At 44.0% G+C, this 144,179-nt stretch overlaps 1 protein-coding gene across 2 annotated transcripts; it reads right to left on the bottom strand.

Moving 5' to 3' along the window:
* Positions 1-58,111: 58,111 nt before the first annotated feature.
* On the bottom strand, positions 58,112-125,525 carry SV2B (synaptic vesicle glycoprotein 2B). 2 transcript variants are annotated; one of them, XM_075764732.1, is made up of 13 exons: positions 125,411-125,525; positions 89,228-90,145; positions 78,289-78,469; positions 77,499-77,650; positions 75,506-75,639; positions 74,659-74,748; positions 72,401-72,511; positions 71,176-71,264; positions 70,370-70,534; positions 67,613-67,746; positions 66,737-66,937; positions 64,260-64,419; positions 58,112-63,320 (listed from the first exon to the last, which is right to left on the bottom strand). In XM_075764732.1, exons 2-13 carry the CDS (start codon positions 89,742-89,744, stop codon positions 63,137-63,139), a joined length of 2,118 nt encoding a protein of 705 aa, XP_075620847.1. In that variant the 5' UTR covers positions 89,745-90,145; positions 125,411-125,525; the 3' UTR covers positions 58,112-63,136. The 2 variants fall into 2 exon arrangements, with proteins under 2 accessions (XP_075620847.1, XP_010306025.2); XM_010307723.2 differs by lacking the exon at positions 125,411-125,525 and adding an exon at positions 119,612-119,838.
* Positions 125,526-144,179: the final 18,654 nt, after the last annotated feature.

Genomic DNA, 144,179 nt, shown 5'->3' with positions numbered 1-144,179 from the left:
CTCAAAACATTTTTTTCCCCATATTATTCCCATACCCCTTGGTTTTATCCTGGTCATGACTGGAAATGCTGGGGTTTTTTTCCTCCCCAAGTATTCCGCTTACTCTAACAAGACATGGATTGCACTTAATTGTTTATCTGAACTGAAGCTGTAAACTATTTAAATGATTCATCCATTAATATTCAAGGTGGATGCTGCTTTCACACATTGCATCGTGCGGAAAAAACAAGAGTTGCACGTGTTATTTTAATGAATCAGTAATTACTGCTCATAAAATGCTATGAAGATATGGTACACCACTATTTATTAGATCATTATTTTAGGTTGTTTCATTTAATTCGGTGACAAGCACTAGAATTTACATGTGAAAGGAAGGTGCTTTTCCACAGACCTTTTTGAGTTTGTTTCTGCTACCCTATGCAGATAGCAATGCACTAGAGCTTCATTAGGAGAGGCAGGACACAAGTCCCCAGTAGTGATATGCAGACCTACTCTTAGGGAGCATTTTGCCAACCTTGAGAGTTTACAGCCTGCAAATAACTTCGTTCAGGCCCAGTAGTTTCTGGGAAAAAAAAAAAAAAGAAAAAAAAAAAGAAAAAAAAACCCAACCCCAACCCCTGATTGCTTGCTCAGGCACAACGCAGGGTAGCTGGACAGAAAAACACTGGCTCAGCGGAGCATCTTGTTTCAGCCCACCTCTCCCTTGCTGGTGCTCGCTCCACACACTTGGTGTGGGGCCCCTCTGTGTCTTGAACAAGGAACAATTCATCACGTGAAAAAGGAAGGCGTCAGGCCATAGAGTAATTGCTGGGAACATGGGGATTGAATGACTAAAGCCCCATTTAAGTGACAGGAATTTTGCCTTTCATTTCAGTGTGGCCAGGATTTGCTCACAAGAAAAGAGGGGAAAGTTTCTAAGATTTCATTCAATTTGGGTAAGTACCAACAGTTTGTTTGGTTATCCCAGAGCCTTTTATCTGCAGCAAATACAATAGAAAAGGCCTTTGAGCAGACAGATTGAGAGGGTGTTAAATAAGTTGTTACCCTTTTGCTTATTCTGAGTGCAAGTAGCCAATTTTCATTGATGGAGGCTTTACAGGGCTGCTTACATAAGATCAAGAAGTAGTAAATTGCATTTGAGACTTTAATGATGGAAATTTAACATGCTGCTTATGGTTTACCCTGGACAAGCCAGTGGATCGATGCACAAGGTTCATGCATTATTTTAGCTGAAGAACTGTTGACAAATAATTACGAGGTTGCAGGAGACGATTCAAGAGACATACCTGCATAAATAGCTACAGGCAAGGAGTGTTTTTCCTTTATCAGAACTCGACAAAATCTGATTCTGAGAAGTCTGCTGCAGTGAAACTTCACCTCCTGGCTTCTCATCTCCAAAAGTCTCTGTTTTTTGCCCAGAATGGAATTTTGTGTAATGCAGACAGTGGTCTGGTTTCAGTGTAATTCTTCTCTGCTCCAGTGCCAGAGAGGTCTAATAGCAGCCGTGAGACTGAATCAATATTTGCAACAATTACATGGAACTTTACCTTCAAGCTTTCTGATTTCAACTGTCTTTTAAATTTGGCAGAAATAATTCTCCACCATCTACTCGCTGTTTTTAGCAGTAGACCTGAACAAACAGTCCTGGCGAGCAGGCAGATGGTCCGGCCCCAGCTACTTCTGCAAATCTGACTCTGGATTTGCATGGTGCCCCTTTAAAAAAGAAGTAAAAGAGTTGAGAAGCTGAAACACATCTGCATAATAACATTTGAGTCAGGTGCTCTGAGAAACAAATATTTCCTTGCAGCTAATTTATTGTCCTTAAAAAATATGTTATGGTTGATTGTTCATGAACATTTAAAGAGTTTCCTATACAGCAATTCTTTCTCCTCCTGACAGAATATTGATCCAGCCATCCTGTCAGCTCCTGAGCCAGTTTAGTTACTACCACAGTTACTGCTACAACAGTAAAATTTATTGAACAGATATTCTTGCTCTACAAGGTGGAAATGAAGGGCTGTGTCTGCTCATTCCCAAAAAGTATGCTGTAACTATCTCAGGAGCTGAAGACCTTTGAATGTTTATGGAGCTGCAGACTGTATTTTCAAAATTGGATGCTAGGAATGACAACCAGAAAAAAATCAAGGACCAAGCAGGAAAAGAATAAATTAATTTTTCAGGCTCTGACTAACCACTGTTCTCTTCTTCTGGCTATACAAATCGCTTCCTGCTCCTGAGTAACGTAAAACTTGCTGTGAGCTCTGCAGGTTTCTCCCTCTCCCTCCCTACTTTCGCCCATACTGTCCCTGATAAGTGCTGCACAAGCCCTGCAAGGCAGCTGGAAAATCCATTTGTATGAAATGATGTGATTGCAGAGCGGAGACATTTGGGTGAAGGTCTGTTCTGCTCCCAAGGCCAGGTGCCCGCTTTGCATCCTAACACACGTTGCCATAATCACCCACTTTGCCACTGCCATTCTGCCGTCACAGACACGGAGAGAAGGGAGCGAGAGGGACCACGTGTGCGCGGAGTGGGAAGCGGTGGCGTTTGGCAGCTGTTGTCTCATTAGTTTTCCATTAACTATCAAGAATACCATGTGATGCATTCCTATACCCCTCTAGCTTTCAAAGGTATTAAAATGCCCAGTGCCATCTGACTGGGAATGTGAAAGGCAGTGGTGGAAAGACAAGTCACATTAAGCAACTAGGAAGCGAAGGGGCCAGCTGGTATCTTAAGAGGGTGTCATTTGTAAGGCACAAATGGGTCTAAGTGAGCACAGGGGAGGCTATGACCCTGAGCACTGAAGCACGTACTTCTCTTTAAGCAGTTAGTAATTCCACTAAATTCACTGGCAACAATATTTTTGACCAACTCTTTTCTGTGTCTAATGTTCCCTAGATAAAAAATAGAAGTGATAATATCAGCTTGCCAGTTGTTGAGGCTTACAGGCTAAATGTTTGCAGAGTGCTTTGAGATAGGAACCTAGGAAACAGGCCCAAAGGGGACTCCAAGGGTACCAAATCTCATAGGCACATCCACTGCTTAATATCTTTGATAAATTTAGCCAGCTCCGTCCTAAAACCTGTTAAATTTCTCACCCGTAGTATTTGGCTGGCAAACTATTCCCAAATGTTACCTTTCTGAGGATTAAAGCAGGGCTGTTAGTATGGGCAAATGATGAAAAAAGAAGAGAAACCAATTAAAAAAAGATTATCAATTGCATTACGAGCCAAAAGGAGCAAGTGTACTCTGAACAGTCCATTTGCTTCCTGCCTGGATCTGGGCACCAACCCCCCATCCTCTGCCACCGTTGTGTCACTGTTCTCCTTCCCTTACTATTCCGAGGCATCATCCCCTCATTGCTGCTTTCTGCTGTCTCCAGGCACTGCTCCCTCCCCATCTTCTTCCTACCAATTTTTGGATCCTCTCCTCCTCCGCCACCTGACTTTGAACATCAGAAATCCAGTCTCCCCTTACAGCCCTGGAACGTGGACGTTTACCCCGTTGCACCAAGCTCCTGGCACCCCGTTAGCACCCAGCCCCATCCCAGGCTGGGGCCAGGAAAGCCTCTGGCTGCAGAGAAGACCCTCTACATTTGATGAGATAGAATTTCTTCCCTTCATGTTGGCTGATGAAATGAGCTGTATGGAGAAAATGGAGAGCCTGATGGAGGAGTGTGTGGGGAGGGTGGTTGTACCGTCAGCCCCAGGCACCCGAAAGCATCAGGGCAGGATGGTGGCTGAGCCAGTATTAGGAACCGTGAAAGCATGAAGGAGCCAAAACTGCAGTAACAAACCATTATTCTTCTCTTTTCAGTCATTATTTCCTAGGATGAGAAATTGCTTTTGTTAAACATTTTAAAATTGAGGCCACTTTCTGCGCAGCAGTCAAGATCTGCCTGTCATTCACGTCCGATGGCGGGGAGAGGACCTAGTTTTGGTTATCATCCATCAACAACAGACTCACACGACCGTGTGATGAAGGGCAAGGTGGGGAGGAAGGAGGGGGGGGGGAATGGGAGGTGCAGAGAGCTGGTAATTAGCATACAGAAATTTCATTTTCAGTTGTCAGCTCAAAAACAACCCCAGCTTGCCATGGCCCAAAGCCATTTCCTGTTGAGTGTAATGACTTTTGTAGTTGCTCTGGACTTATTAGACAGGCAACCAAAAAAAAAAAAAAAACCCAGCAAAAAGCAGTCTTTGAAAATGAAGCAGACACTGCTAACAGGAGCTATCCATCTTAGTCTCCATTTCCCCCTGGAAGCAGATCCCAGTAATTAGCAGGACTCCCACATCTCTCATGGAAATAAAAAACAAGTTAAATAAACGCCAAACCTGCTTCTCTCTCTCTGTGAACATCATCAGACAGAGTGAAATCCGGATGACGCATTCACAGCGAAACCAGCAACTGGCACCACAAAGAGCCAATTTGCTCCTCGGCAAAAATGTCGCGACCGCCCTGGTGCGGAGCCCTGACCCAGGGCAGCACGAGCCGACCTACGGCAGCTGTCGGGAGAATTACAGTCCCACAGCCGTCCCCTTCCTGCGTGAGATTGGATCAGGGCAGTGAAGCAAAATACCTTTAATCCTGACCTGGCAGTATTTGAGGCAGTTGTGTGCAAAACAGTAGATGCACAACAATGCCTTTACTTTTGTCTCCACCTGATGAGCTCCAAGCTGGCAGCCAAGAGCAACGGCGATGGCCCCGTGGATCATTTCCTAGTCAAACAGCTGTGCTGGCAGTGCCGATTAATGTTTCAGGATAACTAACTTCCTCCTCATCTGTGATTCCTCTGTACCTCTTAGTCTGTTCATGTGGAAATGGCTTAGCGCTGGATTTAAACAGCGCTTCTTCTGCAGACTAACTTTGCCTGGTATTTGTCCATGTTATGGCATGTATCCATGTGAAAGAAAAAGCATGTTGAGGGTAATGGAGCAGAAAGACAGAGGGTCATCATTATTTTTTAAGCTGCTTTGGGGATTCCGAAGAAATCACTTGCAAGTGTCAATTATGTAGGCATTTTGAAAAGGCTGCCTCGCGGAAGGAAGTTTGGCTCTGCCACACCTTCCCCTTGTTCAGGTGGCTTTCACCTGAATTTTAATGATCAAAAAGACCCTTCAAGCTTGGGAAAGATAAAACCAATAAAATGTTTGATGTGGAGAGATGGCACAGGGTGACCCCGAGTGCTGTCCTTTGTGGATGAAAAATGTCTCATTTAAAGTTTTTCAGTATGTGGATCTCTTCCAGAAATGAATTTGATTTCCTGGCTTTTGCATTTGCTTCTGATTTCTGTAGAAATTGGCTGAGGCAATTAGGCCAGGACAGGGAGAGGAAACCTGCCTGATTTTGTGCATAGACACTTCACCATCACCCAACAGAGGTATAATGGGTGGTCTCCCTCCAGCAGCCCAGATCAGCTGCTCCGTAAACGGGAGAGCTGGCATGATGAATACTGAATCTGTTGCCACTGCCAAAGGACCCACGTTAGTCCTTAAAACCTTGCTAGCTAAAGAGGTGGTGTGCAAAGGGCTGGAGATCTTCAAGAGATGAAGAAACATTTTGTCCCCACCAGAAAGCAGCTGATAATGAAACAAGAAATCACAGCCCACACCATGCTGAACATCTGCATTCAGGTTTTCACTTTTCCATCCCCTTAGAGTCCTGATTTAGTTAATTGTCCAAAGGGAGATAAGAAATTATGCCTTCTTTTATTATGTCTGTGAGCTGTTGGCAGCAAGGAGCTCCTGCGTCTTGCAAACTCTGATGTTCTCTCTGATTTGAGGAGTTTGGCTGCTCAGGTTTCTTGTAACTGCATTTGCTTTTGGCTCAGAAAAGGTAAGAGCAAGAGAAAAGAAGTCACTTTGCTGTTTCAGGTAATGGGAATCCAGTCAAACAGGCTGGGATCCAACCAAGAGCTCTGCACGGGGGACCCTGCCTACACAGGGCTTGGTGCTGTCCTGCTCAATCAGTGGGATGATTTCTATTAACTTGAATGGTGTATGATCTCAAACCACTTGGGAATAACCTGTGTGAATCTTTTTCAATAAAGGCCTGTCCCATCTTTTTATAAATCAAAATACCCTGGAATAGTAAAACCCGTGTCCTGGCAAAATTGATGGAAATATTTTTTTTCTTCACTGCCAAACAGAATGAAACTTTCTGACTCTTATGATATTTCATGTTTCTCTTAGCACTGAAACTCCTGCAGATGCACGATTAGATAGAAATCTCAGCTACCGGTAAAAAGAGAGTACATTTTTAGCTGCAGGATTGCACAGAAAAGCCTGAATTTAATGTTGGGGCTTAAGAAGCAGAAGGTACATTAAAAATAAGTTAAAATATCATGCTTTCTTGGAATCTGACTCATGCTTTGAGGATTGGAAATTCTGGAAATGGTTAATTAGTAAAAACACTTGGGACATTCTCAGCTAGAACATCTTCTGTGCCAGGACCACAACGGGCTAGGATTTAATCTACATGTACAACAGCAACGGGAATTACGCACCCCGCTGTATTTCAATATCCAGTAAGATATTGCTTTGGCATTTTTAGATACCTCCATAGCTCTGCACATATGCCCCACAATGGGATTTACTTTCCTTTAATCCAAGCTAATCAGTACCTGTGGAAGGCACAACAGATTTCAGTACAATTTGTTAATATATTGTAGGTCATGATTTTTATTTTTTTTTTTTTTTTAGCAAATGAGTACTCTCATAGTTAACTTTGGTTCCTGCTTGTAGAGGAGTCATGCAGAGGTGCTGAGCACTGGATCATCAGATCTCAGGTTTCCTGCACCAGAATGTTACCTCCTCACCAGAGGATTGTCCATCTGTTATTCAATTGTGGTGGTTAAAGATCCAAAGATGTAAACCAGATCTTGTTTCTATTTTCTTATGTGAGGTCACATGTTCTATGGAATAATTAAGAATCTGTAAATCCAAGAGTCTCATATAAAAGGCTGAGTAACTATCAAATCTTTGGATCAATCCCAAATTCAACCAAACCCATAAAGAATGGATAAAATAATTCTATTCATTGCTATACAATATCAGTTTAAGACTTAACTGTATCAATGGAAATATGAAACAAAATCCTTGGCAGTTCATTCCAGAGCTACCGTTACAAAACACAAGTTCTGTCATTTATTTGCCTTGTCCTTGATAAATACACACACAAAAAAGGGAAGATTTTACAGCAGAAAACATCAATAATGTCTTAAGGGAGTCAGGCAAAATTGGTTTGTCTATTTACAAATCAATACATAAAATCCTCCATAAAGCTCGTACTTATTTGACTTTGATGCCTGAACATTACTGAGGGCGTAAAGAGTTGTTCTCTGTAACGTGTAACGGCAGGCAGCAATGAAGCTGGCGTGCTGCATTGGCTTTCTGGGTTTCTAGGTGTATGCTTGTGTCAGCGCAAGCCACGTGGTTTCACCAGGGTCGTGGGCTGTGGAGATGTGCTGAGCAGCACACCGTGCCAGGAATCCCACATGGATGTGCTTGATCTATGACTTGGGTACCTCCTGAGATCTTCCTTGCCTGTCCGAATGGTCCTGGAATTTAGTCTCCCAGTGCTGTCAGACAAGTCCATTGCGATATTTCCATCAGAAATTCCCAGTGGGGACAAATTTTCCTCTATATGTTTTCATTGCCTTGTATGAGGGAGAAATGAGACACAAAGCCCCATGCCAGAACGTGAGGTTAAAGTCCCATCATGTGCCCTCTGTGGGAAAGGCAGCCCTTTCTGCCCCTTCGTCCTGCTCTGATTGCTGCGTTGAATGAAACAGAATTGCTCAGGCCCTCCTGGCATCAGCAGGTTTTTGTATAATGTTGTTTTCGCCGCTACTGGGCAGATCCAGCATGTGTTCCCTAGGGGTTGGGAATAAGTGGGAAAGGCTGAGCAGGCTCAGCTGAGACAAGTGGGGTGATGTCATGGTGTTTCCACCAAAACACAGGCAAGATATTATCTGTAAACTCTACTTCCACTTCCTTCGGGGAAGGCCAAAATCTGTCCCTGGGAAAAGGGATGCTTTTATATCCATGCAAGACTTTAACTGGGAAAAGGAGCCCAGAAAGCCCAAGGACATTCCTCATATAATTATCAGGAATCTGAAATGTTGCCCAGAAAAGGAGTGAGGGAAGATGCAGAGAGAGAAATGATACCTTTCATTAAATTAGCCGAGCAGATCAGTTGCAATACGACAGAGGAATAGACGAAAGACAGCTGGCTCTCCAGCACACGAGCCCTTCTGCAGGGCTGACACAGAGATGGCATACTAGATAAACACAGCCACTCAACACAGCCAAGACTCCAAGCATCAATGTGAATGCTACAATTATGAAAATATTGCCCTTAACAATTTGAAAATGTGACTTGCAGGATGTAGGAACAACCCTAAGAAATCAGTGAGAAAAAAACTGATTGGGAAGAAATTCCATAAAATGGAGGTCAACACCTTTTCTATTTTCTCCATCAGGATTTAAAAAGACCTGAAGTCTGGGATATAAAGGCCAACAGCAAGAAAGAAGGTTTGGGTTTTTTTTTCCTCAACCAGCAGTAAACAACACACATCTTTCAGAAAATGAGACATGTCCCAAGGAATTTGAGATGGATCATTGCCTTTTATGAAACATGAGATGTGTCTGGAAGTTAATACTGAAAATTAGAACGCAGAGAATAGACAGACCACAGAAAAACATCATTATGTGCAACGTATTGACTTTCCTTTCACAGTGGGGATAACAGCATCATTGTTTAGGTAAGCAAATTGGAATTGAAATGGGAGCCCAAATCCACCTTGGATTTTTTTTTTTTTTTACAAGACAAAATTTGCTGCAATGTCCTATATTACTTTATGATACATTACTGCCTGGAGGAAAGTTTCTCCCCAAACAAGCAGGTGAAAATATTTTGAGAGATCACAAAGGAGCTTAAAGCAATGAGCAAACACCAAATAGGCAGCGTAAGCATGATTAATTTGTTTTTGCCTGCTCCCCCATTCAGAAAGGGATGAGCTGGGAAAAACATGGTTTATTTGCAAAAGAAACAGATTCCTATCATGAAGAGAATGGGGAAAAAACTGCTTTGAATTCTCTTTGTTGCCTTTTGAGCAACAAATTCTCCAACACAGAGATGTAAAACTTAAAATTCCCGCATGCTAGAGTGCTATCACGTTACTATTTCCAGAAACAGCAGTCTGTGATCAATGCCTTTGTTCTCCATATCTCCCTTCCCCTCTTCATGTGCTCTTTATTTATGGTCTTCTGCCTGTTGGTTACCAAATTATTGCATTACATGAATGGGGAAGACTGGATCTCTGATAAAGAACTTGCAATGAACAGAAATGGTGCTGGTGGTTTGTTCTACAAGGTACTTCCTAGGCAATTTGTGCCGCAGCATGTACAGCCTCAGGAGGACAGCCTTTCTGAGTCTTACATCTTGCTGTTGCATGATGCCTGGGTTGGTGGCTACATGTGGTTTGAAGGTGAAGGCAGTTTCAGAGGCATGTCACCACTGTGCCCTGGTAGCACAGCGGAGGGGGTGGTGGATGGTGGTGTGAGATTGGGAACCGACAGCCATGGTACAACTTCTCAACCTGGTTTTGCTGCTGAATTGGAGGTGTGAATAACCATGTCCTGAATCCAGGAGCGGGAGATCGGTGGTTTCAGGTCACCTACTTTCTGAGGCCGCCCACCCCTGTTCTCTTGATGAAGAAGCTGTGGTGTCTAAGTTGGACACATCTTGTGTGCAGTCTTACCATTGCAGGAGTTGGCCTGAATCTGACCCTCAGTTTTGCTGTTCTGCTCTTCCTGGGCGAGCAGCGGGATGCTGCTGCTTCTTCTGCCAGCCCTCAGGGTCGAGGGCTTCTGGGGCAGCAGCAGTCCCCTCTGCCTGCTCCTCATGGGGGACCTGACCTCAGCTGGCTCCCAGCACACGTCCGCCCTGCTGCCACCTCCCAGTCTCTCACCATCTCCTTTGTGCTAATCTATCCAGGAGGTTTATCAGATGGTTTGCGGTAACCTGGCATTTGTACTGACAGTGAGCTCTGAATATATGTAAGAAAGTGCCTTGGATTTCATAGGGATTCAGTGTCATTTTGGTCTCTTTTAGAGAGAGTTTGTTACTCTTTTTTTGTCCCTGAGAATAAGTTCTGTTTGTGCTGGTGATACGTCCAGCAAAGGCAGTTCCCAGATAAGTGGGAAAATATGTAAACAACAAAGATTTGGAGGAAGGCAAGAGATTTTTCTCAAGGTTTGTGTGCTTTCGCGAAGTGCTGAAGACCAGTAAAAACTTTAAACTATAGTTTATCTGTATGACGTGAGATGAAAAGAGATCAAATGCACAAGCCACAGGGCTTGAGGGTGTGGCAGTTTTTTTACTTCAAATCACAATTTTTTTTAAAGAAAGCAGAAACACTGAAAACAGTTTCCTGGGGACAAAGTGCATTGCGTATTGCTCAGCTGTGGTTTAGAGGTTTACTCCCTTTTCCTTCCCCCATCCATTGCTAAGTTGTGTCTTCCCTCCTGGTAGTTAGTAATAAGCTAACACCTCAGGGATGGAGGGAATGAGTGAAAAACCATGAAAACCCTTGAAAACCTAGACTCACTACCAGCAAACCATCTTCCACTGCAGTTGAATATCTGCTTACATTTGAATATTTGATGGAATCTGGTTGAACTTAAATGAAACTGTTGCTGGGAGAGGAATAATGCTACGGCAATCTATAGTAATGATCCGAAGTAGTGCCGTTTGCAGCAATGGCACTGTGTTACTCACTGCGTATCACTGCCGCATTGTTAATGAGACCACTGAAACACACTGAGCCTATTAATGACAGGGGAAAAGCCTGCAGGGAGCTGAGCACCCATGGTTTTCAGAGGCCCTCGACTCACATCCTCTATGCCAGCTGTAGAAATTTCCCCTCAGTCTCCGACACTCAGGAATTGCCACCCCCTCACATCTCCCAGCTGACAAGCTCATGGGAGCCCTCCCTAGCCCATTCCAGCGTGCAAAGGCTGGGATTACAAAAAACCTGGTACTTCTGCAAGGAGCATACCGAGGGAGAGGTGGAAAGGCAGGATCTCCTCTCTCCCCTGACTGCTGCGGAAATGACTTTGCCTGCAAGCCACTAATCCCTCTGCAACTAAACAGTTTCATTCTCCTATACTGTGACAGTTTTTCCTACTGCTTTCTCACTGTCATATAGCTACCAAAGCCAAAGACAGATAAGTTATAAACTTCCTTGCAAAAAATACCCCACAAAACAAAAAGAAAAACTCACCTGTCTCAGTGGAAGATGCTAAGATTAAACCTGGAGCTAAAGCTGACCCAAAGGTCATCTCTAACCTCCTGCAATGGTTGAAGATGTGCATCATTCATTTCTAAGCTGGGTGAGATGCTACAGAGGTCATTGAACCAGAGGAAAGCACAACTGGTAAGGTGACAAATGCTACCAAAATTTTTTCCTCAAAGCAAAGAGGAGCCAAAGGAGAAGGGTAATCACATCTTTTGAGTGGCTGGCTTCACGCAAAGTGAAAAAGAGATGTTATGCTGTCACCGCTTCCTCCAGCACTGCTGAAGGGGTATTGGCAGGGAGAAGAAAGCAGACATCTCCTCAAAATCTCCCCTTGATATTCTGAGTAATTGCGTTTCCATTAAGCATCGCTTTCTGCCGTCCCCTGGCTCACAGGTGTTCCTGTCTGTGTTTGCTGTCTGAGCACTCAATACCACCTCAAAGTGGGTGGTTGCGGCGGCCCTCTCAAAGACCTGTCACCAGGCCAAGCAGAAAAAAATCTTGGTTTTCCCATTTATTCTCCCCATCTGCATTCAGTGTTCAGTGCCACTAGTTGAACTGATGAGCAGCAGCCAGGACAGGGGGCTGTTTCCATTTGTTTTTTGTTAATGGCACTGTAAATAGCTGTAGTGAGCTTTCCACTCCAGCTTTCCCTGGATGCAGGAGAGGATGAAACAACTGGACAAAGGGAGATGCTCTTATCTTACATGGCGGAGAGCTTGTGCCATACCTGGAGAAGGATCCATGAGTAGATCATTTATGGATCTGCTCCTTGCCAGGCTTCCCTGCATCTTCTTCTGAGTTATCAAGCTCTGCCCCTTGCCTGGCACAGGATCTGAGATGAGACAGGTCCTGGTCTAAGCCAGTCTGGCTATTTGGGCACTGGTTTCCAACAGCTGAGACTGGACATCAGATCCAAAGAATGACTTTTCTGCCAACAGTGACTATTTAAACCCAAATTATTTATTCAGGAATTTTATTAATTTAAAGAAGAAATCGTTAGTGGACCACATTCTGAGAAACAGCATTCAGTCTGGACTCGTAGTACTGATTACAGCCTTGTGCTGGCCCATGAGGCTTTGATTCAAGCTTGGCTCTTGAAAAGGGTTACCAAGCCCCATCCCAGGGTATTTCTATTTGCTTTCAATTGAAAATGAATGTTGTATAAGGACTTAATCTCCAGTTTGCCTTGTAGAAATTGATTTATCACTTAATAACACCCTTGCTGTGATGGGGCGAGAGGATGCAGAGGCTAAGCAATAGTTCTATTGTGCTGTCAGTATAAATTAGAGCTAAAGATGTTACTATTTAACCACAAGCTTTGGGGTTTCTGGATTTTCTACAAGTGCAATTTTCAGCTGACAAAAGGCTTTTTTGCACAACAGATTCTTTCCTGTTTAGGGTTTCATCCCACAGTTTTCATAGCCTTGCTGCCCCCTGAATCTCCTGCAGGCAGCAGCACACAGGAGAGTGGGGATCAAACTACAGGAAAGATAGAGTCTGCTTTCTGCTCTATGAATTGCAGTGTACAGCTATTGGTCACAATTATAGGGAAAAGGCTCATTGATTTACACTCCTCCTTCTGAAAAACTGAGGTTTCAATAGACCCAAGGAAAGGAAAAAGAAAATAAACTAAGAAATCTGTTCTACTTTATCTGTTATTATAGAGGAGCGAGCTGACTTCAGGTGTCTATCATGAAGACACTCCAAGACAGAGTTCAGTCTGAAGAAAGAGCTTTACTTCTAAAGTACAGACTGTCTTATTTGTGCTAGGATCTCACCCCAAGCTGGGTAGTTGAAATCTGAATTAAGAGTGCATCAGTTCTATAGACATGGTCTTGTCCTGAAACAAAAGTTCAGGTGGAGCCAGGAGGAAGACCAGGACATGGGTACCACCCCTGGGTTTCAAAATTTGGGCATAGCCTAAATGTGTTGTAGATTTCTTCCTCTATAAGTGGACTAAAAGGATGATACTGTCAGTAATACCAAAATGCCAGATATGGATAGAAAGAGTGGAAAGCGTGGTATCAGGGTCTATCTAAAGCTGAGAGCTCTTGATCTCCTGCCTCATGGCAGATAGAAGAATCCTGTTGTAGTTATTGGTACAACTTGGTCATCCAAGGGAACAAGGAGTGCCACATTGGCAGACAGGTGTTTTCATGCAGAGAAGCTGAATTAATATGAGTAGCAGTCTACAAATAGAGGAGACCAAGTCTAGCTCAGGGATTTTCCATGGCTGGAGACTCCTGTCTCTTTTTAACCTGCAACTTGTTGTTAACTTCAGTTTTGTCTTTTACTTTCAGCTTCTGAGAAACTCCCATGAACTGTAGACTTGATTATCCCTGACTTCACCCAGCCCAGGACTTGAAGGTAGCATCAACCAGCCTGTAATTCCTTTGGGATAAAAAGGGAAAAAACCTCCATACTCTATATAGTAATATAAACCAGGGCTTATAGGGTTAACTTGCTATGGCACCAAGACTTATAGAGAGGAGAAAGATTTATTTATAAGTTAACATTTTTTATACACATACATGCATATATATACTCATTAACTTGCTAGAATGTATATTGGGAACATTTAATATGTTCTTCAACAGCTGAGAAATTTCTGTTCAGCTCATGAATTCATCACCACAGTGAGTGATAATGAGCTTTTTGCTGTAGGATGCAGCTCCTGGTGAAGCAGAAACTAGAAATCCATGCTTTTCTTGATATTAAGGTTAACTGAGAATGTGAAAACTAAGTTAACCTTTGTCATTTCTGCTAAGTATGCCTATCATGAACCATACTAAAATTAGAAAGGTAAAAGTATTTTAAGCAGAAACCAAAATGTGGAGCTGATGTACTTTATTACTATTAATCAAAGAAGAACGAGTACAAAGCAAAACTTTCCCAACATTTTGTTAAACCTTTTATACTCACAGTCTCCTTGGTCTGGCAGAACAGAGTGAAAAAATCTTGTGAAAATCTTCCCAAACAACTTCTTCTTCTAGAAAACAAACTATTGAATTTACATATTGCTTTACAATTATTTCACAATGTTTTTGGGATACTAATAGTTAGCTAATTTATTTGTTGTAATGTAATTTTTTATTTTTATCATGATTCAGGTCACAGTGATCTTACAAATGTTTTCTCAAAATCAGTTTGGTTTTCAGTGACTTTACTAATACTTATCCATATCCTCAGTGTCAAGGTCTCTGTCTTAGAAATTACATACAAAACTTTTGCACTCAGTACACAATCTAATCTACAAATTAGAATTCTAATCAACAGATTAGAACAAATTCTAATCAACAATTCCCTCATGGCAGGGGGGTTGGAACTGGGTGATCTTTAGAGTCCCTTCCAACCCAGGCCATTCTATGATTCAGTGATTTAACAAGCATTCAAGGTCCTTTAACAAATAACAAATAAAAATGCTTTTTCTGTGTCAAAAGCAAATGCTGTTTTGTATAGGGGGGAGTAGAAATAAAGTCCCCAGAGGGGCAGTCTCTCAGCAGCACCGTTTCTTGCTGTTATGACCACTCGTTACCAATATCCTTCATGCGGTAACACCTCTCTCTTCCTTCTCATTTTCCAAAGAAAATGAAAAGATATTCTTTTAAAGATGGCTTTACTGGTCTCCATGATCTTCTCCCACTTCTGTTTGGTCTTGATAGGAAAACACTATTTGTTAATAAAAAAGATTTTTTTTATTATATCAAAGAGATGTAGAATTGCATGTCAATGAACAATTTGGTACTGTGAACAAGGAAACACTGACCATATTCAATTTTTTTTACCCTCTAGGTGAAAGAGATCTTTTCTTTTCTGAAGTTCTGCATTGCCTTAAAAACACTTTACAGAATAATAGAGTATTTCTCTCCTTGCACTAATAGGACAGACATTCCAAATCCACGATGTTGAAGGAGAAGCTCCGTTTTTTTATGAGCTGCTGAAGAACGCACCATGCCATCCAACTTCAAACATTCAGTCAAAAAGATAATTAAGCTGTCTACTAAGTAATAGTAATGATCTCTTTTATTTTCCCAGATGCTTTTATGCCTGCAAAGACTATATTTCAGCACTCACAAACTTCCTCCTGTCTCCTTTTCTTAAAAGAAATAACCCCCCCATAGCTACTTTAATGATATAATAGATTCATTATTTATTTAGTTATTTATATATTTTTCTTTTCATTTAACTTTCTATTTATCAATGAGATAATTTCAATAAAGAATGTATGGCTGGGTCATGTGCATGTGTACTCATGAACATATGTCTGGTCTAGAATTTCTTTCTCTGATTGTTGAAGTGTGTCAGTCTCTTAATAGCATTCTACAGCTTTGCAGAGCAATTTTAGCCCAGGAACTGGAGGCCACTTTATCCAAATGAAATTCAAAATGTGCTTCTGACTTCCACATTTTGCAAAAGTATGCAAAACCCCTCCAAACTGGCAACAATTTTTTTTTCTTCTTTCAATACAGGAGGCCTCCCTTTTTACTCCCCCCCCTTTTTTTTTTAAATTAACACATCTTTAGGGACAGGGCTGTGAGTGTTCACTGAAGAAACTTGACTGGGCAAGACTTGCAAACAGAAGCCCTGAAAGGCGTAGGTGGGCAGCAAGGCGAACGTCACTGCATCCGCACTTCGTGTTGGTAGCCAGCCCACACGCCGGTGGCATCTGTTCATCTCTTCATTTGAGCTTGTCTCTCCCTGCAGTCCCTGGGAGAATGATGCCTTAATGCAGGCAGATCAATTAATATAAAGTTTGCCCCCTTCTATTTTATTTATTTCTTTGCTTTTATCTTTTTTAAGGGAAGAGAATAAAATATCTCATGCTTGTTCATCCTTTATGAGGGATTTTAAGGTAATCTTTCATCAGCTTTCCTTACCACCACAAGAAAAAAATCTCTCTCTCTCGCATCCTTAGTTCAGGCAACTGAAGCATGAAATGGGAAATCTCATCTGCAGCAGAGAGCAAATGTGTCACCTTATTTATTAATTTCATGATCAGCTGAAGACTTTGATTCATTGGACAAACCCAGAGTGCTTTTGAATAAAAGCAAGAATAAGGACTAGCTTTGGAGAAGGTTGCTAAGTATCTCCTTTTGATTATTTGAACAGAGATGCAATGACAAATGTAGTTTAAAATCAAAAAGGAAAAATTATACTACAAAACCAGAAGATCATGTATCCTTTTCCCTCCTATGGGAAGTTTGAAGGGCTCTCCGTTTTTCTTTGCCAACTCTCTTGTTATGGCCTTGGTCACATCACATTGCAGCCCATACCTCAACTTGCAGATCTTGGAGTGCTGTACATCAGATTTGTTTGATTTAGCTAAGCTGGTCTACTGGCTTCAAGGTGTCATTGAAGTGAAATGACCAGAATTTAAAATATTTGCAAAGTGCTCACATAGTGCTTTGGGCTCTCGGGCACTACGAAAATGTCTGGTAATTTCTTTTCAAATGCAGTTTGACATGTATTTGAACATTTAATATCTTGCAAGAAAAGAAGTCACCACAACCATTTACAGGGGACAGACTAGCAACTGGCTGCTGTTCCAAAACCAAATGTCTCTTACATTACCTTAACAATTTTCACAAAAATATCCTTAGTCTCATTGGGATTTGAAAACACCTTTTTTACACAGTATCTGCATATCATGGCTAAAAAATAGCTGTCTACTACTGTTGTGACGTGTCTTCCACCTAAGTAAATTCCCCACTTTCCTAGGAAACACGAGAGCAAGAATTTTTGGCATCTAATTCTAAACTCTGTAGTTTGACACCATTATCACAGCACCTAATTGTACCTGATGGCTCTAGAAAAAGTTGTTGATGGTCTAACTGGCAATGGTAAAATGTGCTGAGGTCCTGAAGAAACCACAGCCCTGGGAGAAAGAAAAGACAATTAGTAAGTACAGGTTTGTGTAGAATAGAAAGGATTACTGAAGCGCAAAGTTAAGATATCCTATTTCCATGAAGACATCTCCAGTGAAACTTCCGAGCAATAGCCAAAGGTGCCTGGTAACATATCTATTAGAAAACTGACCTCACATTTATTTTACTGTGTTTGGGAAACAGAACACGTAAGCACTATCTTTCAAAAATCTACATTTTCCTCTTTTCTAGAGCAAACATAAGGCATCTTGCACACTGAACCAGCTTCATATAAATGACTCCAAACTTGCAAAAAATAGTACAATGTGTGAGAGCATAGTGAAGGAGCTCCCTTCTGTAGCCTGAGGTCTTGGATATAAAATCAGGAGAATATTAAAAGTAGAGAGACTGTATCAGGCATGGACCTTGGCTCAAGTGGGTGCCATCTCTTAGTAGGATGTCCCCACTTCAAGAAGGATGCTGAAAAGAGATAGAAAAGTTGTGAAGATTGAGCAACCTGATAATTGCTTAAAAACAAAAGTCTCATCTGTTTAGTGTGCTGATAATGAGCCTAAAGGACAATACATCATCATCATCTCTAATAGCTGCAGATGGAAGAGAAACTCAGAAGCAAGGGCTCTTCAGAGTTGCAGGCTAGAGGAGAACAAAATCCAACAGTTAAGAGCTGAAGCTGGATCTGTCTGCCCTCTGACTAAGGCATGGTTGTTAAACGTGGCCACCAGCAACAATTCCCCAGGGTTCTTAGTGGATTATCCAGTGATGGATATGTTTTAATTAAGAGTGGACATGTTTTCCAAACCTCTGATCTTCATCCAGATGTTAATTCAGAGACGTTTTCTGGTCTGTTTTATGCAGGGGAGTTGGCTGAGATGATCTCGGCAGTCCCTTCTGGCACTATAATCCATAAGCCTCGTCAATAATTCACGCCATTGCTCCAGACTTCACAATGGAATCACGTACGCAAAGGATGTGAGGAAGGGGAACAAATCTAGCCCTGATCTTTGTTAAAAGCTCCCCTTTTAAGTGGAAATGAATATAATGGTTGATTCACCCAGCCCCTGCCTCCTTGATCCACCATTTAATCAATTAGGGGGGAAACACAAGCTGACATTACAGTTGTGCGCGTATGCAAATCGACCTGGTTTATGCCTATAAGGCAATTAAGCTCATAGGTATAAAACAATTATGATTTAAAGTTTGCTTCTTTCCTTAAAGAGAAGCCTGTGACATTTAAAAATGCATGTTTAGAATCTGAAAGCCGTTGTTTTTTGTGTTGTTTAATGGATGTGGGGCCAGAGGGTTAACTGAGCTGTTAGATGGCTTTTCTGTAGGCATCAAAAAGAGCATGAATGAGTCCCAGTTTGACAGCTTGTAGATAAACTGTAGATGGGAGACATAATTTATATGTATTTTAAAAATTCAACAACAACAGCAAATAATTCAAGGGACTCTAGCCAGCTGGTCTTCCTTCTAAAACTGGATATGGAAAGCAGGGAGTCTTTGCACAGCGATGATGACATGCAGAAGCCTTCTATATAAATTTACACATTTATCAAGCCTTTGTGGAATAATAAGCTACAATCTAGCCAGCCCGGGGCAGCCTGCTGTAATTGTTATGATTTGTTTTCCAGATACAGTACAAATTCCTTGGTAATCTTTCCTGAATTTTAATAAGGGAAAGGGAAGACTTAATTAAAGAATTCTTTGTGCTGGTCTATAGCGACTGCCATCTGCGAGTGCTTCAGTTCTGGGTCTTATCTCCATCATGCAGCCCACAGCTTCGCCTTTGTAGATGGTGGTGGTAACTTAGGCTCAAGGAGTGAAATAACTGGGAAGCATGGGTTTTGGGGAGCATGCACCACTCTGGCATCTTCAGTAGCTGCTGCGGAGAGGTGAGGACCAGAGCCCTTTGATCTGCTCTGCTGCATTACTGGCTGCTTAATAGCATTTATTCCAAGATAAATTAGGGAAAACCCAGTTTACATACGAAAGGAACATGAATCCTGGTGTTTGTTTTTTTTTTTAAAGGGTATGTACAACATAATTGACTTCCATCAAGCATAGTCTCTGGTGTCAAGTAGGGCCTTTTGTACATTGAGCTAACTGGGCTTTTATTTTTACAAGAATGAAATAGGGAAATGTATCTTCCCAGGGCACATCCCAGAACCTAGTGGGAAAGAGATGAGCTTCTCAGCTGCAGTTCTATACATGCAAAGTTTATGATTTATTTGGAAATAAATCCTCCCTTCCCATGGTTTTGGGAATAAGCAACTTTTATAACAGGAGTTTGTAATTAAGGCTGGCTGCCCCAGTTTACAAGATCCTGAAAAGCCACATAAAATGGTGGATTTCTTCATGAATGTGACCTGGAAACTAGCTTGGGTTTCAGAGGGGGTTATGTCTACAACTGGCAACAAGAACTCTAGAAACAAACACTCCTCGCCTTGATGCAGTAAGAGAAAACTCCAGGGGCATATTATCAAGCCCTTGCTCCCTCCTTTTCCCCTATTAGAAGCTCTCTGAGTTCATGACAGGTTTGGCACATCTTGGTGCACTGACATGTTCCTGAAAGTGTTCAAGGCCAGGTTGGATGAGGCTTTGGGCAATGTGGGCTAGTGGAGGGTGTCCCTGCCCATGGCAGGGGGGTTGGAACCAGATGATCTTTAAGGTCCCTTCCAACCCAAACCATTCTATGATTCTATGACATGAAAGTGTCTTAATGTGAGATAAGCAGGTAGCAGGTAATGATATAAAAGGGTGAGATTTATTCCATTGCATGTGGTACATCACATACACTCTGCTTCTGTTGTGGTAGGGGAGTCAGTTCAGTAGCTCTGACAATGTCATTGGTAATTTATAGACTACTCTATATCAAGGTGTTTGGGATGGAGCTCTTTCTCACAATACAGACAGATGTCGGGATCCAATTCTGATTTACACCAGCTGTCTCCATCAGGGCAAGACCACTCATGGGGTCAGATCTTTGCTCCTGAAAATAGCCTTTCCCAAAGGGTGTCCTTTGGCTTCTGACATATTTCCCCTTAAGAGACAAAAGTTTTACAGGTCTGTCCCTCTCTGGCAGTTGAGTCCATGTTGTCATCTGCTGATTAAAGACAAAAAATCTCCACTTTTCTGCCTGTGTTTACAGCCAGGACACTTGAGATTTTCCTTGTATTCAAATCACTCTTTTGAAGAACAGATGAAGTAGAGTTAATAACTGCAAATAACTCCAGGGCAGGGCCAGTTGGTGCAGATTGAGCCACATTTCAATATGATATAGGATAGATTTTAAACTTTCTAAGGAAAAGAGCTAAACAAAGCTCAGCTAAGAGGGCTCTGCTGATTTCAGCAGCCTGGCAAGAAAGGGCATCCATCAGTCATATGTCCAAATCACAAGGCAGGTGAAGCTTTACAGATAAAAATACATAGCTGAAACTCCATCTAGTTACACACAGAAAATTGTGAAATGGTTTGCTTTGATCATCAACCCTAACATATGTTACTAAATGTATTGCTGTGCTTCCTCAAAATAATTTTACTGGGGAAAATGCGAGTATATACACTTTTATGCACCTTTTGCTGTAAGAAATTAAAAGTTTGGCCAACATGTCATCCTCCCTGTTCTGTTTAAGGATGCCTAGTACAGTTTTGAAAGCTTTGCTATTCTTCTCTGTTGTCTGTCCTACACCTCTCTCTCCTGTCCATCTAACCTACCTTCCTGATGGGCTGAGGAGCTGCTATTGCCCCCAGTGCTGCTGTCTATATGGGAATCTTCAGCACTTAAATTGCACTTGCGCTGTGAGTGCTTTCCTTCCATGTTGATCCCACCTAGGAGTAGCCAGGATACTAATTATTAATCAGTTAAGTTGCTGACTGGAGAGCCAAAAACATAATCTCTGGATAACGACCATCCAAATTAAACCCATCCTTAATACATGCATGTTGGAGAAGTGTCTTGGGACTTTCTGTCTTCTGTTACACCTTGATATCACAGCACAGGGTTTCCCAAGGGAGTGGAGAAAAGCAACGGCAGACCTGACAGGCAGGGTTTCATTCTTTCCTTTCTGAACAGAGGTTGTACATATGGCATGATGCCGTTGCTTTACCTGATGGGTGGGTGAAAGCTTGAGCTGTGGACAGAGGGAATAATTTGTTAAACGAAAAAAGAATTTCCTTTGCCTTTTTTCTCTCCTCTTTTTACCCATTTGCATCAAAACCTAATCAAGCAAACAACTTTTTTCTACACCTGGAAACATTCTGTTTGTATTTTATTTTTATTGCACTTTTGTGTCCTTCCAGCTCTGTTAAGGTAGATCAAAACAATATAGGAGCATATGTTCCTGTCAGATTTAATGTGCAGACCTTCTTAAATCTCCCAAAAGCCTTTTCAGATGTAGACCTACATTTAAGTAAGCAATTAATTGTTGCATAGCTCTTCCAATGAAAACACAATTTGTTTGCAATTTAAACTGCAGTTCCAGCTCTTTTGAAGTTTCCTGTCTGTTCATTTCCAAGTTAAGGATTGTGCAAATTTGATCTCAGGCAGTACCTGTCAAATCATCAAAAGGCATTGGGGAGCCTCCATGTGTCAGGAAGAATTTCAAGTTCTTCACTCACCAGCATGGAGTTCAGGGACCAGGCAAATTCATTCACACATATCTGTATATGCAAACCACTGAACTAAAACCTCTCTCTCAAAATCTTAAACCACAGTATCTATCTCACCTAAAAGGACACAGCCTTCCTATAAAACCAGGAGGAGAATATTTAATTAATCCCATGACACTATGAAATGTTGGGCAATAGGGTGTGCTTGGGGAGGGAGAGGATTTGGAAGTGAAGTGTTATTTGTCCTGGTTCACAAGTCAGGGACAAAACTCTGGAGTGATTTTCTGTAGAGAGGAGGTATCTGCGATTCAGCTGTCATGTTGTCAACTCTTCCTGGGGACCCAGCACCCTGACAGGGCAGGGAAATACTATCCACCATAGCTGGGGGCAAAATATGTCTTTCTACTGGAAAAGTACAGGCGGTACGATAGCTTGTCATGCAGTAAATTGTCTTCACAGTGCGATACATCACCTGCTCTTAACCCAACAGAAGGCACTAAAGCCCAAGTACAGAGAGCTCCATAAATACACAGAGAAAAATCAGAGGATTAACACAGGGCTTGTTGTGTTGGTTTTTGAAGGAGGGTATATAATTCATCACTTGGGGGCAATCATGAGAGGGATATTTAAATTACTCAGAGGACACAGAGCATATAAATAATAATGAACAGAATAAAATGCAAATGGCCTGGAAGGAATCAATAGTCATGAATGAAATCAGCCCTCAGATCCTAATTGAAATGAAAATGAGATGCATATTAAATATGTGCTTAATAGAATATACATAATATGAGCATCCTGAGCTAATGAACAAGACCTTTCCATCACACAGATACATACAGGCAGGCATCCCTCCTAGGAAGTGAATGCCAACAGATGCACCCACCCTCACCATACTTCCATGTATCACTATGTATATATACGTATACCTATAGTATAATGGAAACAATGAACTTTTAACCTGTGCTAGATTTCAACCATAAGCATTCATGAAAAGACCAGCTGTTGTTTCTGAATATCCGTGAAACTGCGACAGGTATTTTGCATACTGCTTCAATATTAATTGGAAGCTTTTGTTTGTGTTGGAAGTAGCATGTGCCAAGGCTTTATTCTGCTTTGTATTTCAGGCCATTTTGCAGTAACTGACTGGGTGCTCATATGCTAATTGCTCTGGGTGGTTCCTTGGTAGCCCCTCATTGGACTCACTGACCTTCGCAGAGGAGTGGGAGTCATTGCCGTTTGAATCTAATTACAAACAATTGAATTATTTCACAGTACTGCTGAGACAGGAGCACAAGATTGTCCATAGCTCTGGGACCCAAGAAATCACAACTGGGTACGTGTGAGCCATCATGGCTCATGTAGGACCACCACCCTGAGGTGCCATCCCTCTTGTGTTGGAGAACACAAATTAAAGATGCCCAGCTCACTGCTGAAATGCAGATTAACCTTTACCATGCTGGTTAACTCACCCAGCAAAGCAGTATTAGACATATTCTGCTCCTGTGCTAAAACACCAAAGCCAAAGAGTCCTAATTGCAATTCTGCCACAGCTCATCTTTGAGGTGTCTCTCTCAACTTCTCTGCCTCCATTTCCTCATCTCCACCCCACATTTATCCTAAGGGTTGATTTTTTAACATTGCTATGGGGTTTTGAAAAATGTTCTGTGCTAAATCCTATCTTAAAGTACCTAACGTTTAAACAGATTGAGCTTATTTTATTGCTTTGCAAAGCAAATGTCATCTGTATTGAATTTCTTGCCTCATCTGCTAACAAAATGCTCCTCTCTGATTTTTTTTTTTCCCCCATTTCTGTGGAGGAAGGGTTGTTGGGGAGGGAGTCAAACACAATAATTTAAGGGCTAAAATTCTCTTTCTTGCTTTAGTATCCAACAGTAATGCTACTGCCTCATCACTACTGAGCCAGGATCCCAACTGGATATCAGACCGATGAGGTCTTTATCCCACATCCATTACTGGAAGGAGACACATTCTGAATCTGCACCCACTTTGTGACTGGATGGAGGCACTTACTGACAGGGAGAAAAGAGAGAAGGTTTGATTATTTTTTACGCTGTGTGTATTGTAAGTGTAATAGAAAGCTGAAGTAAAATCATCCCTCCCTTAACACAGCACAATAACTCTGACATAGTGGAAGGCTTTGTTAAGGGCCACTCAGAGTTAAGCTGCTATAGAAATCTCAGTGGGCTGTCCTCATGGGGAAAATGGGTCCAAATTATCACTAGTGTAAACTACATTGGTTTTAGCTGTTATCTCAAGGATCAGTGTAGCCAGAAATCTTCTCAAATCTGTTGACAAGTCAAGGTGCAGCTTGTTCTGTTGCCCCTTGATGACAGTTTAGCACAGGAGAATAATTGCAGTGAGCAATGCGGTAGTCCTGGCTGTGCTGCCAGGGTGGGATTGCTCTCACCCATCACGCTACATCCCTCTGCTTCGTCTCAGTCGAGGCATCTCCATTCTCAGAAGCAAACAGGGCCATTTGGGAAGACCTTTGGCCAAAAGCTGTTCTTGCAGCCAGCTGAGTAATTCTTCCAGTTATATTCCTTTCTCTTCCAGCAGATGGTTGTCTGTAGCTGTTCCTTTTTTGCTCCTTTTTTAATGACTCCAGGCAGTGGGAAACCAAGAAAATTGAGACCATTGACATGATGGATCTGTCCTCATCACCTGGCCTGCATTCTGTCACCCTGCTTGCCCAGAACTGGTGTGCTGGGTTCCAGCCCATCCTCCCACAGACTCTACAGCCTCTTCATCTTCAGGAGGGTGGCTTTCAATCATGTGCAATAAGCTTGTAAGAACTTGAATCTATTCTAGGCTACCACTGCCAGGTATAGCAGATGCTAGTTATTAGATTTTAGTTTCCCAGAAATTCCTCTGATTCATAAAACATTCAGGACTGTAGACCCCTATTTTGGCCAATCCTCCTCCCCTGCTGTGTAGGTTTTGGCAGTGGAAATGTGTATGAATGACTATAGAGCCAGTTGTCTTCTCTAATATCTTATTTGTCCAGAGCAGTATTTGCTAATCCACGAGCCTCCAGTCCTGGGGAGTCTTCAAGGCATCAGGAAGTGATTTTCCACATGAGAGGAAGAAAGAAATAAGAAAAAAGAGGGTTTAAGCTATACACACAAATTCCCATGGATGCAAACAAACTAAATGGAGAAGAGTGAATTCAATTAAAGAGCATTCAAAGTTCAGCCTTATTTTAGTCTTTTATAAGTGAAAACTCATGTAGCTACACTGCATCAGAGTGTCCTTGGAATTTGTTCCTTTGTATTTCTTTTTTTTTTCAAAATTAGACAATCCTTCAGTTAAAAAGGTCAGAACACTGGAATAAGAGCTGAGAAGAAATTCCTCTTGCTGTCCTCCCTGGGAAGCAGCATTCCAGGATGGGCGCCTGTCCCTGGGCAACTGAAGACAGCGTCAAAATGGCTCTCAGCAGGCACATCCCGGGATGAGGCAGAGGAGCATTGCATGGATTGGTCTGGAACATGTGCTATTGCTGCTGCCCCTGACAGGAGCCAGCACGAGCACAGGCTGAGCACTAGCAGCTCATAGTGTCACATCTTGCAAGGAGGCTACGTTCCTGACATCCCTGTCTGGTGGGGACCACATGGCGATGAAGCTGAGACCAGGCCTGAAAACCGGAACCCACACCTCATCTATCAAACGGCCACTGCTGCCAGTGCTAGAAGATACCAAGAGTGAACTAAGGGATGTGAGAATGGCTTCACACAAAATAAATAGACTATTTAGCCGAACTTTGCTTCCTTTTTGGAATATTTAATTTTCCTATGTAATATACATTAATAAGACGCATCTGTTTCTAAATCTACTCATGCTATTTAGAATAGGGGCAGGAGTCATTCACGTAGGACTCGCAGACTGATGGAAGGGGAGTGCTGGGAGTTTAGGGGAAAATTTGCAATTCAAACTGGTTTGGAGTCAGTAAAATGTTCAGGATCATTGTCACTCCCTTCCCCACCAAGCTCTCCTCATCTTCTACTACTATACTTTGTATGAGGATTATCAACTTCTCTCTTCCCTACACCAATGACACCCTCATCTTTTGTAAGACTTTGGTATCAAGATCAGTTTAGCACTTGTTATGGTGGTTTCGAATTTTTTCTAAGCAGAGAAGACTTTATTTTAAAAAATGAAATTACCAGATGGGAAGCTAATTTAATAGGTTGATAATATCTGTTCATTTTAATTAGAAGACTGCACATAGAGCTGTCTACTTGAAATACAACTCAACACAACTGAAATATTCCAAAATTGACAGATCTGATTTTTTTTTTCCAAGTAGGAACTTGAGAGTACTTTAATTTCTTTAAAAATGCATTGGAGAAGATAATATTTCATTTACAAGGGCGTTCTTTGAAGAAGACTGACTCAGGCACTCAGAGATGGAAAGTGACAAAGATAAAAACAACCAAGTTGATAAACAGTGAAGACCATCAAATGAAAGAAGCAAATAAAATCTGCAAAGAAACAGCCCAGTTTTGCCATCTAAACCTTTGTTACTTTTCTATAAGCCATGGGCAGAATGCTACTGTGATTCACAATACAGAGCTTATTTTAATACTCTGCTCTCTCTACATATATATTCCATGGTTGGGAGAACTGGGCTTTATCTCAATATTGTCAAAGTGTTTCCACCATAAAAACAGTGTACAAAAAATAGACTGACTGGAACAGAATACAGAATTCATGGAGGGAAAAAAAAAAAACAACCCTGCACGAAGATCCACAAATGTCTGATAAAAATCAAGATGCACCTTCCAGAGAGGAGATTATGTGGTCTCCCTGAACGTAAGAGAATATTCTGGTTTTACATCTACCTACTTTCTAACTCTGTTTCCACTGGAGGAACTAATAAATTATTTTTAAAATTCCATTTTCATCCATGCAGCAATCTCAGAAACTTATTAATGGGCAGGAAATGTGGGCTGATAGTAATGTGGTTAAGAATCACATTACTCTATAATCATTTTACCTGGGTTCAGATTAAGATTTTAAGTCTTGGGAGAAATGATTTCTCACTCTTTTCTTTGTCAGAGATTGAGTATTTAGAACAATTCAGAAAGGGGGCAATAACCCTTGCTGTATTTTACATAGGGAAAAGGCTGAGATAGAACATGTCACAGGGAAGGGCTGGATAAAGTTGCATCTATCTTTTTGTGTATGTGGGGAGAAAGGAAGGAGCCCACCTCCAGATGTGTTTCAGTTACAGGGAAGACAGTGATTTTATCAAGAGGAAATGGGAGGAAAGGGAATTTTTTTCTCACCACCTAATAAATGTGATGTAGTCAATGTGAAATGAGTTCAGCTTGCACGTCTCTGCTCCACCAGCTCTTCCTTAGCTTGATTTCATTGCAAAGCCCATGAAGACTCTATTCTCTCTCCCTGCTACAGCTGCTGTAACCGATGCAGGTTTCAAGTAATACTTTGCTGTTTTCCCTCAAGAGTCAAAATCTGAGTTGACTCCTTCCGTGAGCAGTAGCTGATCTTCACAAGGCAAACCTTAGGGTTCATTCCACACATACTCTTTTGCATGCGTGCCTAGTTCAATTGCAACATGCAAAAAAGTGTCACCTACACCTGTCATCACTGCAGCACTATCTCTTACCCAGGGAAAAAGGCTTGCAGATAAAAATGATCCTGGGAATAATTGCAAATCCAAGATGAAAAAGTCTGAGTGACCTCCTTTTAAACACCACAGAAACATATTGTCAAACCTTTACAATTAGATTGTAAGATAAATATCCATCCACTCATGGTTAAATTTCAAATGAACATGATCTAACTAATCAATTGTTGTTTATTTAGCATGCTCTAACTACTCAAGTAAATCTAAATTAATGGCATGAGTAATTGGATTCATTTAAGGCCTTGTACTTCCTTTCCTTATGCTCTGCTGCTCACTGCTGCTTCAATGGGAGCAGCCAAATCATTTTCTTCTGTGGGCCACACAGATAATACACTGATCACCAGAATCTGAGTCCCAGCTGCTCTTTTTAGAATTATTCCTCCACAAGCTTAACATCTCATATGTGGAATAGCTCATGATTAAGTCTGCTGGATAACTCTGAGCTCCAGGACATTTCGAATTTAAGATTTCTAGCAAAGAAACATCAGGTGTACAGAAGAGAAACTAGCCAGGGTAATTATCACTAGTGGGAGAGGGAAGAGGTTAGTTTGAAGTTAAGAACAAGACTCCAGAGGCCTTGGCATGTGGTATAGATATCTTCTGGCATGTAGCTGAGCCTTTTAGCTATAGCTCAGTATAATTAGGATGTGATGTCTCCTCCTGCCTCTACTGTAATGCATGGAGTGAGACATTACTTATCAGGGATTGCACTGGACCCCAGGTATGCATGGGATGGATCTTGTAGATATTGAAGTCAATAGTGCTTTGTACCTCATGGCCTGCAATCCCTTCTTTAATAATCAGCCAAGTATGCTCTCCTGCAGGTCTCTTTCCTTCTCCCCTCATCTCTGTCCCATTCCATGAACCCACGTGCTGTGATGGGTCTACACATGCACAGTGCCTACCTATTTCTCCACTCTTCTGAGGATATAGTTCAGCAGTACTTCTGGCAACACAGGACAACTTTCCTTGCTGCATAGCAGGTAATGCATTCGAGTCCTTGTCTCAGGAACCTGGAACTTCAAATGCTCAAAGCAGGTTTGTGTTGCCGGAATTTATTTTTTAAAATTCCTCCTTTCTGGAAAGCCAAGGCTTGGGAGAGTTTTTCCACTTACAGTTTGCTAAAGGGTGGTCTTCAGAAAGAATCACTCCACATTAGCTACTTTTGTTTAAGGTGAAGTGGCCTTACATGTCAGCCCTTTCCTGTCAATCCCTTTCTGGCTATACCACTCATGGATGAGATCTTAAAGCTCTTTTTCCACCAGTGGACGCTCCTCTTTACTTACTCCTCTCATCCAACAGCTTCTCCAAACAGCAACAGGGAACCCCCCACAATCTGCTTTGTACAGCTGCTCTGTCCTCTTTCTAAGCCAAAAGCACACAGACTATAGGCATTTAGCTTTACTCCAGTCCATGAAGAAGGGGAACACATCTCCTTGCTCTTTTTTCTACCATTGCTCTAACTAACCTGGCTTAACACAGGTCTGGGCCAGCCAAGGGTGGCAATTCAGATCCAATACAAGATAGGGGAAGTGGATATTAGAAATAGGAAAGTCTTGAGTACTACTACCATTAGCATTATTTAAAGCTTGAAGTATCCCTAGAAAATCAGGGGTAAAGATAGGCATAACATTTGTCTGAACCTTAACTGAGCAGGTATATAAGCTGCCCAGCTCTTCCCTGTTGCTCCTATCTTCTTGAAACTCTCCAGCAGGTTTCATCTGGGTCTGGAGTCATCTCCACTCCCACCCCTAAGAAAATCTCTTGGTGCACTAACAAGAGTCCAGGGCCAAGCCCACCATGGTTCACAAACTACACCCAGCCTCTGCTGCAGGAGAGGAAACAGCTACTCAGAGAAGCCAACTCTCTAAATACACAGCAGCATCTCTTCCAGAGCATCAACTGCAAAAATGAACTTCTCCCTCTTTTGACTCCTCACTGCCTAATGCTCATGGAGAGCAGCTGCTGGGAATTGGGGTCCTTTCAGTTCTCCTGCAGGTGAGGACAGAGAGAAGGAGACCTCCTCCACAACAAACAGCATCACCTGGGCAACATTTCACCCGGGTTTCTGGTAAGCCTGTAATTCAGTTATTCAATTAGTAATCAAGAACAACTGCACTTTTCTTTCATCCTATCATAAAGACGACTGGTGCCACCTGTTGCAGCTCTATTTATAGCTTCCCTACTCCCCCTGCTCTCTCTCACAGGCAAGCAGAGGAGCAGAAAGATGGAGTTGGGGGCTGCTGTATGGAGAAAGATAGTTATTTAGGCAGGAGTGGGTGTGTGGGGTTTTGATAACACTGTGTCACTACCCATAGCATTTCTGAGACTATCTCTAGAGGCTGTCTGTTTTACCTCAACAGGTCTTTTTGATAGATTAGAGCTTTTTATGGAAACAATTACCTAAAATGTTGAGGATTTTGCAAGACAATAGTTGGATTCAAAAGGGAGGAAAAATGTTGCTTCTACCAAAATATTTCTGTGAGAGAACAATCACTTTCTGGACCTTCTCAATAGTGTCATACTCTTTGTGTTTTGGTTAAAATTGCTCAGTAGTAATGCAAATTTCCTGAGACTGGACCCCTTAGCCCACCTGGATATGTGAGGATGGACAGGCAGGTGAGCAGAATAAGGCAAAGGGGTTTTGGTCCAGGAGCAAGCTGGATTGTTAAAATAGCAGATTTTCTAACTGGCAGCACAGTTGCTGAGTCTGTTTTAGATTATTTTTCCTTACCTTCTATAAGCACTAATAGGCTATAAATAAACCCACAAAATCTTACTGCCAGGGAAAGCTAGTGCCATTGTGTTCAGTGGTGTTCAGGACTTTCTTTTCATGGCAGATGAAATTGCTGGAGCGTTTGCTGTAATTTAGTGTATAGTAGCTTAAATCAGAGCTTTGCTTGAACCAATTCCCAGCACTCCTTTGGCTGTTGGATCAATGAGCCAAGAGCAGATTTGCAAGAGGCCAAAGGAATTAGGTGTCCACACTGACTTATTTTGGCCATTGGGCAAATTTTGAAAAAGTACACCCTGTTTTCCATGTGAAACCTATTGAACAGTCTTCTGAACTACTGGAATTGTTTTTTCCTTGAATTCTTGCTTGAAATCTTTCTTTGGCTTTTGGTCTGTGCAGCAGGCAAGAGGAACCAGTGTTGAGAACACCTGAAAAGCAATTTTAAGGCAGCAGCTGCTGAAGACCTGTTTCTTTATTGCCCTCCACTGAAAAGGTTCATGGAAAACTATTTGCTTTCCCTGAGCTGCTAAAGAAAATGTTAGAGATGCTGTGCTCTGTGCAGAGGTTTGTGCCTGCCCTAACCTCTTGCATCCATTTGATATCTGCAAATCTATCGACAAATTATTTCCTATCTGCTTTTCACAGTTGCTAGATTCATAGGATGAGAGATTCTTTATTTCTTTGCAGGCCAGAACTCTAGTCAACTAGATTAGAAAATGTTACTTTCTGATAGATTTTTTTTTTTCCCTTTTAGCTGTTTTACAGAACTCTATACTGAGGTGCACTGAAAAAAAAATTCCACTCCAGAGATATGATTTTTTTTCTATTAACCTCTTCACCCCAAACTTCTTCAGAGACACTTATTCTTTGCAGAAATAAGCCATTCTTATTATAAGAATTTCCTCATGCTCATGTAAGAGTTCATTGTTTTTAAAATTAGATTTCTTTTAAAGATACAATCATGTTAGAGATGAGGTCTCGTGAAGCTCAATGGATTATGTTAGAGCCCTTCATTACCAGGCTTTGGTTAAACTCCAGCCCTGTGTGTTACTGGTATAAGCTTCTAGAAAAGGCTTGAAAGAGCTGGTATCACACATGACTCTTCATGAAAAGTTGGCATTTAACAAGAACTGGAATAGTAAATGAAATTGGTGCATTGGGGACTGGGTATTCAGTGGCCCACATGGAGTGAGTCTGCAGCACTTCTTGGCCAAGTTTGCCAGCAAATGAGTCTGGCTGTAAAACACTGTCACTGGTACAAGCAGGGATGCGGAGACAGCTATTATTAATCAAACTTTCTGAAACACGAAAAAATCCACTTCATATGCAGCGAGAGCTGAAGACAGCCCTGTGGAGGAGTTCATCCCTCTTCCAAAGGGAGACTTCCCACATTTTGATTGCATGAATACTTAGAAGAACAATATGCAGAGCACTGCCATCAGAGTTGTATTTGCAATTTGCAATCAAACACAGCCTAGTGCAACTAGGGTTTGTTTTTTATTTTTATTTTCTTTTTTCTCCCCACATGTTTTCTTTTTCTCACTCTTCCTTTGTTGTTTATTGTGTCCTTTCAGGCATTAATTTCATCACTGCTAAATATAATTTCCTACTGACTGATATGCAATTGCAGTCAGGCCAGGATTTACACTTCCAGTTTAATAAAACCAGTGAGAATGATTTGTTAAATCAATGCAAGAAAAATGCAGGAGGGGAATTTCAAGGATCTCTGAGTTCATGGGCATGATTGCATAGGATGGAAGTAATAGCTTTGATTTCTTTTGATATGAACAGTGTTTTCATGATCCTTGCACAGTGACAGTTGTCCTATAGTGCTTCTTCATAATGTCCTTTTTAACATCAGTGACTTTTACTCTCATTAGGATGACCTCATACCAGAAATGTTCTTCCTTCACTGCTCTCTGCCCACTACATTTCACTACCTATTTTCTTTGTTCAAGGTTTTTTCTTCTAAAATTTGGGGTTGATTCAAAGAAGGCTTTTATAGATATTCAGGTCAATGGGCAATTGTGTACAGTACAACTTAAAATGATCACAGACAAGATATAAATTCAGAATCATAGGGCTGGAAAAAAAAAGACACAGTGAGTCTTTAACTTATCTCCTCCCTGCTCTTGTTTTGGCCTCTAGTAGATTCTTGTGACAGACAACTAAAATTTGTTGGAGTAATGGGATGTTTGATGATTATTGTCTAGGATTTGGGATTTTATCCTGAAATACTACTTGATTTCATGACAGCTTATAGCTACATCTAAATCTAATGACTGAAGATGCTTTTTACTTCTTTAGAAAAGGGCCAAGGTAGGCCAATGACTCCCTTGAACTCTGACATGAATGTGAGCAGCCTGACTCACTTCTGTTCAGAAGGCACCCAACAAATTTATTAATCTTACTGCAATAGTTCAGGTATCTATGCTTGTATCACTGTCTTGTGTTGCTAACTATTGTGTTAGAAAATCAAGGATAGAGGACTATGTCTAATTGTTGATGGTTGCTGTGGAATAATAGGTATTTCTTACCATTTGGACTAGACTATGATTTTACCAAGGTAGATATATTTGACTTCACGCTACTTCTCACCAATGCATTACTGGTGCTCTGCATTGCATTCATTCTTCAGGGGAAAAGGATTCACCAAACAAAACAGTTTTCATTTCTGTCCACATGTCATTGTGTTGTAATGCTGCCGTTTTTCTCTAAATTTTATCCATCACTTGCCTAGCTCACATGAGGCTTTGGGGACAAGCACAGGAAAAAAAGGATGCTCTGAAGACTTTGTTTTAGTTATAACAAAGAGCAGATCTGCCTGCAGAGGCTGTAAGGAGATGTGTAAAAGGGATAATGATTTGGCAGATAGATGTATTGTTAGGTTTTTTGTTCCTATGCTTTTTTTAAACTTACTCTATTTAAGTCTATGCCACACCCAATCCCATGGCAACTCAGTATACACATATGTGCAGACATACACAGATGCTGTTACCAAGGCATCAGCAACACAGACATTCTGTTGTTATGGTTACAACAAATGTTATATGCTTTCTGCATGTAGGTATATATGTATATATCCACACATACATATTTGTGTACGCATCTGTTCTGGCTTTAGGCCTAAATTCAACAAGGCAGTTGCATGCGTACTTAAGTTGCAGTAACTTAAGACCATAGAGTTCAGCTGAATGTGGTGAAAATTAAACACATGCTTAAACTCGCTTTTTGATGGGAACCTTATTATCCCAGTAAATCTGGGACCTCAAGGACAGTCAGATCATCTAGGGCAAACCAGTGCAAATTGTCACCCTCCATCACAGCTTCCCACACACTGCTGGTGCTGTAGGCAAACAGGGCCAAATCCTGCACTGTTAGAGCTGGGTACTTTTGCTGTGTCCTTCTTCAAGGAGTCTTACAAGTCAGTGAGGTTTTTCTTGGCCATCTCTGAGTTATATGCAACAGACAGTGTAAATACTCTTGAATTTTGCCTACAATCTATAAAGCTTGTCAAACTATGGTTTTGCCCAAATATGTACAAATATTGCCCTTCATAACCCCCAAAGCTTTTTTCAAATAATTAAGCCAGTTTGCTGTTGGTAGCTGTCACATTTGCCTGCACAAGGCCAAATCTTCTCAAGTTTATTAGGTGAAGAAAGAAATAGCTTTCATAACCAAAGGTGCCATTAGTTCTCCATCTATTTCCCATCTTATCCCCAGGTTTTTGCCCACGCTGGATTCCTGTGTGAGGCTGGTCTTGCATTACTGCAAGATCATCATTCTGTCTATTCCCTCTGACCCCACACAGATATAACGACAACTGTAAAGCACCGAGTGCAGCAATTACCCATGCAAGCAGCAGAAGCTCTGTCCACAGATTTACTTACTCTCTCCACTTTTAATTTTGTCCTTGTTCTGCATCCTATAAAGGTCTCTGTCATGCTGCCAGGCTTTTGGTGCCCATTATTTATTTTATTTACTGTTGAGAAATGCAAAGATGTGTAAATCCATAAATAGCTAATGCAAGAAATATTGTTTCTCTGACATAAATCTGAGTCTGTCATGGCTCTTGCATCAAATGAATGGTCCAATGGGCCAGGCGGCTCCATCCAAGCCTCCCAGGACCTGGTGACATTTAAATAAAACTTAGCTTTCAGGGTTAGGGGGGAGGGGGGAACTAAATGAGTTATGAAAATATGAATTAAACTACACTACTATTGATTTACAACAGCCTAGGTTACATTAGGCAGCTGACGTGTCTGTTCCGAGACCTTGTCTTGTTACTTTTACATTATGTAAACTTATTTCAGTTAAAAAGAGAGCAAGAAAGAAAAAATCAATTTAAATGGAGGACAGAGATTTAATTTAGCTAGGGGGAAATCAGATGAAGGAAGGAAAATGATGGAGATAAAAGTAACCCCTGTCCCAATGCAGAGAGAGAGGAGCTGGCTGTCTGATGTTCATTAGAATTAATTAACAGTGTTCTGCTCCTCTGGGGCATGAGGGGCTGAGGAGGGTGGGATTTACTGCTGGTTTAAGAATGAATTAGAAACACAGACCAAAGGAAAAGGGAGGCAGGGATTCTGACTCTCTTATTTTTAAGAAGACAATGGGTTGGATGATCTGGATTCAGATGGACAGAAGCGAGGTGGTTTAACCTCAGCTGCAGTGGAAAAGAGCAGCAACTGATGGGTTTTTGTCATTTACAGGTAAGAGAGTAGAAGATGTCACCGAATGTAACAAGGATGACAAAGTGTCAATTAACAGAGCTCTTGCAGGCCTGGATGAATTTGTATCCAGACAAAGGAAGGTGGCTTCTAGCCAGTGTACCTGAGAAAACGAGGTTTGTGATCCTATGTATGCGTGCCTCTCTGCCTATGGCTCCCTAAAAATCATGATGTCTGCTGGCTGACTTGAACCAGATGCGAATACTCTGAAAGATATTAAGTTCCCAGAAGGAAATAGGCCAGAAAGTAGAAAAGCATCTGTATTAATGCTTGGGCTGAGACTAGGGCTGAAACCACATTCCTTATTAGACACCAGAGAATCAACATAAGACAGAGCTATTATTAGCATCCCAGCAATGGGAAAAGCTGGAATCCAGACTCTTAAACCCAGGATAATCCAAACACCAGACACAAAACAGCAGGAAAGAGGTTTCATAAATTCATGTGGGTTTTTTTCCTCATCTATCACCAAGAAGTCCTGCCAGGAAGCCTGTTTGTGCCAGCCCTGAAAATACTGTGCCTGCACTCACGGTGTGCTGGAGGAGGAAAGGCAGCCGGTCCTAGAGTGCGAGCTAACCAACAGACCTGCTTCCAAGAACGTGGTAGGCAGCTGAGTATGGAAGGACACAAACTTTGTTTGTTTGTTTTGGATTCAAAAGGAAGGTTCATTTTAAACTTCATCAGGATTTTTTGACGGATGGAAGAAATCAGCCTTTACCAAATGCAGGGGAAAATGACTTTTCAAAACCTGGAGGGGATCAGGGCTTAAACAAACAAAGAGTCACTGAAATTAAACCATGCAAATGTACTTGACAGATTCCCTGTTCAGAAAATGGTGCCCAAGAACAAATAGTTCTTTGGCTGTTGAAATGTTACAGGATATTGGCAGCCTAAAGAAATGAAAATAACCCTCTGAATAAAGACCTTTGGCATAGCCTGAGCTGCTGTGCTCCTGCCCTATGGTCAGGATGCGTGAGTGTCATCAAGATGGTGATGACTGAGTTATTTACAAAGTCCATTTTTCAAAGGATGCCTTGATAGGTGCGTCTGTAAAGCTGATCCCAACTAGCCATGGCATCATTCACTGAAGACTGTTCCCATATGACATAAAAGTAGAGTGTGGGCCACTGAAATCTGCATTTACTGCCTCCCCATCAGTTTAGAGAGTGGTCAAATGTGAACAAGATAAGTGCACTGCTCAATCTGGCGCTCAAGGAAACAAACAAGTAAACCCAAGAAGCAGGTGAAGCAAGGGGATGGGGACAAAGTAGAAGAACATTTTGGTGCTTCCATGTCTACCTAGAGCTGTCCCTCCAAACCTGCTGCAGCCTCAAGCCTGCAGAATCGCCCCTCTCAGGTAGGCAGGCTGATGCCAACAGTTTGGGAAGATATGATGTTGTTGGGGGGGAAAAAAGGCCTCTTTGTTAGGATCATTTGCCCAATGGAATAACATACACAAGAAACACCTTAGCTGGACTTTGACTTGAGAAGGAGGGGGAAGGAGCAAGAAGCTTCCTGGGCTGCACTTTGACAACCTGAAAATTCAACAGGAGTTTGACTATCAAGCTACCCTAAAACTCATGAGTAGGATGAACCGTCAAAGTAGAGCAAGATCTGAACTTGATAGGTCAATCTCTCTTCAGCGATTCTATCTCACTAAATTCAATCTTTAGTTCAGAGAGGTGAGACAGAGCTGAAAATTGAAGCTCAGCTATAGAAACTGAGTCTCAGGAAGGCAAGAAAGCAGCAAGGCACAGAGGGAAAAGAAAATAATTTCTTAAATATCTTCTCCTTTGATTTATCTAGTGAAAGCCAGTGTTTGCCAAGAGATAATCCATGCATAGCTTTCCCTCCTGTGCTTAGGAAAGTAATCCACTGGGGGCCAGATTTTGAAACTCCAGCACCCAGCAGCCAAGTATGAACTGTATTGCTGAGCAATTTCTTTCATGACTAATCCTGCTGGCTGTTCTGGTAGAAGAGAGAGCCCTTCCCTCCTTGAGGGAAAGGAAACTCGGTCTGGACCATGATTTGCGCACACAAATGATCTTGAGGGCAATAGTCAGTGTGTGGTTGTTTGGTGCCACTGAGATGTTGACCTACCAGGAGTGGTTGCTCAATTGTCAGTAGGGTTGAAGAGGGAATGGATAGAAAATAAATAGCTCTCCCACCCCATGTGTTGTGTGGAAAGCTCAGCCAAATTGGAGAACTCTCTAGAGTGCCTTTAACTTCCAGGGCTGCCACCTACCTTGGAGCTGCTGTAGTTCTCCAAGAGCCAAGAACTCTGTGGCTCTGTGTGGTCCTTGGAGCCAGTTCAGGTCTCAGTGTGAGGAGTTGTGCTTTGTCCTATGAAGACATAAAAGTTTGGTTTTAGACTTTTCTGCACTCAAAAATATTCAGACAAGAGAAACTCTGAATTCATCTTTTTGCAGGAGCTTTGGGATTACCTCACTTTCCAGCCTGGGAAAGTTCTTGCAGGCATGGTAGGAATTATCAGTAATAGTTACAACAGTACTTATGCATTATATTTTAAATCATCTTGCTTGAAGCATTCTGTAAAGAACTGATATTACAATAATAAGCAACAATTTAGAAATTATCATCAAAGTGGAAAACCAACATAGATAAAAACTAGAGAGCCAAAGGGCATCATTAGAAGGAGGGGGGGGCTTCCCTTTGGAATGCAGCCATGATGCAGAAAATGCCTATTCATAGCTATCTTTCACCTGATCCCTCTTCCCTTCGAGGAAAATGTGCATTAAAACTTAACATTGCAATTTCTGTGTTAGAATTCAAAAAGCAAACACAGCCATGAGCTTCTGGTTGTTTTGAGATCTCGTTTGCCATAGTTTGCTCCTCTTATATCTTATACACGTTGAACATGTTGTAAAGGAAAACACAGCTATCTTGACCGCACCAGGGGTCAAAAATGGTTTCTGCTGTCATTTAAGTGAAAGACCAGGATTTTCATGGACTTAGGGCAATAGTTAAATTTCTACCAGCTGCAGTTTTACTGGGTATAACCACATAGCCCAATGGCATTGACACAAGGAGAGAAGCAGGATAGCTTTAAAGTGTTATAGACACAATTTACCATGCTTCTTATGTTACCGTGACTGTACAGAGTCTAACAGCAATCCAGGTTTTTCATTAAAACCTCTTTTTTAAAAGAACATTCATTTTCACTGGTCAGAAAAATGTTAAAGACATGTGTATGTTTTTCTTCAAAATCTGAGCATGTTCCTAAAAAATAATTTGACTCCTAAAAGAGAATATTTTAATTTTCAGCTGGAAAATACTGGCCATTGACTGCCAAAGTTTCAGTTTAATACAGAATAGGAAAAAGCAATTAAAATGTCTTTGCAAGAAAATCAGCATCTCACTATTAAAAAAAAAAAAAAAAAATTCTGACCAAAAAAGAGAAAATGTTTTGTTTTCCTCTTTAGTGAAATCTTTTCCTCTTCCTCTGGGTTATCTTTACCGGGTCACTGGTACTAGGTCTGCTCCTTTCCTCCACTTCCTTGACTGCCTCAGATCATCCCTTCCCAATGCTGCTGTTTCCCTGGAATTGCTCACCCCTGCAAGTTTAACTCCTGCACACAGGAACTGGAGTCCCTTGATGTGACACAAGCCTGACAAAGCCCTGGACAATGCTGATCTGGAGCGGTGCTCTGTCAGCTCCCACCAGTGCTGAATGCTTTATAAGGCAGCTTTTATATCAGTTTCTATGTGAAAGGTGTCCTATGCTATTTGTGGAGTTCAAGGACAAAAGAAATCATTAGATATTCTTGTCCAACTTCTGATGTCAGACATAGAAACATAGACATCTCTGAACTTTAGAGAGTTTGCACACTCTAAAGCTGAACTGAGTGTGCAAACTGCTGTTCAGCTAATGCATGACTTCTGATAGAGCATCCAGTCTGGATTTTTTCCTCCTGTCTTTTCATTCTCACATCAATTCTCCACAGTTCTTGATGTGATGGTTATCCAGACCTCTTATTTTCCATGTATAACACATTGTATATATATAAAATACACTTATATGTATTATATATGTTTAGTTTCTAGATGCAGGAAGCCAATTAAACCAAGATGTCGTTAGCCTAGGCTGTTGAGTGGTGGCTCTGGCCCCATCTATTTGAGACAGTAGGAGTTTTCAATTTTTGGACCCTAACTGCATCTACTGACTTGTATCTGGTACTTCTGGGGACGATGCTGGTTGTTTAGTAAACGCTATAGAGAATTTCAAAGTCATTGGTGAGGCATCTTCTGGAGGTAACCAGGTAAGTGATCCTTTGTGAGCCAGTAAAGGCATTTTTGAGTGCAGCGACGGCTGTCTTTCCTCCCCTCATCCAAATGGCTGAGCACATTTCTGCCCTTAACGGCTTGATGTGGGAGAGAGACAGGCTGGCAAGCAGAGCTAGACCTCTCACGTGGTGCTGGAGAAGGCTGACCAACAAGCCACAGGTTCCCCAATGCCATATTGTCAAAAGCAATGTTCCCATTTAGTCACTTGCATTCAGTGTCTTTCAAGCCTCATTGAACTGCAACGGGGTAAAAAAGCCTTTGCGACAAATGTTACCTTCATCTCCAGGACGAGACGTTTAGAGGATGTCATTGCCATCACTCTGACTGGGGGTAAGGCTGGAATAACTGCTGTCAATCCCATGATGAAAACAGGATGGAGAAACGCTGTTAACAACAGGCGGCTGTCAACACTTCCAAAACTCTCCTCTGAAATAAGGCCACTGGGTTGTCTCTAAATCTTGCATTGGGTGTGCATCTCTCTGTGAGCTGCGGGTCTCTTAGTGTTAAGGGCTGTCCGGAGCAGCAAGCGGTACGGCAGCCGCCAGGACCCCAGCCGAGGGCGACAGCTGCAGAAGCATCATTACTTCCTACCTCCCACTGCTCCACGCAAGCTACCGCTCCTAGCTACAACCGGCTTTTTATTTTAGTTTATATGTGACATAATTTCCCCATAAAGGAGGGCTGATTGTAAATCCAGATGGAAATGGAACAGTTTGCATGAAATGCACTTTAATTAATTAGCTAAATGTTTGCAAAGTGCTTTGAAGATGTAAACCACCATACAAGTGTTAAATGGTAATAATAATAAAATAACAATAATTAATTTCCCCAGGAAGCATGTGTACAGTACGTGCCCAGAATATCCCTACCCAAGAACATAAAAAAAACATCCCCTTTTACCTCTGACATTTTATTGAGGACTGAGTAGTGCAATAAAATAAATTAATTCATTTATTCATCCATGGAGACTTGAGTTTGGATCTAGTTTAAAATGAAAATAATGGCTGCAGTCCCCATTAGTCAATATGACAGAACAGAAGTATAATTTAGAGCAGTTAAGCAAGACAGGGCTCTTTAACGATGAGGCATCAGATAAGGGGACCAAGTATCACTGCCTTTCAGTTTTCTTTTCCCATAAAACCAGTATAGCCCAGCAATAGGGTGGCCTGCAGTGGCTCAAAGTCTGGGTGTTGTTCCGAGTACAAACTATGGAGGAGGCAGGCAAAAATCTAGGCTTTATGCTTTTATGCATTGCTCCTGGCTGGAGTTTGGGAAACACTGCTCGCTTCCCTTGGAAGAAGAAGTGTTTGTTTCAGTGCTTGCATTCCCATAGATTTGATTTCTGCAAATATTCAGACAGGTTTCTGCATGCAAGAAGTTAGCGAGAAGAGAAAGCCATTGCAAAACCTAATGCAAATATGCATTTGCCAGAGGATTTGCTCTGGAAGTATTTCAAGGTTGCCCTGAAGGCTCCGTGGGTCGTCTTCAGAGCAAATCTTCAGCCAGCCTTCCTTGTGCTGTATCACCAGGATTGCATTTGCTAAAGGAAACTGGGCTAGGTTGTCCTCACATTGAGCAAAGGAGTTGACAGTAGAGCGTGCTTCCTTCAGCTTGGTGACAAACTTTCACTTGAAATCTCTCAGACTTGTTAACTTACCCGTGACATCCCACAAAGTATGTCTGCTTGTGCAGGTCACCACAGAGACTTGAGGGCAGGGTAGAGAAGCTTTGTAGATGGTCTGATTTTGCCTTGCATTTTTCCCGCTTTACATAAGCGTGTAGAGGAATGGTGAAAGTTTACATCATTAATCAGTAGTTTATACCCAGAGCATTAGGGATTTTAAAGCTGAGGAGATAATGTGACAAATGAAAAAATGACGTGAATTCGTGGAAAACTGACTTTCCCCCTTGGTATTAATTCACTCCTGTGGCAAGGGTGCACTTTCAGGGTGCAATCAAATTCATTAAGAGGTTTTGATGGATATGGAGAGACAGGAAAGCAACATTTATCACTTGGAAAAGCTTCACAAGGCACAAGAAGGGCCCCTTTATGGTGGCATTACTGCAGGAGGTGTCATCCGCCAGAGACCCTGTGTGATGGCTGTCCCTCCCCAAACTGGGGACATGCAGATTGCAAATGAGGCATTAAACTTCTCTCTAGAGCTTGGGTTCAGGAGTTTACTTTTAATCTATTTTAGAAATACAAATTAGAAAAGGAAAGTAGGAGGGCTGGGCTGCTTTCTTTAGAAGGACTCTGCCACCCAATTCAACAACCAAGAGCATAAGTGAGATTCACCTCTCTCAGAGCAGAATTTTATCACAAAAACCATCTGGTTTTTATTCCAGGTACTGTTGTATATAGTACCATATAGCAAAAGGCACTAAAATGAGACACTTGAACAAAGCCAAACCTGGAATTTATCTTCATGTCTATAAGCAAATGGAGTCATAGCAAATGGCTTTAGATGCATCTTCAATCTTGTCACCAAAACAGAGGAGATATTCATTCTCCACCAGAAGTAACAGGAAGCATTCAAAAGGATTTCTGAGGCCAGCCATTTTTCCTAAAGGAAATCTTTAGCTCTTTGCCAAAAAACTGGAATAGTATCTGACAGTCATCAGTGTGCCTTTTCTTGAAGAGGATGCCTGGAGTAAGAAGAATGAGCTGAGGGTTTTAAGCATGCAAAAATAAGATAACTTTACCCTGATTCTGAATTCATCCTGCTTTTAGAGGGAAGAAATGGGAATTTGAAGTCCCACATAACCCCAACAACACTGACTGAATAAAAAGAATAGGATTGACCTGCTGAATTTGACCATTATTTTATTGAAAAATTCCCAGCTAAGGAATAAAGGATTTGGCCCTTGGAAATCCAACTTGTATTTGCAGAGCTGTTTTCTGAGCTTTTCTGTAAGCCAATGTAGTCATGAGCAGTAAGATCAAAGGCCTGATGAATGTCTGATGTGAAGAGAAAAGAAGAGGCTTCAGGCTCTTTCCCTTAGAGACTGATGAACACTCATTTCCAGTTAATTTAATAGGATATATGCTGGAAAAGGGACTCCTGTATACAGTACATTGAACACAATCTCTTATATTTTCTCTGCCTAAGTGGCCAGTCTGTTCCAGTGAGTCTCTGTGTTAGCAGATACCAAATATTATGTTTGTCAGATGAATGTACCTCTTCCGAGGCTTTGCAAGGCACTGGATGCGCTACACTTCAGCCATGAGACATTCCCAACACGCTGCCAGTTCAGGATGGTTATAGAAATCCAGAGACTTGGCTAGAGTAGGACAAACAGAAGAGATGACCCAAACCTCCAAGTGGGGCAAACCAGTAAAGTTTCATTGATTTTGGTGTAGCAGCAGTGATTATTGTCCCTGACTGCTTTTTCAGATCAGTTGACTGTTAAACAATTAAAGCAATGGCACGAAGGAGGAGCGTGTTTTAAGGCAGTAACACCAGCAGCAGTGAGCCCAGAAGGAAGCAGCCCCACTGCCAGCGGTACAGTGGGACCAGCTCTCCCCACATGCCTCTCAGCAATGACTCCCGCGCATTTCATAGGAGAGAGGAACAAACAAAGATGTTCCTGTGTGCATGCTCGCTGATAGTTCCTAGCCCAAAGCCCACTATACAAAAGCAAAACTCGGTTAAATAAATTTGGAAAAAGGCAACATCTTAAAAAATCTTTTTCTACAGTTCTTACTTGCAAAATAATAATAATCCATCCCTATATGTAATGACTTTGGGAGGGACATAATGAAAGGGAGGAAAAGTTGATATTATTCAATGAAATCTATTTAGTGAAGCTAAGCATGTCGACTAGCACGGCATTTTGCGTGTGTCAAGTAAGTATAAGAAAATTGTATTTGCAGCAGGCAACAGCCCATGCTTGAGCCCAGGTAGCTACATTAATGTGACCAACTGCTTTAGGATTTTCTCCACTGGGACATTATTACGAGCTAACCGTTTTTGCTGTTAATTTGCTGTGCTTCACAGGATGGTGAGGAAGGCACAATGAAGGGAGGAGATGGTTAGAGGGGAATTGGGCACTTAGCTGCATTGTACTGCAGTAAGTATTTACAAAGTTGAGTATTTTGTACACTCTCTGTTTTTGATGGTTACCATCAACATACAAATACTTTGTAACTGCATCATTTCTTAGGCAGCAGATAGAGAATCAGACAACAATGAGAGTCTTCAGCTTTCAGGCATCTGTGTCCCTGCTTCTTTTGCCAATCCCTGTGTGGAGCTAGAGTTTGGGTAGATCTCTCCCCTAGGTCCACTGAACAGTGTCAGGGTCACAAAGGAGACTCTTCCCTGTTCTTTTAGGAGCTAAACAAAGGCCAGAAGAGCATCGCTAATCTTTGTCAAGGTAGCTGGGACAGTCAGGGCTGTAAAACGATTCAGTGCTCGTCTGCACTTTTAAAACCTTGTACAGGAGACAGAGTAATGCCAGAAAGCCTCTGCATTTACCTCTGCAGAGGACTGAAAGGAGACGTGCTCCAAAAAGTACATTTTATCAGGGGAAGCTACAGCAGCTATATCTGTGCTAGCGAAGTGCTCCTCTTTCAAATTTAGCCTAGGATTCATCCTCTCTTTTCCCTGAGACTCAGACATTCCCACGCTCTATCAAACGCATGTGAGATGCTACCAGGCTGGTCTCTGAAGACTGGAACAGCTCCAAGGAAACCATAGACTACGTCTGTTGTAGCAGATCTTAATTGCATGAGGATGAACTACAAGTTTGCCACGATTACCCTCTGCAAATCAGGACTGCAGAGGCTGCTCTGCAGATGTCCCTGCCTGTCATGTTCACTTCATTGTTTTCTTATCCTCCATTCTGTTTTCTCTCGATTTAGTCTTCGGTCCTAAGCACTTTCATGCCACCTTTATTCTGTATTTGGATAGTGGCAGAATGTGGGTCTTTACAGGCTGCTGGTTTTAAATAGCCATCCTACAGGCTATCTGCTGTGCCTTACAGACACTGTCCACTTTAACCAACCGAAACAAACTTTGGGCCTTCAACTGGGAAAATGGAGGTGTCAGCAAGAAAATGAACTCCGGAGCTTCAGTCCTTCCTGCCCCTAAATCACCGCTAGTCTCAGTGGTAATAAGTTAGCATTTAAAACACTTTAGCTTTTCATCATCCATTAAACTAAACATCCGCTACTCATTTATTTTCCTTCTGCAGTATCATTGTCTTCACAAGTTTGCATGAATTGATTTCTTTGAATTGGGTTGGGTATCATGAGAAGACTAAATATTCTGAAAAAGATGAGAGCATGAGCTGAGCGGTTTGTGTGTGTGCAAAATAAATTCCCATCCAGCGAAGGGGGAAGTGACCGTTCAATACAGAGGTACTGTTACAATCCTGGAGTGACAGGAAAACAAAAATTGGACATATGTGCAACATGGGAACAGGTTGCTTGGAGAAGCTGTGGATGCCCCATCATTGGAAGTGTTCAAAGTCAGGTTGAACATAGCCTTGAGCAATGTTATCTAGTGAAAAACGTCCTTGCTCATGGCAGGGGGTTTGGACTAGATAATCTTTAAATGTCCTTTCCAACCCAAACCATTCTATAGGGCCTCTTAGGTAGGTAGACAAGTATCACTATTCTCATTTTATAGGTAAAATGGAAATCCAGGATGGAAGTCAAATTGTTTGAGAGAGATCAAGCAGCAGACAAACTACATAATCCTTAAGAAAATCCAGGAATTCTGGGTGTCACTCTTGCACTCTCCCTTCTCAACCATGTTGTTATCTGAATGTGTAAGAAAACAAGATCTACAGTAAAATAAGCTTCAATTATATGTCAGTGAAGCCGAGGTAAGCAGCAAGTCCCTCGGTTTTGCCTTTCCAAGATGAATCAAAACCCAAAAAAGACAAAGGAAGTTTAATTTCTTTGCAATAAAATGCCATTACTGTGTCTGACAATGACAGGCTTTGCATATACAAACACACAAGTGCGTGCACATGCATACAAAGTTGCTCCATAATAACAGGTTTTCTGGCTTGGTCTCAAAGCTGACATAAATTGGAAGACCAGGAGCTTCTCCTCTGCTAGTTTATGGACCATAATAATATTGCACTTATCCTGATGATCCTTCTATTAGGCCATCATTTTTAACGTAAGATAGACTGCCCCTCACAAAGAAAGGACACATCCATACAAGGGGATCTGTCAAAAGGACTCCATATGTCACTCTGAACACGCCCATGACCCAACCAGCACCTATTTGTCTCCCTTCCTTCTTTAATTTAATCTAGTTTTTCTCTTTTCTGATTTCTTTCCTTTTTCACCTGCTCAGTGAATGGAAATTGCATTGATAGGAAGGCAGAGATACCAGCTGCTCTGTAACTCTCTCCATTTATCTCTCTTAGACCCTGAATCAGTCAGGTGCTTATGTGCATGCTTAACAATAAGCACCTGCTTGAATCCATCCTTATTCAGTGAAACATTTAAAACTCATTGTAAGCCCCACTGATACCAAGCAGAGTTAAACACAGTTAATGTCATGCTTAAAATTCAGCCCAGATGAGTAGTGCTTTGTCAAATCTTTATATGGCACTGGATAGCAATGCAGACCTAAACGACCTCCAAAAAGCTGCTCAGAGCAGATAGGGGCAAATATCTTAAGGTGCAGTTAAGGAAATATACCCGACTTCATATCTTTGCCACGTACAAGTATACCCGACTTCATATCTTTGCCACAGTTCAAGGAAACTGATAGAAGAAGGTTCAATTGGCTCTCAAGAAGTCACAAAACTCTGAGGATCAAATGCACAAAAACACTACTTTTAAAGTTTTCAGGATAGCAATTGCTTACAGCTGCCATAAAACCCAGATGACTTCCATATATTTCATTTTATCTGTTAAATTTATATGTTATAAAATCTGAAGGCAACGTAGGGATGCTGTTTTGTAGTTGCTTGCCTACAATTTCCAACACTCGAAAATCATCATCTAATGAGACAATTTGAGTGGAAACCATCCAGTATCTCAGTTACTCTCCTGAGTCGTCATGACCAACTGAGGTAACTCATCACTAACACAAACAGTTCATTTGCACATCAACTACGGCAGAAATAACATCCTGGAGGACGTAGAGTAGGCTGGCTATGAATACGGGGAGCAGGGACTCCAAAACCGTACCTTCAGTCTATGTATCCTCAAGAACATAAAATAACTAAAACTGCCTGTTTCTGGTCTGAAGAAAATTTGCCTGTGGTATTTGTAAGAGCCATCTGCTCTCCAAAAGTTCATTGGCCGTTGCACAAATGGAGTGGCAATGCCTAATGGGAGGTGTCTAATGGGCAGATGACTAGAGCAAGCTGAACAGCTCAATCTCTAACTAGTAAGAGCTGGCTTTGGTTGGGCTGCTTGGCTGCACTGCCAATGGCACGGCCATTAGAAGGCTCAAGGTGCTTATCTGCAGATAGGTTTAGGGCTCTTCATCAATTTTCAGCACTCTGTGGCTCTTTCTAACCTACTATAAACTCTGCCTGATCTTTTGATCTGCCTGGAGCTTTCTGCAAGATCAAGCTAATGCACCCAGAACAGAAAGGGCGTGAGAGCTGTAGAAAAGTAATAGATTTAGCGATGGAAAACATTTAAGCCTATATTTTCTTTTCTCTTAAATGCAGCCACTAGTATCCACATCACTGAAAACACCAGAAAGTCCTTTCAAAGTGCAAGGAGTCTCTCAGGTCAGGTATTATGTGGAGGCAGCAAGACCCCAGTGCTCACCATGCCATGCCATGCGCAGGCAGCATCCCCAGTGCCCTGCTTCTTTCTGCTCTTCAAGAAATCTTATGCCTTGGAAGAGCTCCCGTGGAGCACAATTCATCTGCCTAGCAATACACTCACCACGGGCTTGCTAGAGATGACTCCACTTTCCACCAGTTTCCCTGTGCAAACTATCTGCTGAGATATTTATGTTTGGCTCTTCTTACGTGTGAAATCTTTCCTCAGCCAGGGCCCTGTAAAGCAGCTTTGCTCAGAGGCACCGGTGAAGCTCCAAACTGGTAAAAAAAGGGGTGAGGCAGGAGGCACAACCTCCACAGGAGGTAAGTCATGACAACACAGCTTGCAAAGAATAGCAGACATCACCATGCTCACCCAAGGCTTGCCAAAGAGCTCATTTGTTTAAGTTCCCTCTACTACCTCTTTACATGTACACAATTGCTCATGCACACAAAGCCAATGAATTTCCAACTACATGGAAATAAAAACACACATGCTAAAACTCCACCAAACTGCGCTCCTTCTGCCAGCTGGAAAAGGAAGGTTAGAGTGTTTCTTGTTTTCCCTATTTTTTACCCACACAGCAAACACTGGGATACCAAATAAAGACCTGTATAGAAAAGGTGGAGCAGTATAAAGTGGACAAAAATACCTGAAGCAAACTCTGCTGCTTTGCCTAGGAGGAGCTGCTATTTCACTTTGATGCCTGCTGAAGTTGTAGATTCCTCCCTTGGTCTCAGCAGTGATTTTCTTTCCTTAATTAATCAATTACACATGTAACTGTGGTCCATTAGCAAGGCAGATGACTGTCTTCAGACTCTGATTACTGGCTTTGGAAGGGCCCAAAAATATTTCAGTAGGATGAATAAATTTCCTCTATGAGGTTTTAATGAGACCATTTAGCATTCTTTTAAAAAAAAACAACGAGAACTGAAATGGGCATAATAAGCCAACTCCACCTACATCACGCACTTGGGAAAAACAACAGGCCCCAGTTTTAGACCCTGTCTGCGCTTAATTGTACTTGGAAGAGTGCATAATGGAGGACTAATGGTACCTATGCGTTTAGTTCACTTAGCAGTGGAGAGGGGATGATTTCCTACACGCAGTATAGCACTTTGCTTGGCTGTTTTATAAGATAATGATCAGGACACATACATTAGTAATAGACTGCCAGGACTAGTGTGTCCTGGGTTATAAAACCCAGCTGGTCATGATCATAGTTATTAATAATAAGAGTAATCTGCATTTCTAAATCACATCTGACTGCAAGAGCTACCAGAGTCTGTTTATATAATGTACATATTGCAGTAAGTCTAATTTCATCTGTGCATAAACATAGGGGCATTTTTCAGTGTGGGGCATGTTTTCAAAGAAACAAAAGCTCAGTTATTAGAACAACTCAGTATACTGTGCTGCACACAAAAATACAGGATTTCAGTACTTAGTTTTCTGACATCTTCCCATAATATACATAGTGTGTCTATTCATTTCATTAATCCATTATTGACAAGAAGAGCTCAGAACTTTGATTTGAAATCTCATCTGAGATTCTGAAAGCCTCTAGTCTCTAGCAAGTGCTTGCCCCTGGGTCACTGCTACTATTATGTGCTGATTTGCATTTACATATTTTATTTGGAGGCTTCATTGCTTTCTCCTATCTGAATTTCTTTCTGACACTGAGGATGAAAACGGTGATCAACATGGGACATCAGCAACAGCTCACAGCTGTTCCCAACCCTGTTATGTTCCCTCAGCCTTTCTTAATGTTTCACTGATGATTTTTCAAACTGAGAGGCTTAAAGCCAGGAAATTCCTGAAACATTAGTTCTGAACTCAAGTGCTAAAAATATACATTTCATATAATGCTGAAAAGAAGACAAAGTGATCCCCACTCTACATTTGCCAGAGCGTCTCTGAAATCCAAGGAAATTAAATTTATTATTCACTCAGCATTGCCAAGTGGACGGGTAGAAGCGTCTTGTTCTCTGCCAGTAGTGAGCATGATGACAAGTATATTGGCCATATTCTGGGACTTATTCTAGTAATTTTTTTACCAATAAGGGAGGCACCAGGGCCTTAAAATCCTTGCTGGAGTAGTGTCCTCCATCCCTGCTGGAGTAGTGTCCTTCATCCCTGCTGGAACATCTCCAGAGCTCCTGGTGCTGGCCCAAGCTATGGAGTCCACTGAGCTTTCACTTCTGTTTCCTCTAAGGATATTCAAACACTATTGAGGAGTGAGATGTTAGGAATATATGGCTAAAATGGCCCAAAAGCTGGGATAAAGGCAGCTCAAGCAAGAAGCAATTTGCATTGTAAAGAAGTCTTATAAGTATGCAGCCTATAAATAACTGCCTCCGTTTGTGACAAATGTCACCAGACTGATTTGAGCTGCTTTGGAGGCGGAACGGATAGCAATTATCTATCACCCCAGAAGATGCTCTCAACAAATGATTCACATTTGAGGGGGGGGATGGTGTGATGTTTTGTTTTGTTTTGTTTTGTTTTCCTGACAAGTAATTTCAACACGAAAGTCCAGGTTTTCAAAGGCTTCAGACTTAGAGTCACCTCTGCAGGCCATTTGCATCTCCTCAACCCATCAGCCCTATTGCACTTTGCTTTGTGTTGCTCAAACTTGAAAGTAAAACCTGAAAAGGATCAGAAGGCAATGGAGAAGATTAAGTCTTCGGGTATTTACATAGTTTCAGAGTTATGGTGGCTGAGGAAAAGCTTGCTGTGGCACCTGGAAAGGCAGCAGCCCACAAATCACTACTGGCTTTTGGTTTAACGTTAGCTCTGGAGTGGGAGAATGGCCCATGTTACAGCTGACTTCTCGTAAAAAAACTGCTTAGGCATCCATTCAGCTCTCTCCAGGTCTGGGCATAGACAGCATTGGGATGGTAAAAGAGGAATATCGGTATAAATATAGTCAATACAGATCTTGCAGTGTGCTCCACTGAATTAACTCAGGTTTTCTGGAGTTGTAGAAGTTCTCAAGTAGAGGCTTGACCCCCACAATTTTCTGCTACAAGCTGCAGAAACACAGATGAGCTCAAGAGAATTAGCTTCAGCTCCACCGTATGAAAATTTGAGGGAGTTTAACTCTGTAGTGCCAGAATGTCACCTTTTTAATCTTGACCACCTGTCATCTACATTTTACAGCCACTGTCTTGTCCTTCTGCCTCCAGCCCACTGCAGCCAGGTCTTCAATGAAGCCTGTACCTCTTGCACATCTGTTGGGAACCACTTCCAAACCCATGCCTTTCCTCCCCTGCCTTTCTGGTAGTTTTCTGTGTTCCTCAGGACGTGCAAACACTAGACAGGAAATTCCTGGGGTCTGGCTAGTCATGGGCCAGACTTCAGGGCACTTGTTTTCTCTTCCAATAGCACACATACCATTAATAGGCAATAAACTTCAGATCTTAGGGCACTTGGAGTGATAAGTGAAGATTCAGGGATCATTTGAATGTGCTCATCTAGATTATTTATATTTGTGCTTAGTTTGGGGAATAAAATGTGAGTTTAATTGAGCATCTTGAGTGCAGCGTGTATCTTGTGTACTTTCAGATGTGTTTGTGAAAATCTTCTGAAGCTGTCTCTTGGAGTCTTCTTCAGAGAACAGTTTTGCAATTACCTGACCCTCACTGTAGTTTGACAATTTTAAGCAATTTTCCCTAGAAGAAGTGCTCTTACTGAACCCAGGGCATTCAGTGGAGGAAACAAACTCCCACAGAGGCAGAAAAATCACTCTAATTCACCTGGTGAATTCACTTTCAGCAAAAAGCCCATGAAACAGATCCCATTACCCTGTCCCTGAGTTAGGGACAAGAGGAACAGCATTGGTCACTTCCCCAGACGTGACTGTGGATGGGAGCTGTCAGTCCTTGAGACACCGTGAATCACAGACAGCAAAGTCAACTCCAAACTTTGCAGCTTCCTCCCTCTGTCCCTGGCAGATGCATCTTAAACAGGGATGTTTGCAGGGAGAGCCCAATTTCATGCCACCTGCCAGCGGCTGAATCTCCAAATCCCCAGTCATATTCTGCAGCAAGCTGAGATCTTGCTGAAGTCAATGGACTCGGCTCTTTGCAGGACTGGGCTTTCTGGTAGCAGAAGTGATCACACAGGATGTTGTGACAAACCAATATCAGATCACATACGTATCCCAATCCAAGCAGGCAATGACTACAGGCTTAGGCTGTGTGAATTGCTTTATATCCTATTATAAAAGTATCGGTTCCTCACTGCCATTCAGGCAGTTTAAGAGACGGCAATGGCAAAGTTATCAACACCTTCACATTTTCTGTTTTGTTACCTCCAGTACAAATATCAATTACACAGTCTGACAAGGAGAAAATGAAATTGTAAAGTGTTAGGCTGCAGGTATTTAGTTCAATGATTGGGGTTGTCTTTAAAACACTATAATGACACTATCCAAGCCAGATAACAGAGAGATGGGATATTACGTGCATTCCTACACTTTGAATTTAAATTAAAATTTGCTGTGATTTAAGATGCTATCTGCTTTGAAGGTCTATGCTTTCTTTGGAGAAAATAATTATTCTCAGCTAATAATGCAAGTCACTAGTCTAGTGATTAGTACATTTGCAACAGGGTAAATTTGCTTCCGATTGTCAAAGACTCAGGTGCATTATTTACTGTGTGATAATCTCAACCTGGAATGAATCTTTGACTTGAAAGGACACCTGTTCTTTAAAGCTCATCAGCAACTTGCCCTGCTTTTGTTTATGCCTCAGTTTGGAAGGTACATTTTTCTTTGTGATTTGCAGAAGTCATTACCAAATGCTTGAAAGTCCATCAGCCAGGTTACCTTGATAATTTCTTTTATGAATAGTAATAACAACAATGACAATAAATAAAACTAAATTATGTCCAAAGGAAAACAAAGTAGTCACTTGTGAGTTATGATTGCAAAGATAGGTAGTAAGAAAGATGCAAGGACATAATATAGGTACTGACGGCATCATCCCGCATGTCTCATTTTGAAACACAATTAATCAGACCCCCATCAAGGACTTTACTCATAGACGTAATGTCAGGCAACAGGTTCTTGTTACAAAGGGAAAGGGGAGCAAAGAACGAATAGTTCAGGATTACAACCACAGAACAGCTTGGGACAGAACATTGTAGTGCTTTATCCCTAAATCAGCTCAAGGGCAGACACCAAACTAGATTAGGATCCCTATATGGCAAACAGAAAGATCTAGAATTTCCTCCACATTGGCATTAATGCTTTGTGCAGTTATATGAGAATGCCTGCTACGCCCTTTGAAAAGCACCGCCATTGCAGTGGAAATCTCTGTTGCACAAACATTTCACTTTGTGCTGGTGGTTTCTTGTCATGCATGAGGAAATCCTGACTGAGATATGCCTGGTGTTAGCTCAGCCCCTATTCCTTCCCTGCCACTGTCTCACATACTGGAGGAATTCATTCTCAATGATTATGTTACTGATAAGGGAATTCCCAGGACTACAGTGACTGAACATGTTGGATTTACATAATCTTGCTTAAAAATCAACATTGCATTTGCATCATGTCACCAATTTCCAACTGCATCAAATGAGGGCGGATACGTGGGGAAGTCATACCTGAAGATCAAGAGATAAAACAGAGAGAAAGAAAAGAAGGCAGAAGGTGATTTTCCCAGATTTTGCTGTGCCATGAATCACCTCAGAGATCTAGTTCAGAAAGTCTTTCTTTTGAAGTGAGAAAAAGCTGTCAGCTTTCCAGCAAGCCACACAACCACCCTAATTCTCATTCAGAGAACCTGCGACCCACACCTCGGCTAGTTTGGGGCTGGCATGCACAACAGAGATTCCACCTAAGGCCCTTGCTTTGCACTTTGACCAGTGTTGTACTGGGAGAAGCCACTGGAAATGCCCATTACAATGCCTCACACCAATGGTCCAAAGAAGGTTATTGTCTTCTGGTTAGCTTGGTAACCTGATAGAATAGGTAACAAACTGAAGGTTGCTGACACATCATGAGTAGCTTACACTCTGAGTTTCCCCTCCGCTTGGGCTTGAGTGGAGCCAGTCTAAAAGCTACTCCTCTTCTCAATGAATTTCGTCAAAACACCATCCCCAAGTGAACAAGATTTCCAGCAAATGGCCACACATTCTCCCCTACAAGCGCAGGGTGTGAGCTGGGAAAGTCTTTTAACTCATCTGTGACACCATTTACTCCTGTGACAGTGGATATAAACTTTGGGTTGTCTCTCTCAGAGGGTGTAAGAGGTTTATCTTCTCACTGCTGTTGATTGAGCAGTCCGAGACTAGGACCATTAGGCTGTTTAGGCTACCTGTGCATTGCCACGGAGCTGACTGGGATCTCAAAATCTCCGGACAAGAATTTCTCCCAGAGCTAAAAGCAGAGTGATCAGAAAAAGCTGCAATTGCTAAAACTCTGTTTTTAAGACCAGATAATGATCAGAAAAGGGTTTCGGTTTGAATTTGGGGTTTTTGGTTGGTTGGTTTTTAACATTTCCCTGCATAATTTTCTCATTTGGATTTCCTCCTCTTTGTGCAGTCCTACCTCTAAAGCCCATCTAAGGCAATTTTTCATCCCCAGTGGACATCAGAAGGTTGCAATAACCATGGCCATGATTTGGAGATACTTCAGCCTTGAACTCCTCTGTGGTGAGTGTGGCATTCACCCCAAGTTTTATACTGAACCTTGACCTAAGGAGATAGGGAAACTGATTTCTTGGGGTTAAATTTGCACCACTTAAAAAAGAAAGCTGTTTTAATCAACCTGGAGGAGTGACATGCTGCAATACCAGAGATAAATGCCAGCAAAGTAACAGAGCTTCAGGACATTGAATAGTAATTGCCATCCCAAAACCAAAAAAACTCTGAAAATCTGCCAAAGAAGGTCTCTTGGGCCCCTAACTCAGGAGTGATCACACAGAGAGCAAGAGATCTGCCCCAGGAACCAACACAAAGGTGACACTGTTCCTGTCCTCTTCCAGGTCGGATGTGAAAGGGGACAAAGTGACTTAGCAGAGTCCTACAGCTGGGCCGAGCCAAGGCTGCGAACTCTTTATGATCTCTTTGGATAAGGTCAAACAAGGGCTGCAAAAAAAGTACTTCTGAAATATATATATAGGCTCAGTAGTGGCTGGTTTCTGCAGGGCAGTTTGTTGTTCAGGGGTCTAAGGGAAAGAAGAGGGCTGCTGGAAAGTTTTCAAAGCTCTTATCCTTACCCTGAATAAGAAAGGATAAAAGTGCTGAATTTGTCATTCAAAGATGCATTTCGAGAGAGTGAGTACAATACTCTCTTCTCAGTCTGAAGCAGAAGATTTCAAGGCAAAGAAAGGGCTCCCTCTGGAGAAATATTACCAGCTCCCTCTGAAACCCCACAGCTGGCATGGATCCTGCTCCAGCTGCTGTCCTGCCTGAGGCACTCCACCACCGAGATGGGAAGATATGTCATCCCTGGGGTCAGTGTCTTTACTTTGCTAGGGTTACAAAAGAAAGGAATGAAGCCACTTGAGATCTGGCTTTGGTCTCCTTGCAGTTAGGTCTGTTTATATTTACTGGATAGCTCTTTGTTTTGTTTTCTATGGTGAATCAAAAACTCCTCAGGGAAACCCAACTTCTTGGTTCTCAGAGGGAAATTATCAGTGTAAAACTCATGGTGGACAGCAGCTGCATCCAGCTGTGGTGGGAGCAAGCTTGCAAGGCTAGGGTAAAGCCTAAAGCCTTGCTTAACTAGATCACAAGTCTCAAGATGGGTTCCGTGGTTTCTATAAGCTGTGAGAAGGGCAACTGCAACATTTGTTGTTGGTTGGTTACTTTTCATCAGGCTCAGTCCTCTGATCTGAATCACTTACCACCCATATAGGGAAAGCATTGAGGATTTGTGGCCACAGGTTCTTTTGAGGTGATGAGCAAAGCACTTAGAGATAAATGTGATGTCCCTTCTCTTACGTTCATAAAACAGGGAAGCAGGAGGGGTTCATGAGATCACTCTGGGAAGAGACTTCTCATTTTAAGAGCTCAGATTTTAACTGCAGAGGGTTCTGCCTGTGCTTGAGGTTGGAGAAGGAGGAACCAGTGAGGCAATGCTGGTGACATCTGGCCATGATTAGCTGGGCTGGAGACCTTGTCTACAAAACCCATTCACTGCAGCATCTCAGCAGGTGCCCCAGGAGTCACTGCCGGTGCTGACCTGTTCCTAGGTCTGTGGGTAAGGCACCAGCCAGCCTAGAGCTCTTCTCCAACTCACCACATTTTAACAAGGTATTTGCATGTCCACCAGAAACCACTTAGGAGCTGCAGGCCAAAAGCTTGAAAACCATCGCACTAGTCTACTGAAGCTGACACTCTCATATTTTCTCCCCCATATTTACATTCACTTTGCTCCAGGTTTGCACAACCCCCTTTTTCAAAAGCTTTGGCACTAGACTTCTCGCTCTTCTCTAAACTTTCTAATCTTTGCTGGTTTTATCTCCTTTTGCCTGACTTCCCTCGAGGGGGGGTGTGTGTCAGACCCCTGTGACCCACAGCACCCTGTGCGTGCATGATGTGGGTCCTGGCCAGGCCTCCCTGTCCTGGGTGCAGCCTCCTGCGCTGCAGCTCCTGCTGAGCCGGGACTGGCGAGCTCTGCTGTGGGCAACTGCTGCCATCTCCTGGTCTTACTCAGACTAACCGGAGGGGTCCGAGCACCGGGCAGAACCAGTGAGGTCACTCGTGATAATTTGGTTTTGTATATAAATGCATATGCGTGCGTTTATAGGTATAGCTATACATATATTTTTATAGGTGAAAAAAGTACTGAAAAATGAATTTATATCTCACTTGTAATTTTTTCAAATAGTACCTTTGAGGGTTAGTGCAGTAATAACTGTATTACATTTAAAATGTTAAAAATTATATACCAGCCCTGTTTTCATTATCATGGGCCAAGGTGGCCCCAAGTCCTTCAGTTAATTCTTCTTGCCCACTGAGAACGCTAAAAAATATCTGTGGCAACCTCTTTGGCTAGTTCTTTTTGTGTTATACACATCTGCTTACAAGAAACTGGCCTGAGAAACACAACCTCGCTTTATATAAGCCACAAAGTTGTATCGGTGTTTGTGCATTGGCAGGGTGCTCAGTCTCCAGCATTTTCTGTCACAAGCTGGAGAAACAGAGCTCCATCTCCCAGCACCAAGTACCTCGCTAAGTTGTTGCTCTTCCCTCAACTTTTGAATGAATATGAACTCAAATTACCAAGTCTGATCTCTACTTTAAGAGTCCCAAAACTAGGATCTGTGATATAGGAGCACTGATAAAATGATGGGTCATCTTACCATAATCTAACTCAAATCATATTCCCAATATCAAGTCAAGTCACTTCACAATTCAGAAGCATTACTCACACCAATTGCTGGATTTAGTGGCTACTGGAATTGCTGTCATTTCCAGCCTTCTTCCTCCACTGGGTAACCTCCTGTGACAGCTTGGGTGAACCTACGCATCCAGGGAATCTGGGTCATTTATTGGTAGCTACAAGAATCTGTGCCAGAAACTCCACATAGTGAGAAACATGAGATGGTCAAGGTAGAATCATCAGTGTGAAAAAATAGGAACAGAGATTTGCAAATGTTTTCTTATCATCCAGTCCATCCTATGCTATCTCAGGCAGCCGTGTCACATAATCCTGCTCTTAAATTCCCTGTGCCCTACTTTAAAATTAGTCAGGGGTTTGGTTTTTTTTATGCACAGGTTTTATCAGCAACCTTGTCTGCACATTCAAATATGGGATTTTTTTTTTTTTCCTGCTTACTGAGATTTCAGCCTTACACAGAATATCAACTAGCCTGGAGTAAGAACCACTCAAAAGCACCTCCAAGGCTTTCAGTGCAAATCTCTGACCTTTATTTTAAAGCCCACTTATTCTTAGAAAATGATTTTCGACAGTGTTTGCTAATGCACAGTTTTCTACATAAAGACAGAACACACACAAGGAGCTTACGGACCGCTGACTCCATAGCTCTGTACGCTGCAGTTGGACATGAGCAATGCAAAATTCACGGCTGGCAGCTCCCACCTGAGACCAGTCCTCACCAGCTTCCCCAGACTGCTGCTAGCTTTGGTCCACCCAGTGGGACCCCAGCTCAGATGCATCCTATGGGACCCAGCTAAACTCAAGCTGAGGAAAAGTGCCAGATTTATTCTCCTGATGATGGAGGTACCTTCATGATTCTTTTATTACGTTTTTCAATATCTTCCGGCTCTTTGTCTCTCACTTGAATATTAGCTTTAGATTGTTGCTTATGCAGTGTACATGAAGGCAGGATTTACCTGACAACCTTTCAGCACCTGAATGTCTTATCAACAAGCCAAAATCACCCTGAATAAAACCCTGCTGACCTTTCCCGTGGATGGGGCTTTGGGCAACCTGGTCTAGTGGAAGGTGTCCCTGCCCATGGCAGGGGGGTTGGAACTAGATGATCTTTAAAGTTCTTTCCAACTCAAACCATTCTATGATTCTATGATTGAGTGGGTCTGGGGGAAGAGACATCGCTGCATTTTATGGAATATGTAAAGCTCAAATACATGCATAAGCCCCATAGTCTGCCAACCAGCCTTCACTGCTTATACCATGAGCTCTTTTCCCACTCAGCTGATGTTGTGCAGGTCTCTACCATCCTGCTCTGAAAGCATGGAGTGGATAGTTAGATTTATACAAAGAGCTGCAAATAAAAAAAAAAAAAAAAAAGAGCAGACATCCTTAGAAATACATCCAGAAGAGTCTATGCTATGGTCAAATGGTGTGCCAAGCTACAAGAAGCAGCGCTCTTTTTTTGGACATATTCTTGTTACAAAGCAGAGTTTAGCTTTCCCGTTTTACACAACACTTAAAAATATTTAACGCTTCTTCCACCAGAAAACTTTTCAGGATAAAGATTTTTTCATGTAGTGTGTTACGAATTACACAGTGTGAAAAATGGTGATAGAAGGGAGACTTAACTGAGGTGGGATTGTTTGAGAGAACAAGGACGTACATGTTGCAAACATCAGAGGAAGTCCCCACATTGTTGGAGTACAAAGTTACCTGCGACAGCCCTTGTAAAAGGACTCAAAGTGCACATTAGACACAAACACTACAAGAGTCATTCTTTTTCTTCCAGATTTTTAATGTGATGGAGAGAACAAAAACAAAGTCCATTGGAACAGCTGCAATTTCCAGTGACAACCAGACACAGATCAAATAAAAAAAAATAAAAGAAGAAAGGTTTCAAATGAAAAAAGGAACCGAGGGACTGGAATTGGCTATTTCACACACAGAGCCGACAGAACATCTAAATGAAACGTTTCATTAAATGCACAACACTGAGTGTTATTTACAGTGGAACTTGCAGTGTGTGTACGTTTATACAGCACTAGAATCACATACAGCAAATAAATTTCTTTCATTTTATTTCTTTTGCAGTTCCCAGGCTTGATTCTTCCTAAAAGCAGCATTTGCTAATATGAGGGTGAGAAACTGAGGGAAAAACTTTATGGAAATATAATGTATAGGGCTCCAATCTACATAAACCTAAAAATATACTCTTCGGTTTTGTGTGTCCTTTGGAAAGTCGAAGGACATAAACAGGGAACATAAACGCACCTAGGACCTCCTTAACAGTATCAGAGTATACTCTGTTGTTGGAGGTCTCAAAGCAGGACCTGGAAGAGACCTGCACACCTGCAGAAAGCTCGGCTCTGTGCAGCCTCGCTCTGTGTCCCTGTGTGAACCCAGCCTTGGGGCTGGACCACTCCCCAGCTCAGAGAACATCCCTCTGTGCACCTCTCCAGTATCACCGGAGGACATCAGGCTGCCTGACCACTCCCCAGTGTGCAGAACATTCAGCTCTGGATATGGGTTTTCCAACAGTGACCCTTTTCTTAGTCCAAAAGATCTGCACACCACTGTTTATAAGTCACATAGCATTTCACGGGGATGAGGATCATGTGGGCAAGGAGGGGATCACCCCACCCAGCCCAAGCTGCAGCCACCACCAGCAGGATGCAGCAGAGCCAAAGGCAGTGGCAGGAGCTGTCCTGCACACCTGAAGTAAAGGAGTAGGTATACAACAATGGGTTAAATCGACAGGGAATATAAGGAGGCAGAACTCTTACCGTAATACCACTAGTCTTTCATAATAATATCAACAGTGTTTTGTGTTCCTCTAAATGTCTGTTTCTGCATGCTCAGAAACTCAGTAATGAATTCCCCCTGTGACCCCCATTACACTGCTGTACAGCGAAAGACATTAAGTCACAGCAGGCCAGTTCGGGTTCCCTAGACCCACCTTTCCCACGCCACAAAGTCCCTGGCTAAGTGGCTGTACTGGTGTGCCACGCATGCATGAAGCAGTCCAGCTGTCCTCTAGACGAGGTCTTTGGGATTTAAGGCAAGTCCCCTGTCTTGGTCCTCTGTGCCCCTGTTGCAGTGAAGTTCATGAATCCAAGGAAATAGCGCTCTGCAGAGATCATCAGTGGACACGCGGTCAGCAGTTTTCTCTGTGGGTGGTCCAACATATCCAAGACAAGGAGACTGTCACTGTGGCAAACATAGGCAGCGGGAACCAATGGAGGAGGCATGCTGTCCCTTGCACTGCAGGTGTAGTGCTGATTTTACAGTAGAAATAAAGCTGAGCCATCAGAGGAGGTGCCTGATGAGAAATCTCCCCCTGCACGGTGCTCCAGGGCTCTGTGGCTCAGGCTCAGCCTAGCAGGTAGCTCATGGCTTGAAGCCGAGACCCAAACCAAAACAGAGCCAGTGCTGAGGGGACTGGACCCATCAACCATTTTGCTCTGGGGAACAGCAGTGTGAAGCCTACATTGATATAGACTGTGACAAGGACAATAAACAAACACATCAGGAGTATTGACTAAGCCTTGTGCACACCGAATTTGGATGGAAGCCATCAGCCCAGGTGTCACAAAGGCAAATGCCTGAGCTGGAGCCGTTGCCCTGGATTTCTCTGTTATGGAAGGAGAGGAGCAGGGCCATCCAGGACCATCCATCTTCTTCTCAGCATGGTGCCTAAAAGTGGTCACGTATATTGCCTATGCCTTTCAACTGAGAATAATGGGAACCCAGGGTGATGAGTTCCTATCCAGACATCTGACTTGTAGGTGTCTAACGCTAGGCAATACGGTTTCCCCTTTGCATTTCCTTTCTTCCTTCTCTGTTCATTTTTGTCCTTTCCCAGGCCCTTGCGTACCAGCTGCAGTGTGTGTTTGCACTTTTGTGTTAGGTCATGAACTCCCTGGTGAGGTGTCAGGGATAGGAGCCTTGTCATGACACAAGTGCATCGTCCTCCAGCCCACAGGGGACTCACTCATGCATTTTAGGAGTGCAGAGTTTCTACAGTCGTGTGGGTAGCCTGTGTGACATTGAAAACAAGATCCTATGGCTCTTTACCTTGTCCCAGCTAATCTCTCGAAGGTGAGGTTTAGCAGCCTATGAAAGAGCCATTCTGTAATGAAGGAAGGTTTCCAAGACTGGATAACATTTCCTGATATTACCTTACCATTTCTATCTCCTCAAGACCTCAATTTCTTCCTTCTCTGAAAATTAACAAAGAAATTTTGAAAAATAAATGCCGTCATTAGTGTCACTGTACAATGTCAGTGAACACGAATAGTCAGGTTTGCTGTCAGAGCACTGGATAGATATGGAACTAAGAGTGCTTCATAAAATAAATAAAGTCCTCACTCCACAGAGCAACACAACAGAATAGTCCAGAAAATGAAACAAACTTTTTTCCCAAAATGCAATATAACTGGCATGCACAGCCCAACAAAATGGATGAAGCGTAAAGACCATGGTGATCTTTTGTGTTGAAATACATATTTAACTGCTTCTCACCATGCAAAAGGACGAGACATTCTACAAGGAAAAAAAAAAACCACATTCTGGGCTGTAATTCTCAACAGAAGCTGTGAAACACTGCCAAAGGACATAATTACATTCACTCCTACCTTAGAGAAGGAACCTTGCTGTTTTGAAGACAAATCAAAAAAAGGCCCTAAGCTACCCATAAAATGAAGAAATGAGGCATAATAAGCTTGGTTATTACAGCAGCTTGTGATTTTATCAATTTCATAAACCTCAGAATAAATCTCAAAAATCCCAAGTAGCCCATTGTAGCCTAGCTGCTCCATAAGTGTTTATCCCTGATTGACACAATGAAAAAAGTGATGCTCATTACAGGGTTTTGCCTCATTGGCAAGGATTTGCTTCTTCTAATCTAACCATGCTCTGTGTCCTTCAGCTGTCCTCTGCAGCAGCACCGACACTGACTCCCGCAGTTGCGTGGGGCTGGCCCTGGTGTCAGCTCTTAGTGTATCTAACTGTCTCTGTGCAGCTGAAGGTAGAGGTGTTAGACTTCAATCCTGCTGGATTTCAGCCTAGCCCTGTGTGTTTTTCTTAAAAAAAAAAAAAAAAAAAAAAGGAAGAAAAAAAAAGAAAGAAAAAAAAAAAAAGGAAGAAAAAAAAGGGGGGGGGGGGGGCGGATCCAAAGAAAGGTAAGTAGGAAGATCATTAGCAAAAGTACAAAAGAATTTTTTATGTCAGAAAATATCCTGGTGAGACAAATTCCCTGCATTATGTGACAAGTTTCCAATCAATTCTGGTCTATTGCTGAGCTTGTTGAAAGGGTATAATTAGTGCTATCTAGTCAATTGTGAGCATTGGTGTGTTATTTAACAGTATGCATTTCATTCTTGCTTCCCAAAAAAGTACATCCAAAAATACACAACTCGCTTTGCTTCTAGATGCAACAGAATTTAACTCATATGATAAAAAGGGCATATGAATTTCAAAAATGGTCTTTACAGGATATCAAACTTAACTGCGCCACTTAATGGAGAATTTAATGTTCTGTACAGTAAAAGCTCACTGTGTGCATTCCCTGTGTAACAAGTTAAATGGCTTTAAGTAACTGTGCTTACAGTGCTTCAATGAGACCCAAGTATATAAGAAAATCAAGCATCATATTCTTTAAATAATATGGCTAAAATGCTGGTAAATTCACAATTACCATACTCTAGGTATCAGACAAAAAGTCCTCTATTTACACTGGATAATATGTACACATTTGGTTTGTGGAATGCTCCAACATCATATCAATTTGTCCTCTGTGAAAGTTGTAGGAAAAAAACCTCTTAATCATCATAGAAATATATATTCCCAGCCATCAATGCATTTAAATATTTGGTGTCTGGATATAAAGAATGAAGTGTCACTAAATTGGTCATGACTGCAGATAATCTTGAAGTAGTGGGATTAGTTTTTAGTGTTTCTCTTAAGATCTTCTTAAGGGTGCAGAAATTAAAAATTATAACTTTCAATAGCTGATCACTTCAATGTGTGTATGTACGTTTGCAAGTATGTGTAAATACATATATATATATATAAAATTCTGTATATATTTCTTTCCCAGACCAAGAAGGTGCCTAGTGATTCTCAATGCCCATGTGAAGACAGTAAAGGGTTTTGAAACCCTGTTTCTTCTGAGGGAGCCGAGCACTCACCCTCATATCCTCCAGAAATCAGGACTCTCTCACTCTTTCAGGCAGTTCAAGTGGTAGCCCCAAAACCAAGACAGCTAGGGTCACTAGTCACATTTGTAGCTGTTGTCCCTACTGCTGGAGCTCACCTACAGTGGGTTTGTCACCTGCCTCCCCTTCGGATGCCCCTTGGGTCTGAGCACAGCTGATATGAATTGCCAAGGAGTGCTGGGCAAGGCAGGCAGTATCTGGCAGCTCGGCAAAGGCATGAGGGGGTCAGGATCTGTTCTCCCGTCGGACACGCTCGCACCCATGCAGGTGCACACATGCACGAAGCCACTGTTCGCGTGCTGTGTCGTTACACTGGGATGGAGAGGGAAAGGGTAGACTCCCAGTGTTGGCAAGGTTAAACCCGAGCTCTGCAAGGGGTGTATAGTAGCTGCATGCACCAGTTGTGGCTGTAAAAGGGTCAGAAACTAGGGGTTTCATTTTTATCCCTTTGGGCTCTTCTTTCCCTCTGCCCTCTCTCTTTGAGGTATCGACAGAACAGTATAGAAATGGATATTTTGATTTTTCCGAACATGGCTCTTTTTTGTTGTTCTTCTACATCCGCCTCCCAACCCCCTGGCCTCAGTTGCTCACATCAGGACCTGTTCTCGAGTCTCTGGCAGGCGCAAAGCAAGCAAGCCGCCTCCAACCAGAGCAGAGGAAGCCAGAAGGATGGGAACCACCTTGGTTATCCCTACGAAGGAGGCAAAGATTGAATTCCCCAGGATGGCACCAAACTTGCAAAGCCCATTGAGGATGCCAAAGGCCGTTGCCCTGCGGGGAAGAAAAGCAAAAAGCAGTGGTTAGGAGACAGGTTCTTGGCATAACTACAGAAGGTCAGGATGGTAATTTTGTGAATGCTTTTATGTTGCCTAGGCTACGCTTCCAGCAAGTAAAGCCAGGCACACTAAATACATATATAAATAGATGTCAGTGTTTTGCATGTCTGTGTGAATGAGGAGAATGTCTGTGTGTACTTGTTTCTCCTTTTCGTCTCAGCTTCTCCCTAGCCCTAGAGTGGCCCACTATGACAGCCTTTGCCCTCCCCAAAGACAGCACGACACAACTTGCTCTAGAAACTTGTCAAAGCCCTTCCAAGCGCTGGCTGGAGTGGGTTGTCACCAGAGAAACAACCAGGGCTCTCCTCCAAAACCTGCTGCACCCAGCAGGTAAAAGCACACTGCCTTCAAAGCACAGTTCTTCTCCTTCCCTTCTGGTTTCCCCCAACAGCCTGAAAAAGGTAAAACAGGCTTATAATGATGTCACGATGAAAGATTTCATCTGCAGCACATTCTCCCGAAGCTTCCTGTGCTGCCTCATCTCCCAAACCATTCTGTGCACATGGTTGTCTCCAGATTGTGGAGGGAAAGGCTGTCACGGTGATGAGCTATGACAAGAGGCTGAGGGATGCAGTCTGAAAGGCCAGACCTCCAGGCACCTCCATGGGAATGATAGACTCTGTATTTTATCTGCCTATAGTTTCCATACACCCACACAACTCCTTGCATACAAGCCACCATGCATACAGAATTGCGCTTGCAAATGTCTGTGCTGATCCCGTATAGCTGCAGGACTACCCAACCCTTAAGGACTGGTGGGGAAAAAAAAAAATACACCTCCCCCATCTACATGTATCTAGAGCAACTTTTTCCATCAGGAATTGAGAGGACAAAGTCAGATGGTGGAGATTAAAAAGAGAAAAACTCTGAGCACCTTTTGTCAGTGGGGTAGAGCTCCACAGTGATCACATCTAGGGCATTCCAGGCAGCAATGCTGGCCCCGCAGAAGAGGCACTGCCAGCCGATCATTGCCGACTCGCTGTTGCCAAAGAAGAGAAAGAAGCAGCACACTGCCGAGATCAACATTGAGCCACCTACGGGGGGAAACCAAGAGAAAAATGTTGGCACCAGTTTCCCCTCTCCACAGTTGAGCAAACACATTTGTTCATAAAGATGGTTTTCAAGTGATGGTGTTTCACCCCAAAACAATTTAAATCTGCAAGAATCCAAAAATACCTTGATGCTGCCTATCTGTCATTCTCTGATGCTGGAAACCAGCCTGAAACTGTTCTCAATGACCATCTGATCTTGCTGATAGTCCTGCTCTGCAGAGACTCTGAAGACAGGCTTTTCCAGGCAGGTTTCCAGCATCTCAGACATCCAGATGGACCCAGAAAGAGCAGAGGCAAGTAAACATGAAAGTCAATGAGGAGGAAGAATCGTTGTGAAGGTTTTCCAACTTGAGTTTTGAGTGAAGAGCTGGTGCATTTCATATCATATTGAAATCACTTGACACATTTATAGTTTCAATTAGGATAATTTACAGTCAATTGTATGAAGCACTTGAGGTCTCTTTTAATTATAAGAACATCATTAGATTTCATGGCACATTTGCACAGGAGCCATAATTTTATGAACACCACCGAGGGAGAAAGTGAGAGCATTCATGCTCAGTTAGGCACAGTTCAGATTCAGAAATACTAATGGCTACATCACTGCCTTCTACCCCGTTGGGAATTTTCACCTGAAAGATGCAATTTTTGCAAAATCCAATTATCTTTCACTAGAAAGTTCTGCTGTTGCTGAAATGTCTCCATTCACTACCAGAAAACAAAAAATGTTGGGGGTTTTTGTTTGCTTGGGGTTTTTTGAATCAATTTGACACCATTCAAAATAATTTGGATGCTGAACTGGAACTAAAATGCTTCATTTTGGACATTCTGTTGCATTTTGCTACTGCGGTGCCCTGCCTATGAAAAGCTGCGGTGCAGGACTCCATATCCACCTCTCTTCCATGGACAAACCACATCCCCCACTGTGCAGTGTGGACATTCCCTCTTCTGAAGAGGTACAGTGCGGCATCAGGGTCACTGTGTGTGCACCAGGAGATCTGACATTTGGCACAGGAGAGGGTTTAGCAGAACATGATACAACTGAAGTCCCAGTGAGGCATATAACACAAAAGCAAATTTCAGTTTTCATGTTAAGCTGACCAGAAATAATATGTTCAACGGAGTGATACGGGTGGGATGCCAGAAGGCTGTTTCAATTGAAAATTCCATAGTGAAACATTTCAGCATGTCGTTACTAATTTTTGTCCCGTACCTTTCATTCTACAGAAGAAATAGCATTTAGGATTCCAGCTGTCATCTCAATTCCAGATGAAAATGTTGAAATACTGACATGTTTGCAGGGTGGAGAATCTGATTCTTATTCAGCTTTATTTATTTCCCACAGACCCTCTGGTTTGTTTGGGTCTTTTCCAAATTCACTGCATGAATGCTTATTCCCGCACACACCCCACACACCCCCCCGGCCCCCAGCATACATTCTTGACACACTGGTGGGGTCATCTTTCTTACCTTAACCTGTCTGATGGTGAGGCTAAACTAACTAAACTTCCTTCTGTTCTCAGAATAGAGGTAGCTAAGCTCAAGAGAGTGAATCATCCCTTACCCCTGAACCACATCCCTGATTCTATTAAACTCACTTGGCCGTCCCTCAAGGCATGATTCTCATAGTACTTGGAGAGCAAGGTCTGAATCCTGGAGGAAGCAACACTAGAAATTCCCAAAGTAATCATGAAGCTGATAAGGTGATAACTTATTCCCACAGCGCTAAAGGGTGGCATCTTGCTTGGCTGTGACATAGTCAGTTAATCTACCATATGCTCTCTGAAGCTGTTTGTAAAATCATTTGAAAATCAGAAAACTGAAAGAGGGAACTCTGGGCTGTCAAGCAGCCACATCAAATAATCTTTGTGAATATTCATTGCTACAAGCAAAGTGTTTGTTTATTTATACAGAGTGCTGTGGACATCAGCATCAACTCAACAGCACCAAGAGGTCCTGCTTCAGCTCTGACCCTGTTGTGCTGAGAGCTGGATAAACATACAGGCTTTGACATGAAAGTCAAAATAAAAAAGGAGGATGTCACAGATAAACAGAAGAGCAGGGTGGGTAGGCAGGGAGCAGGAAACTTGCCCACTGCCACAGAGTATATCACTTGCCTCACCCTCGAGCCCTTTCACCCTTCTGCTACATTTGATATGGGAATGACTCATCCCCACCTGAGCCATTTCGACTTGCATTGATGCGTGCGAGTGCAGCGAGACCTTCACACTGACCTTGGCTCTTGCAGAGTTGTGCTCCCACCCACGACCTGCTCCATGCACCCATCATCCCCACTCACCGATCATCTTTATCCTCCCTATTTTGTCCATGAGTAATGCAGAGATGATGTTCCCTGGCAGCACAGACAGGCTGCCCAGGAAGCTGACCAGGTAGATCAGGAAATCATTGTCCTCCTCAAAGTCCAGGTGACAGCCTTCCTTCTCCTTCAGAAATGTGCTGTTTATGAGCCTGCAGTTGATGAATTTGTGTTCGTAGAGATCTGCGAGGAAAAGAGTCAAAGTCTTGATCCTGCTTGACTGATTTCCCTTCATGCAGCAGCAACAGGAGTCAAGAGCAAAGCCAAATCAAAGATGTGAGAGGAGCTCCACATCAAATGGAAATGGCCAGGGAGTTTTTATTTTAGTGGCAAACTCTAGCTGCATGCTGGTGGGTGTAAGCTCATGCACTCTCTATATTTATGGAGTCACCTGGACCAGTATCCCCATGCCACAAGGATGGGGCAATGCAGGCTCTTGCTTCCATGTCGTTATGGTTTGTGCTTTATTAGAGTAGAAATGAAAGCTTTTTCAGGATAAACTAATGAATATTTTACTGCTTATGATCATCAACCACAGCTTGGTTAAAATAATATTTTAAGCCAAATTTGCTGATTTGAGCTGTTTGTTAAACTGCTAGGCATTTTGCCATTACTTTAACCTGCCAAAGTCTGAGCACAGACTTTTGTATTTCCTGTGCAGCAGCCAATGGCACCAGAAGCCACGGGGTTAGAAACACTGATGGAGCAACCTGAAGCCTCCTTCGGAATGCATTTGCCATCATCACTCTCATTACCCAGCACACACATAAACACACAGATCCCTATCATCCTTTCTCCTGGAATCTGATAAAACAGTTCCAAATTACAGAGATGAGACCATAGCAGGAATCCCATTACCAGTGTTATAAAAGACAGTAGAGATGATGGTGCAGTTTTCGAAGAAGGTCTCGCTGGATGTCACATCTTCAAAGTAGCATTCCTCAAACAGTGAATCCTCAAATCTCACTTCCTTGAATTTCATGCCAATAAATCTGTGGGGCAGGAAACAGAACTTCACTCTGTGCTTTAAGGTATTTTCTACACTGTATAGCATGTAATGGCTGTTGCAGGAGACAGAGCACTAATGGCAATTTCTAGGGTCATTTACAGGAAAGGTGTTGCATAACTGCCCTTCCAACTCTGTGCTTACATATTCTGTATTTTAGTTGAAGAAAAGGGCTTGAAGAGAGTTGTTTGGTTTTTTTTTTTAAAGAGAGAGATGGCCTTTTAGGATTTCTGGCAATTTTTCTATTCCTCAGAACAGTCACACCTAAGAAAATGTGCTTCTAAGGCTGAGTGGACACAAATCCTCTCACGGTCAGTACTAGTCCATCTGAAGAAGACATAATTTATTTCACTCAGTGCATGGCATTTTCTTTGTGGGCCGACCTGGCTGCTTTCCTTATTCTGCCCCTTCCTCCAGCATAAATAAAAATAGACATTATCAGGAGCCCAGTGAGCCATTTAGTGAAAGGCTTCTGACAGCTGTTTAAACACAAAGTGATTTTTTTAAAGCAAAAATGCAGTAGAGTTTCTAGAGAGAGTGGGGAGATTATCTGAGTTCTGCTTGTAACCAACTCTGTTCAAGGACTATTGCTTATCATGTAATGAAAACAGATTACACTAAAAATAATCAACTGTGTCAGGTGATTGATTTCTCCTCTGATGGGAAGCTTGACATGTCTGACCTGCCTGCCTGAAGGATGACACAATATTGATTTACCTGTGAAATTTTGCAGGGACACCGGGAAGATGTGTTAGTTAATGCACAGGCATGTTTGGAAGATGTAAGGAGCTATTAAGAGCAAGCATTATTGCTCTAGTTAAGGAGGCCACAACTGTCACCAAATAAAAAGCCTTCTAAAATATACCCAGAAACCTAATTGAATTGAGCACTTACAACACAGTTGTGCATGATGGCTGTTTACACTGTTAAATGAGCACTGCAGGGCTTCTTAACTGAAGCTACTAACAGATATTATTAATGCACAAAATACCACAAGAAGACAATTCGAGTCTTTTGCTCTACGTAGAAGGTCTCATAGGTTACAGGCAAACTTAAGCTGTTCTGCATTTGCTCAGTAATCGCCTGTGATGTATTTACTCCCGAAGGCTGTTAGAAGCCCTTTTCCTGCAGTTTGCTTTCTTAACATCCATCTTTAAAAGAGTTGTAGAGCAATGGACTGGTGTTCAATAGAGTTTTAACTCACAGCCAAGGACTAGAGGGAAAACACAGCTATAAATCATATTGAGATATGCCAGGGCGTTCCTGGACTGTAGCTTGATCAGGTTTTGAAGTTTTGAATAGGAGAGGGCCAAGGCAGGAGAATGGTGATGTGCATCACAGTTTTATGTCTTCATCCTGCAAGGTGCTGAGCATCCTCAGTTCTCAATGAAGTTATTGAAAACTGAACATCTCCTCTGGCCATAATATAAGGGTCCCCAATCCCTAAATTTGACCACCATCCTCTTCTCACCAGACTTTGTTTGGCTGCCCGATAGTCAGGGGAATAGGAATTATAGGGTGAGGTTTGCACCACCAACCACAGCTCCTTGCTGCAGGGAAGGTTTCCAGAAGGACATGGGGACACATGCTGGGGTCATCTACTAACATCTATCAGATATATGCCAAGGAAATGGAGACAAATAGTTTCTGAGGGGAGAGGAACAACCTGGCTGGGCAATGAGGTATGGTTTCACCCGTGAAGATTAACACAATGAGTGTTTTGTGTAACAGTGAACATCCAGTGGGACCTCCCCACATAGACTAGGCAGGGTGTTACTCCAGCTGCCTTGCGTTATCTGGTGCAATGGGATCTCCACAGAATTTACATAGGGGTATTTTTCCACCCATTTTATTGGGATTTAGAAAAGTAGTAGTGGCCGGCTACATATCAGTATGATTTATGTTGCTGTGAAACATAGAGTGATTGGGGTCCGGGCTGGATGCAGAAGAAAAAGCACCAGGTCTAGTCCAAACAGGAGAAGAAAGGGACAAAAACAATGATGTTCTGCTAAAGTAACTTCACTGACTTCAAAGCCCTGAAAGAGAAGGTGACACACTCATTCTGTGGGGAGATGCTGGCCAGTGTGGGAGAAGCACACCAGTCCAACTGGCCATGACACAGCTCGCACTAATGGGCTGCAGGATGGAGGCTGGGGTAAGTCATATCGAGGACTTCAAAGGAAAAATAGCTTTTCATTTTGGAAATAGAGCAGCAGAGTGGTTTAAGTTACAAGTGATGGTCTCTGCTGCCCAAGACCAGTAGATGTCAGTGTGTGCTCAGGAAAGAGAAGTCACCTCTGCGTTCAGAGTTCCCCACAACAGCCGGGTGGGCGCCCACTGCCCTGCTCCCAGCAAGGGGCTGTTGAAAGCAGGATTCCTCACATGCATCCCCTTGGGTCTGGAGATACGAGCGGCTGAGGCAGAGTGTGCGAAAAGCAGGATAAAAGGAATATTTGGTCTGTGGAAAACTGCCTTTGGGATTTGAGAGATACAGGCTGTGTGTCCAAAAGAACAAGAGAGATTTTCAAGTTGGGGGGAGCAGGGGGGAAGAGAGCTTTCTAGAAATGTATTTCAGTTCACATGCATCAAACCAAATTCTGTTCACTTACTTGTCATTTCTGTATTCCCCATTTCTATGGATTTGGTTTTCCAAGGTGAAATTAAATGTGAAGTGTGACACTTCTTCCTCATCAAAGATCTTCACTCGGGATTCATATGCCTCTTCTTGGAGATACCGGATCATGTCAGGGAACCAGACAATAAGGCCATAGTAACTATGGCAGGATGGGAAACATACATTAGGGGTATAAGGTACCAGCAGTCAAATATGGCAGTGTTTTTCCAATGATCTACTTCATAATTTGTAAACTTGTTCACCTAAAGCAGGACAACTCATTTAAAATTTAGCGACATTGACTCCTTGGCTGGGAAATGCAGCACTGTGCTATCCTTGCTGCCCAAGAGACCAGCAGAGCAGTAAGAAATTTGCAAACTCCCCCAGAAGGCAGATTTCTACAAGTGTGGGGTTTAAGTGAGAGTTAGATAAAATTTACCTGTAGTTTAGATTTAGGCTCACCTGAATAGTTTTTATCTAGACTAAGGAACAGCTGAGACTCAGGTAGGGTTGTAGGGGTTTTTGTGTGGACAAGATCAAAGGAAAGATCTAGAGGTGAGAAAGTCAATATACTACTGCCCTGCTGACCACTTCTCAAGTCCTGAGTTGTTCAAAGCACCTCGTACTCTCATATAAGCAATCAGATTGATCAATAGTTCATAGAAGAGCAAGACTTAGTACACAAAGACTCTTTAAAATAAGACCAGGATTAATTTCATAACAGTTTATTTAAATGCATAAGTAATTATTCAAATCTTGAGGTCCCTCTAGTTTCATGAAAAAGTCAAAGTACCACCTTACCTTAAGGCCATTGTAAACCAAACCACAGCCAGCATCAGTGTGTTCATCCTGTACTGGGCTGTTAAACAATATAGCACGTTGTCCCAGACCTACAAATCCACAAGAAGGAATTAGCTGCAAGGACACCCTTGCAGACACTTCACAGATTGATTTCTGAATGCATCATAAATCTAACGTCAGAAAAAAGGGGTCATTGGTGTACGGTCAGATGTGTGGCTTATATTCAGTATTTGTTCAAAATTATCAAGGTAAATGGCTTCCAAAAAGATCACTTATTCAGCTATGTACCAGGGTACTTGATCTGAACCTTCTGTAATGAGCTGAAGTGCATGACTAGGACTGGGCTGGGATGATGCAGTGTGTCTCTCAGGTTATATCTGTAAAAGTGGATATGAGCCTCTTCTCAGACCCTCTGACAATTTTGACTTTTCAAATATATGTATAGTCTCAGGGGTGCTTTCAAACCGAGCTCCAAAGCTCACTGAAGAGCAAAACCCCAAACACAGCTGGCACTTTAGGAGAGGGAAAATGAACTCAGATAGGGATGAAGCCAAGCACAGCAGGAGGCAGACCAAGATCTGCCCCTCTTGACCTGTTGCAGAAAATATTGCCAGGAACATGAGGGCATGTAACTCCTCAAACTCTTAACTTACCACATAAATATAGTAATAGTATAGCACCTGCATTGCTATTAATTAAGAAAGACTCTAAGCTCACCCTCCTAGTCTAGAAGATGTATCAAGATTTTCTGCAAAGTTCTGCATGGGCATAGGTAAGCAGCATAGCATGTGTGAAAGGTTAAATTAGCTGAACAGACAATAAAACATTGTTAGAAACTCAGTCTCAGCAGGAACAAGGAGCAAACACTCTTCTGAATCCACGGCGGGTGGTAAACTCACTTAGGCTTGGGGGAGAGGGAGTCAATATTTATCTGCTCAGAAGAAGAGTCAAGCACTTGGGGCTGTGGCTTGTCCCAGGAGCTCTGCCATTAGCCCAGCTGGACTACCGTAACGCTCACAGGGGCATTTTGGGGCCTGGCTGGCAGTGTGGCAGTTTGCAGATGCACACATCTGCATAGAAAGTACGACCAGATTACAACCCTTTGCAAACACCAGCAGATTTTTTTTGAGTGAGAATCAGGGTTTCAAGATGCAATGACTTGAAGCAATGAGGCACTGGAGCCCAAAGCTCCAAAGCTCCGTGGGATGGGTTTTCTTCTCCTTACCTGTTTGAAAGTGGTCCTGATTCTGACCAACCACCGCTGGTACCAGGTACCTGTTGAGCTCTGAATTTCAATAAATTCATCTACTTGCTTTGGAGTCTTGATATAGGAAACCTAAAAAAACACAAAACCCAAAACCACACCAAAAACCCAAAATAAAAAAGAGAGAAAAAATATTGGACAGACATTTCCAGAATTCATCTTGGGTGCATTTTAAATTCCACTGTCTTCTGGGCAATGTTTCCACCTGATATCCCTTACTATCTCTTCCTTTTATGTTATCACTAAAAATTGAGCTAATTGATGTAATTACAGAAAGAAGCCTGTCCTCCTTCCTGTCCTCCATCCTTTCTCTCTCTCCTTCCATGAAATATTTTAAGTGCATCCCATCCACTTCAACCTTTAATTTATTGGCTAATGTGCCTGTGTAATACCTTATTTCTTTATCTCTTACATTCCTACTAGAAATTAGAACTAGGCAATTATAGTAAAAAGTATCTCCATGATCAGCCACTTGTATCCACATCCAACTGTGCCCTCAGGGTCTCTTTCTTCAAAGACGACTGGCAGGAATATTTCTCATTCAGCACCTTTTCAGTACCACCGGCAGAACTTCTGTGACAAACAAATGCGTGGATGGGAATCTTTGCATCCAAAAATCAATCCTGTCATCAAGTGAGCCCACACCATGCAATCAATTCACTCCACCAAAACAGTCTGAATCTTCAGCACTGAACACCTGAACCAGACTGCTCAAGAAACCTTAAAAATGAGTCCCAGAAAATATTTGCTCAGTAACTTTAAATAAAGGGCATATTCAAGGAAACTAGATCTGTTTGTAAACATGAGAAGGAGGTGAAAATCTACTGAATAAATATCTGAGTATGAATGGGCGCCTTGGCTCAGCTGTGGAGTCTCCGTGTTCCTCTTGCTGGCACCGTTTAAATGTCAGATCTGGGAACTGTCCTGGTTACAGCTGACTCACCACAAACCGGCAACTTCTGGCCTATCAGAAAACCACAAAATCTGACAGTTTGTGCTACACCAGCCACACTGATCATCCACCCATGCCAATGGATGTCAGTAAATCTTGATTTAGCCAGCACGCCGTACCTCGAGGTGTGATACTGAGACCAGCTTGTGCCGTAGCAGTCATGACACTGTTGGATGGAGTAATGAGCACTAATGCTGTGCAGCTGCTCCTTCGTTCTCCTACTCACTCTCATAGTGCCCCACTTATATATATGTATATATTATTGAGTTCCAGTCCTCTTTTCCTCCCGCCACACGGCAGGATTGGCCAGCCCAGCTCAGTGTTTCAGCAACGCAGGAAGGGATTTAGAGAGATGGCCTCTCTCGCCTTTGCTATCAGGGTTCACATTAATCAAATGGTTGGTAACCTAAAAATAACACATGCTCATTAAGTTCCTACCTGAACCTGCACACAATTTTCATGCACTGATATTAACCTTCAATTTTCTTGAGGGATCACTCCCCAGGGGCCCTGTTTTGCGACAACCCCTCTGAACATGGAACCTTGCTCTCCTTTTTCTTCAAAAGGATATGTTTCACACACAACCACCATCTCCTTTTCTCCATCCTTTAAAAGTGCATGTCCTCTCATCTTTAAAAGCATAAATCAAGAGCTATTCCCTGGCTGGCTCACTGGAAGCTTATAACTGAATTATAGTAATTTGCCACTAACCCCAGCACACACCTTTGACCTGATTTTACTATTAACGAAGTCCACTGGTATGACCTTTTTCACAACAAGCAGCAGACTAACGAGTAATAGCCACTCATCCCCCTTTCCCTTGGAGAGATTAAAGATTGGGTATGAGGCAGGTGGAGTTTAGGAAGCTCATTAGAAGGTACGGAAGTTTAATCAGAGTTTGATTAGAAGCCAGAATGGAGAAAGGAGTGACTCAGATCTCCCACATGACTAATACCTCTCTTATTTGGTTTTAGTCTCTTAAAGTAGACCAATTAGGCATGTGTGTAATTGGGAAATCACTCATCTATATGCTGTAGAGTAACACCAGGAATGAGGAGTACTCAATGCAATTCACAGGATTAACTAAATCTTGAAAAAAACAGACTGGCATCTAACTTTAATAGCACAAAATGTATCTCAGAGTCCTTTTTCTGATTGCTGGGGGAGGTCATGTTGAAAGAGACTCAAGGAGGAATAAACTGGTGCTGTGCTGCACCAAGGAAGATATGTCTAGCTTTTAAAATGCTGATGGATTTATTAAACTCACCGTAAACACCCTCTCTGGCTCGCCCTTGGCCCGCATGTTGGTGTCATGAACATGCTTGAGGATCATCCAGGCTTCATCATGTTTACCTATCTGAAAACACCAAAGAAAAGGAAAAATAAATGCTGCAGTCACTAGCTCTGCAATTTACTAAAGCATAGCGAGAAACCAATTTGAGAAGTCCAATATAGCGGAGAAGCACACATACAACACTGGCCGCATTAAACGCCAATAGCTGAAAGCACGGTCTGTATTCACAGAGTGCAGCATCTCTGTGCTGAAGAAAGGAGTCACCCTAAAACTGTCTGAGGCAGGAGTCACTAACAGAGCTTTAAAACCAGATGAAAAAGAGGAGATGGATGAGGAGACCTGGGCTCTAATTCCACCTCTGCTAAAGACTTGCAGGGTTAACTTGAGCTAGGTATTGCCATATGTCACATCTGAAATGGGAATAAAGAATACTTGCTTAAGAGTTCTGAGGTTTATGTATTTTACTCATTAAAATATACTCTGTCCTTTGCTCTTCCACCAGGATTCAGTAGTTACATGCCCAAACTCTGTGAGATGTTTTCAAATTGCCTTTGTTGGACTTAAAAAATTCCCAGCACTCACCACCTTCTTTCTGTGCCACATTTGGCAGTGAAATACTTACCGTCATTGACTGACCCTGCAGTCTGTAGGCTTTGGGGTTAAGCAATCTGTGGAGCTAGTGTAGACATGTAGGAGTGGTTTTGCCTCTGAGCTTGTGCTACGTGTGTTTGATGGGACAAAGAAAGACAGATGGTGACACATGATGGACAAGCTATCCTCTGCTAATATCAGACTGCAACGTTCAGATGAATCACCTTACCTCCAGCAAAAAACGCGGGCTTTCAGGCATGAATTTCAGTGCCACCAGGGAGGCGATACAGGGCAGAGAGCAGACAAGTACAAAGACTCTCCAGCTGTGGAAGTGGTACTTGGTTCCCATACTGAACCCCCAGCCTGGAAACAGCAAGAGCCAAAAAGTAAAAAATACTGACCAGGCATTCTGAGTTTTTCTTTCCTAAAGCAGCTCTGAACTTTACAGCTCTGTGTGACATGGGGACAGGTTGAAAGTTTGCTATTCTTAGTAATGACAGCTCTTAGAGGCTCGACAGCATGCTCAGTAGATAACAGTGAGTTCATGCTCATTACAGAAAATGGAACATACTTGCTCAGGCTCTGCCTTTTACAAACCTTCTTTTATCTTTGAGTTTAGAAATCGTCTAGTGATAAGAATAGCTCCATGCAGCTGTAGGCAAGTAAGGTTGGGAAAAGGTAGAGGAATCAGGGCCATAATTCATTGTTGCTCAGTGATGTTACAAAAAGTTTACAAGAGTTAAATCTTCTCTGACCTGAGAGGCATGTTAGAGATGGCTGCTTTTCATCTCATCCCTCATGCATGTATTTCACTTTTTTTGGAAGTGAGCTAAGAAAGCAAGTTTACTTCTTTTCCAGACATAAAAACCTGATCTGGGATTAAAATTTGGAAGAATCAAGATCCTAAGCCTGCATTTGGGATCCCCCGTCTCCTGCTTTGTTCCTGATGTCTGACCAGGTCCAGTATTCCCCTGCCAAGGACTAGAAAATACAGCATCATTCTTACATTGCTCCATTAACTTTCTCTAGGCTCAAATCTCAGAAGGAATGTTTAATTCCATTTTTTTCTATAAACATATTTATTCACATAATAAGGAAATCATCAAGCAATGGCTTTTGCAGAGGTTTCATCTGAGTCAGTCATGGTGTTCTACTCATTTCACAAAGTTCCAAAATAGCAGGTGGAACATGGGAAAACAAAAAGAGAAGCTATAAAAACACAACATCAAAAAGTCATCTGAAAAATAAATGTAATGTAAATACAAAAGGGCTTTTAAAAACAAATGTAGTTGCAGACAATAGAATTATTTCAACTTGATACCACTATGCAGTAAGTTTGCCTATTTGTTCCGATAGGCTCTGTCATAGCAATCAAAGGCATGAACATGTCTTTATACTGAGTGTACTCTAAACATGGTCAAAATGGATTGATAGATAGGTAAATGTTAGTGTTTTTCTTCATGGTCTTTGTGGCCTGTCCTACTTTCCTCAAACAGGATTTCGCAAACAGCTGGTGTCACTGAATACTGAGGGAATTAATCTTTCCCAGTAGATATTTGGTTCTGATGTTTTCCTAGGATATACACATGAGTTACGAGGAATACCATGTGACATGCAGAGTTCTGCTCCTCAGAGCACGAATATGTCTCAGAGTCCACCCTACTTTTTCTCTCTCACTTCCAGCTCTGGGCAGGGAACACATTCCACTCCTCAACCCAGTTAGGGGAAGTCAGATGTGACTCCAGCCCATCGCATGCTGGAGAGACATGTCGTCAGATACACAGCCACAGGAGTGTGACTCGGCTAAGGAAAAGAGCTTGTGCTGTCCTCATTCCTATCATTCATAGCACCCAGTAATCGCCTGATTAAAGTTACTTATTTTTGATAACTGGATCAATTTTTGCAATATAATCTCAGTCCAGTTTTCCCTGAACGCACTGACATTTAGATTAAGAGTTCAGGCTCTGGCAGTATAATTCAAGGGGTGTATTTGAAGCTTTTGATGCAAAGCAGCTCTCATCAGTCCTATTTACAGCCTTAGTATCAGTTAATCAATCATGTAGTCAATTTATCAGACTTTTTGTGTGCACTTCAGGTATCTATTATTTTCAGTGTTTATGCTGGGATGTGTAGGGACTGGCTCATGTTACCTGTGCGGGCTTTTGGGGTAGTGTAGTGATGCAGGAATGTGATGTTGCAAGTCAATAACACAAAACAGTTACCGTAATGTGGGATGATGCTCCATGCCATTGCTGAAGCAAAAATGCCACCGATCATCCAGAACATGCAAAGCCAGCTCAGGTGTTCCCCCCTCTTCTCACGAGATAGGAATTCAGAGAAATAGGCAAACACGATGGGGAGGGATCCCCCAATACTGAGGAGAAAAAAACAGCACAAGGGAAGAATAACAGTCGTCTTCGATATCTTTGTAGTTAGGATTGCATATATGAAGAGGGAAGGTCACGCTCACAGACATGCTGCATAAAAGTGAGACTTGTAGGAAAAATGCAAATCTCTCTTTGGCCAGACTGGTTTTAGGCATCAAAGATAAACAAGATCCTTCTCACTCTCTGAAAGCTGAATTTTCTGTAAAGTTTATATAAATCCAGTGTAATGCCCTGCTCTTCACCTAGACATCCTCTCTGTTGTTATTTTGTGATCGCTCATTTTAGGGAGGCAAAATACAGGCAGGTGATGGGAACTGCTGAGGGTCTCGTTGGAGGCCCTGGCAGTCAGGATTGTAAACCGAAGTGGGCATTTGTCAGTCTCACTCACCTTTTTGCACAATTTGGATAGTACCAGGAGAATGTCAATGACTAAACATTGTTACTGCTAACACTTTCAGGGTCAAGAGTGAGGTAACAACCACACGTGCTAACCAGCAGTGCTGTCCCGGCTCGGTACCAGAGATGCATCTCTGGAGCAGCCTTCCTTCTCCCACCCCGCACACCCAAACTGCTGAGCTGTGATGGGATTCCTCCAGGACATGGGACAGATTCACCAGTTACCCACCCGAGGCCTGAGATAAGGCGGCAGAAGAGGAAGAAACCATATCCCTGGACGAAGGAGGAGAGGAACGCGAAGGCAGCATTGATTGTGAGTGATATGATGAGGCATTTCTTTCTTCCCAGTTTATCAGCGAGGCCGCCCAGCATGACAGCCCCCACCATCATTCCTAGGTAGACTATCAAGCCTGGAAGAGAGACAGAGATCCAGTGACTTTGGTAACTGGGTAGAAATAGTATGCAATGTAGAAGCAGATTTTAAAGTGCCCGTATGGCAGCTGATGTCGACTGGGTATACTATGCAATAAAGTAGAGATACCCCCATTCCCCCCCCCAAGATTAGCTATCTCAGAAACTCTATCTATTGGTGAAGCCTAATTTCCCCATGTTCTGCCCATGAGCTTCATTGCTCCCTACTGCACTGCATCATGCAATGTGGACATACCCTCATTTGACCAGACCCACATCGTTCTTTCCCAACCTCGCTGCTCACATATCCCCTGCACGTAAGCAATGGCCAGACATAAGCAGCTTATGATACACGTGTCCCAGCTATGTGCCACCAATGATACAACAGAAGTCTGATGTCTTAACTCCGCTAACCCCCCTGAGCGCAATGCGACTGAGGATGTGTAGGGAGGAAGGTCTCTCTGCTGCTGTTTATATGCAGAAAGCTGTGAGAGAAGAGAGACTGGTAAAGCATGGCTAAATCTCTTTGCAGGTTAACTATCCTACCCATGCTTCCTTTACAGTATATCATCGCTTTCACTTGCTGCTTTTCCTAGTTTTATCTGAAAGAATCAGTCTGTATCTCCGTCAGAGACTCACCGTGTGTAGCACAGCTACTTACTTCGTTACAGAGCCAAGATCTTGTATCTAACTAAAGAACAACTTACAGAAAAGAGTACAGTCTTGATCTGACAATTTCAGGAGAAGAGAGAACCTACTGCTTGTCTTCACGGTTTCGTCTATGGAGTTATCACTCTGACATTGTTAAGAAGAATGGGATCTTCTTTTTAACTTGACTTCATTAGATCTTCTACCATGGGGTCCTCAACAGACTGTTACAGTGACTATGTTTAGTGGCAGGCTGAATAGGAGAGAATGGTTTTCTTCCCCAAATAGGCTCCCTGTTCCCAGTTCACTATGTGCTTGCCATTCAGGCCTAGAAAACCTGGCAGTTGTCCTTGACTCTTCTATTGACACTGCCACCAGAAGGGCCACCTATTATATTGCCTTTTCCTTTATCTGAGAGCAGTAAATAGCACTGATTAATAATGCTCACAGGTCTTTTCATTTCATTTCATTATTTTATTCATTTCATTAATAATGCTGAAATGGAATGGTTTGGGGCAGCACATCCAAGCACCCTGTTACTGCATTGGCAGCTCCTTGGCTTCTAAGCCGCATACGTCTCGGAGCTGTCTACTGCAAGCTAGTGGTCCACAGAGTAGGACCAGGGTCACCATCACCACATTTCAGAAGAAAGTGGTGGCAACCGCTGTGTTTCCTGGGAAGCACAGAGGTGCAAGAGGCTGTTTCCAGAACACCTCCTATATCATCTCAGATACCATAGGCAGGATTATAGTCTATGCCTATAGGCTGCACAGTCCTGCTGTGGAGATCCTGAGGAGGCCTGATCATGGATAGATAAGATCCAGAGGAGCTGAACTAGGTCAGAATAGAGGAATATCTGCTGGGGAAAAGCAGCACTTGCAGTGCAGGGGGTGGTTCTTGATGGAAAAAAATGGTACTTGGAGGTGCTTGGAAGTGCTTGGAGATGGGGGGGCATGTGGTTCAAGACCCAGCTGAGCAGGAGTTGAAGGAAACACCATAACTCAAGAAAAGCAGCAGTGTTCCCTGCATCCCTGGCCCCCAGCGAAGGTAAATGATGCTGAGCAAGTAAATACTCCTCCTTAACAGGAAATAATCCTCTTTGCTGAATGAAGAAATGCAGCTAAAACAAACATTTTTCAGGCATGGTTGAAGAACGTCCCTTTGGAGGGTCGATCCTCACCTTGAACCAAGTGTTTACTTCTCTTGAGAGTCAACATCTTCCCCAGAACCTGTTCTGTCAAACACATCACTTGGGAAAGAAGGTGACGATGAATGTTTTTGCAGTTTGTCAATGTTGAAACAAGATGATCAGTCTGATGGCTGAAGGCTGTTCTGTGCTATCCAGCAAAGCTGGCTAAGGACTAATGCAGAGAGTTGTTTGGCAGCTGCTTCTGTCTTTCTTTCGATTGCGAATGCCTGCACTTGATTTGAAATGCATTACTAAATTAAAAGCTATGCAGCAGAGACCCACTGCAGCATTTGAAGGATGTTTGTCTCACGTTGATCAGAAGTGGAAAAGTTCAGACTTCTGAAATCTCCCTGTACCGTGCAGGGCAGTGGGGTCACCTCTCTGTGAACAGTTCTGCTTTCTTTTGTATCCACACAATGCCTGATGGGCAATCAGGGGTTTGTGCGTCAAAGGCAAAACCTCTGTTCTTGCCTCTTAACAGCCTCTGTACCAGAACTGTGGCACAGGATTTTGCCAGCACAATTGTACCTCCACCATAAGCATGTGGCTCTGTGCAATCAATACCCACACTCCCTGCCCTGCTCTCCTGACCCGAGCTCTCCCGGTGAGGTAATCTGAAGGTGCATAAAGGTTTCAGATACTGATCTGCAGCAGTCAGAGAAGATATGGACACAGCTGGGAATCTGGGATCTCATTCTCTATTAACTTTGGTCTCCAGTTTCTTTGCTGAAGTGGAAATTGCAAGGAAGAGCGGAGGCAAAAAAACTGTTTCAGTCCAAAATCTTTTTGAAGGAAGAATCTTAACGCAGTACTGTGAGGCTTAATGCTTTTACCCTGGCTTCTGAGCTACATTTAATGGAGCAGCTCTGATCGCAGCTAGCAGACGGAAGTGATGATGCGCCCTGTATCTACTCCCTGGTGCACTGCAGCCACCCATCTGACAGTGAGCCCTGCCAGCACCGTGCGAGCGACTCGCAGCTCAGCCCAGCCCACACTGCCAGACCTGGATGAGGAAGAAAAAATGATCTGACAGAGTTCTTTGGGGAGGGTTTTTTTGTGGGTTTTTTTTGTTGTTGTTTTGTTTTGGTTTTGGTTTTTCTTTTTTTTCTGGAGAAAATCCCTGGATGGCAGATGTTCATCCAAATCCTCTTAGTAACAGAAAAGCCCCGGGTCAGGAGGAGGTGGAGAAGGTTGTTACTGTCTTCTAGCTGTGATTTATTGCAGCCGAGTACCCTGGCTGGTGGCAGGGCATCCAGCGCTCTGGCCAGTGGAAGAGTGGGTTTAGCACGGGATGTGGCAGTGTTCGAAACTGGGCATCAAGAAGTGGAGTGGAGCTGCTTTTGTGGGCAGATTCCTCAAGATTCTGACTGAGGAGCCCAAACTTGTGATGGAAAGGAAGATTGTATCTCTGCAACACAGCATCCATCAATGAGCAATACAAAACACAGCAGAGGTGTTAATGTCACGAAGTCACTTACAGGATGTGGCTTCAATTGGTTATTGTATGTGATAAACCAATGGATGCATTGTCCCCTAGAAATTTAAAAAAATTAAAATCTGTAGTAAAGGAAACCTCAGGGACGATCAGAGACTGTCCACTTGGCCAGTTTCTGATCCTGGTTATAGAAATGTGTGTCTTAGGGCTGAGAAAAAATCAGCAGGACACTTTATTATGATGGAGAAGTCTCTTTTTGGGAAGACTGTGTGTTCTGGCTAATATAATTAAAACTTTTGGGGCAGCTGCTATAAAACACTACGTCAGCTGATGGATCTTGGGACCCAAGGTGCGGAACAACGTCAGGCTTTGCAGATTGCTGTGTCCTGGATTAACATTAAGGTGGCGGGGACCCAGGGAGGAGTGGCATAGTTACTCATACAGTCTCCATGCAGGAGAGACAGTCTTCTGGAGAACACAGTAATGGTGTTACCTCTGAAAGGGGTCCAGGTCATATCAAGGAAACTCAATTTTTAAGGAGAATTAGACCAATAAAAGTTATCACTAAATGGTATCTCTTTTGCTGTGCTACTTCTGTCCTCCAAATTTTCTATGGAACAACATTACAATGTTCTGTACCAGAAACTTGACTTCAAACCTCGGCTTCAAACCACGCAGACCTAGACTGTGTTAGGAGGTGTCAGCTTCCAAATTAACACATGCAGTTGTTAGGTGAAATGTTAAGGGCAACTCTGAATAAGCCATTATTTGCAGACTATTCCACGAGTAATGGAGTATAATGAATGCCTGTGGGAAAGTCTGCAATAGCCTCCCATAAAATCAGTGGAAAACCAAAGAGCAGAAATTCTAAGAATAAATTTTGGGTTATGACTCATCCAATGCTGAAGTTATAAGGAAAATATGCGACCACTGACTTGGTTTATTCCCACTAGAAAATCAGTAACATATAGAGCATTTTCACACTAAGAAATTTATTAGCCTTTATTGAAGTTGTGTGCTCCATGTTAGACAGGAATTGTGGATGTAAAAGCTGAAGTTCTAAGAACAAGAAAAAGTGGATACAGTATACAGCTATGTATGCGCTAAACTGTATTTTTACTATTTCAATATGATTAAAAGTAGACTCGTAAGGGTTTTAGAAAGAAAACAAAAAATTCAAGGTTTACCTAAATCTCCATCACAGGCATGAATTCCTTTCATTGACAGTTAATGGGATTAAAGTTCTTAAAAATGAGACTCATCTGAAAATAATCCCTTTCAAGTCAGGACAAGGACTCATGGAATAAATGGAAAATTTGAGCAGAAAAACCCCAGCTCAGTGGGAAGAATTAGTCCCCGAGTCCTTGGGGCTGTCAGGAAGGTGAGGAAGCTGCCTGGGTCCAGGTGGAGGGTTGTCTCCCCTCTCCTAACAGGTCTGCAGGGAGCCAGTAACCACAGGAACATGGAAGCTCCTACCTGCCTTCAAAGCCCAGGCCACTACTGGTACAGCCCTACAGTAAAAAAAGAAAGCTTTTGAAGAGGGAAAGCATTTGGACAACAGAAAAGGATTAGGACCTTCTATGTAATTGCAAGATAGCAATTCAAACTGTAACAAAAATGAAATACAAACACTCTTAGCAGTGTAGCATCTGTTACACATGGATGCACTTTATGGACACAAACAAAATTTTGTGAGTCAGGCCTGGACAATTTAAGAGATGGATGAGGCAAGGCATAGGATCCGATTGTAAGTAATTTAAAAAGACGAACAAACCAATGATAGTCCTGACTGTTTTACGCTCTGGTGATGGCCAGCATGTCCCAGAGCAGGGGACAGTCTCAGCAGAGGATGAGTTGAGGGCTGAGTGGCCTTTTTTCCCTTTCTGAAATTTCTAATCTGCTTTTCCTTGTAGGCTTATTAGTGCTTTCCCCATGAATCTTCTTGACCTTGTAAATGGAAATCAAATGAAAGGGTAGTCTCGTTGCACTTGCCTTGTTGATTAAGTACAAGCAGAGAGACTTCATCTACAGCTAATGGCTCTGCCACTGAGAAACGGATCGCCCATGTGAAAAGCGGCTTTTTGTTTTCAAAGACCTGGGGGGTGGATATCGGGTGAATCTGGCTGCGGAGATCGAGGGGATTCTGCACATTAAAGCCAAAGGTGGATGCGTGAATCCACGAGCACTTTGACGCAGCACCAGCGAGGCGACATGCACCAAACACTTCAGCAAGCGCTGCCAGCATGGCGTGGGTGGCTGTTTACACTCAGACGGCTTCACAGTCCCCCCACGGGACTTGTCCATCGCTACAATATTCATGAGACCATCTGGTTCCCCCCACCCAACCCCTCTGCTAAAGCAGTTTTCAACAGAGGAAGCCAAACAAATCCTTTGCTGTTAAACGAAAACCCGTTCATGCTGGTTCTCGTCAGATGAAATTCCTGCAGTGTTTATAAAAGGAGACGCAGCCATCCCCATATTGAACCTGCACATGATTCAGGGTGTTCCCAAATCACCAAAGAACCTTTTTTCCCCTAGCATATACCTACCACTCACAATTATGATGCTCCTTGGCCTGCAAGGAGTGTTTTCACCCAAGAGCAAATTTGCAGCCACGAATTTGTGCCCAGTGCTTGGTACACGGACGTGGACGTGGACATGGACACGGACACGAACAGGTCTCACCAGGGTTTAGCTGGCTGCTGTGCTGGGGGTTCATGGCCGTGGAGGTGCAAAAGAGGCAGCCACGAGCCACGGCAGAGCAAGGGAGACACAACTGGGCTCGTCTGCGCTTATCCAGGAAAAAAAAAGTGGAGAAATGCCACTGAGCTCTGCCGAGGGGATTAGGATTTACTGTCATATCAGGTGAATTCAGGTCAATGAGAAGCTGAGGCCAGATTTTATCTCAGTTGATCATAAAACATCCTCTTCACACAATTAAAAGCAGGGATATTGTTACGCATCCTATTTAACCTGACTCACACAGCCAAGCTTGAACTGCTACATAACTGCATAATTACTAATAGGATCTTTTTTCTTTTCAGACTCTAACACTGTGAGGCTGAGAGTTTATAAGATGTTATCCTCCTTCAAATATTATTATTAAATCATGAAAAGAAAAAGGGAGCTGTGTGCCTGAAAGACTGATTTTATTCTCAGCATTGGTGTGGCTGTTCTGCAGTTATGGGCAAAGCCCTTCAAAATTTTCTTGTCTCAGTTTACTGAACTGTGAAATGATGATAACGCAACCGCAGCTCTGGGGATCTGGGGAGTCTGATGCTTTAACTGTGCCTTGTGTTTTTTATATGGAGGCTGTGAAAAATTTTAAAACATTATTGTGACACTATCTTTTATACTTGCTGTGCATTTACTGCTCTACACTTGCAAATATAATTTTTAGTCCTAGGAGAGGTCATTAAAAGCACTTGAAGATATAAATCTACATGATATTTCTCCAAATAAGGATACTGTGTGCCTTTCAGCAAAGAAGTAAATACAAATTTTATGACTCTTCATATGATTATCCTTAGCAAGTAAAAAAATTGCTGTTTCTGACAGGATGTGTTACACTGAAAAGGAATATTCTGTTTCAGTAAATTTAAAAGATTAATTATTATTATAACTGCTGGTGGTGAAAGCTCAGCAAAGCAGATTTATCAAATGAATACATAAAAATAATGTCATTACAAGTTACCAAACTTGTTCTTAACAACTAGTGTTAAAAATTGATGAAATCAAACTGCTAGATTATATACAGTTGTTGTTTCTTTCTTTTTTTTTATGCTTTTTTTTTTTTTTTGTAATATCCCTGCAATCATCTCCAAAATAGCATTTCGCATAACAGAAAAACTCCAAATATGTTTTTTGTCCCACTAGGGATATTTAGGGCTAAAATAGCTGTTAATTTGCATCTGATGGTGAGATGTTTATTTTCAGCACAAAATGTAAACGTTTTCTAAGATGTGTCATATTCATTTCGCACATTTCATGAAACACTGTGGGCATGTGTTTATTTGTAATTTTTGCATAATTTGGCCATAATTTGCTTGATATTTTTCCATGCTTGCTTTCCGAGGGAGGAAAAATATGCAATATACACAGTATTTAATGTCCTTCTAGCGGAAGCTGAACTTCACTAAATTGGTCTTTAGGGGGCATCTACTTTAGCTCTCCTATTTGTCCCTTCCTATTTCTGTGGGAGTTTGAATACTTAACTGATTTATTTCCCATTTTTTCCCTTCTGGCCTCTCTTGTTATGGCTGAGACCTTCTCATGTGTTTAAATATTAGCAGCTGCCTGGAAGCAACCTTATGTCCACCTGGGATAACTTGATTATGTTTCCTTAACAAAGATGTGTTGAGACGAACGGTCGCTTGGGAATAAACACGAGCTTATCCGTAGACATCTATTGGTACATGGGGATAAGGTAAGGGACAGTAACTCATGTGTGGATAATAACCCTGCTTCCCTAAAACCTCATGATAATTTGAGGGAAAGCTGTGCCTTCTTTAATCAGCCCTCCGTTCATTCTGTGCAGACACACACTTGCCAGATTGTCACTGCACTTTAGGGACAAATTGAGGTGAAGAGTTCTTTGATTGCCACCAAGTCAATCTATAAGTGTTATTGAACCCTGAGTATTAGCAGGATCAATTTGTAATAGCACAACCTATAGACTGTTGAGGGAATGGAAATACTGAGGGAAATGAGTATGTGTTGGAGGCTCTGAGCTTTGTTAGGAGGGATCTTTTTCTCTAGTTGCAGGTGGATGGGTGCTGAAGCTAATTCAGGAAAGGTTTTGAGGAAGATTATGTTCTTGTCTCCATCAATAGCACTTCCCCAGTCTTTCCCTTCAGGAGCTGGTATCTGTCTGTCCTTATCATGCTGTGTACCCACAGGTGCTCAGAAAAGGGATGAAGCCCTCTTGCAGGGGCAGTACTTGGGACACCAGGCTGTGCTGGAGGCAGGTCTGCACCCAAACCTCACGTCCCTGCACTGCCCTGCTGCCTGCCAAACCTCCAGCACACTCTGCTTCCTGCTGCTGCTCTTAGGTTGGCAGAAAGCTCTCCTCCTCCTCCTCTCCAGACCCAGAGACCTGCGCTCTTCCCCTCTTATGCCTTCCAGCAGCCCCGTACCCGCTCCAGCCTCCTCACACCCTCACTTCTAGAAGCCCTGGGGTATTCATTATTTGTATCAGTGCACCGCTCTGCAATCTAAGGCTTTCTAAGCCACGCTTAATTCATTTTCACAAAGGATCATCTCACAAACCTCAGATCCGGGAGGAAACCTGCAGCAGAGAAATATCTGGCAGACAAGAAAGTATGTTTAACAAACAAGACAGACTGAATTGGAGACCTGCCTCATGTACAACACCAATCAGTAACAACTGAGTGCTACCATAAATACCCACTTTCCTCTCTGCTTCAAACTAAGATGAATGAACTTTTCTTAGTTTTAGGAAAATTCTTATTTTTCCCTCATCTTTAAGCCACAAAATAGTGTGAATACAAGCATTGTCAGCAGATCCCCCAAAAAACCAAGCTAAGGACAGAAGAAATTGTTCTGCAAAACCAGGTTCTCAAAAGTTGTCTTTAAAAGTGGGCAGGAAACGCAGCAAAAAGAGTGCTCTTCCCCTAATTAGCACTTCCAGATTAGCTTGGTTAATGCGCGGGAGGCTGGAGCTGGGATCGGATATGGACCCAAATGTCTCCTTGCTTATTCAGAGCTTATCAGAACACCCTGAACTTTCAGCCTTGCAAATATTGAGCTGGAAAAAACAGAACAAGCTCTCTGGGGAGATTTCTTTTTCATTTTTACCTGTGGTTGGGCCAGAAATACTTCAAAGATAGATTTTCTTGTGACATTTGAAGTTTTCTGACTTGGGTGCCTTCCAGAGCTTGAGCTCTATGGAGATAGATATTTATGGGGTCAGAGTTTCAGAAGATCTCAGCTTTCATATAGTCACCAAAATAAAGTACCTGCTTTTCAAAAAAGGTCTCATCACTGAAAAGGCACCCAGCCTGGTGTCCCATAAGGAGCTGGTGAATTTGGAAGTCCCTTTGAAATCAAGATTCAATTGTGAGCGGTTTGCTTTTAGATATTTGACCTGAGATATTTTGAGCTAGAATTTTTCAGTGGTTTGTGAAGCAAAAATAGTTAGCAAACCCTTTAAGGCACAAAACTAAGTAAAAATCTAGCTAATTATGGAAATAAACCTGATCCTCAAGTTCAAAGAAAAAAAGAAGAAACAGAAGAGAAAGGTGTCTAGGACCTCGGTACAGCAAGATAAGAGGTCTATATAAGGATAATTATCTATCGCCTTTGTCACATGAAAATAATGCAAATAGATGGAGTCAATGGCCGGGATCTAATCCAAAATTTGCATTTACCTTCCATCAGGCAAGTCTTCTGGGCCAGAATGTATGAACTACAGGCCCTGATCATTCCCCTATAACCTCGGTACATGTCCATCCAGACACTCTATCCCCCTCCTAAAGCAGTTCTTCCAAGAATTACTTTATTTTCCTTCCAGATGCGCTGCACTATTGCACGGCTGGCTCTCACTATGGGCCATGCTGGATGCTTTCCTGGTTCTTGGAGATCTGGGAGACTTTGCTGTCCTTGGCTTATAATGTGCAAAGGAAAAAGTTGTTCATCCAAACCTGTCCACTCAGTCTCACTCACAATAACTAAGCCTCTGTATTTTGACCACAGGGAGGTGTCAATGGTGATGCAAAAGGGATGTTGCCAGCAGCCTCAGCCTTTAATCCCCAGGCAGCACATTAACGGCATTCCACAGACCTAAGAAGAAACCTCCATCAGCTACTTCTGACCCAGTACGTATTAGCAAACTGTTCTGACCAGGAAGCTAGTGTGCAGAAGGAACTGCCTGCACAGCTGATCTGTCAGTTGGGGCTTGGTGCTAAAGAAAAGGGGAACATGGGCAAAGTGGAAAACTTTGGAGACCAAGGCAGCATCAGAAGCCACACGGTAACAGCAAAGTGATCCAGAGCAAACAGATCCCTCTCTTTTATATCTCTCATATTTGGATGGTACTGCTTTGTGGGCTTCTCATTACAATTTAGTTTCTAAAAGCATTGAAATCTGAGTCACTAGGTCCTCACATAGGAAAAGCCACCTTTAACCTTTCATTTATTTGTCCCTGAACACCCCTGTGAATTTTGCCCTGCAGACCTGCTGACTGGGAGTTGCCTTGTTCAGATCCAGCCTGCAGTGACCAGTACTGGGGCCACAGCACATTCATAAGGTGAGCTTAGATGTGGTGCAATTCTGCTGCTTTTGAGCAGCTGCCTTCTCAGCCCCATGCAAACCCCTTTTGAGTAACATCCACTCAGCCATGACTATGTATGACATACAAGACAAGAGGAGATTCATCAAAAAATCCTGAAATCAGCTGGCCACTAGAAAAAGATGTTCTATCTGCTGCCTACTGCATTAGAAGAGCCGTTTGCAAGTGGCACTTACCTAGCATCCCTTTGTTCGAACTGGATAAGCACATATCCTTCTCAGCACTGGGAAGAACAAATCCAACCACAAACACCTCCACCCCATCTGCCATCAGTGCTAATCCTAAAACAAAGAAGAGGGTCCACTGGAAGCGTCCATGGCCACACTCCTCAATGATGTTCTCGTACTGGTGTGCAAGTTGCTCCTCGTCCTCCATCCTCTCTGCCATAAGGTCAGCACGGTCTCTGTACTCATCAGCCACAGCAGGAGCTCGCTTCTTCTGCTTTTCTTTAATGTCATCTGGATGCGGGATCCCTTGGTACTCCCCCTCATAGACCTCATCATCTTCATCATGGCCTTCTGTAACATCACTCTGGGCATCTTCTTCATGAGCGGGCTCATCCCCACCGTGATAGTAGCCATCACTGGGTGCGTACCCTTCATAGTTACCATCCTGGTACCTGTAGTCATCTGAGACTTGGTTTGCCCCTCTGCCTCCTTGGTAGAGGTTTGTGTTTCTATATCCATCATCCATTCTGAATGGAGATTTCTAAATGCTGTAGATCACTGTGTGTAGATACTCTAATATATGTATTGATTTGTTCAATTTCTGGTATTGGTTACTTGAACATATCTTCTCTCTGTTCTTTGGAACTGATGGGATACACAGCTTCCCAGGCTCAGAAGGAGAATTACTATATAATTTAATGTTTCTATAATGTTTTCTAATAATTTTCCTCTTTGACAGAGTCTCACACGGGTGTTGATAATGCTTCACTTTTCAGCTGTCATTTGTGACTTGCTGCCTTCTTCTGTGCTTTGGGTGGGAAGATCTGCTGTCTGGTGAGCAGCAAGGGAACAGCAAATTGCACAGCCAGGGAGCTAGGAGGATTTGACAGGTTTTTCCTGATTCATTGTGGTGGTGAAGGTCATGTCCTGAGAAAGAGGAAACAATAGCTATGAGACAGCAGTAAACTTGCAAGCACATACGCATTGAGTTTAATGCCCAACATTTTGAATACACATGCTTTTCCATTGCCCCCCCCCCAAAAAAAACCAACAGAGTATTTGAGGAATGTTTTTGCATTGTCAAAACCCAAAGCCTCAGAACAAAAGAGAGCATTAAAAATTACCAAATTAAGTGGGAACCTAAAGCAGAATGTAAAGTAAAGTAATGTGTGGTCCCGATTTCTGTTGTTCCCAGAAGTCCTGCCTCCCACATGTGGCCCTGGTTTCTACAGAAACCAGTTTCTACAGACCAGTACTGGGCTGGGTTGCTGGAACAGAGCTCTCAGGTTGCTAAATATGTTTCTATCCATCTACCCAGAGCACGCTCATCCCTGGTACCTACAACTGGCTAACATCATAATGACACAAAATATGAGCTTGGTTTTCTTTTTCATCCAGATCCCAAACTTAATTTTATTTAACGGCTTCTTTTTTTCCCTAGTGTCTCTCCGTCTGTATGACAGATGTGCAACTAAAATGCAGTGTCTGCCAAGATAAAGTCACCAAAAGTAACACCAGGCTCTGTTCTTCCTATATCTAACCATCAACGGAGAATGTTTTTCACATAGAGCGAAAAACAAAGCTAATATAGAATCACTGCTCTCTGCAGGGAAAACCAAGGGAAGCCAAGTCACAGCTAAACACATTCTCATTTTGGACACCTGATTTCCATTATTTTTCAAGTGGTTTTCAGCCAGCTGGCTTTCCAGTGTTCTCCTGCATTTGTTGCCGCACACAGCTGTAGACAAGGAGTTTGAAAGGAGACTCACGTGGGAAACTGAATAGAGTCACGCTAGAGGAACCAGCGCAGCGTAGACATGCGCAAAGTGTGGACTTCACTTTGAGCTTTGAGGTGAATAAAGTGTGAATGAGCTACGAAATGACACAGGCAGCCACATGTCTGTATGTATGTGGGTGTTGTTGCCTACACAGTCAGTTGACCTATAGAAGTGTACTCAAATGCACACACTGTAAACAGCAGTGCTACCTCTGCACTTCCGAATCTTATTTGGCAGACGGTATGGGTTTAAACAACATGCAGTTAAAATGACTTCAGAAGAGAAATTCAGTAGAAGCACTCACAAAATGCTCAGAAGGACATCACTCCTTCTGCAAATGCTGTCAATTTTTGGCAGCCCAAATGTTCAGGATAAAAGGAAGAGCAGAAGCTTGGCTTCTCCTCTGCATGCAGTCATGGCCATGCCTTGCTGATGCTCTTCATGGGAGCTGCTCCAAGAAGCTTCATAAAAGCTTCCGCTGCATTTCTGTTTATCTACCTATACATTTATGGCATATAATTATGACACGGCCTCTGCAAGCCCTGCCAGAGCATCTTCCTTTCCCCTGACCCCTCTGCCATTTGTCACTGCATTCAATGTCTTTCTTTCCTCTTCCCTCTCTATGCTGAATCACACAATATATTTTGCATGAAGTTAAAAAGGCAGCAGGGCATTCTTCCAGGGCTGAAAAAAGAGCTATCAATAAAGTAAAAAAAAAAAATAAAAATCCCAGAATCATTCTGATCTGGTTAGAATGATCAGGAGACTACAGTGCAGATAGCAGTAAAGAGAAGTATTTGCATCCACAATGGAGGTGTTAATGTGCAGGGGAGTTAATACATCTGACAGCCATCAGAGGCACTTAGGTGAGTTTTACAGCTCTTTTTTCAATGCTGGAGTGTCACCACTAATGGTTAAATCCAAGAGTACTTTTGAGTCTCAGAACCTCCCAGTCTTGAACTAACTTTCTTGATTACACAAAGATTTGTATCATGACTGAACATCATGTTCTCCAAGGCAGTAAAAACGTAGTTCCTCAGAGACATATTTTCCTTTGAACAGCAGGGGAAAGAGTCTTTAAAAAAAAAAAAAAGAAAGAAAAAGAACAATATGTGCTAAGGAACATTAGGCCTTGCTTTGGAAGTCTTTAAATATCATGTGTTGGCAGGTTATGTTTCAAAGTGACCTCAAACATCAGAGCAGTAAGTGCTGTGACCTCATCATATTGGTCCCTTTCTGGTTGCTACAGAAGTGGTTTAAAAATGAATAATAACACTAATGATCAATAAGAGAAGTGATCAGATTCTGGGTCTCCACAGACCCTACCCCTAGCCTTACACCTACCTTTTCAAAAGGTCAAAGTACGTTCTGGAAGACCAAGCCTGGAAATCTTTGCGTTCTCTGTTAAAAAGCTGTCAAGACTGGAAGCTGGGCTCTTTTCCTCCCACAATAACAGGAGCAAGGAAGATCATAAACTTAGAAAAGACCTAATGAAGCATCCATGCTCTTTCACTGACACACAAAGACTGTTATTTACCTTACGGGATCATTTACATCTTGGGCAGCATAGGAAATAACGATCTCATAGACCAGTGATGAGTCTCGTAGACCAGTGACAGCCACTTGTGTCAGGAAGAATGTGTAATTCAGAAAACAGGTCGTGGTAAATAATAGTCACTGGATTCCCATTCAGGTTGTGGGATGAGTATTTTCTGGGGTCACCCTAGGAGAAGGGGCAGTGCCCAGAGGCAGGCTGATAACTTAAATGCCTTACTTGGATAGTTCACACTACTTGTTTCCTTTTGCTGCCACATATGCATGGGCTGATTCACTCCAGACCTGATTCTTTAACACCCTTTCACTCAAGCTGAGCTACACTTACTCATATTAGCAGCCCCATTTAGCATTTAGATGCGAAATCATGACTTCTCATAAAGATTGCAGGCTTGGATTGCTATAATTACCCTTCACAGTGATGTATGAGAGTTTGAGACAAATACATGCATCACATCGAGCCTGTTACAACCTTGGGCTCTTTTAAACTGACAGCTACCTTTCTTGCTTTTTCTTCCATTCTAAGTAATTTTTGCACTATAGCTTTTCCTCTGTATTCTGCTTCATATTTACGTTAAACTTATTTCCTCACCAACCAGTCTATCCCATCAGTTACCCCGATGCTACCAAGCATCCTTCACTTAGCCTTGTATCTTGCACACTCTGATTTATTTAACAGCAACTCTTTAATACACACTATTCACCTTGCAGTTTTCTTGCACTCCTTAGCTCTTTAGTCAGCTCAGATGCTGCATAATTAGCCAGGAATTCAGTCATTTGAGCTCTGCAACCTAAAATAGTAACCTGAAGTCTTGGATATACTCATAATAGAAATGGTATCTACTCTAGGGAAAGGGATCGTTAAGAAGAGCAGCTTAACACCTGAGTTTGCCCCTGTGAAAGAGCATATAAGGGAGGCACTTGGCACACTCAGGTGATAAACTGCGAGCTGGAGGGCAGCAGAACTTGGAGGGGATGCAGAGAAGGGTGAGTTGCTTGTACTTGGCACTAAATGAAGAGTCTGGGCCTTGATAGAGAGCTGAGCTCCAGCAGACAACAGACTTCATAGCAAACTAGTGAGCAGGGCAGTTATGGAGAGGTGATTTCTCATGAGATATATTGAACCTTGGGGTATGATGGAGTTTCTGGAAAAGTAAAGAAAGTAAAGTTGTTACTTTGTGGGAGCCAGAGCTGAAGGGAGCTGTGGGTGCACATATGTATGCAGTGGGGAGACAGCCAAGGCTGGGAGCTGACATCCAAATCCTTCTCTTTGCCTTTCCATGCTCAGAAAGGAAAAACTCTCAAAGTCAACAGCTGAAGGGTGAGGTTATATGAATACTAAGGATAAGGAGCAGTACAGGGACACTATAAAAATGCTTTCAAGGGATCTTTAGCATTCACCAGAATAATCCCTGCAAAACAGATGGCAGAGTAGTTTAATATTCTGCCTGAAGGACAACTCCACTAGCAAAACATCCTCACCCTCAGAGCTGCTTTCTGCTGGCAGCAACAGGAAGATGCCCAGATCCTACAGTGACCATAAGGGCACGCTGCAGTCAGAAAGCTGACTAAAGAAATCCTCAGAGGAGATTTTTGTTAGTGAAAGGAGAAAGGAAATAGTGCAGATCATTTTTTGTGAAATTCCAATCTCGGACTCTTAATGAGGATGCAATAAATGGATCCATTTGTACACACGAAGGACCAGATTTTTGAGATGCTTAACTCATAGCTCCTAGGAGAGCAGTATCCTGGAATTCAGGCAGCCAGTGATTACAGAAATAGTATTAGACAGACTGAGTACTGTAGCAAGGTCTGATCACCATGTTGCTAGATGGAGGTGAAGTGTTGCAGTGTCCGGGACACAGCTCTGTGCTGCAGACTGAGCACCCTTGGGTCTGTCCCTTGGCTTCCTGGCATTTTTGCGTCCCTCTCAAACGCACATGGGAACAGCGCAGCCTTCCTCTGCTGTGAATTGCAGATTGGTCACTCAAACCCCGCTGCAGCTGTGGCTGTACGGCTGGATGGGAACTTGTGCCCCCTAAAGCCTAAAATTGGGGAAAAGAGGTCCTTGTGCTCCCTGCTTCACAGCTGAGGTCCAGGAAAAGTAAATGCTTTGCCCAGAGCCCTTGTCAGGTTTTCACTAAACTCTTGCAGCCTAGCCTTTTTTATTAACCAAAAAAAAAGTGCTATTTTCCCTCAGGAGAATTTTGAAACTTTCCAACCAGTATAAATAAAAAAAAGTAAACCTAAAAAATTAGTTTGCAACCCCATAATTCACAAGAATAATACTTCCAGATCAGTTCCATTAAAAATGTTTCATCTTATACCGTAAAAGGTTGCCCTTTTCATTGGCACAAAAAAAAGCAGGTGCATGGAGAGTTTTTTCAAATGGAAAAACAAACATTTAATTTAAGAAATGCCAGTGTGTCAGCTGCTTGATCCATTTTTTATTAGAAACATTTGTTGAAACTGATTTTTTTTTCCCCTGAAAAATTCAGGTTTTGAAAAACTGGCATTTTCTTGTCAACAAAAATTGCATCAGAAAGTCTGTAATTTACTCGCATGGACATAATATTCTCTCAGATGTATCTTTAAGAAGGCAATATAAAGAAATATAATACAGGGAAAGTAATCCTTCAGGTTATGTGCGTATGACTAGAAGTATCTGACCTCTGTGCTGTGAGGCAGAAAAGGGCTTTTCTTCCACAGGGCTCTGATTATTCTTTTTTTGCTAACATTAACATTGCTGCTGCAGCCACACAATTCAACATCCAGAAGAAAGCTGAGCAGTATCATCGTTTTCCTGGACAGATGGCAGGGCTGGGTTCTTGGCAAAGATCCTGCAGAGGGAAAAGCGGCAAGATCTGGAGAGAATATAGATGTGAGTGAAGTTAGAAAAAGGAAACGAGGTGGCTTCTAATGCAGAGAGGTAGAAATCAAGTGACATCAGAAGTCAAGGAGCAAGGATGGGGATTAATGGTCAAAACTGTGCTCAGAATAAAGGGGGAGATGGCTGGGGAGGATGGAAGCCCTGACGCATTATTGATCCACAAACTGTGGAAAAAAAATGACACCTACTGCTTAGTAATAACAGCAGCTCTTGCCTTCATATCTAAGGATTATAAACCCATCTCAGGCCATCTCTGTTCAAGCTCAGCCCTAATCCTTACTAATTCTTGCTTGACTTTTTGCAACTCTATATCACTGTCAAAATAATAAACAGACATGGAGAAAAGTCTCAAAGCACAGGACTATGAAACACTTGCGGAAGAAGTTGGCTGTGGGGAATGTCACTCAGGAAAAAATAAAAATTATTGACTTCTATTTAAGGGGATGATTGTATCAAAACAGGTCACATCTCTTGCAAGTCTTAGCAGTCACTTTCCTTTCCACTTGCCTTTCCATCAAATACCCTAATCAGATGATGGTGATGAGAAATGAGTCCCTGGAGAATTTCCAGTAGGATGCTCTCAAATCTGAACACTGGCCAGTGAATCAGTGAGATTTAATCAGCTGATGACCTGGTCTCTTTTCTGGAAATACAGATCAGCACTTGGGATGCAAGTTTATATATGATTGTAGACAGGTAAGGGAGCACTATGTACTCCACTAGGAAAAAAAATTCCTTCTGTTTCCTCCCATTCCCTCTCCAGTCTCACATGATTGAAAGTAAAATTTGTCCTTGCAATTAATATGCAAAACAAATCATGGTCATCAGGCATTCTTGAGAGGGGACCATATTGCTGTCCCAGGTTGGAAACCCCTTGAATCTGGAAAAACGTCAGCTCCAGATGTAAATTCTTATGTCTCTTCTGTTCTTTTTCAGAAAAATCAAGGTGGGTGTGTGAGTTTTCTAATTTTCTTAATCAGTGACCTGGTAGCTGGAAGCAAAAAGGAGCTACTTTGCCACCAAAGACACCATGATTATGTGTGTGGGCATGTCAATATATGGTTTTCAGGTGCAAAGTTATGTGTTAATGGCTACAACAATCAGCTGTGGCTGCAAATACTTACAGGAGGCTAACTAGGTCTGGAGAACAAGAGATTTAAAAAAAAATCAAAGTTTGTAACAGGGCCTACCTTTAAAAAGAGTTTGCTTTGAACTCTGGATAAAGCGGTGTCTTTTGTTCTGGCTTCAGAGAAGAGCACTGCATTAAGTGAAAACTAAGGATAAAACCAAGTTTCTCTTGAGACTTTATTATTATTAAGAAATTATTTGATAGATATGTAACACAGGTTCAAAAACTCTCCATGGAGCTTATTAAGCAAGCTGTCTGTGCCACAGATTCTGTATTAGTAGCTGTGAGTGAAAAGAAGAGCAAGATATTTGAAAGTCATTGACTTGAAATCATCTGGTTCAAAGCACTGGCTTTCAGCAGTACAGATGGCACCAATGATTGCTCCCCTGCAGCACAGGTAGGACGCGTAGGGTAAAAGGGTAAAAGTCCTGTGCTCGGCGTAAAAATCATTGGTTTGCTCTAAGATGTAGCTGGGATCTCTAGGAGAGGACTCATTTATTCACTTTGCCCACGCTGTGGATTGGAAGATCGGTGCCAATGCAGCCCTGGTAGATCGAGAAATGCAGGGAAAACAGAGCTGAAGCGATTTAGTGTGCTGCCAGCAGATCAGATTAATTATTTAACAGAGAAAGCATTTTAGTTCAAAATTCTCTGCTACAGAGTCTATTGAATTTAAGTCGTCTTACAGTTTCTAGATAATCTGTATTGATCTGTGGTGGTTTTTACACAGCATGCACCTACACAGAAAAGGGTATGTTTTGTTCCACCACGACAAAATACCTACTGAGTAACGTGGTCCTGGAGTCCCGCATTACTTTGCTACAGCAACACATTTTCTGGGAAGAAAAACTATGATGTTTGAAAACGAGGCACTTCCAATAGCTCATGAATTTGGGGGCAGAGATGGATGTGGTATGAACACAAATGTTTCAATTGTGTTTGAGGGAACTATCCTGATTTATATTAAGTAAGAATCTGGCTGTACTGCTCTAATGCCATTACACTGTTTCATACTAACCCATCCCGATCTCACTGGGGGAGATCTTTAGTTTCCAGCAGATCGGGCACTAAAATGCCATTGCCTTATGTGGTGGTGACTTTCACAGCAAAGTGGCTGTGGGCTGAACTTCACTTATAATCCACCATGTTATGTTATGAACTGAGGGACAGAAAGTCTCTCAGATTGTTAAGGGGAAATTACATGTTAAAGCTTGATATTCTGGTGCAGATGCTTTAAAGGTCATATCTAAGACAGCATGTGCTGCAGCAAGCTGGCACAGTGAATGTGTAGCAGATGAAACAAGAGGCAAGCATCAGTCAAGTAGAATAAACAGCTTTTCTGAAGTTAAGGACACAGACTAGCAAGTTGGGTGTTCGTGAGATATAGAGAGGAATGTTTAACAGTAGGAGTTGGAAAGCAATGGCTTAGCAGCACAAAGCTATATAAGGAGGGACAGACTACACATTAGGATTCCAGAGAAAGGCCATAAAAGGTCAATTTGACAAGCTGAATATGGATAATGAGTTGAGACAGATGGTATAAGAGTATGGTAGCTAATAAATAATGAACACTTGCTTCAAGGAGCAAAAGCAGGGAGAAATCACAGCCAAGAGCTTAGTCAGAAGGGAGGTGGTGAAGGGGAAAAGAACAAAACCATGGAGGATGGGGGAGAATCACAGCAGGAGGACTAGTGGGAGAGGAGTGTCTGGTTTCAAGTGACAGTTTTGTGGGGATGATAACTTACCCAGAGAAAACTTAGAAATGCATATGTCTGAACTGGAATTTGGCCATCTTATTGAGATTAACAATCTTTTAGCTGAGAAAATAGTCATGGTTTCTAAACCTTTCCTAGATATCTGTTCCCTCTTCTCCTCTCCCATTGTTGTAGTACCTAAGCAGCTTACAGTGCTCACAGCTCCCCTGCAAGGCAGGGAAAAGTTGTTAGGTTTATTTTACACATCATCGCCCGAGGCAGAGAGAGTAAAGCTTCATCTGGGTGTTGAAATGGAAATGCTGTGCACTGTGTCCCATGCTCCCGGGGCCCTGTAGGCCAGAAGCTAAGGCCTCCTTCCAGCCTTCATTCACACCCAGCTTTCTTTTGCATGCTGACCAAGATAAAGGTGAGCGTCGCTGCTCCACAAACCTTTTCCTAACATAGAGCTGAGGCACAAACCCTGATCTGGGTACCAAAGAATACTCCCAGATGTCCCAATGTAAATCAAAAAGCTTTCACAAGACCAGCTGGGGAAGCCATATCAGTGCCAAATATCCATCCCATGTTTCTGTTATCTCATTGTCTTGTTGAATATCAGAGAGAGCTAGAGTCTCCAAGGCTTTACTGCTTATTAATAAATCAACTTCTCTATCAGCATTGCACCTGACAGCATAAACCAATAGGTTTAATGTGTTAATTCAGAAACAATGGTGCCCTTCAATGAGTTTGAGCATCTCTATGTGTGTTTGCCCTTGGACAGCTTATTAGGTCTAACCTTAGTGGGCTTGGAAGCCTTGACAAGCTCCCAGAGATGAGCGTAAGCAATAACCTTGGAAATAAACTGCCTGCAATTCAGCAAATTCTGCCTGTGTCAGACAGCAAACATGCCTGATTAACTATGAACTGCTTAGCTTATTGGCAAAGATGTGCCTCTAGCTACAAAGGGTACTTTTATTTCATCACACTTGCAATCTGTGTTATTAAATAATGAGCCACTTAATTAACTAATTCATTAATACATGGCTGTGATGAATAGATTTACTCCAGTGACAGAGTCATGAAAGCAGACGCAACCCTGAGCGATTTCTAAATGCTGCGTTCTTTCAGAAGGGATTTTGTTTGAGCAAGTATTTTGATTAAATACCTCATTCTTTCTCCTGCTTCTAGCTAATAGAGCTGCATCGAGGTCTGCTGTGTCTGTGCCCCCCTATCCAGCAGTCCCTGCTCTTGTCCTTCCTTCCCTTCTGCCTTGCTGAAACCTGAAGCTCCCCTCTGCTTTGGCTCCATACAGTCAATGTGTCTTCAAGGTGTGGTGCCACAAAATCACTCTTTGCCCAGAGTTCCCACACTGCTGTGGCCAGGATGCAGTGTCTCATCATCTCTTATTTCAAATGGGAAATGACTGCAGCGTTTCAGGTACCGAAAAGCATTGTCAGTTATTGTCCGTGATCACCTTCCCATTGCTGGAGGACCAGCAAACCTCCCCACCAACTGGAGACAGAAGGACAAATCATTCAATGCACCTCACAGCAGCCCTTGCAGGGTTGTTGCCTCCTGTTTTCCACTGTGGTATTGGAGTGTGTTAAGAAAGGGCTCTAGCAGAGACATTTCCACAGGCTGAGAGATCTCCCTGCAGGGGACTGTTCTTGCTATCAGGAACGGCTCTTTTCCAGCCTGGGATGCTCAGGCATTGGTCTCTAGAGGCAGTTGCTTGCCAGCTCCAGTGAAGTGTACCAAGGCACCGGCCATGCCAGAATTCACTCTCATTCCAAGAAATCCCCTGTGCCGCAGCCTGTCGCAGCCTTATGCTTCCGTCATGCTCTTTAATAAATTTGATACTTATGTTTCCCTTCGGGGCTGCTGAACCATCATGTCTGAGGAGCACAGTTATTAAGATGCTAAGATTGACATCAAATAAGAGTGGTGGTTCTCAAACTAAATTCAGCCTCTTTCTTTTTTGTGTAAGCCCTCCAATACAATTGTTTTGTGGCCACAAGAGTTTTCAGAATTGCAAATGCACTATTCATTATGCACCTTGCCTGTGGAGTAATACAAGTGAAAGCAGCAGCAGATTTAAAGAGATGTTCACTCTGAGACTCCTTTCAAGGGAGAATTCTGGAGCAATTGCTTTTGCTCCATCCATTTTCATAGCATTTTGATTAGTTTGACCATTTCTCAGTTATGAAACACTACTGAGGGGACCTGAACTTTGTAGCATCCAGGATCATTCAACAGATTTCATTATCTGGTTATCAAGTTCATGATGTGCATCGCATATATCACTGCAGCACAAACAAAACATACTCACAAAGTGATGTTTTCTTTTTATAAGAAAACAATTTGCAAAGCCTGTCTTAGGTGGGAGACTGCATCTTGAATATCATAGATTCCCAGATCTTTGAAGAACCTGCTTTTGAAACAAGCATCTTGCAGAAAATTACAAAAATAGATATTTTGGTTTTATTGACTAGATGCACGAACTAGAATTGCCATAGGGACCGGAATATGTTGGCACTGACTTAATAGTAACATAAGACCTCACATATAGCAACACTACATTTATACTCATATTTTATACCCATATGGAGGCTTTCAACTCAAAAGAGCCCCCCGCACTTTTTTTGTGCGCTATACAGCAGAAGAGGAGTACAGCTAATTTGAGCACATGTAGTGGGCCCCCAAACGTTATGGCAAGGTGGATTGCTTGGCAGTGTTTTTTCCCAAGCATCCCATATTCTTTTCTTGTTCCCGCAGGAGAGGAGGACAGGAGGAAACCACTGAAACAAGGAGCAGATACTGCAGGAGCCAAAGAACGAGGGAAAGCAACAGCAGAGCATGAGCTATAGCAAAGGAGGTAGGACAAGGCAGGGGGTGGGAGGGTGAAGGTCAGAAAGGAAGGGAGAGGAGACAGCATAACAGTAGCTGGAGTACCCAGTCTTGGAAACTAGTGTTGCCTTGAGCCAGTAAAAGGGAAGAAAAAAAGAAAAAAAGCAATTAGGCATACCACTTCATAGTGGTTATAAGGCTGTGCATTTGCCTCCCAAACAGCCTAATAAATTCCTGTGTTCGGGTTGGACGTTAATGATGAAAAAGCTTCATCTCCCAAAATTAATAGCTACAATACATCATCAGGCTATAGCACCATAGCTCATGTGTACGCAGAGAGAAAATCCTCAAAATCACTTGTCGAGGCAGAAGAAGGATTTAGCTATTATTTATTGCTTAGTGTGACTCATGCTTGTGGGTAGGGGCGCGCCAGTACAGATGGGAGTTAAAGTCAAATTGCCATCAGTGTAATTTATGTCAGGAGAGTTGAATTCAGGCTACTTCTGCTTATGTTTTACCTGTAATTCTTCTACAAAATATGAAAAGGGTACGAAAACAGTTTGAAAAACACATGCCTGTGCAGCCATTTGTCAGGACTCAGACGGGTTTGGTTAGAGGAAAGATGGCTTGATGACTTGAGCAGCATCAAGAACTCTGTACAGTTTTCTGTAATGCCACAAATGGCTCAATTAACCTTAGAGAAGACATTTAGTTACTCCTAGGCTTAGTTCCTTGTCTGGAAAATAGCTATAATAACTTTCTTTCTCTACCTGTCAGAGATTGTGTAGGGAAAATACATGCATAACTGAAAAGTGAATCTTGTAACCGCCAATGGAGAGCTCAAAAGTTCAACTTCCTGGACTTCAGATTGCTCTTGCCAAAACCACTGTGATCTTGAAATTATCCTTGCAAGGAAAGTATCATCTCCTGTGAATGACCTCCAATGTGCTGTTTCTAACCAGAATCAATAATACTTCCAGCCTGTTTCATAGCTGTTCTTCCGTTCCTCTTATTTCAGCTCTACCCAAACAGGACATGCTAAACGCACTAGTGGTCATCAGATTCCTTAAAAATGGAAAGGCAATGGAGAGAGAACCTGAAACTCTGGAGCCTCCATGCAAAGGAGCCTCTTTGGCAGCTGGGAAGGACAGGGAACCTGTGACCTGGGGACTGGTCCTCATTGTCCCTAGTCTGAATGTGTTCCTTCATGCAGATGCTGAAATGAAGGGAATTCCTCTACACCCCTCCCAAAACCCAGATCAGGGGGCTGTACAGCAGGAATTCCAGCTGCAATCTCCCTGGAAGTGACTTTACTGGAGAAATATGGCTTTTAGCAAGATTTAAGCATTGAGGAACTCAGCGTCTTGCTCTCTGCTGGGAGTTAGGGACATAGTGTATCCCACCACCGGTGTCACCATGTGCCCTGGTGCATGTCACCAACAGAGAGGATTCAAGGCTGTGCCTCTCTGGTGGCTGTCTGCTCCCACACAGCTGGCTGGCCTCCACTTCTCCTTAGCCTGCCTGCAAAAACATTATTTGGCACCGGGACACCCTCTCCCCTTCACGCCTCTCTAAACCTCAGCTAGAGCATGGTGGTTCTTGTCAGCAGGGGTATTGTGGTGGGCAGGTGTGTTTGGCCCCTTCTGAGGATTTCATCTGTCAGCATATCACTATCCAGCTTCCAGTCTGCATCCTGATGCACTGAGATCAAACCTCACAAGGATCCTCAGGGCCATTGTGACTGCCTGTCCTTTTGACTGTCATTTTGATAGTCTTGAGATGTAGGAGAGCTGGCCATGCTCTGTCTGCTGCAGAGCCAGGCACAACAGACCTTAAAGAGCATGGAAAGCATGCTAGGGACTGTTTGCCAGGATGTGGGCTTCGGGTGCACCTATTGCCAACCCTCCCGGCAGCGGTGTCCCTCCACCCAGCTTCTGATGAGCAGATGAGTGGGATCAGAGAGCACAGGCTTTCCTCTAGCTTCTGCCTTCCCCAGTACTCGCAAGGGAACTCCTGAATTTGGCAGAGTGTACAGCCCAGTGCAGCCTGAAATGTGTTGATCACACTTACTCCTACTATTGATACTATCCATCCCCACCTAGATTTAGAGATCACGTCCTGCACCACCACGTAGAGCTCTATTTTCATTCCTCCCTTCAATCCCAAGTCAGTTGGCAACACTTCTGCAAGACGCCTTCTCGGGACTGGGTGAAGTCACCCGCTGGCAGATGGCACTGGCGGCCAAGCGGCTGCCAGATCAGCATGCACCCAAGCCCCATGTCAGATGGAAGGGAAAACATGACAAGGCAGCAGGCTTGTCTCCATGTAGTATCTTACTCACCCCTTGTGTGGACTCTGTTTCCAAGCATGCTCTGGGACATAAAAACTATTTCTTGCAACAGGGAAGAAAAGGGGGAAAAAATCACTCTCTTTGTCCTAAAAATGTAAAAGAGATGAACTTACTTGCATCTCATAACATGAGACAAAGGGACATTCAGGAAATTTGAAAGGCAAGAGAGTGAAATCCTGTACAAGGAAATCCTTACCTACACACTAACCGGTGGTGCTCTTGGGAATAAAAGGCAAGGCCTTGCCAGCATTGAAAGCAGGGACTGGATGTATTTAAGGGAAAGGAGAACATAAGTTTCATTTGAGTATCTATAACCCTTTTTTCTACTGGGAGAAATAAGTTGTCCTTCTTCAAGACATCAGTCGAACATCAAGAGAACTTCACTCTGCTGTAGGTTATTCTGTAACTGTTCACCAAAGAGTTTCTTGGATGTATTTGCTGGTGCCACTGTCAGAGAAGGGATCCTAGGCTAGAGGGTTCCCTGGGTGATCAATCCTGGCCAGCAGTAACAGAAAGGCTGTAAAATTGCTTTCCCTTGACCAGCTACATACGGATTATTCACACAGAAATGACACCAGAAGATAGCGCTATCACAGCAAATGGTTACTGCTCCTGGGGCGGGGGGGAGAGAAGTACAGTCTATCACACTCTGAGTAAACCTAAGATAAAATAAATTCAAGACTTTTGCTAGAAGCAGGAAACCTGGATGATATACGGGAGGAGATGGGCAAGAAATGGAGTGTGAGAGCAGGTGTCCTCCAGATGACAAGCCTGGGGGGATTAGCTGGCAAATTTTGAGAGGATAGCAAATACTTCAAGGCAGATGATGCTAGTGCCTCTTCAGGGGAAAGAGAGAGAATATCCCAGGTGAAGAAAGTGGCAAGAAGGAGATGATGATCAAAAGTTATTTATCAAAGTGTAACATCAGATTTACTTGATGGGGAGCCAGGGAATGGCCTGCAGACGGTGGGTGGATATCAAGTCTTTCATCTAACCCAGACTGGCTAGGGAAAAAGGCTGCTTTCTGATGGTGCTTTAGTGATGAAGGCAAATTCTGCTGGTGGTTGCAAAATCTTTCTGGTTACCCAGGAATAAGCAGCCAGAGCACTGAAGCCCACAGTGCCAAGCCTGTAGTAACAGATCCCATCACTGCAAGCTTAAGCAGAAGGAGCAAGAGCTGACCACTTCCCCTCTTGCATGAGATCCCTGGAGGGAAGTGGTGGCAGGAAGAGGGATGTGGAGCTATGACTAACATATCAATTTTGGACATTTTATATAGAAAGTTCTTTCTCTGCAACAGAATTTTTTGTTGTGTAACTGCTGTCTTTGCCTCTATTTCCCGTTTTGGAAATGGAATTGAGTGCTTTCTACCTCCCAAATATGCTGTGAGATGCTTGGGAACAGAGGCAGACAATGTATCTCAGCTTGGGAAAATGGTATGCTTGTGCTGTAGAAGACGTTGGTTTTCAGGGCTGTAAAGTTGGTGCTTTGCCTGAACACTGAAGTCACTTGTTAGATTTCTTCTGCAAAGCGCAGATATGAGGAATCCAGGTAATGAATATGGAATGAGGACAGCTCTGAGTCTCTGCAGTTCCTGCATGCGTGAGAACCACAAATGGATCTAGTGATGGGCACAGAGCTGTGAGCAAAAGGCATTGACGTGTCTGCTGTGTTTTAAGCTCAGTGCTGGAAGAGGGCCAAGTGCCGCCTGCCTCTATTCAACAGTAAATGGGTTTGCTGCTGTGGCTGGGATGAGATGTGTTTTAAAACTGGTCTGTGGTAGGATTTTTTATTTCCAAATAAAACACATTTCTCGCTTTCCTGTGGAGAAGTGGAGGGTTGGACATACCTTGGATAGTGGAGGCTTCCATAGTTACCTATAAGCCACGAGTGGGGCTGGGTCCTGCCCAGACCTCCACGCTTTGCAGCGCTGGTGCCCAGACTTTCCTCTGGGGCTGGTCCATGGCCCTTAGCAGGGGCGCTGATGGCCACATGCCACAGCTGCCCCAACGTGACACATGGATATTCACGGCTCCCTGCTTTCTATTGCCACGCGCTGCTGTGCAAGTCTGTTCACTGCCACGTAGGATCCGGACACAATAACTTTTCTGCAGGGCTAGAGAGCAAAAAACAGGCCAGCCCACGCTACACCTCCAAACTAACCCAAGCCAGATACAACATCCCCCAGGTGAGGCATTTGGCCCATCATAGCTTTTCTGAGTTTTAGTAAAGCCATTCCTCTTGTAAAAGTTGGTGGCTAAAAGCAGTGTCTACCCTCTACAGAGTGCAGGTGACAGCTTTACCTGCTTCCTAAGTGTCCCCTGCCCAGCCATCCTCGTCACAACTCTCCTTTCACAGCTGGAGATCCAGGCTCTGCAGGAGGTCTCTGCTCAACACCAGCTGCACAGAGCCTGAATTTGGGGTACCAGAGTTTGATGCAAGGTTGAGAAGATTGAAGATATTTCCTGTTTGCAAGCAATGTACCTTGAAATTTTACTGTGAGATGCACAGGATTTTCTCTGGGAAATAACACCACCCGACCTCTTAGAAATTAGTCTCCTCACTTGTTGGAAGCTGAGAAAATGTTTCCCTCTGGGGGTCCCCAACCTGCTGCTATGTGTCTGACTGCTACAAAGTCAGACACAAAAACTCCCCTGTGGTCAGACATGGGTGGCTAGCACAAGTGTACAGTGGATTGCAAAACATTGCAGGGCTTTGTGAACCCAAATTCATCCCTGATATTTGCCTGCTATAATCCTGAGGGTGCCTCAGTGCTGTTCCTCCAGATCGACAGCCACTTCTGCCCAGCTTATTCGAGGTACCCACAGCTCCCTGAGAGCCAGTCCGAGGTCACGCAGCCCCCAGTACAGGCAAGGAAATTTTGCTGGCTTTTCTTTCTGCTTCTCCCATCTCCTGTGCTTTGCAGGAGTAAAGCGCTGCCCGAAGGTCTCTGCAGCAAGGGGTTCCCCTGCAGCATGACATCATGCAGAGAGCTCCCTTGGCTCATGGACAGCGCTGATTTCTTCCGGTAGAGTAACCTTCGCTGCCAAGTGAAGGCAAAACTGCTGATCCTTCTGTACAGCACCCTCAGCACCTGCCCCCAGCCACAGATTAGATCCTCCTCAGAGCTGTTTTAACGCTAACCTGACAAATCGCCTGCTGCGCTGCTACAGATGGTCGAGGCAACGCTGACTTTCTCTGCTGGAAGGTGGCAAAGCTTTCCTGCCCTTCCTGGCTCCTTTCTAACTCAGTCATTCTGTGGGATTTATTATTTTACATATTCAATATACTTGGTAGGAACTTACTAGCCACATCAGCTCATGCTGCTGGTCTATTCGTCCCTGAGTTCTGGGAAGCTGATGAGCAGTATCTAATACTTCAAAAGATGCTAAAAATCATCCGTGCTTTACATGCCATACGAGACTGCGTGAAGAGAGAGGGAGAATCTAAACCAACACCCTGAGCTGATTGACTCTGAGAAGGGTAAGATCAGAGGATATTTAATTAGGTTCCTAATTACAGTGGTTATTAGCTGTCATAAAACCACCTGGGTTTGGATCCCAGAGCAATGTGAACTGCAGATTTCACAGATATGCATTGCATAGATAAACATGATTATTCCTTTGACTTCATCCCAACTGGAAGAATAGCAAGCGGCACTAGGAACAACTGAAGATTTAACTCTGATGTGTTGTTTGTTCTTTCCCTAATAAAAGCAATGTAAAGAAATCACGTAGGCACAGTTGGGTTCAAATACCAGCCAAGACCCACCGTATTTCAATCCTAAAGTTAATTCAAAGTAATAAAAATAGAGCACCGTTGGAAAGCCCACATATTAGTTAAAGAAATACAACCATATCTTTATTTTCTGTGTTCCTTCTAAAAATACAGCTCTGCTGATAGCAGACATTGATTCTTCCACATGATTCTGACTAAGAGAGCCCAGAAAATGTAGACTCTACTAGAAACCAGTGGAATAACCTTGAATATTAAAAAATGAGTCTGAAATGTTTTCTGCTCCTTGCTTGTCTGTTTCATTCAGGCAGGGAGAAAGGATCAAAAATAGTCCAGTTTTCTATGAAAAACCAGATGCTGATAAACAACTTCTTCATATCAGCCAAGATTTTTATTCAAAATTTGGCAGGTTTTCCCCAGGGATTCAGAATTCTGCAGTGGGTTCAGTCCATTTCAGTGAAAACGGACAAAAGGAAACATTTGCTTCTCAAACATTTCTAATTTGTCCAGAATAGATCATTTTTCTTTTGAGAAGAAAATGTTTGGATGAACATTCTTTGACCAGAGGGAAGGAGCACGTTCTCCAAAAAGACATGGGGAGCTTCTCTTTTACATTGACCCGTTGGCTTCATTGGACAGTGGAAATGGAGTGTCCTTACTGTCCAGCTGGACCCAGCTGTGCTGAGAGCAGTGGAAGGGAAAACGAAGGAAAAAAATACTCCTAATGTGAATGCAAGAACAAGGAGAGCATGATCTGGCCAGAAAGATATTTCAGCTGGGAATAGAAAGAATATTTCTAAGCAATGAATGAGTCAAAAACCCCCTCAGTCTGTCTACTTCTCAAACAGAGCCGGCTACGTTTGCACGGGAAGTATGCAGGGGAGTGAGCTGGAGTGCTGCGTTCCTGCTGGTCCATTCCCGGTCACACCCAACGAGAGATCAGCTTGGCCAGGTGCTGGGGCATTTGCAGCAGATGTGAAAGCCTGAAATTCAAACTGGGGCTGAAGTTTAGCCAAAGCTTCCCGACAGCAATATTGCTGGGGCTGAAGGACAGGATCTCAAGGGGAAAGACAGAAACCTCATCATCAGGGTTGCTGAAAATCAAAGATAAACTGCTGGGAAGTATCCTGTGTGAGCCCCGCGCTGACTGTACAGCTGAGCCAGAAGATGTAACAGACCTTGCCTTAACCCTTCTATGAATTCAAGATGGAAAAGACACCAGAGCATGGCAGGAGGGGGTTAGTACTGTTACTGGCTACCAACTTGCACAGGGTGTGAGGAGCAGCTTGTTTTCCACGTCAGCCCAATGGCAGGTAGACTGAGCACCAGCCGGTGGCTACCGCACGTGCCTGACTGCTGGCAGGCTCTGACAGAGCAGCCAAATGCCACCCAGCGTTACGGGGATAAGGCCAGGGCTGCCAGGGGAGGTAAATCCAGGGAGCTTCATCTGTCCATGCATTTTTTCTGGAGTCGTTGTTGCTTTTGCAGTTGAGGAGCCCTTCACTGCAGGCAGAGCAGAGTGCGGCAAGCCTCAGGGAGTGTCGAGACTCATGAAATATAGATAGGAGATAGGCAGGCTCCTAGAGCTAGGTAAATACATGCACCGTAATTGGCTCTGTCTTCAAGCAAGAAATGTTTTGCATAAGGATGCAGAAAGGGCTTGTTCAGTAAACTTTGATATGCACATTTGATCAGCAATTGCTGGGAAAAAAGAAAGAAAGAAAAACCCACCTCCGTGCTCAGTAACTAAGCAGTAACTGAACAAGCAACTCCATTTTACACCCTTTCTGCCTTTTCACTCCACCTTTTTTCCATCACCCACTCCGAAGCCTGTTATCTCCAATGTCCTTTAGAAGGAGGATCTGATGAAAGTAGACAAAGCGCAGATGCAATATCCCGATCCAAACAGTTTACAGTCTCTATAAAACCCCTGAAGCAAACATCTGTATACCTGGAACTGGCAGGAAACAAAGAGTCACTGATGCACCAGTCTTAGCATGGAGGCAAGCCCATGGCTAAATGGTTACTATTGTAATGAACATTTGTTAACGGCTTTTTTCCAGCTGCAAGGACACAGGCATGCTCACCGGGATGCTCCGAGTGTGTGCAAACCTGAATGGTTGTTCCCTGTGAAATTAGTAAAGGCTTCGTGGATCCCATCTGCCCTTTGCATGTGAGCTGGATCCTGAGAGATCTCTGCCTTTATGTGCCTTAACCATGCATGGCTGGTCAGAGCAAGCCTCTGCTTCTGCAACCACAGTAAATGAATTATTTCTAGACACCTCTCAGGAGCCTCTCATGCTTAACCTGATCTCCCTTGCTTGGAGCAAGCAAGATTCCCTCTCCTTGGGAAGATGAAACTGGAATGACCACCCCTGGCAAGGGCAAGGCAGTCCAGACATGAGCAAACAGGGCCAGACGGATGCAAAATGAAGCCATGTAGGAAGACTCTGCACTGAAATCTCACGTAGATTGAATCTCATGATGGAATCTCACAGTGGAAACAGCCATAGCATCTCCTGCTCAAACACTCATTTTGAAACAGATCTCGAAAATTATTTTTCCTAACGGTGGGGATGAAATTCACCCCAAACCCTCCCAGCTCCAAGCTGCATTTGTGGACAAATTAGCAATACCATTTTGCCAGCATCCTAGATTCAACCACTAATTAACTCAGCAGTCGCTACCAGAGTTAATCAGGGAAGCTGCTCGTTATTCCCTGTACCCCCATAGGGTAGGGTTCCCCAGCTGCCACCGCCCAGCCCGCTGTAAAGGCAGGGCACAGAGCTGCTCCTTTTGATGCTGTTGAAGCACCCGCTGGCTCCCCAGCAAGGAGGTGGATGGCCCCGAGCCCTGCACCATCACTCCCACAGCCATCCCTCCATGATAGCCTTTCCCACCCAGGAGAGATCCCTCGCACACGCTGAAAGAAAGGAGGAATGAAAGCAAGCAAGAAGCTCAACAACAACGAGACTTACTAATTGAAAGAAGACAAAGGTTGTCTCTTATAATTCAGGTGCCACAGCCTCCGTGGGAGTTAAAGAGCTCCTTTCGGTGAGAGCAGTAGTTGTGCAGAGCAGGGCTCAGCTTCTGCCCGGAGCCCCCATCCCACAGCCCCTGGGGTTCTGCCTTCACAAAGCATCAAAAGGGGAAAATCCTCTCATTCAGTTAGCGCTGGGCAAGGAAGAGGCACAGGAGATCAAAACCCCTGGGGAAACGTCTGTTCTGAACTGAACTGTTTACCTGGGGAGCTTTTTTGCAACTGTTTGGGGTTGGCAGACCCTGTGTTATCTCCCACTTGAGGGAAAACCTGTGTAGCACAGATATAATAGACTGCATTCTCTTTCTTACATGTCACACACTTCTGCTGAGCCACATGGTCTCAGATGTTGTAAGCCTGCCAAAATCATAGTATTATTTCATAGCAGGTATGAGGAAAAAAACCCCAACCAACAATGGTTAATTAAATAATTACTGTCAACTCCTGCATTTTACTGTTCACTGTTTGGAGATGGAAATTCTGGATGGTTTTTAATCACATGGCTTATCTAAAACTCATAGGAATAAAAATCTATTTCAGAATTTAAATTTTTAAATGCCAAAGGAAATATTTTGTTTTGGAAGTGTTCCAGATGGAATACTTCCCAGTGCGATAACAACTTTTTTATAACAATTAGGAAAAAAATAATTGAAACGGAACAGCTACACTAGACTCTGAAAGAACAAAAAAAGATGCCAACTTTATATCAAATTACTTTCCCCATGAACACACATCCCATTCTAATAACACCAGTCTGGATTTTTAATTTGATTTCAAATATGTTATGGATCAGAACCTCAGGGCTGTAGATTAATGCAGATTTGATCAGCTGAGAATCCATCCATCAGCCCTGTTGTGATTATGTTTTTCTAATCAAGTACAATTAACAATCTTCACATAACACCATTAAAAAACTCTGATCAATGGCTACTATAAGCTGAACTGATTAATGTAATTTTTTAAATCAAGTTTCAATTAGCTCTAAAGAATAATGAAAATGTGAACAGCAAATTCTGCTGCAGACACACCATCTTAGTTTGAACAAGAAAGATACATATGATCCCTTTGTCCCGACCACCGAAAAAATGTAGCTGCTAAATTCTTGTTGGGTTTAGCAAACACTGTCCAGCTTTTTACCCAGCTCGCCCTTTTCCCCCAGGCTAGATGGCCTGTCTGCCTGCTGGGTGGCCTGGCACTTTGAGGTCAGACTATCCAGCACCTGTGCAGAGTGCACCAACATTAAAATCAGGTGAATAACTATTCTCTGGATATATTGATATTTAGCCAGATCAGAGAGATTTTTCCCAAGTTTTCCCTTGGTCACAGGACAGAAGATTCAAACATCTGTTTTGGACACTCAGACAATGAAGGGAACTTTCTTTTCCAGCTCAAATGTGTCTTCTGACTGCTCAAAGCCCTGCCGCTGTCCCTGCCGTGATGTTCCCTGCAGAACACGTCCCACTGACAGACCGAAATCGCTGCATCCTCACTGGGGCTGGACACACGAAGGAAGCAATTTTGTACAAACTCATGGAAGTACAAATGGGTGTTCCTAGTGATTTTGAGACCTTCGTGGGTGACTCCAGCAGCCAGGTTATCCGAAAGCTCAGAGGGGTGGTGGGAAATCTCTGGCACCCACTGATGGGGACCATGAAGGCTTGTCCCTTTGTTGCTCTTTCAGAAAGGCACCAAGCTGTAAAGGAAGGTCCTAGCTGCACACAGGTAACAGGCTGGAAAATGCCCTCCGCGTCCTCTCAGAATATGAGAGTGCAACAGTGGACCTGGCTGGAGAGCAGAAAAATGGTCGGTTTTTCTACTTCCACCTGAAAGCAACTCTTCTTGTCTATATTTGAGATTTGCTGTGCCACTAGTCAGTAAAGGACCTTCTTCCTCCACCCTTGGCTTCCTTTTTCCACTGCTTAGTTACCTCAAGGTGCCCAGCTCTCTGTGGAGCTCTCCCATTGCTTAGAAGCAGCATCCCAGAAACATCAACCCTTTTCATCTCTCCCTCCATCCACTTTTGGCCCCTACCCATAATCCCAACTCTCCTCCTGCCTCTGCCTAATCCTATAACCCACCACAAATCCCTTCTCCCTCCCCGCTCTCTGCCTGCATCCATCATCATCTCTGCCTGGGTGCCGGGAGTGTGTGGGAGGTGAGCCTGGAGCAAGGCTGCTGTGTGAACACGCAAACCTCTGGCATTATCTCCCATCACAACCAGCCTTTGAGCACCCGTAACACCCTCTGAATGCCACAGGGTCTCTCTGATAAACCAACCTGACCCCCATCTGCAATAGATCCCTCCCTGAGCTCTCCCACACTCTGGCTACAAAAAGGACTAACCCAAACCCACATCCCAATGGTGCCTTTACGTTTAAACCCACAAAGCTATTTTTGGTCTGTTTATGGTCAGCCGTATTTAAACAGAGACTGGTTGCACCAGCACAAACTTGTCCTCACATAACTTCATTTTCATCCAGACAGAAGCTTTCAAGCAACGGCAACCCAGCCCTTTCAATATTTAATCAGCTGCGTGGCCTCAAACAGCGGGGACAGGCATCAGCTGCCTGGTGCAGAGCGGGCAAGGGGGAGTGGGTGCTCCTGTCCTCACCGAGCCTCTCTCCAGCCTGAGCACTCGTGTCTCCTTTGCACACTCGCTGCTGCAGAAAGCCAAACGGGAGCCCCGCTCCAGGCTGCTGCTGCAGCCCCAGCAGCTTTCAAATGGCATAGCTTTGAAGCACCTTATTTTTCATTCGTCTCTTCCAACTTCTCAGCTGCCGTCCAGGTGTAAATCTTACTTTCTTTCCCACTGACGGCTGGGAAATTGCTGTGCTCAGCACCCTGTAATTGTAAGTCAGCAGGACTTGAGCTCTCTCCCACTTCTTTTTGGTTTTAAAGCAGGCAGGGTATAAATTGCAGCTACAGACAAGGCTTTGCAGAACTTGCAGTGTGTAGGGGAGCAAATTTAGGCTTTTTCTAATCTTTCCCCATTCCTTTAGTTCCTGTCGTGTGTGTTTCAGGGGGATTAGAGGCACTGAAAGGACATCATCCTTCATTGGGTTGGCTCTGCAGCATTCAATGCAGATTCTGTTTTTAACTCCCATGCTTAAGCAAGGTTGCTTTAAAACAAAGCTGTAAGGAGCTCCTGAAGCATCCTGCTTTACTCAGTGGTCATGCCTGGTTTTTGAAAAACATGTGTCAAAATGCCAAATGCCCTCTGGTCAGAAATGGTCTATGAGCGTTTCCTACCAGGGCCCCTGAGTCCTGCACCCTCCCCAGCCCCTTGCAGCTCCCCCGGCAGCTCAGCGAGGCTCTGGCTTCTCCTTCCCTGTTGCTGGACACCCTGGGCTGGAGGTGCCCATGCTGCCTGGCACCCACAGGCGCCATGCCAGGCACGGCCGCAGCAAAGGCAGCATCTCTGATGATTTGCGGTATCTGAGCTCCTAAAACAAAGGACCCTATTTTGCTAGCATCAAAAAAATAGATACTAATTACCAACACTATACACCCTTATCTAAAAGAAGGGAAAAAAAGCACTGAAAGCACGTTCAATTAGTGATAAATAATAAATACAGGATTAATTAAAATTACTCTGCTTTGATTTGCCATTCTCTGACTCTGAGAATGCAAAAGGCATTCCTCGTGTTCCCAAGGGTGGTGTGATGTCAGAGCATCGCCACAGTCCCCAGAAGGGGTAATAAATGGCAGCAGTGACGGCAGGGTTCGTCATGCACGCACCCACCCCACTGGAAATGGGCTCCATGCTCCTTTCATGCTGGTTACAATTCGCCTTGGCTCACCGAGGACGTTCAGACTCCACCAAGCAACTTTGGGTCTGTATCACAAGCAAAAAGGCTCCTCAGGTTCTCCTGAATGCCAGGAAAGCTTGACTAACTGCCAACAGCGGCTACACATCAGGAGAAGAAACCACTGGGATTTCTCAATCTGGGTCTGTCTGTAAATCATTTAACACCTCATCTACACATGCTGATAATTAATGCACACTAGATCCCTGCAAAGAGACAGCCCTGCTAAAATATCTGTGAATTTGGGCTGTGAGTGCATGTGGCGTGGGGGTGCAGAAGGACAAAGTACCCCCCCAAGAAGTGCCTGATCTTGCTGGTGCCCATTCTGAGCTTCAGTGGAAGGAGGTGAGTGGAATTAGGGGGTCAATTTCCCCCCTTGCAGTGTGAAAGCATTTGAGAACCAGTTCCCAGTTGCAGGGCTTTGGGAAAAGCCCACACCTCTTGTGGCCCCAAGCAGCCATGAGCCCAAATCACCCCCTCTTCTTCACTGCCTCCCATCTATTAGGGCAGAGAGTGCCCGCGGCCAGAAAGCAGAATGATCACTTTTTGTGTTTATTACATTATGAGGTGCCATATCCCTCGTAGCAGCCCATGTATCTCTTATTCTGGTATAAGTCCAGAAGAATTTTGCTCATTTTACTGGATTTACAGCCCTGAGACTAAAACCAGGATCCACCCACCGAGGGATAGCTTGTAAATCTAAAGGAGCTTTTATCCATCAGTGTAAGTGTCCAGTGCAATAGATTCCCTATGCCAAACACAGCCAGAGAAGTATTTTTGTGTACTTCCACTCTTGTCCCCCAAACCTCACCAATCCCTCAATCATCATCATGGAGGCATCCAATTAAATTTGCCTCTAACCGCATATTCTGGCTTTGCTAATCCCCCTGGGAACATGCCTCAGAGGAGGATGGTAGCTGCAAAACTAGACGTCACCGAGCTTGTTTGAGGACCATCATTACTTGTAGGACTGCTACATAAATGAGGTTCCTCAAAGAAGCCGCCACCACCACCACCTCTACAGAGGTTTCCTCTGAGTGCCAAGGCAGAGGGGAGACACCAGGAGCATTGTGCATGCCCAAGAATGGCACAGATATGAGCTCAGGAGGTCAGGAACCTGTAAGCTGCAATAATTAGAGTAGTTAAAGCTGGCAAATCTGCAGCAGCCTGACCACCTGCCATAAGGGCAAGAGAAATGTCCCATGGAGGAGACAGGTTTTTCCCTGCTGCCTGGAAGGATGTGGTCCCCGAGACCTGGCTGTGACCACTCCTGTCTTGGCAGAGGACCTGCCTTCAGCTCACCACTGCAGTACCAGAGCTCAGCTCCTGAGAGGAGGAGGGGTGCAAAACACATATCATGTGCAGGAGCAGATTGGCTCTTTCTCCGTGGTAAAAATCTCCTGCAGGGATTTTACTCACCCTCTCACATTTTACAAAACACCACACAGGGATCATCTTCAGGCCAGGACTGGGAAACTCTCTGGTTGCAATGGTACCCAGGGCCCTGCTGGGTAGAAATACTGGGGCTGCCTTGTCCGGGGGATATCACTCTTCTCACTCGCTGTCAGTTTGGGAGGATGGGAAGACAGGGAGGCAGCTGCTGTGCTGGCAGCACAGTGGGTACCAGAGCTTGAACAAATCCATCCATCACCTAGTTGGGAGTGGATGAATTCCAGCTTCCTCCAAACCCATCTCCCACAAGAGCTGCTGTGAATCACAATAAAACATCAACTTTAACTGGAAACACTGAATCATCAAGAACCAGCTGCCACACAGTCCTGCAGCATCTCCTGTAAGAGCCTGGCCAGCATCAGGCCTGCCGCAGTCCTCACGTGAAAGCGCTGCATCTCTCTCCTAGGCAGGACAATGGCAACCGCAAAGCAGGAGAAGAGAGAGGGCATCTCTCAGATGGCTGTGTCCATGCATGGGCCATCATGAGCAATTTCTTTAGTCAAAAGTACTGCTTTAGGGCTTCATTCTTTCTCAGCACCTCCATTGTTGAATAGAATATATTCTGCTCTCCTGGCTGCTCTGCTCCACCTAAGATACAGCTGCTTTCAGCCATGCGTGGGCTATCCCCCTCGTTATAGATCCTTCTCATTATAGAAAATGCACACCAGGCATGAGTGACTCCCATATAAGCTGAGCTAAGCCAGGTCATGACACCCCAAATCTCTGGCACACAGTCTACAGGACCCTCGTGGCTGTGGGGGATGGGAGTTATCCTGCTCCTGACCTCCTGTAAGAGTTGGGAGAAGAAAACACAGCTGAGTACATCTCAGCACATCCAGCTTTTCTTTTTTGCAAAGCAACAGCAGTATTTGTGTCTGATCTATATAAGGGGTACAGATAGATTCAAGCTGGTTGGACATAGGGCAGTTCTGGTCTGGAAGCCATGTTGACCATAGCAGTGCTTATTATTTGGAGATGGTTATTTAGATTATGGACTAGGACTGCCTCATATTTGAATGGGCAGGCCGAGGCATCCTGGATCTGTACCTGGCTTCTATTAGCTCATTCCGATGTTATCTCGGTCTTGGATGGATGGGAAGAGATAGTCAACAGCCCTACTCACTGTCTCCATGTCACTCACAACTTTGTAGATCTCTGTCATGTCCCTCCATATCTGTAATCATATCGCCAGATTTGTCACACCAAGGTGAGCAGAAAACATCTGTGAAAACCTATAGACTCTCCGCTTTAATGAGGCAGCTATAAATACTGTGAAGTTCTCTCACATTGCAGCCACCCACAAGCAAGAAAAGCCTGGATTTCTTCTTTCTTCCTGGTATTAAGGCAACCCAGAACATGCCCAGGTGAACTACATCACCTGAGACATGGGACATCCTATGATGTCTAATTGGAAGAATCTGTTAGGATAGTACTAGAAAAAGAGAAGATTTGTCTTCAGAGTGTCCTGAACTTCCTGGCTCCCTTGCCCTGGCTTAATTCTCTTTCATAAGAGGTTCTTCCCCCTGTTTTAACCCAAGCCCTCTTTCAAATTCAACCCAGCCAAGGGAATTTGCAAGGCCACCTTGTTCCCCTCTTCCTTCTCCCCCCAACACCAGTGTGTTTCTACTGACACAAATGTGATCACAAAGTCGTGACTGCACGGGAAGAACAAACAGGCTGAGCAGATGGGTTGTGAGGGAGGAAGCCCTCATTTAAAACGCAAATAGCTGGTGGTAATATAGCAGATGTGGTAAGAAAAATATGGAGAGACAAGCAGGAGGTGACGGGATTCCAATTTCAATCAAATAATGTGGAAGTTTCCCTGGTAAGGAAAGGTTTCATCTTCCATCTCCTTGATTACCTTGTCTTGGGAAGATAATGACACTGATGAAACTGTCTTCACATAAATGATCTGGAGTATTCTTCATTTAGGATCTCATATGACTCCCTGGCCTTAGCAAATTGATTTTTTCAAAAGGGAAATCCAACTTTTTTAGCCCAAATATCCATGATAAAAGACTAAAATTCAATTAGAAGTCATAACATTCATTAATTCTGTAGTACATTCAATTCTCTTTCCATCCAGAGACAAAGACTTTAGGATCTGTCCTTCACTTCCCCAACATCAAATCAGCATCTCTCGGGAAAGATCTTTAGGATGCTATAAAAATCTGTACATCTAGCATATTGTAATATTCATTTGGCCCCAGAATTTCATCTTGGCAGATGTACCAAAATTGCCACAGGTGGATATGAGGATTTTCTCTTTAGAAATATTACAGAGCCATTAATTACAGAGGGGAAATTAACCCTTCCGGGCAACACTGCAGCAGGGACCAGGAAAGCACAGTCACCACTGGCCAACATCTCAGACTGAACGTGGGAGAAAAGTCAAGTGCACGCAGTCACAAAACTGACAGCAAAGATACTCTGACATCAGCATTCCTGCAGTTTTTAGAAGATAATTCAACAAAAAACCCCCAACTGCTAGAAATTTCTGGTGCTTGGAAGTGGGGTTTTTTTTCCAGGAAACATGGAATGAAAGATTTTCAACCTTTTAAAACAAACCATGGTGTTTCGGTTAGAGGAAGAAAAACTGTCCTCTCTAAGATTTCCTCACAGATACAATCATCAACTACCCACCCCCCAGACAGCAAATTTGGGAATTCCTGCACTCTCTCCTTCTTGCATAGTGCTGGGATTCAAAGTCACGCAAAGCCCCTTCCACTTTTCTGTCTTCACTTCACCCACTGTTTGCGAGACAAAAATTTGGTACAAAAGATCATCACCCTGAAACGTGTATGAAACAAAAATCCAAGCCAAAACATGCTGCTTAGGAGAGAAGGATGCTTTTCTTTATATTTAATGTAACTGGTGCTTGAAATTCCAACGCTGCTCTAGAGCAAGTACAATAACCAGAGTGCCCCACTCTCAGTGTCATGGTATCTAACATCAAAGAGTAGGAAACGTGTGAGTTTTTAGCAAGTGGATGTTGCTGTATGAATACATCATGAGACGAATATTTTCATAAACAAATAATGTCTGCCATGTTCTTCAGGGGTAGTTTTTAAGTCTGCCTGTCATAAGTAAATCCAGAAAGAATTTGTTTTGGTATTCCCAAACCAAACTTTGCACCAGTTTTTGGGTGGAACACAGGTCTGTCAAGAAGGTCAGAGCTTTGTACCTGTCAGAAGAATTGCCAAAGCTTCACCACTGTATTTTTCCATTGGTTTTTGTCAACAGCGATATGTTATGCACAGACCTTTGCAGATTCAATACAGCCAGATTGCAAAGGCTGCTCTTAGGTTTATTATTCCCTGATCCTCTTTAAAGAAGGGTCCTAAATTCATCCCTAGTGTAAGAGCTCTGCTGTCACTCGACTTAGAAGCAGAGCGCCCATTTTGAGAGTTCTGAGACATAAACTGACTCACAAACATCTCATTTAAATTAAGCCAATGTCCAGGACATCAGATAGCTCACAGTCCCAGCAGCATGTAGTCCAGCTAGACCCTCTTCGTTCCAAATGTTTTTATCTGCATGTCTCTATATATCTGCTATTCGCAGAACCTAGGGGACTGGTTTCAGGGAAAAAAATGCAGTTAGACTTCATGATGTTTATCATTTAGAAAAGTTGAGGGGCTTTATGTATCGACTTAGGGGCAAGAATTCATGAATGACCTTCCAAAACTCCTGCAGTAAAGAGCATAGGGCAGAAAAAGCAGCATTCAGGTAGCAGCTCACCTAGGACTACCCCATGGAGACCATCACTGGTGCTTAGCCATGAGTTCCGAATATGCTCCAGATCAAGCTGGAAATCACATAGGGAAAAACGATACAGAGTGGGTGATGAAACTGCATCTGAGTGAAAGCTGCTCCGACTGCCTAGGCACACACATTGCCTGATCTGCTCGGCTCGGAGCCTCTCGCTAATAGTAATTAAATTGCTTTGATGAGCATTGATGCCTGGAAAAGCTTCAGTACAAACTGAACAGGTTTCGTTGGTTTTTTCTGTCTCTTTTTCAGCTCCCCTCCCTATGCTTTTTACTCCGTTAAGCCTTATTACTTTTGCATCCAGACTGATTGTCCAGAAAGGGACCAAAGAGAAAAGCATCACTTACCAGAACTAGGAAATATTTCATCACAGCCATTCACCAGCCATTTCCCCTCTTTCTAGCCCGTGGAGCTGCTCCTGAAAGGGTCTCCCCTTTTCACTAGGATGTCACAAGCCGGAGATTAGAAATAAATGCTCTGCAAGCCAAGCCAATCATCCTGCTGCGACCGCATCCAGGTACTGAAGCACAAGCAATGGAAAAGTCCATCGGCCAACAGAAAACACAGGCGCAGGCACTCCCCCCCCCAGCCAGAAAGCGATAGGAGCGGAGGGAGGCTGGAGGCAGGAGGGAGAGCAGATGGGAGGGGGGTGGCTTGGGGGAACCAGGCGGTGGGAGATGCTAACGTGACAGATGTGTTGATTTTAAGTTAAACAGGAAATTGAGGATGTTCGACACAGGGAGGAAATACACTAGCTCATGTTAAAGGCAGACTTTCCCCAGTCTTTCCTTTCTTTGCTCTCCCTCTTCCATCCAGGCTTTCTCCGGTGATTTCTAGCTCTCCTCACAGGTAGAAAGAAGCCAGGGTTTGCACTGACTCTGCCTGTGTGTCTGGGTGAGGCGGGAGCTGCAGGGCCAGCCAAGGGATTCCCCATCCTAGCAGTGAGTTGGGAGAGCAGTGTTTTATCCCCTCGTCAACTCAAACTGCCCTGAATTTATTTAAATGGCATCCTCTAGATAATGTGAGTAAAAGTGGGAATGCTGAACAGCAGGATGAGGCTTTCAATTTGTCCCAGTTCTGGGCAGGGGAAAATACAATAGGGTCGAAATCCTGATTTAGGTTATGAAGGATAAGCAGCAGAGTAGAATAAATTGATTTAAATGCAGGAAAATTAAAGCGCCTTGGTGCACTTGACTTCCCCGCTAATAAACCCAACTTTTCAGCAGTTCAGAGGAGGGTGGCCAGGTTGAATCTGGGGGATGGCAGCTGTACTGTGGGGGTCCTCAGGGTTAGCATCCAGAGGGATGTAACTCTGGGACAAGGTGACAAGACCTGCAGGCAGCAGTAAAATTCAAAGGGAATTGGAGAAATCAAAACCCTGCAAAGATTTCTTAGTTCACTCTGGAAAGCTGAGTGAAGGAAGACAAACCATACTAGTTTTGAGATAGATCCCAGCTTCTAGAGATTAGGAGAGGAAAAAGAGTGGCCCCACCGCAAACCCAGATACAGAAAATGAGCGGTGCCAGCTGTCTCCCGGACAAGGACTCTGTTCCTGCTTCACAGGCAGATCCCTCCCTTCTTCCGCCGCCTTCGGCACCAGGAGGAAGAGCCCCTTTGCCATCCCTGCAGAGCTGGGTGTCAGCCGCAGCCTGGCCCGGCACAGCCAAACCTTTCTCGTTCTTCTCCCCACCAAAGCTTTGTCCCAAGCCCCACATCCAAGGGTGACAAGAATGTCTCCTCTATGGCATGTGCAAGTCCCCAGGGTGAGATTAGTGACACGACTCCTTTTTTCTAGAAGCTGTGCACTAGGTAAAGGACAGAAATCTGTCTTCTCTAGACATGGGGCACTCACCCCATGACTGTGAGTGAAATATTCAGGCTTTGGTGCAATCCAGCTTGCTTCCCTCCTCACATCCCATTCGTCCCCACACCCTCACTGTCCCTGAGCTGTGTTATTGGCCTCCCTTCAACATTTTAATGGAGTATTGACAGTGAGCCATTCACACTCCAAATAGATGAACCCGACGTGCATCCCCAGAATTGCATTTGCAGAGTCAGCCCAAGCAGGTGGGTTGGGAGCATCTTCTCAGAGGTATCGGCTGCAGTTCAAAAAGCATCCCTTTTTCTGGTAAGAGAAACAGCTCGAAAAAGTCTATCGAGGATATTACACTTTGGAAAACTGCTGCTTTCGGTCTCTTGTCCCTCCTCCTACCTGCTGCCGCACTCCCTCATCTCCGCAATTATTTATAAAGCTCCGTGTTCTTTCCTAATTGGGATGCCATAATGTTCCCTTTCGCCTTGCACGTCACTCGTGTGTCACTCTGCGTCTGGGCCTGCGGTGACCTCTTGAAGCGCTTGGCAAGGCTGGCAGCAGCCAAATGAGTCATCAGCAACCTGCCCGCACCTCTCTCCTTCCCTCCCTCCCTCCCTCCCTCCAGCCATTACCCCTTCTCCGGCTCCCTCCCAGCCCAGCTACAGCAGGGGAGGCTGGGGGGAGTTTAAAGCAGTCTAATCCCCAGGCTGGATAATTCACAGAAAGAGGATTACCCATTCTGTGCAGAGCCCTTACCTAAATATAGACCAGCCTTCCCCTTGTGTTGCAGCTCCTGTGCCATGGAGATGATTTCCCTGCACTGCTTCTCCGTCCCATCTTAGGGGGGGGTAACTCTGCTCTCGCTCAAATCCAGCACAACCCAGTTATACCCCATGGAGTTACGGCTCAATAAAACCAGGGTTAGTAAAGCAGAGGCAAGACTGTAGCTCTGTGAAAGCCAGCAGGATCACGGCAGACTCATCCCCAGAAGCATATTTTCTACCTAATAAATGCCAAACTCCTTTGGTGGGATCAAAGCATATACTGTCCTCGTGTTTATTTGGAAACCAGTGTCACGGTCCTGAACTACAGAGTCTGACAGCAATGCGTTGGGAGGGTAGAAGGGCAAGTGCTAAACTCGGATAATCCCACAGGAGGTTGCAGCAGCCCGACCCGGGGAGCTGGAGATGGCAACCTGACTCTGCCACCCACCCTTGGGGCTCTCCCGGCGGGCCACCAGGAGCTGAGTTGTCCCCGCTGCCGAGAGGACGGGTATTTGCCAGAGAGCTGCTGAAAAGGAAAAGCAATAGGTAACGTGTTGCCTTCCCTGCTTGTCCTTACAGAAAGAGGGATAAAGTTGTGAACTGCGGAAGGTATCCCTGATGGATTCGGCAGGTTCCCAGCAGACCACACATCTCTCCTCATCCTTCTCTCATTTTCCAACTTCAGTCATCTTCCTCCTCCCCTCTGTCCCAGATGATGAAGTAAGGTCTGACGCAGCCAACCCAGGCTCCCTTTTCCTACAGCATCTTTTTTTTGGCTGTTAATGTCCTTATGGGACTTTTAGTCACCGTAACATTAAAGCGTTCATTAGCACAGGAGTAATTCCATAATCTTTTCAGAAGAGAACAATATCGGAAGTTCAGCTTATGATCTGGAAAATCAATTTGCTGACTTGACGGTGCAGGAAGAAGATTTTCAAGGCTTCCTCAGCAGGACTGTTAGCAACTCTGGGACTTTGTGGCCAGGCCAGGAAAAGGCCACCCAGAACTGCTCTGAGCAGAGGAGGACTTGAGCGCTGGCACTCAGCGCAGGCAAGGAAGGGAGCCGGGCTCATGCTGCATCAAGTGCAAGCTGTGCCTCAAAAACCAGACCTGCCAAGTTTTGTCCAGCAGCGTGCTGTACAGGTGGGACAGCACCACCACGGATCATGGGGGATTTTCCTGCCTTCTTCATCTCTCCTACATCATTTCACCAAAAAGCAATGCTCCCAGCTCAGAGGTTATTAGGAGCAAGAAAGGGATGTGTCTTCAGCATCCTGCCTTTTCCCAGCAGGTCCAGGCTGGACCAATTCCTGTTTTGAAACTAAACTCACATACCCCCTCTACCAAATACCAAGTCACGTACTCTTACTTTCATCAAGGGATTTTTCACATTCTCCTTGACTGCGCTTTCAGAAGTTGGTGCCCACACTCTGCCTGCAGACAAGCAGCCGGATTTGCAGAGATCACCTGCATGCACAAGGCTGCCTTTTGGGGAGCACCCAGTTGTGTGCTTGCAGGTCAGGGGGCTTGCATCACAGCCTGGCACAAGGAGGCACGAAAGCTGGGCTTCCACCTCCAGCTCAGCTCTCTTAATCAATAGTTGTCAGGTACCAGTGACTTTCATTCAGGGATGTCCCAGAACACAAATGGGTGTAAATAGCATAGTGATGGGACAGTCCCCTCTCAAGTGGGCAAGCTGAACAGGAAGGCTGTCTCCTGTCGGCTGCTTTCTGGGTCTGGCTTTGATGCTCTAGGAGGGTTCCCCCGGCACTCGCACTATGTGTTTGCAAAATTGTGTCAAGAAAACCAAAAGTGCCATTGCAGATCTGATCTCCAGCTGAGTTCATCTAATACTAGTGCGCATGCCTTTCACAGCAAGGTCCTGAAGAGGGGAGACATCAGGAGCTAACTAGGACCTCGTGGGACTTTTGAGACCCAGGGTCCCTGTGTAGGTGACTGCTGCCTGTGGTAGATCTCCTGGAGGGGCAGGAAGTGTTCCCCTCCTTTTTCTGCTGCAGGGTGGAAAAGGGCTTTTCCATCAGGAAGAAGAACTGGACGAAGCCCCGGATGCTGCCTCTGCTCCCACTCCTTCCTCCAGGTTGTCCTGTAGGACAGAGCAGTCTGACCGTGGGCATCCCACTGCAGGAAGAGTTAGGGCCACATGTTGTTTAGAGCAGAGGCACTAAGGTGCATTTCCCAATGAGCAGCAGACGTACGGTCAGTGCTTTCACCCTGGGATGATCAGTGCAGCATTATTATATATTCAATAACTAGCTAAGTACACCAGAGGATTAACCCTTTTCATCTCTCTTCCCCAGATGATAATACTAGGGATCCAGAGGAGTCATGAAACAGCAATTTTCAAGCTGCCATGTCAGACACACGACTTACTCTCGTCCTACCTGTAATTTCTGCCATGACTCCCCATGGCGAGAGACCAATAAGTATGTGCCTACAAGCATCCGACCTACACACGGCAAGGGTTCCCCTCAGCACGCACACAGCACCGCACTGCTCCTCACCTACACATTATAATCATCAGGTTGCTACTCTTTTTCTCCTGAGATGAGGTCGTCTATGGCAAGTAACCTCCTTGTGGAGCCAGTTCCTATCCATGATTTTTAATGACATCTTGGCATTATGGACCATATTACTGCAGTTTGACAGGTGCAACAAAAATCTCCCTTGAACAACACTTGTCCTCTAAAAGAAAAATAGCCCCTGCAGAGATGTACGTCTGGATGCGTTATAGGATGTGCTATAGGCATGCACACGCCCACAGGAACTTCTCACCGGAGAACCTGCATCCCACAACAGTCGCAGTTCAGAGAGGCAGCCCCGGCAGCTCCCACAATCATTGCTTTCTCTCTGTGCCGTCACTTACAGAGGCGACTACCGGCACTTTGTAGTTTTAGCTGCATTTAAGCTTTCCTGGAGACTGGGGAGGATAACAAGGGGAGGACAATTAAAACGGGTGCTGGCAGTGCGGTAACCAGCGGGGTGAACGGGGCTGGTGTGTGCGTGGGTACCGGCACACCCCCACACTGGGCTGGGTGCCACCACCCACGCAGTCACACACAGCTCCCACGCCGACACGACAGCCCCTTCCCCCATGCAAACACCTTCTCTTTCTGCCCCCAACCCACCACGACCCGGACACACACTGGGAGCACTCCTTCAAAAACTGCTTCAGCTCGAGTTAAAAGTCCAAAGCGCAGCAGCCCCTCCGCTCCCCACGGAGAGCAGGAGCAGCTAGGCAGCAGAACGGGGTGACTTTAAATTGCTGCTTCGCTCACAACTGCTCTGACCCCTCCAATCTCATTAAGCTAACAGAGTCCCTGACAGTTCCCATCGATTCATCCCAACTCGGACACCGACTCCGCGCCCTTGAGCATCCTCATTTTCAGTGGCATCTTTTGTTTCAATTTTTTGCAGAGAGCTTTTCCCTGCCCTTAGAGCTGCCTCCCCGGCTGCCCAGCACTCAGCACCGAGACCCCACGAGTTGCCAGCTCTCCGGCAGCTGCCTCTCACCCCTTTTCAGCAAAGCAGAGGGAGCGACTCGCTCTTACCTTGGGCACCCCAAGTTGTCGGTGGTGCTGCAGCCTGCGCGGTGCAGCGTGGCGTGCGGCGCAGTGAGGCTCTGCGCTGGCATCTCCTCTAGCAGTGATGCAGTCCTGCCGAGCGCCGCATCCCAATGATGCAGCCCAGGGGATCCCAGCCGAGGGAGCCCAGGGTTGGGAGGGAGCCCAGGGCTGCCTGTCCTGCCTGTGTCCCTGCCTCCCCCACCCCAGCTGCAAAGCCAGCAGGGATGGAGTGTGCGGAGGCAGCCAAAGACAAGGGGAGAGAGTGAGAAGCTGCACGGCAGGCAAAGAGAGAGAGAGAGGTGAAGCTTGTGTAATTTCATCACGGTAATAAAATCCAACCCAGTGCCTAAACATTGCAGCTCTCTAGCAGAGTTCTTCATTACATGGGGGATTTTTCTTTTTTTTTTTAATTTCTGTCATACAGGAATGTTTCTAGCTGTAAGTAGAAGGGAATCCCAGCATGACTGGGTATTATGCAGGCATCCTTCATCTCTTCACTTTATATACTAGACAATTGCTACATTTGAGACCTCTCTCCCTGGGATGGCTAGAGGGTGAGGCTGGGAAGGTGCCATGTTTCAGGGATAATCCTACTGCTGGATCAGCCTGTTCTGTTTAAAATCCTCTTGTGTCTATAATTTGGGAGTTCACTGCCAGAAGAGCAGCAGCAGGAAAATTCCTACTGTCCATGCAATTTTGTGCTCACAAGAGACCATGTGCCCACAACAGTGTGGAATGTAGTCTGCCACGGAAATCCACCCACAAACATTTTGTATTATTAAAAGAGATAACCAAGTAACACGAGGAGGTGTCTTACTGAGGAACAAAGGATGCAGCTCCCAACTACTAAGAAAGCATTGTCAGTGCACGAGGGGGAAATGTCCACACCCTACAACATCTGTCCAGGCAGAGATGCCCAAATTAGTCCGGATAATGGGAGTAATAAAAATTTTCACTGGTAGATTTCCATTGCTGCTTCTGGTAACCTAAAACTGAAGAGGAACATGGAGCCACAGGCTTCTGAGAAAGAAAACAAGCATGGATTTGCAGGGCAGCATGAATTCCTTCTACTTGCCAAAGGGATAGAACAAAGAAGTGGAATGGAAATTCCAGCCACTCAGCCTGGCTCTGTCAGCAGGTGACATATAGAAAGCTGATTTCCCACTCTGTGCCTCAGTTTCCCCACTTGTAAGACAATGCTGGCGCTACTGGCCTCTCCGGGCTGTATAAGCACTAGGAGATATCACTCCTTCGGCTGTTTCCAGGGCCACTCCAGACACACACTCCACACTCTCTGACCTGTATTTTACAGCCTGCTCCCCCCTCAGCTCCCCTGAGTTGAATCTCCAGCTCAGTTGTGTTTGTAATTGTTGATAGCATTACAAATTGGGCCTGAAAATTCTTCTTTATCTGATTGCTTGCTGTTACAGTTCCTGTGATTGTACTGGTGGCACCACATCCATATGGAAAATGCAGTGGGTGATTAATTTAGATTTTTTTCACACCCACTCATTTAAAAATTGGAACTCAAATCTGAAGTTCAGCTCTATTCTCCCTAGCGCAATACATTAGTTTAATTGCATTTTGTGTGTGGTACAGTGCACTGATTGCTTTGATGTGGGAGCACTTCAGAAGTCAAATTATTATCAGCACTCCCGTACGCTACAGGCCAAGTATCAAGGCCTTGGCAAAACTAAAAAGCAAGCCAGTCTATCACAGTGCCACTGAGTACCATTTTGCTTGCCTGTCACCCTTCCTCTGAGTTCTCCAGCTCATTAATGCTGCAAATTCTTCACATCACAGTAACTATTTGCGTGCATCAGATCCACTGCACCTTGCGTGGGTCAGGCTCAGAAAGCGCAGCACCGTTCATGCCTGTGTTTCCCTGGAGAGGGCTTTGGGGCAGTCCCGGAGATGCTCTCCAAGCTCCATCACAGCTTCCCTCGGAAGAAGACTGCTCTGCTCCATGTCACCTTCCACTTACAGGTGGGAGTGCATACGAGGGAAGATGTGGCAGACTGGCCAAACGAGCACCCCAATGTCCCTGCGGGGCCTTTCTCAATTCCCAGAAAGCTCCCTGTATCTGCTTTGCTTACTGTTTCCCAGGCAGGATTGATCTAGCTTGGGTAAATTTGTATTAAATCTCACTGTAGGATCAGCAGGGAGGGAGGCAATAAATCTGGGAGATGTTCTTTACCATTGCATTGTGATTATCAGTGTTTCTAATTACCTCTGCACCCTAGGCACAACCGTGAATCTCTCTGTTAATCACTGCTGGCTGTATCCAGGTATCTCAGCGAAGAACCATTTTCCATAGCACCATATGGTGCCGGCGGGGAACCTGAGCCTCACGGGCTGCCTGGCATCAAAGGCAGCAGGATGGGGAGGTCTAACGTCTTTCTATTTAAAAGAGCACGTTGATAAAATCCACAGCAATCCAACTGTTTCAGAGCTGCAAGAACTCAATGGAAAACAAAGCTGAGCTGCAATGAATAAGGACCTGGCGTGGAGATGGGTAAAATGATATGAGGTTTTCTCTCACAGGGAAATAGATGTCTGTGTAGAGGTATACATATGCAGGTATACATATCAATATGGTTATACAGGCAAAGGGGGCTTGATCTAGCCCTGCAGCACACTGGGCAGCCCCCAGACCTCCTGGGAAGGGGGGTGGGATGGGAGATCTGGCCCAGCTGTGTGAATGGAGCAGAGCCCCGCAGCCATAATCAAACCATTCTCTTCTTTTATCCCACCTACAGCATCAGGGGTTTTTCTTCTGACCCCTTGCACGAACAAGACACCAGGGACCCTTGCGCTGTGGTGCAGAGCTGGGCAAAGCGGGGTACCCTTCTTCTGCAGCACTCAGATGCTGTTGGGAGGGTGTACAAGGGAAACCGAAGCAAAGTGAGAAGTGGTGATGGAGCAGCCTCTCTGATGGCTGGTGGAGTATCAAGTGAAAGAACGATAATTACAGGAAAAGTATGACTCTACAATCACACAAACAATGCATACTTCATGGCTCTGCCAGAGCCATCACGTACACACCAGGGCGCTTGCTGTGAGAGGCACTCGATATCACAGCGTGCTGAGGGACCAGCAGATGTCCAGGGCAGGGCTCTTTGGCTTGGTTTTCAGGGTCCCCTCCACACACGGGCACTCACACATGTGCGTGGGTGCGCACACTCACATGCACACTCGCGTGTCCCTGTCTCCTGCTCTGACCCCTCTCGCATGGTGACGAGGAGCCGCAGCAGAGCAGAGCAAAGTGCCCCCCAAAAGTTATTCCAGCACACAGTCTCACATCCTGGCCCTGGCGATGTCCTTGTCCAAACAGGAGCCAGGAGAAGCCAGCTTTAACATCTAACAGGGGTTAAACGAGTCTGAGGGACGTCATGACAAACCCTGGAGCCGACAGGGCTTGAGGCTGGGGGCTGCAGGGTGGTGGCAGCAGGAGCTGGACATTGCCACCTCTCTGAGGCGTGTAGGGGCAGCGGGCTGGTGGCTGCTGCTCTCCGCTGGTGACAGCCGTCCACCCAGAAACAGCCTTTACCTCCCCCTCCCTCCACCACTTCTGCTAATGAAACTTTGCTTACAAAAGCCAGAATCTGGGTCTAATAGAAGGGAGAGTCCCAGGCAGTGTTTGATTGCATCTGCTGTTATACCTGGTAAGTGGCATTAGTAGTACGGATAACGAATAGAATATAAAAAGCTATACAAGCGTTAAGTCTAATTACTGGTATTGCTGCCTGCTTGCTGGCAGACGTAGGTAAAACACATATGGAAGAAATCTGGATATCAGTAAAATAACTGTCAGTCCTCCGCGCTGCGGGGCTCGCTGCAAAGGGATTATGTTGCCAAGACCCACAAACAAATTCAGAGGACACGGCAACCAGCAAAGGGCGAGAGCTGAGCCAGCCGCATTGCCTCCCGCCAGAAAGGGACAGAGCTGCTGCCCGGTTTGGGGAAATGGCCAGCTTAAATGTGGGCAAAAAGGGTTTTACGTTGAATACACTGCAGCGTGAAATCATGCTGAAGTCAGGGTTTGGACCTGTGAAAGCTTTCCATGCTCACAGTTCAGATGGGGTATGTGGTATATACATAGACACATATATACCTACTGGATGGGACATATTGTTCAGTGCTGGTCAGGAGCAGAAAAAGACCCTTCCCAGATGCTGTAACACCTGCAGCATGAGACTTGCCACTCCCATTACTAACCTGCCGCATAGAAATATTAAAAGGAGAGAGGAATTGCTGAAACTAAGAGAAATGGGAGAAAAAAATCTCAATGCATTTTATATTTTCCACTGAAATTCTGAGCTCATCTGACTAAGGCTCTGTTTTCACAAAGCATAATAACACTTTTTTCCCTCAAATTAGCCTGTCACTTTCCGCTTGACACAAGCTCCTGATTATCGCAGCAACCCAAACGACTGCACAGTCGGCAGCTTGCGGAGGACGGGGGAATCCCAGCACAACCCGAGCTCCTGAACATCAGCCCCGTCGCCTCCTCAGAGAGGTGATTCACGAGAGTGCAGGCTGCAAAACGTGGTCTGCATTTGTGCCCTCTGAACCAAAGCGGCTCCTGAACTATCCAAACCCCGCACGACACCACTGACGCTGAGATTTCGGGGTAAAAGTGCAGCTGCTAAGGCAGTATCAATTTACCTGGGCTGGAAATGTGAGCTAGAGAGGCTGTACCACACTAGAAAAATAGAAAATGAGTGTAATAGTAAGCACTTAGCTGAAAACTATTTGTGGCATAGAAGCTTCGGTTTTCCAAAAAACCATCGCTCTTAAAAGGTGCCACTGATGCGTGCTATGACAGGCGAGGGAGATGCAATGTCAGACAACGTCCATCAGCAGCATCACTGCCTGTAAATGGTTGAATGTGAAGGGATGAGGGTGCTTAAACTTCTCTAATCCAGCAGAAACCATTCCGTAAGACAGGCCTGAGTTGAAAAACACGGGTGTGTTGGCAGGTCTTGGTGCAAAGGCCAAGCTAATAAGCGCGCAGGACCTGTGCTGACAGTGTTGGACCCACTCAAGTGTAGCGCTGTCGCGCTCTCATGCAAGGCTCTGCTAAAGGCAGTGCACCACCCAACACTGATCCTCCAGGATCACCTTAAAGCATTTTTTCTTTTTTTTTTTTTTCCTTTTTTCCCCCTTCTTTTTCTAATGGTCCTGTTAGTCTAGGTTTACAATCCCAAGTACAAGTGCAGTGAACCGTTAGAAAGCGGTTCACACATCTCCTTCTTCCCCTTTTTCTCATCTTTCGAAATGGAGGAATACATTGCCAGATTAACTCTGACTTTGCAGAGCTCTAATGAGTTAGGCCGAGTTTATTTATGTGGAAAGGATGAATGGTTCCCTACATGTTAATAGCGCAATCAGCGACAAAATCCTCGGCATTAATATTTAACGTCCTTTGTTATGTACATGCCTGACTTATTCAGGGAGGGCTGAGTCAGGAGATCAGAAGCTGCTGGGAATTGAATAAGCATTATTTGTGGGATTTCTTTGTGTGGAAACTGGAAAGTAGAAAAGACATTGTTTTTATATGCAGCAGTCCAATTGTCAAGAGACTGTACATTTATGGAGTGTATAATATATGCCAGAAATTACTGCAAAGGCACTCTCTGCCTTTTTTCACCACATGATTTCTTTAATGTTATTGCCTCCTTACTCTCACCCTGTACAGGTACATAGGTATTAATTTTATGAGAAATGAAGGAGAAAATCTAACAGACTAAAACCAGGATACATCCCCTGCAAATTCACGATTATCCTTGTAACAAAACATGGAAATCTCAGAGAAAGAGCAGCCCTAAGGAGCAGGCATTGTATAATTCATAGCACAGTCACTTCTCTCTCACATCTTTTATCCAGATTTCCTATGAGTTAGACGACTAAGTACACTAAGAATGTGAATCCCACACCATTAGCATTTCTTCTTCTCTTTTATGAGTATATATGCAGATAAACATATTTATTCTGTAGGTTACATTAAATAAATCTTCATCTTAAATCTGCTCTTCCTCTGCACCCATCATGATACAGCTGATAGTTATAGACGGTTCCATCCAGCTCCCCTGTGCAGAGTAGACATCAGTGTTGCCAGTAGCTTTCCAGATATCAGAGCAATGGCTGTTTTTCATTTTAAACTGTCCACAAATGCTACACTTGCAAAGTCTTCCCATATTTCCACGATTACTCTGTAACTATAGTAAATCCCCTAAGCCTGGTGACAGCACTCTTTTCATCTGAGTAATTTTCAGGAACACTCTGTTAGACATGGGCATCTAAGGGTGTAAGAAAATGTGCTACATTGCATTACAGAGAAATTAAATAGGAACCTGTCATTCCAGATGCAAAGAGACAGAGGAAGGCAGCGGTCAGGTTTCATTTTTTTCTTACTCTTCTGGAAGTGCCATTTTTCTTGAAGCAATGCTTTCCGGGGAATTTCCTCGAGGGAAGTAGAGGGGCTTCCCCCTCCTTCAGTAAAAGGCAGTGAAAAACAAAACAAAACAAAACAAAAGAAAACAAAACAAACAACTTTGGTATTTTCAAACGAAAAATAACTTTAGCTGTTTACTCATTTCTTTGCCTCACATCTTATACACAAGGCTGCTCTAACAATGAGTTTAACGTGCGCTGGGCTTTGGCTGCACCCTGGGCATCCCGACGGAGAGAAACATCGCTGGGCAGAAAGCACCACAGCCAGGCTGCTTTCTGGTAATGCAGCTGGAGGGGAAAGGGACAGGGAGATGTTTTCATAGGATGCAAGTGGAAATTGCATGAAGAAAGAATTGCTAATGATCCTAGAAATGTTTCAGTTATTTGAACATGATTTTGTGAAATTATCTACCATCACTGAGGCTTGACGTGAACTGGTTGTGTTTGCACTCGGGCAGAGATTAGGCATAAAAATGGAGAGAAAGGGGAAAAAGTAGAAGTGAAGAGGAGGTGGAGGAAAGCAGCGATATGAAACCACAGGCAACGAGTGAGGAGCCAGCGCCTGCGAGCAGCCGGGTCCCTGCCCGGGCGGCTGCAGTGGGGACCCGCCTTCAGCAGGTGGCAGCAGGGGACCTGGGCAGGGAGGGAGGGGTGGAGGGATGGAGGGGTGGAGGGATGGAGGGATGGAGGGGTGGAGGGATGGAGGGAGGGAGGGAGGGAGGGGTGGAGGGGTGAAAGGATGGAGGGATGGAGGGGTGGAGGGATGGAGGGATGGAGGGGTGGAGGGGTGGAGGGATGGAGGGAGGGAGGGAGGGATGGAGGGATGGAGGTGTGGAGGGATGGAGGGATGGAGGGGTGGAGGGATGGAGCGATGGAGCGGTGGAGGGGTGGAGGGGTGGAGGTGTGGAGGGATGGAGGGATGGAGGGGTGGAGGTGTGGAGGAATGGAGGGGTGGAGGGGTGGAGGGGTGGAGGGATGGAGGGGTGGAGAGGTGGAGGGATGGAGGAGATGCTGCTGCATGGCCAGGGCATCCTGGACATGACACAGACCACAGGGAATTCATAAGCCTCCTGTTAACATCTGTCCAACAGCAAAAAGGTAAAAAGAAAGAAATAAAAATAAAGCCACAAAATCTACTGGTCACTCAGCACAAAAAACCTGAGATAGCAGCTAGCTGATGTACTGAAAGCAGTCCATTTTTGTGTCAGCAGATAGGCATAGGCAGTTATTTTTAGTTATTTCAATAGCTGTGTTCTAGCACCCGGGTGTCACAGTCCCCTGGGACTCACCCCTGAGCAGCTGGGTGTTCCTTCACGAAGGCCTGTAGCTGCACTCCGGGCAGGTACAGCTGGGGGGCTGTGCTGAGAAGGTCAGCCCCCTGCCCCAGATTTGCTCATATTTTGGATGCAATGTTTCTGTTTGGACCAGACTCATCGGTGCAGATGGGAAGGCAAGTGTTCGGCTGCAATTCTGGGCAGGCACATGAGCTACTCTGAAGAAGAAAAGGGAGGGAATTTGCTTTCCTACTTTCAGCCTGAATTTGGTATAATATTAATGTTATATAATATTATTGTTTCATACAAACACAATGAGGAGCCGTCCATATTCATGACTGCTGTTCCAGTTACCTGGAAGTCCTTCAGGGAGCCTCTCAGATGCAACACTGCATTCACTGCTCTCCAAAGCCCCACGATTAACTGACCGCTCCCCAGTGTTCCCCCTCCCCTCAGGATCCAGCTGGAGGCCAGTTGCACACGCGTGTGAGCCTTGCAACAGGAATTTCATTAGCAGGGATTAGACAGACGACTCCTCTCACCCAGCCCCCAGGGTAAGGTGAAAAGGAAGCCCACAAGCATTTGGTTTTGCAATGTGTGAGGGCTCTTTAGTGAAGTTAATGAAGAAAACACACAGCTTGGGAGTTACATGACTCATGCTTATGTCCTCTCTGGCTACATGTAAAACCACAGTGTCAGAAGCTCCCATCAGACAGTGTGACAGGTCAGCATGTGACCACAAACACCGCTGCCAAGACACAGGGAGTTTGATCTTCCCAGTAGGGATGGGCACACGGGCTTGCTCAACGGTAATAAAGATGCTTTTGTCTTGTCCAGCTGGAAGCAGGACTGGTTGGATACCCCATGAGAAAGCTGGGTCTCATGTGATTTCCTGACCATGTTTGTCATATCACATAATCTGAAATGACATTAGAGATAGGGCCCAGCCCTGCTCTGAGCTTCTGGGGCATCCATTGGTTTGCTGCTCCTGGACCAAGCTCTGAGGACAGTCCACTGCCAAGTGTCACTGGGAGAGCACTCAGGGAAACGAGGTAGCTGGTAAATGCTCCACATCATGTTCTCTGAACATAGCTGTGCAGCACCACTGTAGAACAGCAATCAAGTATCTGTGCTTAGTGGAAAACACAGAGCTCGAACTGTTAAGCAATATGCAGAAACCTAAACACAGTAGCTGATGGACACCTGAGTACCAGCTGAAGAAGGAGGAGTCAACACTGTCTATCAGTAGGTAAGACACAAGATCTCCCAAGGAACCAGAAACTTTGAGCTGCTTTTGGTGGGCCCATAAATGATTCCCAGCTCACACCTTCCCCTTCCCTCCTCCTGTGCATGGACCAGGAGCATGCTCTCCCAGAAGCTACAGCACAGCACAAATCCAGTGTACTCAGCTTGAAGCTGATGATATTACGCTGCCCACACTGCGAATGCCTCATCTCCTGATGAAACAGGGTTTACAGTCTTCTCATGAGGGTAAGCTCATCCAGTCCTTCCTTCCATGAAGAGAGTTTTCTTCATTTCAGATCCAAAAGACATTCAAAGCAACACACTTTTCATGTGGACGTGTTCAAGTGAGCCAGGGAGGGATCTGAGCTCCTCACACCAGCAGAGCCTTCCTGCCTGACGTAAGCAGACGGGTTTTCTTCATGTTTTGGAGACTGAATGAGGAAAAAAAATGAGCACAGTGGGACTGCCAGGGGACTGCAGATTCGTGTCCTGGCCTTCTTTGCAGCACTCGCAGCCTCATCTCTGCCCAATCTCTCTAACAGGCTGGGAAGTAGATCACGCACCAAACCCACCCTCTTTACCCCACTCCCTTAATCATCTTCATCCACCACATGTGCGCATCTGCAAAGATGTGTACTTGCTGTCTAGAAGTTTGACTTCCAATGCACACCATTTCCCAGCGCTGCAAACAATCAACTACGATGTTTCTCTGTAGGCACAGCACTTCCTTAGGCAAAGAGGAGAGGGGAGGCGAAGGAGGGGGTCTCCTCTCCCACTGCTTGAAATCACTTGTAGTTTGCTGGCAATCCTTGCAGTATGTCATATCCCCCCATGTCTTGGCTGCCTGAAGGTGCTGCAAAAGAGCTGGAAAAGCCAACCCTGAGCAAATGTTGAACATGTTTTCATTGCTTTCCTTTTTGTTTAAGGAAAAAAAAAAAGGAGTTCTGACTCCAAAATGGCCTAGTGAAAACATGACCAACACACCAGGTCACAAATAGGTCTCTGGTGCCTTTTAACAACCACTCAGCCCAAGATATAAGCACAGAGCCAGAGCCAGCTGAGAAGGCAACACAGAGCAGGATCCATCTGCTTGCTCAGACACTCGCATGCCTCCGGGGCGACCTGCAGTCTTCGGTGTGACCACTCCAGCAGCAATTCAGTGCATGAATGATCAGATAGGTGGAAATTGTGCTGCAGGTGGAACGGGGGACACAAGAAGAGATGGCTGATGCTTCCCACTGTGAGCAGTGCCCAGCGGTCCCGCTACTGCTGTGTGTGTGTAGCGGGATAGCAGTGAAGCAAATGTAAACTCAGCTTTTTTTTGCCTTTCTTTCCCTGTGTAAGCATCTAAGCACCAGTTACCTTCCCGGGACTGCTGGGTCCCTGGATCAGGAGATGCCTACTCTCGCTGCAGCAGCTGCCTGACAAGAGCTGACACACTTTGATGCTGCATATACCCAGCCCTCATCAGAAGAAAGCATCTCATCACCATCTCTAGCAGGGATGCAGTGCCAGTCAGTTGGCACCCTCATTTGTCTGGAGTCCAGCCTTGCCCCTGCATTGTTTGCTGCTTCTCATGGCAACAGACAAGCTGCGGAGAAGGTTTTTCACCCCACGCTTTACCTGATAACAGCCTTCAACCAGCATCTGTTTGCCTGGAGGCACAACTCCTTGCTGCTAGTTGGGACCTATTTCTTAGGAATTGTTGCTAAATGATGTCACTTTGGAATGAGCTCCCATCAGGCTGTGTATGCGCTACCTAAACTCCAAAACTGCCGAAACTTGCTACCGACGGTGTCCAAAGGGCTATAGGGACAACCAGGGATGTCAAACACGTGGGATTCATCCCTAACTCTGCTCAGATGGCACTAGGAGATTCTTTTCTGTTCTAAAAGTTCCCTGTCCTGGGGGAGAAGGGATGCAGGTGCAGAGGTCTGCTCGCTGCTCAGCCGGGTATCCCCCTGCCTGCCCCTCTCTTGCCAAGGAGAAAGCTGCTCTGCTCTCTGCAGCGACTGCGTGTCCTCCTGGGCAGGCAACACCTCTTCTCCTCCATGGTACGTGCCATGCCTGGCACAGCTGGACTGTGAGCTCAGCCGCTCCATGCTGAAGAAACAGCAAAATAATAACAAGGGCTGTCAATGGCTGGGTAATCACAGCGTTATCTGGCTCATCACAGCCAGTGTCTGCAGCTGGGGCTGCTCTCTCCAGGCCAGCATCGCTTCTGCAGACCCGCTCACCCTGCCTCTGCTGCTCTGCTCGGGGCTGGTCTTGAGAGGGTAAAGCAGCGCAGCTCCAGGGCTGACGTGCGGTGGGAAGATGCGCTCAGCTCCTTCCTCAGCCTTCAGGTCCTTAGTGGCATTTGACTTAGAGATGTGGTTATTTCAAAACCTTGCACAGCGCTAGTTCGGGCACAGGGACCCCCTGTGACTTCCAGGTTGGGGTTAGCTCTTGCAGAACACATCTTTTAGACTTCATCTTCTCTGGCTGATGGCCAGATATTAATGGGTACCGAAGAGCAGCTCAAACCTGACCGTGGCAAAATGGGCTCGGTGAATAAGAGGATTAAAGTGGGCTGGGTCAGAGCAGTAGTTTGGTCACTGCACAGACAGGGCTGAGCTGTAGGTCTGGAGCTGCCTGCCCCTGGCAGGGGGGACACTCGCCCACAGAAATATCCCACGGATGCTGCCAGGGATTGGCAAGGGGACCTGATCCTGTCCAGGGGCAGCAGGCTGTAGCAGGGGAAATCTTAAGGCCCTTCACAGCATGATTTCTATAACATTGTGAACTTTTTTTAAGATTGGATCAGAGACCAATTAGACACCACAGTCACTCTTTGGACAACTGTGTTGTGGACAGATGCGATTCAGCACAGGTACAAGGCACCGGGGGTCCTGGGTCTGGCCAGACTTGCCTATCTCCAATTTTCAGCACTGCACAGCATCAATTTTTAACTCTTGTTTGGACAGTCGGGCTGTTATTGCATCCCCCCACGTTGCTCTTATTGTAGTGGAGGGAGAGTGATCTAAGCTACAATACCGTTTTTAAACACTTCTCTAACATGTTTTGGCCCTGACCATGTTGGGTGTGGGACCGAAGACAAACACGCAGTCACGCACAGACACACGCTCCTATGTGTAGACACCCTTCGCAGCCTCATGTTTCTTGTTGGCTGATGAACAAGGGAGCAAACAATCTGAGGGAATGTAATTCAGCACCAGGACCCAACAAAGCACAAAATCCCACCCGGTGCCAAGGACTTGTGATTTACGCTTTTGTTCCTGCAACAACAGACAGAGGCAGGAAAAAAAAAGCGAGCTTTGCCGGATTTTCCATCCCCTGCCGAGACGCGAATGCCTAACGCCGAATGGCAGCCAGTATTCACAGCAACGCCCACGGCTAAGCACCAGTGCTGTTGCCAACTCCTGCAATGTTATCACAAGCCTCATAGCGTTCGCTTTCCTTTCTTAAAGCCCCAGCTCCTGGAGTCATGGGATTAAGCAGACAGCTTTTGATTTTAATAGCAGTTTCTATCCCTCACTGTTAAGAAGAAAAGCTTGCGAGTGGGACAAGTTCAAAGCTGCAAATAAAATAAGCCAGTGTATCTACTTCAAATCTGGTAATTTTTAAGCCTCTTTTTTTTTTTTTTTTTTTTTGAGAAAGGGTTTTGAACATTTTGGGAAGCGGAATTTGTGGGGGATCTGCATGTAAACCAGCATTTTCCATTTTGCAATGCTTGCTCCAAGAAGCCTTGTGTTGGAGTCCTACAAAACAGTCAGAGGGATGGACAGACGTCCCCAACACTCACAGCCCTCACACCCGTACACGTTACCTGCTCTGGCTCTCCTCTTTCAACTGCAACTTATTTAGATCTGGAGCTGCTTCAATTTTTTGTCCTATTGAGTGCTAAAAGCAATTGCAGAGCAAAGCAAGTAATTAAGAGCAATAATTATGCAGATGTCCTCAGAGTGGGGCCATCCCCTGTTTTGCTGCAATTTTTAATAATTTTAAGTTGAAAAGCTGATATGATCTTTGAACCCATGTACATACAGCTTTAAAGTACAAAATGGGATGCTTTAAAAGACCATGGTGATAAATTGTTCCCATAAATGATGAGAAATGTTTAAATCAATAAAATGTTTGTTTAGATGTCCATATGGAGGAAAGATACAGTCTGTTGCTCTTCATATTGGATTGATCCCACTGTGTTAAATTACAGCTGGCTACAGCCCTTCATCGTTTACTGCACAGCTTGACAAGCATGTAAAATATTCACACTGAGCACAAAAATTTTGAGTGTCTGATCTCTGCATTGTCCTTGTCACTTCCTCCCAGCCAGGGCCAAATTAAAGGCTGCTTAATACGGGGGGAAGCTTGCCGCAGCTCTCCCACAAGCCTTTAGCCACCTTACCCAATATCCTCTCGGATGGCCCGGGGGAGCGAGCAGCTGGGGAGCAGATGCAGGCAGCCTTCCACACGTGACCACGAGCATTTAGGGTTTATCAGCTGCTCTGGGCTGTTGATCATAAATACATAAATACAACAGTAACGTGGTCTTAAAGGAGTAGCTGCTGTTGGAAGGCGCCCGGGTCTGTGCTCTTGAGAGGGTCACAGCAGCGATGGTGGGTGGTGGGAGGAGCAGCCAAGGTGCTAAAGGGGGAGCTGGGAGCTCTGGGTGCTGCTCCCACCCAGGCTGGGTGATGCTGGCCATGGCACTCACCTGCCCGTGCCTCTCCTTGAAACGCAGAGCAGTGCAGGGCGTTCCCTGTGGAACAGCAGCTTTTAAAGCCATCTGAAATTCAGTGGCCAAAGGATGCGTGATTGAGAGTGATAATTCTGGGTAGAAATGGATCTTGAAACTGAAGATGTGTGTGCGAAAGCAGCTGCCTGCACATCCCACTGCTCTGTGAAACCAGACGGGCCTGTCACTCCTGCCTGCAGGCAGCACTGGCAGAAATGTGGCGTGAGGCAAGGAGGTCCTTCGGATGAAAAAGCAGCTCCTGAAAGCCCCATCCCTCAGAGATGTGCTGGTGGAAGAGGACAGCCCTTGTCCTCCACTCCACTCGGGCCTCCCTCTGACCAAGGATGGGTGGGGGGAGTGCTAGGGAAGAAGCTGGGCTGGCACCCGTAGTCCTGCCTTGTGGCACGGTGCCTGATCCGGGACTGGGCAAGGTTGGGAGGAGAGCTCAGGTTGGGAACAGCCATGAGGAAAGCTGCACAGCAAAGGTGCCGGCTGCTCAGCCCCCAAAGGTAGCACATCGCAGGTTCACTTCACGTAACTATTCAGGAACTTGGACCAAGCTTTGCCAAATCCCTCCTCAGTCACATTTTGGATGTACCAAAATAGCCCCGTTAGTTTAGCGGCCCTGACAAGTGCTGTCGTGCATCCTGCAAACTCACTGCTTCCTTGGTTTTCCCTTGGGAAATGGGGACCGGTGCCCTGCAAAGCCTGGCCATTGCTGCAGGCAGCCCCATCAGAGCAGGGAGAAAAACAGCAAAAAGAAACAAAATTGATGTCCTGATCAGAGCCAGTAGAGGCCACTGCTGTATGCTTTAAAAATAACTCCAGGGCTGAGGTCTCCTGGCATGGTCTTCACTCCCAAACATGCTCCTCGCCCCGGCGTGTATTTTTCTCTCTCCATGCTGTCACGTCTTGGCTCCAGCATCCCCAGGCGTGTTGCAAAGCGTTGGGTCAGAGCCACACTTTCTGCTTTCTGCAAAGGGGTGATATGTAAGTGGCTGCATCCCTCCCTCCCTCGCCTCCAAACTCACCGTTGTCACCAGACGAACCGTCAGTAACCGGTGCTAGTAAATGCAAGCCCCCAAGGGGCTACTGCACTCCAATCCAGATATCTTTAAGGCTGTGATATAAAGAGTTTTTATAAGAAAGCAAGCCAAATGAAATCTGGAGTCTCTCAGACATGGTAACCTCAAAAATGTGGCCACCTTTCACCAGGGCATGGTCTGCTCTCCTGCCTCTGTCTTTGCCCCCTCTGCAGTCCGTGGCACCTGCCCTTCCAGCTGGGATGATGTTGCTTTGGGCTGACCCTTGTCAAAGCTTTCAACCTTCTGTGTGTTTACTAAGATGATATAAAAAAGATATAAAGTGGACTGAACATTGAAATCCATAAAAACCTCGCTGCCTCGCTGCAGTTTCACAGCTCAGGTCTGTTTGTACGTACCCAGTGATGGAGCAATACGTGAGGTGCCTTTGATGTTTGAAATGGCTTGGATCTGTGAAAATGAAGCCAAACTGTGCCTTTACTTTAGTGAAATAAACAGAGAGGTGACTATAAATGCCAGTTGCTACTCTTAAAAAAAGGCACCAGTGTGGAAAAAAAAAACAGGGCGCCATCAGTAAAGTCAACAGTTCTTTTTAAAATAACTTAATTTCTTTAAATAGCTTTCTATATATTTTAGAATAGCTTAAAATGTGGGCTTTTTAAAGAGACAGAGGGCCTTTTTCATTAGATGATGAAAGAGGGTGTTAATTTTTCAGAAATCTGGCATTTTTTCAATGTCTGTTAGATTTATGAAGACAAACTTGCTCCTTGTGCCTGTGTTTTATCATCTCGTTACTCCCAGTACCAGGGAGAACAGAGTGCTCTCACAGTGTACTCGGATGGAGATGTCGTGCCCCAGTCTGTCTTGGTCATTATGAAATGTGGCTGAGCACATTCAGCTTGCTCCAGCTGATGTTACACCTCTTCCTGCTCTCCAAGTGGAAATGCAGTCATCAGAGGGTGTGTATATGTGGGGGAGATGGCTTCCCAACGGGCCCTCTGGGATCCAGACACTGAATTAGCAGTGTTGCCTAACGAAGAAGCTGCTAGATGTAGATGCAGATTCAGTCCAGCCTGGAGTACTCTCAATTTTGCCATCAACCTTGTAGGACTTTTAGGACCAAAACCTAAATGAGGCTAAGGTTTACTACTTTTTGTCTCAGTTTACCCATCTGTTCAGTAATTCTGGCTTCTTTGATTAGCTATTCCAACATTTCTGAATGTAAGTGTTAATTAATTGCTATTATTAATATATAGGTGGGTCACTGTTCATTTCCCACCTATATCCTTGCATAATCTCATTCCCAGTTCAACAACTGAAAGCGTGACTTCATAACCCGCTGGCAAGGTGATGCCAAGCACAGAAGCTAATCATCCTCAGTTATCACTTTCCTTTCCATCCCTAAACAGAAAGGACATGTGCAGCAGGACAGGTATTATCTTCTCAGTTGTTCTGCATAAGCAGCTCATTTCTGGAAGAGATCAGTGGCTCGCTTTTCCACAACATGTCATGCTGCAAATACAAAGTCCAAATTTTCAGTCTCCTACAGCAGAAAATTAGGCCCAGAGAGGACTATCAACACTTTTATTTCTTGGGGATATTTGTACATTTGCAGTCACTCCTTTTCCATTTTGAACCAGGGAGCAGCATAGGTCTATTGGGTGAAGAACTAATGTTAATCAACTGACGCTACACCATCAGTGCTGGCACTTGAATAACTTCTACAATTAAAAAATGTTAAAATGTTACTTCTAGCCCATAAAACCGAACTCAATATGGATCTGGCTGTTGCTCCCATTGCATCGGAGCACCAGAGGTGGTAGTCCTTCTGCCCCTGTAGACTCAGCCAGTGTGTATATTCTCATAACAGGATTTTCCTGAGGACACCCCTGAACAGCGCTGCTAAAAGCACAGCACAAGGGTAGGGTATAAGCCCAGTTTAGAGACTCTGTCTAGAGCAAGCAGCTAGGAGAGACAGTGGCTGGTTGGATGCGAGTCCGGGGGTCAAGAAGTAATTGATGGGAAAAGTGCAGAAGACATTGTGTTCCTTATGGCAGCAGGAGCAGAAGAAAGCAATGGCAGCAAGACCTGCCCTAAAAGCTTTAGGAAACAGTGCTTTAGGAGGCAGCAAATTCCCTGGGGACTAATAATGCTTCCTGCTACCCTATTTTTTAATTCATTGTGCTTGTTTCAGCCATTGAGCTAAGCAGCTGATGCTGACTTATGGTGGAAATTGCCCAGGGAAGGCATGTGGTGTGCACATGCATGGGGGTAATGGCTTTACCGTGACCGGCCCTGGGGGGGCTCAGGGCCAAGCGAGAGCTGAATAACGGATGCAAAGAAAATAAAGTGCTGCTCTCCATCTAGTGAGTGTGGATCACGTGCAAATGGCTGCATGGCTTTCAAAGAAAAGGGTTTCAGGCAGGAGAGCCAGACACAGCTCTGAAAGGTGTTGGATCACAGAAATCAGTTACTCTGAGGGAAAAAAAAGCTCGCTGTTTCGTTGCTTGAAATATTTAAAGTTCAACTGATAAAACACTAGAAATGGACTCCAGGGAACTAACTGAACTAGCTGAAGTAGTGTGAGGGTGTGGGGAAGTCTGACACATGATCTAATAGATGTTAACTTCTGTGATCCTACAAAGCCATAGTAACGAGACACATCATGCGCATCTTCCCTGCCAAACACAACCAGCTCCCTTCTTCATTCAGTCTTTCAGCACACACTCCAGTCGGCTGGATTACACAAGTCATACACACAGTAAAACGTTGAAAACAACCAACACCCTCTATAGATGAGGGAAGATAATTAGTCTACATCTTCATTCTCACTTTTATAATAATTGTCACAGCGCTTTGTTCCAGTGTGCAGCAAAGCAGTATTGCACAAACATCTAAACCCTCCACAGCCCGTTAAGTTTCTGGAGTTGTCTCTTGTTCTCTCTTTTAGACTTATGAAAAATTATATCAGGGTGGGTAGTTAGATGTTTGCTCTTTCTGGGAAAACTTCTCAGAGGCTTGTAGGGCACTGGATTTCCAGGTTCTTGCTGCCTGTGCTAGAAGAGACAAGTGATGAAAACGGCATGTTCGGGTCTGAGGGGCAGGGAACGCCAGATACGCCATCGATGCAGACCGAGGGTGACAGCTGAAAGGGTGCCATGGCTCTAGCTGAGAAGAGGGGATTGCCATGATTCATCTGAAGGTAACACAAGACAGGAAAAATTGCTGCCATGCAGAGATTTTAGATCTCAGCTGAGGTCCAAGTATTTAGAAGGAATTGCTCTTCTGTCATTAGCAGTCACATCTTGCACAATTAAATTCTGTGTGAGAATAAACAGCTCAATATCTAAACAATCATTTGCAGAAGCAATTATCAGATGGTGTATAGAGTCACAGTAAATGAGCAGGGAAATTCTGCCCATGGATTCTTAGTTATAAAATTATTTTTAAAGTACAAATTATTTGAAAGTAGCCTTACATGTGCACAGCAAGATGTCTTCATCTTCTGCATGTTCTTTACGTGCACAGCTGCAAACTCCTGGCCTCAAATTATTTTCTTCACCCAGGTGTTTCAGCATAAGCTGCAATGCTTGTTTTATTCTTTTGGTTACCACAACAGCTGAGAGAATAACTCAGTCAGTTCCTCTTCTCATTTTAAATATGCTCGAAAAAGGAACCAAATGTGATTACAGGACTAACCTGATGTGGCCGTACATTGGCACAGAGAGATGAGCCTCCTGGTTTCACTTTCAGAATCAGACACTTAGTGTGGCAGGAGTGTCTGTGGTTTTAATACTTACACAGATGTAAGGGAATTACAAATAGTTTTATTGATATTTGGATTAGTGTGTAAATCAGACTAATGATAGAGGGAGAGACCTGTTTGTCTACGTACATACCGGCTTTCAACAGCTCTTCATAAGCCAATCAAATAAACAGTATTCCTAATTTGTAAAAAGTGTAATTTCACTATCTGCAATGAGAAACAGCGATGTTAA

Source organism: Balearica regulorum, chromosome 12 (genome assembly GCF_011004875.1).
Source record: "Balearica regulorum gibbericeps isolate bBalReg1 chromosome 12, bBalReg1.pri, whole genome shotgun sequence".
Classification (NCBI taxonomy): domain Eukaryota; kingdom Metazoa; phylum Chordata; class Aves; order Gruiformes; family Gruidae; genus Balearica; species Balearica regulorum.
The sequence above is the reverse complement of the archived record's forward strand: the minus strand, read 5'-3'. Positions and strand labels throughout refer to the sequence as shown.

Excerpts from the sequence above, each read along its gene's own strand:
- SV2B (XM_075764732.1), bottom strand. The coding sequence starts at position 89,744 with ATGGATGATGGATATAGAAACACAAACCTCTACCAAGGAGGCAGAGGG. Across the intron at positions 75,640-77,498 it reads GAGCATCATCCCACATTACG|GCTGGGGGTTCAGTATGGGA; the intron begins GTAACTGTTTTG and ends TGCTGTTTCCAG. Across the intron at positions 67,747-70,369 it reads GGGGAATACAGAAATGACAA|ATTTATTGGCATGAAATTCA; the intron begins GTAAGTGAACAG and ends CCTGCCCCACAG.